The sequence below is a fragment of the Rutilus rutilus genome (genome assembly GCF_951802725.1).
Source record: "Rutilus rutilus genome assembly, chromosome: 11".
Taxonomy (NCBI): domain Eukaryota; kingdom Metazoa; phylum Chordata; class Actinopteri; order Cypriniformes; family Leuciscidae; genus Rutilus; species Rutilus rutilus.
Window position 1 is genome coordinate 9,514,290 of NC_140216.1, and position 125,282 is coordinate 9,639,571.

The 125,282-nt window shown below is 37.6% G+C and overlaps 1 protein-coding gene across 2 annotated transcripts; it reads right to left on the reverse strand.

The window, feature by feature from the left end:
* Positions 1 to 8,194: 8,194 nt before the first annotated feature.
* atxn1a (ataxin 1a) lies at positions 8,195 to 107,350 on the reverse strand. 2 transcript variants are annotated; one of them, XM_084423279.1, is made up of 5 exons: positions 107,112 to 107,350; positions 78,665 to 78,858; positions 36,705 to 36,805; positions 10,902 to 12,997; positions 8,195 to 9,750 (listed from the first exon to the last, which is right to left on the reverse strand). In XM_084423279.1, the coding sequence occupies exons 4-5, from the start codon at positions 12,693 to 12,695 to the stop codon at positions 9,190 to 9,192; spliced, it is 2,355 nt and encodes a 784-aa protein (XP_084279405.1). In that variant the 5' UTR covers positions 12,696 to 12,997; positions 36,705 to 36,805; positions 78,665 to 78,858; positions 107,112 to 107,350; the 3' UTR covers positions 8,195 to 9,189. The 2 variants fall into 2 exon arrangements, with proteins under 2 accessions (XP_084279405.1, XP_084279406.1); XM_084423280.1 differs by lacking the exons at positions 36,705 to 36,805; positions 78,665 to 78,858; positions 107,112 to 107,350 and adding an exon at positions 20,509 to 20,753.
* Positions 107,351 to 125,282: the final 17,932 nt, after the last annotated feature.

Consider the following 125,282-nt stretch of genomic DNA (forward strand, 5'->3'; position numbering starts at 1 on the left):
AATATAAAACTATTGATTTAAAGATGCTCATTGTGTAGAAACAACATAATTTAAGTTTATTGCAAAATATGTGAATTTTGCGCGCAAATCTTTTCTTATGGCTTATTCTATGACGTTTTGTATGAGTAGTGTGTTCACACTGAAAATTCCAAATAGAAAAAGTACACTTTAAATACCCGTATGATGCACTTAATTAACCGAATTGTGGAATGTCGGACATTTCATGCAGCTTTGATTACGTAGTGGAGGGGGAGGGGCTATTAGATGTTGAATGACAAAATAACCTTATAAAATTCATATACTACACTGAGTAGTATAAGTGCACAGTGTATAGAGTGTCATTTGGGACACAACTTGACCGTCGCATCATTTGCAGTGCTTCATGCGAGTGATTAGTGAAGATTTCTCAGAAGAATCATGGGTAATTCCACTGATGAACGCGATTATTTAAAAAATAAGTTGAAATAAAGCAGACTAATGGCTTCAGCAAAAGCATAATATCATCGATTAACAACTTTGAGGCTCTCAATAAGTGTCTTAAATGATTAATAAATTGTTAAAAATCCCCTATGGAGAAAATGAATGTGATTTGGAGCCTACTTCCGGAACCCGATGTGGCACGCTATTAGGAACCCAAGCAAATCCCATTGGCTCAAAAGGTGCATTCAATAATTAATAACCATTAACAATAATTATGAGATTTCAACATCAGCGCTCGCGTCCTAGTAGAGCTTGTATTATAACTTGTAAGCTGGGAATTTTTTGAGAGCTCCTACTTGTACCTGATTTAGGAGTTGATATTGTTGCTATAGAAATGCATAATTCCCAACCAGAGCTCAGAAAAGAACATCATATGTTGTCATCTCGAAATTACGGTAATTACGACATGGCGTGAGCCCAGCTACAGACCCGATTTCTCACGACACTGGTTTCTGTTGATATACAGGTATTCATCTTTGCCATTGAAATATCTGACCGCTGATTTCAGCGATCGACCAATCAGAATCGAGCAATCCAAAAAGACGTGAAATGATTTTTGATAAACATTCCTACAGGGTTCTGTACCTGGGGGAGTCTTCATCACACACAGATGACATTTCATGTTTGTTTTTTCATTAAATGTGTCTATATTCAGACTTTTATAATCAACTTACCTTCTTTTCAGACTACTGGTTGTGGTTGAAACTACATGGTAACACAAAGACAGACAAGCAGACAGAGCTGAATCAGTTTGGGCTCATTGTGCCAGCCATTGCGGTTTCCCACACAGTCAAGTGTGGGTTTGTCGTGTCTGATAAGATCTCAATGTCTTCCATCTAGACTTTTTCAAATGAATGATCCAGCGAATACTCATGGCCGCCACCTCCGCCAACACCCACACTCCATTGACTAGGTGTGCTGGAGTCAAAGAAGCCTGTGGAATACCTGCATTTGTTTGAGAGCGTGTGTTCATGTCTGTCGGCAAAATAAGCCCACTCTATTTGACAAAAGCACCTTTAAAACCCCGTTCTTCTCACAAATCACAAACTCCAAAAAGGGTGCAGTTTGCAATTGGCACTGTAATTTTTATTAGTACGTGTATACTGCAACAATAAACTTGTACTGGTATACAGACAATTTCTTTTTTTTTTAAACAAATTTGTTCACAACCTGAATCAAATATTGTTTTGTTGTTCAGAATAATGAAATAAGTTCTAACTAGAAAACCGGCAAGCACCATCAAAGAAAGGGACCAAAAAAATCCAAGAAACAACGTGAGTGTATCCTACAAATAGACACACCACAATTAGAAAATAGAATTTCAATTCAATTTTTTTTTATATTAGTTTTCTTTCTTAAAAAAGCTAGTGCAAGTACAATATTTTACACAACTTACAGAGTATGCACGCATATGGAAATAAAATGAACCAAAAGAGCAAAAACAAATTGCCTTTCACAATTATTTCCTACCTAGGGCTTTATATATATAGATTTTTTTTTTTTTTTACATATATTTTCCTTTATAAGTAAGGTGCAAAACACAACTTCCTGTCCCAACAACCATCGCTTGCAACTGGCCAGAATCCTCAAATACAATTCCAAGAAAATAAAACCTCAGGATTGGATGTGACATTCAATTTTTCAACTTGAACAGTCTCGCTCAACATTTCTGCATGGTGTCTAACAGACTATAGGTCCAGTAAATCCACAGCACTGAAACTATGGAGAAAACAACAACACTGACAATATGGCAACCTACTGTACCTCCACTGAGTCAATGTTTTTTGAACAGTAGGCAGAGGTCCAATCCGGAGGTTTTATGATCGTGGATCATTCTGCCCAATGGCAAGTGAAAAAAGAAACTAGAAAAAGCTTCCATTTCCCTTCCAATGGAAGACTTCAAATCTCTTTATGACACGACCCGCAACACCTTTAGTCCAGCAAACATGGGGTATTACTGCTATATCTGAACCCACTCCTTCCTGAGGAATGACCAATGGCTTCCTGTTTCACGAAACACATCTTAACATTTCAATCTCAAAAAGCGAAAACATTAGAGGTGGCTGGACATGCGTGCACATTTAATGATAACCGAACTCTGTTCACCTGACAAGGTGTACATGGTGTTATTTCACCACCTGCTAATAGTTTATCAGGCCTCAGCTTTCAAATCATGGGGCGATTATTCATGAGAAACTACCTTCACCATTCATTCAGAATCTACACAAAACATACTTGGAAATGACTGACATGTTAAAATTAGGCCTAAAAAGATTTTACAGAGTACAATTTTACAGAGACATCTTATTAAGCATTCATTGGCAAGAAATCCAGAATTACAAAATGACCTTTTTTTCTTGAAGATATGTATAGTTGTACAAATTCTGAAGGATAAATACACGTTACGAGGCTGTTGATTGCTATGCGTGAAGGTGACGTTGTGTATGTGAAAACAGCATCTGTACACGAGTCGGTTCCGGCCTGTGATGGTCAAAACGTCCCTGGCGTTTATTCTCAGTGGTTAACCATGGTTGAGTGTCCAGTTCAACCCAACAGTGACAAATACTCCTGAAGATTCAACATGAGTCTCATTCCTGCGCTCTGGTCAGGCCTGGCCAGATGAGGGTAACAGAACACAGGATGTACCTCTCTCTGAGGAAGCGTTTGTCAGTTTACCGGCTCACCAAAACGACGTGAGAGACGAGGGCCGAGCATTCCTCCTTTTTTTTTTAAGGAGTGTGCACTGCTTTAGCACTGATATAGCTGAATGATCATATATCAATTATAGCATTAACAATAAGACTAGTTACAATACCCATATCAAGCAGCCCATACATCAGGGTGAAACAAAACCATAACGTGGGCTTGTAGAAGATTCTCAGCCTGAGGTTATTAATCCAGCTGTTTGGACAATTGACAAGATGTCAAACAACAGTCAAGTTGAACAGAGAAATCCTGACTGATTTTACAACTAATTTCAAAGAAAAGCAAACTCAAAATAAAGTTGTTTTTCAATGAGAGCCACAATAAAAGAAAAACTTTTGATTTATTTTTCAAACTGCTGAAACTCGCAATCCAACATTCATCTTTTTTTGTCATTTGTGCCAGAGTAATGAAAGTAAAAACAAGGAAAAGTCAGCGGTGCTCCTCTTATGAGAGAGAGAGAGAGAGAGAGAGAGAGAGAGAGAGAGAGAGCCGTCACAGAGTCGCTCTTAAAAACATTCATTAAAACACTTTCTCTTGTCTCCTACCATGATAAAAGAGTGCTACAGAGGAGACCGAAGCAAAAGTACAAAGTCCAAAGTACATGAAGCAAGATCAAATATAGAACCAACATAAAAATAAAACAAAACAGAACGATGGTGTTCGAGCACACATCAGTACAACAAAAAGTAAAGTCATCTCAGGTTCGTAGAGGACCATTCAAATGTTATTTCAACTCTCTGTCCTCGTCGTCTCAACCCGTTGGACCCAGGAACGGGCCGAGACGGAGGGAATTCGTATTGGAGGGGAGAAACTGCGATGACACCATAGTCTCACCCTATCTTCCTCAGGATTAGAAAGTGCTGAAACAGTATTATCAAGTCTATCTATTCTATAAATGACAAAAATGTGCATTTTGTTTTAGTTTGTTTCTATAAAAGTGGTCCCCACTTTGATGAGGTCGATGAATCATTTCTCAGTCTTTTTTTTTTTCAGTATCTTGCATGTGTGAGGATCTGGGCTTGTGACGTCAGAAGGACAACAGGCAGACGGACAGATAGCTTGTGATGCGGACAAACAGACTGATACAGACGCTTTCACGGAGACGGACAGAGTGTTTTAGGAAGGCCTCATATGGTGTAGAGACATGTGGGAAACCAAAGCACAGGGCCAATGAAATGACTTATTCTGGTTACAGCAGTTTAACACACACAAGAACATATATATGTATATATATATATATATATATATATATACACATATGTGTATCTTTACATGTACAAAAACCTTTCAAAGGTCACACAACCTCCTCGACACACACACATTCACACCTCTTTCCCATCCCTGAGTAAGCCCAAGGAAAGATTTTGACCTTTATCAGAAAAGCAAATGATGTTGTCATAATGTCAGACACAGCAAACTCACCCCTCTGCCAAAGTAAATGAAATGTGCAACATTTCAACAAAGTGAAACACAATATTTGCCTTATTTACTCACAAATAGCAAAATAAAATAAAATAAGAAAACCCACAGGCTACAAAGAATACAATTTGTGGGAGAAGGTGTATGGGTTACACTTTATTTTACAGTACGTGTACTTACAGTGTACTTATCCAAAAAAGTACTGATAATAAAGTAACTACATGGGTTCATGTTAGGTTTAGGGGTAGGTTCAGAGTTATAACCCAGTTGCTGTAATTGCTATAATAAGTACACAGTATGTACATGCGTAACAGGACTGTTAAATAAAGTGCTACTGGAGTATGAATGGAAACCACAGAAACAGTGCTACATGCAGATGGCACAAACTGTTACGCGTGAAACATGTCAAGCTTAAACAGAAGAAGAGTTTAGAACATCACCAGTGGGGTTTGAGTTTCATGTGACATTAGTGCTAAAAAAAAATAGGTGTCAAAACAGCAGCCACCACTTTTAATGTTCTCTTATTTCTCTTGTCTCTCAGTACTGGAGGTCATAAGAGACTATCATTATCAGCACAATAAACCACCAGCTGTACCATGTGCATCTTTTATTCTCTTTGTTTGTGATGACCATTAAATGTGATGGCACAGAACATCTGTGATGTTTCATTCATTCAGGACATCGCACGTCAAGCATATTTAATTCATTTGCAGTTGGACTTATTCCTCAATATCAGATAAACAAACAACATGGATGTTCAAATTAATGTCGAAAAGTCTTTAAGTTAGAAGTCCAAATGCAAACAAACAACATACTTGGAACTGAACACATACACTTGCTCGTCTCCTGGTCGATAACAACTGATACTTAAAAGTCAACATGAATCAAAATCGAACCTATTTACTTCCTCAATGCTCATTCCAGCAATTCATCTGTGCATGGTACTTCCAAGAATTACCACTTAATATCACTTAATGGATAATCTTAACCAATTAGCTATTTAGGTATTATTTTAGCAAACTCGTACTAAGTCTGACTGCATTCTGGTATGAAAAGCCAACTTTTCTTGATTTCTTATTTAACTCTGGAATTACTCACATTATGGAAGCAAAATGGGTTGAAATGTCAATTCACATTGAATTCAATAGGTATCGTACATTACAAGTAAATTACAGTCATAATTGACCCCCCCCCCCAAAAAAAACTAATTTCGACAGGCTAGGCAATATGAAACTCCATCACAAATACTGTCAAGGTTCTATGGCTATGAATGAGAGAGAGAGACAGATTAAAAAGAAGAGAAAAGAAAAGAACGTTCTTCAACTATAGCGGGTGTGCCGGGTGAGAAAGAGGTCGCACGTACATGCCAGGCAACAGAAGGTAGCTAACGGTTGCGGTTGGGTAAACATACTCTGAGAGAGGCGTACTGGTTCTGTATGGGCACCTGAAGAGCATCTGGAGGTCACTATCGATTACGGGTTAAGACGGCTAGGAGGGGACAGACTCTGTCACTGCATATTAATTTACATTTCTCCCTGAAGTTACTGAGGGCTGGCTGTGCAAACCGCAAATAAACCTAAAGAGGATAAAAGACAGATTGCTGAGGTCGAACAGAAGATCTGGCATTGATGTCCGGTTCTCTGTTTTTTTTTTTGGTTCAGCACTAGAGACTAGGGGTTATTGCTACGTGCTTTTGTTCGGAATGCTTCTCGTGTACGTGGAACCGCACTGTGCAACCAGAAGGAGGCAGACTGTAAAATGATCGAAGCAGTGAGCAACATCGAAACACTGATCATTACATGAAGAGAAGGACAACAGTGAAAGATAAGAAAACCCAAACAAATGCAAGACCGATTCGCCATTGACAGTCATGTTCTTGGGGTGGTTCAATGGACAAACAATATCACATCTTATTTCTAGCTTTTGGCCCAAAATAAACACAATGAAAATATCAAGTTTGATTGGTTGAAGCAGATACATCCACACATACAATCTAAGTAAAACTAAAACACGCACATTACAAGGGGACAGAGACGCCATGTCAAATGGAAAAAAGAAAAAATGCACGATTGTGGTGTTGATCTGAGAAACCCTGTTTTATTATAAAAAAATAAAGCATTTTCAAATTGTATATGGGGTGCACTCACCCACCCTCCACCATTCATTAAATCCATCCGTCCATCAATGCATCTTTTATTTTCTACTACAACCCTTCTTCCTGCCAGATCTTCACCAACCCAAGCTAACTTGAGTCTTGGCCGCTCGAATGACGAGGTTTGCAGGCCAAAAGCTATGACATCATCCACCCCTACGGAGCGAACGCCTTGACAAAGCACCGTGCACAATCCTGCTTTCATGTGTTTGTGTGTAATTCAACCCCCCCTTAAAAGGGGCTTCCTTGTTTTCCTAATGAAAATGAACCAAACAGACCTGCAAACCAAGCAAACATGTCAAGAAACTGCTACATTTTAGTAAAAATTGGGTTTTCGGCCCTGTCCTGTGCTGGCAGAAAACAAAATAAATCATGTTACTATCTCTCCAGATGTGCAAATTGCAATATTCTTTTAAGTAGAACTTAAATATCTATTTATAATATGTGTGGTATGTATACACACACACACACACACACACACACGCACACACACGCACACACACAAACACTCACGCACACTCACACAAATATTCTACAGATCACTAAAATCACTACATGACTGTTTTCACATACGTTCGATGAGTCTTGGGGGACGGGACTAAAAACGTGCTCATGTAGTCTTACGCTCTCATACAGTAAGATAGATATAGCATTTTCAGCTCTATACATGTTAATGTACAAAAAAATACATGACATATTTCAACATGATTGAAAATTACCGTAACCGTGTACATGTGTATAAGCCCGTGCGCAGCTGCACACAAACTCGCATGCGTGCACGACCACATACATTGCTAACAAACAGGTATATGACACCCTTCGGTCCTCCAAAGATTTCTGTAGCCAGAGTTTCTCACTTTCACGTCAACTCTCATATCTCTTGTAAATATATAAACAGTCTCTGTATTTATTTCCATCTACATTCACACTTTCATATGACTCTTTTTGCTTTAAATGACTTAAATGGCAGTTGTTTAAATGGCCACGGCCTCTTGTGTCCGCCTTTACTCAAGCCGTCAGCTTGCTTCAGATGGCTAAGCCAATCAGACGCAATGAAAAAAGTGCTTCCTTTAAAGCAGTCCTCTAGGGGACAAAATCTCATTGTTTGCTCTTTCATCAACAGTTACATTCATCCTTTCACGGCGACCCTTGTGAGCAAATCACCTTCCCACAGAGTGCCACACAACATCAAATTCATGATACGGCATACAGTACGGTGTTCATGTTAAAAGATCAACAGAAAATAGTAGTAGCAGTAATAATAATAATAATAGTAATAATTAATATAATAATCATCATCATTTGACTCAGTTGACTATCAGCTAGTGAGCATGACAGGTGTTAACTAAGTGCTTCAGGACAACACTCATCTCATCCTCCTCAGACAACTTTCGCTCTCTTTCTTTCGAAATAATCTACTTTCTTTTGTTTGAACAAAAAACAGGTGAGACTGCACTAAAAACAAGGGACTACTCACCACTGTGTTTGTATCAAGAAAGAACCCATCCTGTGTCTACGTAAAAAATTACCCCTGATTGCAAGGTTTACACATTCATCACAAAAAAACAAAACAAGAAAAATCTACCCATCAAGGTATGATGGGAGGGTTTGAAAAGTGAGACAGAAAATTAAAACATGCAAAACTACAAAAATAGTTAAATAAAAGGTTAGACAGTTGGATATATAAAAATAGACTCGTCCATCTTCCCTGTTTAAAATTATAGTTTCGTCTTTCAATGGGGCAACTGTCCCCGCTCAATGACATCATCTCTCTTGGCCGGTACCATAGTATTTGGAAACCTCTTCTTGCATTTCAATAAATGTTAATATAATCTATACTAGTCTAACTGCGCTGATGATGCTGCTCTATATTGTTAGGATTGATTTGGATAGTCTCTTTTAGTCACAGTTAAACAAGATGGCTGACATCATGTAAACTCCTGCAACCAGTGGAGGAGTGATTTCCGTTCTGCCACCATTAGCAATTTTCATTCACACCAGTTGTTCATCTTCCCTTACTAACATTTTCAGGTTCACTCAGCAGGTGAATGTTTAAATTGCCACTAGGTGTAGTTGAACCAAGTTTGTCTTAGGACATCATAGGTGAGAGACTAGAGAGACTTAGCCTTGTTAGCTGTGACTGATTGTATATACTGAAGCCTTCAGGATATCATGCAGTGCTCAGTTGTCTCATTACCTTCTCACCTTGTACTACATCTGCCCTGAATTTGACCAATCAAATAAATTGCACCAATTGTTTGTGTAATATTGAATACATCTATTACAATGTTAGAAGTGATCACGTACACACTCAGTCAATTTAGCCTTTAAGTATAGTAATCTGGATAGAAAAATCAAATCAGAACTAAAAAAAAAAAAAAAACATTCTGAGGGCAAATTTTGCTTTTAAAATCTGACAGTCCAATATGTGTTCACTTGCCAATATTTGATCTTCCTTCGATACTGATTTTAACCTCTTGAGGGATGAAGGAAGGCTTGGGGAACGTTAAAGGGGGCTCTCCTTCAGGGTTTTCTACTTTGCAGCCCTCAGGGGCTGACCACCTCCTTTTACGGCCTGTGGGTTTACCACCGGACTCTGATTCAGTGAGTGGTGGTGCTTTGCAGATGTCTCTTTCGCTAAACCTCAGTTCTCCATTCTCTCTATTGCCTTGACCGCCTCCACCTCCCTGATCTACACATTGCCCAAGTCCATTTTCCTGTTCTGAGTGCCGAACACCTCCACGTGTGCCGCTTGAGAGTGCTTTGGGTGGTTTAAGGGGTGGACCAAGGGTAGGCGCATCCAAGACTTGCCCCTGGCTCTTCTTAATGGAGCCGTTCCTCAGGTTTTTCAGGGTGAGGGAGATGCAGACGTCACCCACTGAAAGCTTGGTGCATGGCAACTCGAGCAGCTGGCTAGTCCGTTCTGGACAACAGGATGACCAGCCCTGGCCGAACACAAAGAAAGGATACTCTACTAGAACCTCCACGCTGACCTGCAAGAAAAAAAAGGGAGGCAAAAAAAGAGGAAATGGAATTCACACAGTAGAAGTCATGCACAAATGCCTGATGATATGAATGAATGCCTTTGCTAAATAGCATCTGTTAATCAGAGCCTCTCAAACTGACAGACTTTAGAACTGCTTTTGAGTGGGTGGCCCCATCTCAACTCCCAGACAAACGAAGCAGATTTTTCATACAGCCTACTCACAGCACAACAGAAGGAAGCAGAAATAAGGAATGACTCAATTCTGTCAGTGAATCCCACACAAACTAAACAAAGATGCCATGGGGACAACCAGGGGAGGGATTATGGAACAGGGAGATGATTTCAGATGCCAATTTACCCCACATCTAGTTACACTGATTGAGTGCAGGTGGAGTTCATATAGGAGGACATTCACACACTCAAAGCATATAAAAAAATAAACTTAATGACTATCATATGGTTATTCAAACAGATGATAAAAATACATGAAAGATGTAATAAAGTAAAGAAGATCCCTGGGCATTTGTAAAAGGCGTAAAGATTTTTTTCCCAGTGAGCACTGTTAAATATGAAATTAAATTAGCCATCTTTGGATACCATCTGCATATTATAAAAATCTCTTTAAGGGGCAAAATATATTGGCATATATTTCCACTGAAATTCCCCCTGTTGAGACAGCAGGATTCAAATGACTGTGATTCTAATGTGAATGATAACATTAAAAAATGCACTTTATATACCTAATAATAAACATTCCATAAAAATATACAGTAGAAACATACTTATGAGCATTTGAAAAATCATTGCAATAGTAATTTAGCAAAAAACAACCTGTGCTATCTGTTCATAGGGGTGGGCAACATAAGCAAAAATATATATTCTAGAAAACATTTATTTTGATTACAATATAATTACATAGGGGCTTAGCCAATAGTCAATTTCATTACATTATTTTTTCTAATAAATTCTTTTACTACCATGTGCCGGCGGTTCTGTACAATGATCGTATAAAAATGTATATAATTTGACACATTTCTACTGTTATTTCTACTGATACAGTATATCGCCCACCCTTATCCTTGTATATATGGGAAAAAGATGCTCAGGTTTGTCATCAAACATTTCTAGCAACTGTAAAGCAAAAATGTATTACCCCACCTGTGAGCGATGTTCTCCTACAGCAAACTGTATAATAGCGAAGTTAGGTGTATGACTGCTGTCGATACGCTCTACAGTGCTGGAGTCAATCTTCAGCTCATTGCTGATCTCAGCACTCTGAATGAAATCCTCCGTCTTCAGGTCCTCCACCCGCTTTAGTTCCCCATCTGCCAACTGGATGATGGAGCCCTTTGTGAAGTAAGGGGGCAGGGAAGGGGCTGAGGGTGGTGGTGGAGTCGTCAGCAGGCTGGCAGGGGCTGGAACCACAGGCAGATGCAGCTGGGCTTGAACCACAGCTGGGGCAGGGTGGGAATATAGGGCCGGAGGTTCAAAATTCTCCACTTTGGGGGCCGTTGAGGTGACGAAAGCATGGGGCAGTGCCGCAGACAAGTGCGTTGTGGTCGATGTAGCAGTATCGGTTCCACTTACTGGGATGATGACCGGCTGAGTTCCAGGGATGACCAGGTGCTGGGGTAGGCTGGTATGGTAGCTGAGAGGTTGTTGGTGCCCTGTGCCAGCAATGTAACCAATGATGGGCTGCTGGGTGGAGTAGAAATTGGTGGAGGGGAGGCCCAGGGACAGTGACTCTGTGGTGTTATGCGTGGTCTGGATAACTGCATGGGGAGACAGTGTGGTAACTGCTCCCTTCAGATTGTCCATAGGTGGAGGGGGAGGAGGAAATGGAAGGGAGGCAGAGGAGGAAGAACAGCGGGACACAGGTTTGCCTGCACAAATCCCTCCTTTTTCAGTGTGGGATGTTGGGGGAGGCAGCTTGTCCAGTGAACCTCCGGGATCAGCAACACTGGAGCTATGACTGTTTGGAACCAGCACCAACGAGGTCCGCATGGCTGTACTGTCCTGCGCATAATCAGCAGGTAGCACCACATGCCGAGCCTCATAGTGACGTGGGCTCTGCTGCTGGTGAATATGGTGCTGATGGGAGGAGGAACCCCCTTTGGCAGTGCTGCCCTGCTTCCCTGCACTGGACTCGGGAGATGGACCAAAGCGTCTGTCCTTTTCCAGCTCTCCGTTCAGCACCACCCTGGACCTTGTCTCCTCTCTCTTGGGTAAAAGTCCATCTGTGTACTGAACTAAGACCTGCGAGGGGCCACTGAGGGGGAGCGTGTGGTGAGGGTGTAAGTGTAGAGGCAAGTGAGCATGGGGTGATGGAGCAGTCCGAGGGGATACGCTTAGAGGAGAACCAGCAATGTGGACGTATTGGGTGGAGTGGGCTGAAGAGGTGTTGTCAGTTGAGACCAGGCCTGAACGGCCCAAATTATGGTGATGGTCAATTTTGGATACTGGAGAAATGGAGGTGCTGGCATAAACCTCACGTTGTGCGGTAGTGGTGGCAGCCGAATGGGGAACTAGTGGAGAGATGTAGCCAGCATATGGTGTAGTATACGGAGAGCTGATGAAATGTAGATTATGAGGCAGGGGTGTGTACTGGATGGTGCCAGTAGGCTGAGAGAGGGGTGACGTGTACACTGCAGGTATTGTGGTCACTGTAGGTAGAGCTCTGGTTGAGTGCGTGGATGAGGAAGGAACGCTTTCAGCCATGGCTGACAATGGTTTGTATTGAGGCCCCTCAGGTTCTGCGGAGGTGCTGATGTGCTGCCGCCCTCTGTCATGTCCGCTTGCCAGACTGGCAAGCCAGGCCAGGTTCCCCCCACGCTGGCTATCACTTGCAGGCGCCATCACCATAGGCCTAACCTCTGAGGGCAGAGTGCTTGCTGGGATTTCACGCTTCTTTGGAGGCAGGCATTCATTGCTCCGCTCCTGGTTTGACTTCATGGTGTCTGAGAATCTTGTACCACACTTCCCCCTGTCTTTTCTGGCTCTTTTCCGCTCCCTCTTGGTCTCAGCTTGTCTTGCTAACAGAGTGTGCCCTCTCACTGATTGGCTCGAAGCGAGGATGGGGATGGGGTAGAGAGGAGAGTGGTGGTGAGAGGGGAAATGTCCTGTGCCTAAGGTTGGATGGACACAGATTTCAGTCTTAAGCAATGGAAGTCACACCTGCTGTGGGAGAGCGGTCCATGCAATTCATGTGGAATCATTTCCCTCTGAGAGCGAGTCTCCAGGACAGCAGGAAGAACCTGAAAAATAACAAAGGCATTATTAAGGTTATTTCTGTTTTAAGACAGGCCTATTTAAACTCTGTCAAGACACTTTAAAGTAAAAAGCTAGTTCAGTGCATTCAACAGCTTTTAAAAATACCCCTATACATGTGAGTATGCATCAGTATCTTATGGATAACACTCATAGTGTGTGTGTTTGGAGTATGTAAGTGGACCACCTGTAGGGCAAGATGGAACACACAGTGTGAGCATCATTGATAATGAACCAGCACTGCACTCAGGGCCTATTTGAAACCAGCAACACATTCACCACCATGCAACACACAATCACAAATTAGACTGGAAGCTCATCTACTAGGCTATACTGTGAAAACGTGATATAAACGTCTTACAGTTTAAATGGAATAGCATTCGTAACCCATTTTGCTTCCGTAACGAGTCATTTTTCTAAAAAAGGATTTTCAAAGAGAAAAAAGGTGTAAGCAGGGACTATTTTATCTATCACGAATTGACTGAATTGTGAAAAGTGGGTGTTTATATGGCATTATGATAGATGAGATAGATTTGAATTGACAAATGACTTGCTTTCAGTATTAAAGGTGAACTAAGTAACTTTTTTTACCTTAACTGAACAGCTTCGGAGTCATTGGAATGGTTATATTACTTATTTCGGGTTGAATGGTGGTCGTTTCGCACCCCCCTGGTGCCCCTGAGCGGAAAATGCGCACTTGCAACTTTGAGCCGGCGGGCCGCCGGCCGCCGCGTCAGTTAGTCTCGCGTGATATCAGGTCTCGCGATGTAAACAATTGCTTTACGGCCAAAAGAAATCTGCTAAAATGCTGTCATTATTGCGCTCCCTCACGCTGTTCGAACCCGAATGAAGAAGACGTTTTAAAGAATGTCCCATCTGCTTTGATGTCGTTGATCTACTAGCCTCTGGTGTCTGAGAATAGTCAACGAGTTTTTACAACAGTGTTGTCAAATATCTATTCCGAAGCTGTGGGGGGAGCTCTAGAGAGAAACCTGCGAGCAAAAAGCCAGAATACAGCGAAGAAATCCCGAAGTTACTGAATGCTGCTTTAAATGACTACATTAACCAACAGCCCACATTTCTTAGGTGACATCAAACAAAAGAAAACATTTCAGAGATGAAGCAAGTCACATATTGATGCAAGATTACAAACAGAAATGTTTTTTCTTTGGAATAACATGCACTAATGAATTAATGAATGCATACATAAAAACTTTCTAATTGGATGGATTTGATGTTAACTTTAAGAGCTCTCCATCAAAGTAGGAAGCCAGTCCCTTTTTCTTCTCCCTCCCACTCTAGAGAGTATGGGGATACACGTGACGAAACAGTGATGTTGTGCAGTGTTATGGCTTGTTTGACATTTCTCCCTGAGCTCTACTGATTGGACCCATTCAGCTGCGTCTGTTGTCCAGAACTGGTGGGAGGGTGGTTTTGCATGATAAACAGGCCCTGATGATTTAACAAGTGTCGCAGTGCTATAAAAGAGCAGGCGGATCTTCTGTGAGGGAAACCTACCCTTTAAGCCGGTCTGTATAGCGGCTTCCTTTTTTGTGTGTACGGTATGCCCCATAGTATTACTATGATGTTTTAGATATGTACAATGCTAGCATCATGTTTTTTGGACACAAAAGTATCTATGGTTTACTGGACATGACACCACGCTAATACTGTACTATGGTAGCAGTATAGTATTCTTGGATGTATCTTGGAGTAACAGGTATCAGATGGTAGTACCATAGTATATGCAAGTACCATGGTAATACTATATGATGCACTGTACCATGGTGTTGCACAATACTATGCTTGTTTAGACATGGCAATGTATTCTATGAAGTATGTAGCATGAAGAACCAGATAAATGACGTGGTATATGAATATGGTGATCATTTAGAACCATGATGTATATCAAATTACCATGGTATTACCATCCGATACCATCACTATATCACTGAAGTGTGCCTGTACAAACTCTATTTCCTCAGACAATGTTTTAAAATTGGACAAAATAAGAAATATAGTTTTGTTCAAAGTTTATGTTTAGGTTCACAAAGTTCATGCCATCACTTAAAGCAGACACAACAGCCCTCAGCTGATTACAAACAGCAGGAGCATGTCCGCTCTGTTTGCTCTTAAGTCAAAGTAGTGTAGAAAGGTTACACAACAGCTGAACATCATTGATTGACGCTATTGACATTGAGCAGGGTGTTTATTCTCAGCACTCTCTCAATCAGTGTTTTCTTCCTCTTTTTTCTACTTTTCACCCACATCCAGTTACACTCTCATTCCTTCCCTTTGGCACATATATCTTTTCATCTCTCTTTGCACCACCCCCAACCTCTCTTGTAAGTCTTTTTCCTTTACCATAATTTGCATCAGACAAGGGCAATCAAGCGTGTTAATAACCCAATTATCATAATCATTTTAATTAATGATTTAAGTAATCATGCATGGTAGATGACAATATTATCCAGATGGTATTATAACTTACTCTAAAGGCAATTCTAAAGGTTTAAACTGGTCTCTGCCAGGTCCTTGAACGCTTGCGGAGAACTAAAATCTTTATGATGAGATTATATTTGAAAACTGATTAAAATGGTAATCAGTGATTCATTGTTCCCAGTTTGATGTACGATACATCTCGGTTTAGTCTCTGTCTGCAAGAGCATATGATATGATATATGCTTCCCATGAATTAAAGCACAACCAAAGACACTCTTCTGCATTTGAATTTGTGTACTTATCAGCCACATATATAAAAAATAAAATCAATAAGGTATGAAAACCTTGGGGGAAAAAGAAGTAGCAGAGAACTATGAGCTGGACGGCTCTTTTCATGGATAACTGCAATAGGTACCAAGAAAGTTCTCTATGGTTAAATTGTACTTCTTTGTTTATTTACTAGTTTAAACATCTCAGTACATTTTTGTGGTTGTTGTTAGCATGTCATAGGTCAAAGAACATGCGGGTAAAAGGACAATGCCACCATGGCACGTGTGGAATGTACACTTCCAAGAATGTACTGATGACTAAGTACAAAGCATGACTGGTACTAAGACTATGTCCAAACTATGGAAATCAATGGGGTCAGGTTACCGACATTCTTCAAAATATCTCATTTGTGTTCAGCAAAACAAAAGAAACTCATACAGGTTTGGAACAACTTGAGGGTGAGTAAATGATGACAGCATTTTCTTTTTTTGGGGGGGTGAACTATCCCTTTAATAAATATTTAGATATATTTATCAAAATGACACTAATAAAAATGGCAAACATGCACAGCAAAATTACTAAAACTTTAACTAAAATTTAAATTAATACAGAAGTTGGAGCCATAACCTTGTGAGTATCCTTAATATCAACCTGATTTTGAGTCCCAGCTCAACCTCAGGTTGATAATTTCTCATTCAAAAAACTGTAACAAAACAAAAAATAATATACAAAACAAATACAACAAAATATGAGCTCAAATAGTGTAGAAATCACAGAGCTTTTCAAAGAAATCTCAGAAATTTTTATAACTATTAGCTGTTGTTTTTATCATCTCATATTAGCCTATATTATTGTGAAAATACATTGAGTATTCCTAATCCTAAAAATCCTTTTTGTCACACAGCAAGACTATTTAAATGAACAGCAAAAAAAGCAAAAAGGTTTTTAAAAAAATTCATTAAAAATACATTTACATAAATAATCTAACAATATTATGCATTTTTTATAAATCATTTAAAAAAAAAAAATTATGTATCATTATATAATATTATACAGAGTATATACATATAAAATATATATAATATAATAATAAATTAATATACATTTATAATTAATTAAATTTTAACCTAAGTCTGACAAAAAGTGAATGGAAAAGTTATTTGCCAAGTTCAAGTCCCAACTTGGTTAATTTCTGATCCTGTTTCGCTCTCTCCTTTCCTATCACTATCTACTCGACTTCACCCATCCAATAAAGGCAAAACATATAACTCAAAACTTTGAATGAGAAAATAATTGACAGTACAAAACAAAACAATTACAACTAAATATCAAATCAAATCATTTAAACTCTGTCCAGCACCAACCCCAGGGAAAAAACATAATAAAACTCAGTCTGTCAAACTGACAGATAATATTATAGGTATCAACCTCTATGGACAACTGTGACTGTGGCTGCATGCTTTCGTAGTATGTATTAAATAGGGATGTTTAGTACATACTACGAAAGCATGCAGCCACTATATTACAAAGAAAAGCAGAGCAGAAGAGAAAGAAGGCCACAGTACGAGAGAGAGAGGGAGGGCGTAGTATATTCTCAACTCAACTGACTGCAGCTTACACATTTCTATAATGAATGTCTGATACTGTAGGGAGCCAGTTAGGATTAATGACACTGATGCAAATGGCTGGTATTTTGTGTATACACACACACACACACACACACACACACACACACACACACACACACACACACACACACACACACACACACACACACACACACACACAAACACACACACACGCACACGCACACACACACACACACGCACTCACAAACATGCCTCAGTGTGTCGCTGTGGTATCCCGGGGAAAGCCAAGTCCTAATCTTTCACAGTTGGGTCCTCTCAGCCCTGCCTGCTTATCCCTCAGGATTAAACCCAACACACACACACACACACACACACACACACACACACACACACACACACACACACACACACACACACACACACACACACACACAGAGTCAGTCAGTCATATTTATAGAGCACATTTAAAACCAACAGCTGTTGGCCAAAGTGCTGTACAAAGTGTAAACAGGTATCCTAATGAGTAAACATAAAACACAGAAATAAACAATACACTACAATTTATACTACTAGGTCCACTTATGACCATAAGCAACAGTAAATAAGTGGGTTTTAAGCAAAGATTTAAAATCAATGTATGTTGGTGCATTCTTTATGTAAGATGGCAGATTGTTCCAAAGCTGTGGAGCGGCCACTGAAAAGGCACAATCTCCTTTCAATTTTAAACGTGTCCTTGGATCAGTCAGCTGTAGACTACTGGTTGACCTAAGTTTTCTAAAAGCATTATGGTGGGATGAAAGGAGATCAGAGATGTGTGGAGGAGCCAGTCCATGCAATCCCTTATAAGCAAACAATAGTGTTTTGAACTCAATACGAATGTTGAGTAATGTTGGAAGCCAATGGAGAGAGAACAACACTGGCGCGCACACACACACACACACACACACACACACACACACACACACACACACGTACACACGTACACACAGCAGGGAGGGAGCGAGCAATCTACTGACCTACATTAGCGAGAACACTATGCTACACCTACACACACACACACTTGAAAAATAGCAAGCACATAGCAACAGGAGACCAGCACAGAGGCTCATTCAAAAACTCATTAACACACACACAACACACACACACTCAGACACACACCTCCACTGCTTCCTAACTGTAAACTAAGAGCGTAGTGAGAGTTGAGAGAGAGAGAGAGAGAGAGAGAGAGAGAGAGAGAGAGAGAGAGAGAGAGAGAGAGAGAGAGAGAGAGAGAGAGAGAGAGAGAGAGAGACTGCAGTATAAAAGCCTTGTCAGCTGGATCTTGCTGAGCGCACAAGGAACAGAACAGTATCAGATGACCTGAAACCTAAACTTATTGTCCTCCATCAGCCCTGGCAACACTATGAATCACGTCCCCAGGGCCTCAGAGCCACGGAGAACCGCGGGGACAAATCAGAGACATTAATCAAAGACATTCACTATGAATCTAACACAGACATGAATGAGAAGAAGCATGGGCTCTCCGAATGCATTTCTCTCCATAAAAACCCACTCGCACCGCAATAATGCAGCACAACATGTCATCCACTGAGATCTGTGGGCTCCATTAGTGGGTCAATGGGAGATGACCGTGAGGATGACCAGGTTTAAGTCAATATAACCTCAGCATTATTGACAAGAATGCAACTCTGTGCACACAACCAAACACATTGATTTAAAATGCAAAAACTTGGAAACAACGATCACAATAAAAATAGAACCATGGAAGGCAATATATAATGTATTACATTTATTTTTATACTGTGCGTGTCATGCTATACAGTAGTAACTAATATTATTTCAAACATAATTTTTCAATATTCTTGTATAATTATTAACCATGATTTTTATCACGTCATATTAATTGAGAAACTACATGAAATATTACAGTATTTCTAAAAACTGATATATCTGCAGAAAAACAGAGTTTTACATTTTAGAGTAAAAACCAATTTTCTGAAAGGACCTTATCCAACATTACCTTTAAACACAACATATTAACACAGTATTCATTGGGGCCTACTTTTACAGACTTTTTATTTACAAACTTAAAATTATAAATTTAATATATATGCTTTTAAAAATAAGTCATATAAAGACAGAATAAAAAAATATAATATAGATATGTATACTTAAAAATGTATATCTACATACTTATAATATATAAGATCATATTATATAGATATAAATATAAACGATATGTACTTATAACAATAAATAATACAATTATGTAAATAAACATAAATTAATTGACATTTATAATTTAATACATTTTAGCCTTAAACCAAAAGTGACAGCAGTCTCAAAACCTCTAGTGAGCTTATTACTTCATAGGTACTGATAAATAACAATAGCATAAAATAACAGTTTAGAATGCATCTAAGATGCTCAAACATGCTGTCTAGGCAAGTGGCTCACAAGCATTTAAGACACAACCTTACTGTACTGTAGATCTTTCCACACTTTTCTGAGGCGCTTTCCCTTTAAAAGGTGGGCTGATACTCACAAACTGTCCCAGTGCCTGATCTCTACAATGAACAGCACAGAAATGGATAGAGCGAGTGAAACGGAGACAGGTTGTAAAGAAGAAACGTAAGGAAAGAAGAAACAGAACACTCTCAGGAGAGAGAGAGAGAGCTTTGTAGCTGCATGAAGAAGTGCAGCTGAATGACTTGCACTTTCAAGTCCAGAGATACATAAAGAACATGAATCCTAAAGACAAGACAGAGAAAGAGAGAAACTGTACTAGAACTCACTAACGTTTATGTGCCTTTAACGCTCAACCACTTCATCAATACCAAACCAGAGAACTTGAATTACAGTACACTGCATATCTTTTGGCATTATCATCAATCGAGTAGAGTTTTGGAGTCTTTACTCTAGCAATATGCACATATTACACATAGTTTGTTTTGCTTTAAAAAGCAGCTTAATGCACCAATGTGTTGACTACTAATCATCTGAATCTATTTTATAAGTTCAACAAAGCAAGGATCTTTTTAAGTAGCACCTGAAAGCTGCAGTAATACCCTTGGCTACAGTTGAGAAACACACTGTAACTATAACAGAGAAGTGCTAGACACAAATAGACATGCACAATCTCTAACATACATGCATTTGAGTAAAACACATTGTAGTGGGAGTGCGTAAAAGCTTACCTTGTTGTTCAGAGAGGCCATTTGAGTCGCTCTCTCAGTCTCTCCCTTGTTCCCACAGGAGCCACACAGACACAAAGACACCCTGACACCTTACGGAGGTACAACGGTGTGGCCGGCGTGAACAATGGCCCTTCCTGTTCTAAGTCATGGCTGTGGACAGACACTGCCCCCTGCCCCTCCGGGCCCCGTGTGTCACACAGGAGCGCTGAGCTCTGAGCCCTGCCTGCAGCACTCAAACGTGCGTTATGCAAGGCCAAGCCAGGCCATCAGTTCTCCCCTCCCTCTCCCTCGCTCGCTCGCTCACTCACTCGCTCGCTCAGCTCCTCCCATTCCTCACCTCACTGCGCACCATCAACTTCATCAGGTATTCATTCAAAAAAGACACATGCCAGCTGGCAGCGTGCCCAGACTACACTGCTAAAGAAAGAGAGAGCGAAATAATGAAAGAGAGGCAGAATGAGGGAGGAGATCAGGGAGAGAGGGAGGGATGTACAGAAAGACGGAGGAGGGAGGCGAGGGAACGAGAGTACGAGGGAAATCGAGAGAGGGGGAGTGAGCGATTGAGATTAAACCAGAGAGAGATGAAGAGATACAAGGCGGTTTCTTCTGCACTTCTATGTCTCTGAGCGGTTGATTATTATTCAAACTAACAGATTTTCTTTTTGCGAAGCAAAGATCACATTAAATCTGGAAACTTTTCAAATGCTCTTTTTTATGTTGCTATAGATTTAATTGCTTTACTCTTTTTAATTCATCACAACATTTCACAAAATCTATTATGAAATGATCTAAAGAGTAAAACCAGCACTAAGCATTACTGCTGTAAATTATTTAGTTTAAGGTCGGTGATATTTTTAAATGTTTTTGAAAGAAGTCTCTTATGCTCACCAAGGCTGCATTTATTTGAAAAGAGAAAAAAAAAAAAACACAGTATTTATACCAGTGATGGCAAAGCTGAAATTTCAGCTGATTTGTTGCTCAACAAACATTTCTTATCATTGTCAATGTTGAAAAAAAGTTGTGTTGCTTAGTATTGTTGTGGAAACTGTGATACATTAGATTTAAATATTGTGTAATATTTGTCTTTACGGAAACTTTTGATGAATTTAACGCATCCTTGCTAGATAAAAGTGTTAATACTTTATATACTTTAATAGCAAAAACACACAAAAAAGAAAATAAATAAAATATAATACTCAAATTACAACTGTGGCATCATACTTGTTGACCAAGAACACAACAGTGTCAGTAAATATCAAGCACAAAACATCAAAAACATTTTGGTTACACTTTAATTGTTACAGTGTAATTATACATTAAAGTACCGAATAATATTAATTTACAACGCACTAACTATAGGGTTAGGATCAGATTTGGTTTGGGTTAATTGCATGTAATTACTGTTAGCAAAATGTAACGTGTAACAAATACACTAAAATAAAGTGTTACCAATGTTTTTTATTTATTTATCGTGCATAATTTCTAGTCAAACTGAGTGTCATTTTAACTGTGCTATTTAGGATACAAACAATATGAAATTAGCCTTGGCAAGACTAATCTACCATTTGAATGCAAAAATGTATCAAATGTCATTTTCCATCACAGAATGATGTCAAACACAATACATCATTATCAAAAGTGTATTAAGGGGGTTTATTTTCTTAAAGTGCTTCAGAGCTTAAAAAATAGGCCTAAAGATATACTACTCTCCCTTACATGTGCAGTATGCACTCCCACACATAGCAGAAGAGCACACACAAACACAGACCCACACACACTTCCACGGAGAGTCAAGGCATTCCCCGGATTAGAAGCTCATTTCAGGTGAGCTCAATGAAAGCACAAGGGCATTTTGATGATTATCCCGTACAGCAACATCTCATCTAATTGGAGGTCTCTGAACCTCTTAGTTTCTGCACCATTTAAAAATCATATGCCATATAAATACTAGAGAGAACTGTTGCAGTTCTACTAACTCACCAGGAGGTGGTGCTAGAGACAGCAACGTCTCAGATTCATTGCTAAAGGCTAGAGTTTGTTTAGCTGACCTAGTTAGCTATGCAGTTTTGATAAATATATATTCTGCTCATTGGTTGTGAGGATGGTGCGGTAAGAGCGGACAACAGAAATGTCTCCCACAAAGGAAAAACGAGATTCACTCGTAAAAATAAAGGCTCGTTATTGGCATTGATGGTTCCAAGAAGAATTCCATTGAATGTTCCATTGCACAAAAGGCTCTTTATAGAGGAAAAAGGTTCTTCAGATTATTAAAATGTTCTTTACACAAAAAACAACAAAAAAAAATGTTATTTTGAACTTTGGTTCTTTTATTTTATAACTCCTCTTTTGGAACCTTTATTTTTAAGTGTTGAAAAAGAGGGTGACAGCCAGGGTTATTAAAATGAATTACCAAAAAACATAAATGTTAAATGAAAAAAGATATTTACTTGTTATATTTTAGGTTTAACTTAATGTACAAAAATGACAAAAAAAAAAACTATATAGACAATTAAAAAAACTAATGAAAATGATAAACATAAGTAATTATTAAAACTTTAAGATCAAAATGAAAAAGGAAAATATATAAAAAACTAAAATAATTGAACAATACTATGACAGTATCTCAAATGGTGCTAAAATAACACCAGTGAAAGCTCAAATGTCCTCTGTTTACGCTCACATTATTTAAGAAAACAAAGTATAGCTTAACTAAAGTTCTCTACCATGCCTTGAAGGAACATGCAGACATTTTCTGCATTTCCCACACTGATCCCACACTAGACTATTGTTGCTAGCTGAAAACATCCTCAAAATAACCAAAATATGGAATAAAGTACACAGAAGGGGTGCTCAGAACTTTGTGAATGATGATCGCTGAAGTTCTCCGTGCGCAGACTCCATGTGGGCCTGCCGACGAGTCAATTTAACGCACGACTGAACGCGTCCCTATGGGCCGTGTTATGGAAAGCATGAGGCAGTCAGAGGTTGTCAGTGCTTTGAGCTCGGGCTCGGTCATTAATGCGAATCAATCTGAAGCGCAGCGCATGACGGGCACGCAAGGAGTTCCCTTGTTAGGCAAGGGAGTGTGTGTGCTGTTTACAGAACCGCAGTCCACAAAACAAGCGGCACGGGAAGGTTTGCCTGTTGCTGTGGCAACAAATTAGCTATGCTCACCATTTCTGAGCCTTTGGGGTAATTCAATTAGTTTCGTGTGTTTACTCTGAAGCGCGTGCAGTCACCTGAGAGATTGATAAATGGACGGGGTGGGGGGGGGGGGGGGGGGGGGGTATCAAAGAGATACAGACAAGAGATTATGAGGACAGACAGAAGTAGAGTAGGATAAAAAGGCTGCAATTGCTAACTACCTGATAACATAATATCCCCTTGCATTATTTTTGCAGGAGATGAAGCTCTTTACAGCGGAGAACATCTTTCTCCTCTCTACAGATTGCAGTCATTCAGTAGGAGCAAAAGAGTCCCAATTTAAAGTCCCCATGAAATCAGAAATGAGGTTTATGGGCTTTTAGTATGAATATCTTAGTCTTAAGGTTATCTATAAGATAGTGTGCACCAAAACAATGACAAAATTTGCATTTAGAAGATGCAAGCACTCAAAACTTAAAGTCTCTCACTTCCGCCAATATGGATAAACGATTATGATGACATCACTTTGCACTTCAGCTTCTAATCAGATTTACGCTGAAGCTGCGGCTGAAATCAGTCACTTGTTCACACAGTTAAAACAAATGAATACGGTTAATGGCACATAGTGCACTATATAGGGAATAGGAAAGGATTCAGACAGTGTAAATATACTTTCTATTAGGGCGAATGAAGTCTGATTTCGCGTCAGTTTCACACGAACCGCCGCACAGAGATAACACAGAGTCGGCGAATACCACAAAATGTATCGGAACAGCTTTAATTCTTTGGAATCCTGTCATGCAAGTCATAAATTGTGATATATTGCACATTATTCAAGAAAGACTTTCAGTTCTTAAAGACTGTGAAACTGAAATGCTTAGCAACTGACAGCCAATCATAAACTAAGCGATGCTTGTCTCGTTAATTATGCATGAGCTTTGCTGTACAGTTGCAGAAACACTTCCTGCTTTTAGTTCCGGCATCTGAGGGAAGTTAAAAGGGTCGAATACAACAGTGCTGGCAAATGCGTAACTGGAGAGATACAGAATGATATTATATTAATTTTAAGATGACCAGAGCGAGCATTGTTGTGCTGTACTTCTCCAATCAATGTAATCAAAGCAATATAATATAATATAATATAATATAATATAATATAATATAATATAATATAATATAATATAATATAATATAATTATTATCCGCTATTATTTCAAAAGTTTAGGGTCAGTAAGATTTGTTTTAAAGATGTTTTTAAATAATAATTAATAATATACTAATTAAAATTCATTAAAATGTAAGACATTTTATTTCAAATAAATGCTGTTTTTAAAACCTTCTATTCATATTCAGCAGCATATTCAACTGTTTTCAACATTGATAATAATAATAAATGTTTCTTGAGCAGCAAATCAGCATATTAGAATGTGAAAATTCAGCTTTACCATCATAGGAATAAATACAATTTTAAAATATAAACAAATAGAAAAGTTTTTTTAAAATTGTAATAATATTTCATAATATTACTGTTTTTACTAGCTTTGATCAGCCTTGGTGAACATGAGACTTCTTTCTAAAACATAAAAAAAAAACTCACAGACCCCAAACTTTAATAATATAATATAATATAATATAATATAATATAATATAATATAATATAATATATTATATATATATATATATATATATATATATATATATATATATATATTAGATTAATAAATTAAAGTGTAAAAAGCCTGATAGTTTCAACAGTGAAAGCATGATCCCAGGTTGCATCTGGTCTTGACATCATCCAACCTAACATGGTGGATGCCCAGACTATCACAGGCACATCTATTTTAAACTCTAACAGTTTCTTTTATCAAATTACTTGGAAACCCGAGTTAAAATCATATCCAAGTACAACACTGTTTTATCCTTGACACATGCTGCTCGTCACAGTATGTATAAATAAACCTGAATAAAAAACTATAAATTCAAACAGCAATATGCACATACATTACGTTTTTTTTATTCATGCTTCTATAAATAGTTATAGTTCTGTTTGCCTAATGCACAAAATTATTGGTTTCATATCCCTCTGAATGCTCAGGTGTGATGCACTCTTGCCATCTGCCAAAGAATTAGTTCATTCCGTGTGAATCTGACGGAGCAGTGATTTAAAAATCCACTCAAATCTTCACAGGAAAGCTCTGCACCATTCAGTGGAATGTAACCACCCTCTCATAGCCAGATGCGTCCTTTTACATGCACGCACACTGAATGCTTTCAGACTGATATGCATTTTCACAAGCAGACCTGAATAGCAGCGAGCCTTTGATCGCACCTGCACGAGAGAGAATGGCTGTGACTCCCTCCGACTGTCTGCTGTTCAGCTGTGGCTTCCCTCTCTCTGCTTCAGTGTCACTGTGAACTCCAGAGACGTGTCGCCAAGGAGACACATCAAAAGCTCTATACATATGCAGAATGCGCACCCACGCATACATATGTGCATGAAAGAGGTCTCCCGCACAAGACTCCCAGCATGCACATTGCATACAGTACTACATTACTTTTAAAGGAATAGTTCAATTAAAAAAAGAAAAGAAAATTCTGGCATTACTTGCACTCATGTTGTTCCAAACCTGTGTGACTTACTTTCTTCAGTGGAACACAAAGGGAGATATTTTGAAGAATGTCCTGGCTGCTCTTTTCCATATTATGAAAGTGAATGGGGCTGTCAAAATGTTGCAGCATAAAAGTTTCATAAAAAAAACCTTTTGTAATACTTTGTAATACTTTTGTAATACTAAAAACAGTCCACATGACTTTGTAATACTTTAAATTTTAGTCTCATTTTGCAGTTTGACATTCCCAGTCCCCAGGTGAATTATTCCTTTAACCCAGTTCCAACAATCAACCACTTCTATGATCATGTGGAACATTCTCCCTTGCTTGTATCACCGTCATCTGGCACTAACAACCCAACAATGACTCATTAGCTGGGTGAATAGACAGATTGGCAAAGAGAGAGCAGCGCTACAGTCATACCCAGCATGCCCAGCAGCATTACAGAGTGGAGCATTAACCCCATACTGAGCCCTGAGGGGAGAGGAATGACTGCAGATTAACTTTATGTGCTTTTAACGTAAGAGCCCACAGCAAAATGTGAAGGCCGAATGCTGAGCTAACACCAGTGAGACTGCAACACTTCAGTCAGAATGAAAGTATTCAACTCTAACTCTATACCAAAAGAATCTTAACAATCTCAAACTTTTAAATGCTGAGTGCATATCATTTCATTATACTTTAATAAAAAAATAATTAAATGCCAATTTTAATATAAAAATCTGATTTGATAGCTAGTCATTGTTTTAAAATTGGTTTTGAAGTTTACAAAAATGACAATTTAATTAATTACACAAAAATATGAGAGAAACATAGGCTATAGATATAATTAGTCAAAATGTATCATGTTTTGATACAACAAATATATGTATGATCGTGTTATAATAAAAATAAAAAACGTCCTAAAGTATAGTAAATTCTTCTTTCTGTCATTCCCCTTTAAATCGAATTCAATTAAATTGTTAAATTCTGAATTTTGTCCTAACCTTGTTGGTGTGTTCAGTTCTATGTTCCTGAATGCTCCCTCCAGCACAGAGAGGCCTCATTCTCTCTTTCTGATAAGGGAATGCAACTGTAGCCGAACAGAAACTCAGACCTGTTCATTCTCTCTCAAGTCTGAGGGTGTAACTATAAATGATAAATGAGAGTGAGGGAGGGAGGTCTCTGAGGTCGGCCCAGTCAGTGAACAAAAATACTCACACACATATACATTATATATATATATATATATTAGGCTATAGTTATATATTGATAGCCTAGTACATGAATGACATCTATGATGACTGTTTTAATTAGCATGTCCGATCGGAGGTGCACATTGCCATGGTGCTTGTGTCATTCTGAAATAATACTAGCACTGAATGACCTCTAAATCTGAGTCACAGAAATGAATAGCTCTCCTCTCTCCACAGAGCCAGCTCTACAGAGCCAAAGCTTCAATTGAGTTCGAAAAGTGGAGATTAGATGCACATAATTGCAGACGTATGCCGGAATCTGGTTTCGACCTGCAATCGATTTCACGCGTGTGTTTGTCCTCAGCGCGAACAGTTGCCGGTGCCTCTGTGTCTTGTCCGCCGCTACCGCTCGATGTGTCCTTCTCGCCTTCACTCCATTCACAAGCGATCCTAAATCCGCCACTATGCGAAGTGTGTATCAGTGTGTGTGTGATGGATTACAGAGAGGCAAAGCACTGCTAAACCCCTCTATTACTCGATAATCCCACGGGAGTGTGTACACACGCTCACTAAGAACATGCAGACGTACTGACAAATACAGGCTAAAGATACACACGCTTGTGACAAATAAGAGGCAGAACAACACACACGCTCAGAGGAGACTGGGTTCGAGCAGTTTAATGGGTCAAGTCTCAAACTAGCATCAAAATATATTAAAAGACACTTTAAAGCAATTACACAATCACTAATACATAGAAAGTAATCAAAGCAAAGCGAAGCAAAGCTTACGTTTATAAGTATACTATTACTATTATGATTATTATTAGATATTATGAGCGCCATATTACACCAGCAATACATTTTTATCATTAAATATTTTATTCTTATAATACAGTTTTTCAATCATTTTTTTAGAAGTGATTACAACTATTCAAATGTTACAAATAATGTTAAAAAATGAATGATTATTATTAGGTATTATCAGCAGTACATTATTTTTAATATTAGGTATTGTGAGCAGAATATTATGATTAGTTACAATCTGATCCGATCAGTTCATTATTATGATCGGCATATTAAAAAGCATTCATTTGAAAAATTCTGAATTTTTATCATCATAAAATGTATTTTTATAATAAAATCTCATTTTTAAAAATTGTAAAGGGACATTTTGAATGCTTAAAAATAACATTAGAAAATCATGATTATTATTAGGTATTATGAGCAGCATATTATGATTAGTATTAGGTATTATGAGCAGCATATTACAATCAGCTTATTAGCTATCAATTGAAAGAAAAATGCAACTGCATGAAATTAGCTTCTAAAATTACTTGAAAATAGAAAATAATGAAAAATTCAAACTTGTGGCCAAACAATAAATAAACACAATTAGTGTGTGTCCATAGCACTGTAAGAGCTCTCTGCTTCAGTGCACCGCCACTCACCGTCCTTTTGCATGAAAGACCACCGACCCATGTAGCAGCATGCAACGCGCAGCCACAAACCTCAGAGCAACAGCCCATCATCACGACTGTACTGCTGAGAAAACCGACCCCTGCATACAAACTCACAGCTGCATCACGCCGAACCCACAAAGACAGAACATAAAAGTGGACCTCCACCAAACACACAAAAACTTTGCACCAAAGCACAGCATGAGGCCCTGTTCAAAGCCATTCACACACTGCGAACCATGCAGAGAAGTCTTTATGTTCCTGAGAGAGCAGGGCCACAGGACTCAGGAGGAAGGCTCTTTGAATTGTGGCAAAATGGGACGACGTGATATTGTTTTTGTGTGGCCTTGTTTGGCTCCGCCGTGGCTCCGCGGTGCTGGCCAAACTAAGACAGAATGAAGGGTTGGTTTGAGGACACTGCTGTGATCCATAACAATACTCACGTCTGCCCACACAGCACAGATTGGCTGATGTCCTGTACACATCATCAGGTCTGGGTCACAAAAATGTATTGGAAATGCTAATTTATGAATGTTACTGCATTAGATAACAACATACCATACCCAAATGACATCTTGAAAGAAATAATTCTAAAACTACATTTTGAGCCATCTTTTATTTTGTGTTTTATTTGTTTTATTCTGCTTTAAATAAAAGGTGCATATCTTAAACCGTATAGAATCAGCTTTAAAAAAACATTAAAATCATTTTGTGCCAAATATATGTGATCATTTGAGGGATCGTTATTAGTTACATTTTGCAGCATTTTTTTTTATAAATCGTTACTATAGATCAAATTCGACCTTTTGTCATTGTACGCACTGACCTTATTTTTGTGAAACACTTTGCGTGTAAATTGTGCTTTAGGTATCTTTCTTCAAAACAAATGTCATTTGGTTTGACATTTTGGTAGCACGTAAAAAAAGAAAGAAATAATAATTTAAAATAGATTTAAAATAAAAAATAATAAATAAAATAAAATTACATAAGGGTCATCGGAAGCATAATTCAAATCCAAAATCAGTTCAAAATCATAACACATTGTGCTGTGATCTCTCTGTTCAGGCTAAACAGAGTGATATCTCCTATCCTGCGAACGCTCTCTTTAGCAGTCCTGTGATCATTCATTCATGACCAATTAAAGATTTAGATAACACTGAGGTAATAAATAGAGGGTGAGAAATGAGCATGACGGGCCAGCTCCCCACACAGACCACCTAAGCCCGAAAACAGCACGAAACCCGATAGCATGAGAATCACACGACCTGGTGCGAACGAGAAAGAGACTATAGTGATAAATACAGCCGCAATGAAAGACCCCTGACGGTGCTTTGAGTTTATGTACGAGCCAAACAAATACACACTCTTTTATTCTTGAAGCTCATAAAACACATTTCATGTTTTTTCTGCAAGCACCACCAATGTCATTTTTGGGCATTTTGACCTTTGCTGTTGCTTAAACATGCCCTGTGATGTGGGTTACAAAGCAGAATATTGACGATTATTCATCGTGAGTAATCAGGAAGACAAAAATCCAGCAAATGTCAAACGTACACTCAATAAATCAGGATTGAGGTCGACCTGCAGCAACACTTCTCAGAATTTAACTTCACATTCATAGCTTGGCTCTCCTTGACCCTGTTTTCAAAGGACAAGGATTTTTAATATAACCTCTATGAACCTTCATGTTTCTATCCTAACAAAGTTGTTGGTTTTACGCAGAGAACGAGTTTGTAATGCAATTCATGCAACTTGACGCCACATATGAATTGTATGTCTTCTGCGTCGAGCTCCGCACCTCTGACCGCAAGCTCGTGCACACCGGCAGAGGGTCAGCGGGTCACCTTTCACACACGCCACCAAATCCCTGGCCTGTTGGGAGCTTGTTTGGAGGTATATAATTGATTTCCAAGAATAAGCTGCAGTCAAAAATCATCCAGGCTGGTAACAAGTAACTAAAGAGTTTGAAGATAATATCAGCATTTTTTTCAAGAGTGATGGAATGTTAATCCTTGTAAAAAACTATTTGTGAATGCATGCACTTAATTCACAGTGACGTCTAGATTTTCAGCAGTAACAGTCTGACCTCTTGACCCAGTCTGTCAGACATAAGACCTCTGCCACCTGAGAATAAGAGCAACAGTTGTTTGGTTTCAGGCACAGCTTAAATGAACCACTTTGGTGATTAAAAAGGCAAAAGCAAACATTTGTGCTCTTAAGTCCCTAAAGGCCATTCAGTGTAAGAGGTTGTTTAGAATAGATAAAGGATAAATGTGTGAATGTGTGTGTATTTAGAATGAATGTATTATTAGAGCGAGCATTAGTGCATTGTTGAGTATCAAAGTAATTTTTAAGGGAAGTCAGTTCACTCTGCAGTCATATTCATAACACCCCCAGGTAGTTATTTCTAACCATAACTGTACAGCTCCTATGCTTAAATAGGTAAAGCCTAATTAAATAATTCTAAATAAAGAAAAAAAAAGTTGCACTCAAAACTAAAAAAATATAATTTTACAAGTGAATTTAAGCATCACTCAATTATAATGTACAGTATGAAAAATGGATATTAATTTTGAGATTACTAAATAATGCTTTTTTTTTATTTACATAATTTTTTTTATTAAATAAAATATTTATTTTAAGTGAGCGTTAGATGAGAGCATTGCTAATCTAAATGTAAAAGAGGAAATAATAAGCATGAACAATTAAATATCTAATATTGGCCATAACAATACAAATAAAATATACAGAGGATTATTTGATAAATGAAAAAAATAATAAATAAATCAATAAAAACTAATAAGTGATATGGTACCAATCTATCATGCATCCAATTTAAAATCAGATATACAATATAATGTCCTTAAGCTTGAAACTCATTACAAAATAAATAAACAAATAAATAATAAAAACAGTATTTTTAGTTGTATGTATTTATAAACAGTTTTCCTCATGGGGACCAAAAATATGTCCCACAAGGTCAAAGATTTCTGTTATTGCCATTTTGTGGGGACATTTTGTCCTCATAACGTAGGGAATAACACACACACACACACACACACACACACACACACACGCACACGCACACACACACACACACAGAGAGAGAGAGAGAGAGAGAGAGAGAGAGAGAGAGAGAGAGAGAGAGAGAGAGAGAGAGACCAGTTTGAAAAATCCAGTGTCTAAATAAAGTACAAGATATGACCTTGACTACATAAACTACACCTGTGAGACAAACTCTGCATTCAAAATAGCCCCTATTAAGACCAATAATTATTTTATTTTTTAGCTCTAAATGAATATTTTTGTTCAGAAACAAGTAACTGCTACTCAAAAATTTGTAATACCGCCATATTGTCACAGTCAGCTGGTAATCCCTGCTGATTCCCACCCCTAGGTCAAAGGTCAAATGAGTTCTGGGAAGTTAATATCACAGCATTTCAGAGAGCTGGATGTTTATTCCTCTACCGTTCTTTCAATGTTCCAGAACCTTTGACTTCCAAGCGGCTCCAGCGAATGAGGGCCAGTGTGCTGAGAGACATGTTTATGCCAGCAGTGGACGATTCATTCTGAAAGTTCATTCTGAACCTCGAGCCGTTCAAAACTCTTTGAAAGAATGAAAACAGATGTTTGATACATGTCTGCATGTGAATGTTTGGAAAAAAAAAGATTCTAAAAGCGTGCAAACAGGTGCGAATGGGCACGTCTATGTGGATGGTGTTTATGCTAGTAATTTATTTATTCTCCCTCTTTCTAGAAAGCGCTCCACTGAGATCACAGTGTGAAAGGACACAGTTTTAAGTGCTGAGGGGGAGAGGGATTCAGGCACAATGGAATGCCACCACTACTCCTGCCAAGAACACTTTTCCCATGCGCCCAGGAGCCAAGACTTCCCCCAACAGCCAAGAATAGCACTGCTGTCCTCACCAAACTCTCACTCTCACACACACACACACACACACACACACACACACACACTAAGCAAGCATAAGGCTGGGTTCTGCAGCACCCAAACTTCCAATGAGTCATGTGTGCAGGACACACACCTGACAAAAAATGTATTAGGATACAAAGATCACAGATGACAAAAATTCACCCTCATGTTGCTCCAAACATGTGTTTGTGGAACACAAAAGAAGACATTTTGAAAGATGTATTTTGTCTTCCCAATGAAAGTCAATGGGGTCCAAACACTCTTAAAGAGGTCATATTATGCCCTTTTGCAGAGTCATGATCTTATTCTTAGGGTCTACTAGTAAAGGTTTTCATGCTTGGATGTTCAAAAAGCATATTTTTCCACATATGTGCTCTGATTGGACGGCTGCACCAGTGTCTTGTGGTTGGTCAACCGTTTCGAGTGTGTTTTGGAAATGTCACGCCCCTTACCATAACCATGAGTTTCAACATACTACTAATGCAACTCAACCAGGCATCGCCCCCTTTATTACACATGTCTTGGGTGGGAATTATTTATAAATGAGGAATATTGTAATGTATATATTCTAGGGCTGAACGATATTCTGTTTTAACATCGACATCGCGATGTGCAAATGAGCGATAGTCACATCGCCGGAACATGCGATGCGAAGGGTAACGTTAGTAGCACCCATAGTGTAAGAGAACGGTAGCACCAGGGTAGCACACAGTAAACACGAGTTTGTTGTATGGCTTTTTGCTGGGGTGACATACGCGTTCCGCGTGCCTGCACAGTGATTGTTTGCTCTGCCGCGCTCACGCTCACAGCCAACATTCACTGGCAATCCTATAGCTAAAAATGCGCGACCAAAATCAAAATCAGCTATTTGGGACTAGCCTATTTCGTCTACAAAAAGGAGGATGTTGACCAAAAAGAGGTAGGCTACTTTGCTGGAGTGTTATAAAGTCGTGGATGGTTGTCTTTTTTTAAAAATCGTTTCGTGTTCGCATTTATGAGGAAAAAACAATGTTACGTGAATACGTGACATTATGGACGCGTCACGCAACCGTTATGAAAGCCGCACTAAAAGACTGCTTTAAAACTTTCACAGAGACCTCAAACAGAAAGCACAAAGCCTTTCTTTAAAACGAATTTCGTTTTGTATTAATTGTATCTTAATTTTAATCAGTATTTCATTATCCAATTTATTTTCTGGATTTAATAAATAGGGCCTAGCCTAAAAATTAAATATAGTAGCCAGCGCCTGAACTGGAGATTAAGCTATCATCCATGAACCGAAACTCAGCATAAAAGGTAGTCTACTCGCCTCACACACCTAAAAATAACAATAATAATAAATATAACTATTATCTACAGAAGAACCATTAAAAACATTTTTTTATCTGTATGAAAAGTGCATTTCTCCCGATCACTGCTGCGAAGATCGCGAGTCAGTAATTGTCAACTTCATCTTTACAGAAAACACTTGTTTATTAATAAACAATTAAAATGTCTCACTGTAATATTTTACATATTATTAATCATTACTTTTGCTGGGTCTAGGTGCCGTTTACATGAACGCGTCACTGAATCAGCACAGAAAACATAATTTTTCGGGTCCTAGAACCTGAAGAACGTTAGGTCCTGTGTAGAACGTTCACCGAATTCTGAGAGAAATATGTTTCTGGAATAAAATATTAAGTGGCCTTTTTGTTACTTGTAATGAAGCTTGCTTATTAGTGAAATTATTAATAACATGGAATGGTAATTATTGACTTTAGCCTGGATTGATGGCTCGCAATATCGCGATATATATCGTTGGGAAAAAATATCGCGATGTAATTTTTTTCCCAATATCGTGCAGCCCTAATATATTCCCAGAAGAAAACTCAAGACTACAATCGAGGCATTTAAAAATCTAAAGAACCAGTATAAATAGTACAAATAACCTTCTTTAGGTTCCGTGGATGCTCAAGGTTCTTCATGGTAGCTTACCATAGATGCCAAAAAAGGACCTTTATTTTTAAGAGTGAAGAGAACACAGAAATTTGAAATCAAATAAGATTGAGTAAATGATGACAGCATTGACTATCCCTTTAATGTTTTCATAAGCACATCGCACTTTGATCTTGCAGATCCTCCACCTTTTTATAATGACATCACACTATATAAATGGACTCTGATGCATTCCAATGTGCTCTCAGCATCAATTTGTCGTCCATTTCTCTAGGCTATTTATTTATTTTCAAATGTCTTTTGAGAAGAAACCAACAGGAAAAACACATTGCCGAACCCAACCTTTGCCATATTAACACTTGACGGAAGATTAGGACGTTCAGAAAGCATTAGGAAGCGCAGGGTAAAAAACAGCAGTGTGAGTGTGATGAAATGCTATGCTTCACAAAGCGCACTAAGAGGCCAGTGACCTTTAACAGGATGAGAGCTTTTACTCTAAAAGCCCACAATTGGTTAAAGGAGCCATGGCATAGTAGAACTATCTGAGATGAAAAACTGAGCGAGCGAGACAGACACAGAAAAGAGAGCCTCAGCTCATGAAGTACTAATTTTCATACGTCTCTGTTAATTACCCTCAAAATGAGCTTATATCAAGCATTTAACAGGCCTGTCCGCGAGCAAGCACTGCCTGTCTGGCCATTTGTCTCTCGTATCCTGATTTTCTGAGTAGTCATGCACTGATATATTTGCCAGGCTTATTAATCGGCTCATATTTGGCCATTTTGAGATTATAACTGCGTCTGTGTGGCTGATTAATTTTGGTAGTTGCCTTTATGTCAGTTTCAGTATGGCCTATGATTAATAGACATTTTTTAAGCAACAATTTTACATTTTGTCTAATTTAATACATCTTTTAATGAATTCTATAATAAGGATATCAATTTAAGTGAAAAACTGAACTGAAAAATAAGCATGAAGAATCCTTTACATTGTATAAAATTATAAAAAATTCTCAAACCTTCTACATGGTAGTTTACTTCTGAATGTTGGCCAAAATCTGATATATGCACTTCAAATTTAGTCTCTCTCTACATTTTTTAAAACAAAAATATATATATAACTCTCTATATATACATAAACACAAATATTATACAGAAACAGCACTACCACATTTAAAAACGACATTTTTGCACTACAGTGTATATTCTACCAACAGGGGGCGCTTATGGGATTCATTCACAAATCTACCTAAAATCTGAGTTTGTGACCATAAACAACAGAACAGAAATTTCTGATCGACATCAGGCACGTAATGCACTTGAATTAGATTAGACCATGCCTACACTCTTGAGAACATGGGCCTGTTCACACACATCTCACATGAACATGTGTATTATTTGCTAATGAGACACTTGACTGACGTCTCTGAACCCGCTGCACGTGCACATGCCAGTGTGTGAGCATGCTACAGTAAACCTGTGTGTTACAGTACGCCTGCGACCGACCACGCTTCAAGCATGAATCATTAAAGCTGTGTTGTCCCAAGCGGTTTGCGCTAGCTAGCTTTTTCCTGGAGGTGTTTTACGTGAAAGCCCAGCTTTCAGCCCCAGTTGTGTTGTTTGGTAAACAGCTCTGTTGCTAGGCAGACCTATATTATTGCTCCACCAATCAGGGCCTGTATTGACGAGTGAATAGGACACAGCTTAAGCAAGAGTTATTTTTACAATTGCTCTCCAGATAATGCCCCTGCACAAGTAGTAAAATGCTAAATTAAAGGTCATGGCTATCAAAAGGTACACGTGTGTGTGTGTGTGTGTGGGTGTGTGTCTGTGTGTGTGTGTGTGTGTGTGTGTGTGTGTGTGTGTGTGTGTGTGTGTGTGTGTGTGTGTGTGTGTGTGTGTGTGTGTGTGTGTGTGTGTGTGTGTCCTGTAGTCATACCTCATTCAGTCGCCTCCAGTGTTTTAGTGAGTGTTGTGGCCCATTGAAGTTGTTACAATCCCAACACGGTTTGTAGTCTCAGTGCAGGCCTCCAGCAAAGCCTAAGGACACACACACACACACACGCACAATATTACTCAATAATACAGAGCTAGCAGCATATACACAGTCACCAATAGGACACACTCCTACCCTTGAATTTCCGTCCTGTCTTGAGGCCGTGAACTAAGCGATGAGTGAACATGATCCACGTACAGATGCACTCAGGTGCATTTACTCTAGTAGTCACACTCATACTACTGCAACTCTGTCATCTTGCAGCTCCACTCCCTTCAGACGCTCACAACACAGAACGGACCGCTATGGAAACCCGAGTAACAAGACAACACAAAGGCGGAGGTGTGGGTGTACAGTGAATGTGCTCTTTAAATAAAGACAGTCCTCATTAGAGCTGCTCTCAGATCAGAGTTGAGCTCAGAGGATCTGCTGCTTGACTTTGTTTGGTTTCTTTCAGTAACCACCTGCGGTATTCCATAAGGCATAAAACGGGAATGACATCACATCCCTCAACTCCCAGAAGCACAGATCTTAGATCAGTATTCAGGAGTAGGACTCCACAGCACAGATTGCAGATAGCAGCGAGGAAGCCGTGTATCATTTATCTCTGGGGCATTACGTGAGAAATAAACTGTTGTCTTTAGAGGTTTAGATAGCGGCAGTCTATTTCCAAGCGACATACCCTCTGCTTATGTAGCATTTGTGTTGCAACTAGGGATGAGCAAAAATATTTTTAAAAGTTGACTGGTCAACTAATCTTTCGTAACTGGGAGCCCTGTATAAAAAGGCAGATTTTAGGTTCACTTGAGCCTTATTTGCAGCGATTCATAGCAATCAAAAAAATCTGGAAAAAAAGCTAATACTCTAATGAATGGAAGAGAAGTTGGACTATTTTCAACTAGATATGACATCTTAAAAATACTACACTTGTGGCAGGATGCTTAAAAAATTATGATGCAATGGATAAAGATATCAGTCTGCATGTTTGTGGTTGTAGCAGAGGCACTCCATAAAAAAATAAAATGAGAGTTTTGTGGCTTTTAGTCCATGTCGTAGCTTTGAGACCATCTTTATGATAGTCACTCCTGAACGCTGAACAAAATCACTTTTAGCAGATATATGCATCACTTGTTTTTCACTTCACCTTTACACCAAAAAAACAACAACAACAATACATAAAATTAATTAATTAAATAAAAAATTAAATATAAAAAAAATCTTAAATAATTTAAATAAAAATATTATTATATTATAGAAATATATTACTATTTTTATATTTTTATTGACATATATATATATATATATATATATATAATTATTAATAATACAAATTACCAAAAAAATAATACAAATGTCAATTTATTTTTAAATATAATATATATAAGATTTTAAATAAATTATTGATTGAAAAATATTATAATTATATAATATAATTCTTAATATATATTCAACAGATATAAGAATTTCAAATTCAGTCTCTCCACTTTTATACCACAATATAATAATAATACTAATAAATAATATATATAAAAATTAGTGCTGTCAGTTAAACTCGTAATTAACGGCGTTAACGTCAACCCATTTTAACGGCGTCAATTTTTTTATCGCGAGATTAACGTTCTTTTTGGCCTAGCAAACTTTGCCGTTTTTTTCACATGCTGTTGCAACAACTAGTAACGTTAGAAAAACTACAACACCACACCGGATCTAGCTAGACCAGAAACAAAACAACAGGCACGCCGCACACACTTGTTTGGGTTTGCGAGCCGGCGAAATGGATGCCAATAAGATTCTGAATGGAAAGTTTACTTTTAAAAAGTTGCCAAATGGTTCAATTGACAAGACCAAAGTGATCTGTGTGTTTTGTCGTTGTGAACTGAGCTATCATCGCAGCACGTCCAGTCTGAAACACCACTGGATGGCCAAGCACACACACAGCTGATGCGAATTCTCTGATGCGATTATTTGCTCCAAGTGAGAATGTTAGTGTGAAATTGAACACTAACAGTATATGCCAATGTTGTTTAAAAAAAAAAAAAAAAAACATTTTCACAAAGCAAGCCGATCCATTTTTCCATGTTGATAAGAGCATTAAAATGAGAAAAATGGGACAAAAAGAAATCAAGGGACATTTAGACATGTCTATGACATTAATGCGATTAATCGCAATTAAATATTTTAATCATTTGACAGCACTAATAAAAATATTAAAAAATATTAATTAATATATCATTTTCATATCTGTAACCCATCCCCTAGTTGCAAAAAGGAAGCAGGTTTTATGGCATGAGTTGTGATGCAAATGAGGAAGAGGAGAGGTCATGGTTCATGTCAATGTCAATGTCATTTCATGCCTTCTTTGCAGTGATTAACAAGTATACACTTCTGCCATATCGTCCAATTCTGCAGATTAATTATCCTCTGTACTTCTTTGGCAACATTGTATTTTGGCAGGCATGCTGATAAAGCATCATTGATGAGAGAGATAGAGTGAGAGAGAGACCAGACAGATGGTCGCAGCGGGTGGGTGCAGTAAAACTTGTGACAACAGCCATTAGTGCTACCGGAGTCTGAGACCGAGGACAGATAGTGGGATGTGTGAACATGTGAACGAGGGAGAGAACGAGTGAGAAACCTGAACGCAACAGAGGAGAAAATGAAGACACAAGTGCTTTAGACAGTCAATACAACATCATATCTAGACATACAGACCGTGCTTTGCTTTGACTCCCAGTTTCCTATGTGCTTGAGAAGCTTAAAACCTATTTACATTCTTAAAGGGGTGGTATAATGCCCTTTTCACAAGATGTAAAATAAATCTCTGATGTCCCCAGAGTGTGTATGTGAAGTTTTAGCTCAAAATACCCCACAGATATTTGTATATAGCATGTTAAAATTGTCACTTTTTGAGGATTAGCAAAAACGCACCGTTTTGTGTCTGGTCCTTTTAAATACAAATGAGCTGCTGCTCCCGGCACAGAGGGTGGAGCTTCAAGAGCTTGTGTGTTAGCAGCTCCGATTACCTCACGCAGACACACGCTAAAATGTCTTTTATGTTTAAACCGGAGTCAGACAAAGATGGAGAGACTCAAGAAGTGACAACACGTAGAATGCAACAGGACGTCTCTGAATGGTTAGTTGATGAATTTATGTTGCTGATGTGGAGTTAACTATCTTCAATTAGCATATTCTGTCATGATAATCTATAAATCGCTCATATAGGAACTGTTGTGAGATGCACACAGAGTGACTTTCTATTGCATGTGAAAAGACGGATGCTACAGTTTGAGCTGACTCACAAATGTGCTCGACTACAACAAAACTTCCTCTTCTCAACATGGACTGCGTGTTCCCGGGGGCGGGGTTTATGTAAATTTTAGGGTTATTGATGTCACTAACCCGGGAGGAATGTCGTGTAGTCCCTACCAGCCGTTAGTTGTAGTCCTTAAAAAACTATTTCTGTAAAAGCAAATATCTCCTTTTGCTTTGAACTTTGAGCGTTGTAACTTTGCAGATGTTGTTTATGCTCAAACAGCAACATTACACACTAACTAAAGTTAGAAAAGTGAAATCATAATCAACCACCCCTTTAATAAATATAGTATGTGGTCTTAGAATAACATGCACTGATTCATCAGTTCATGTTATTCTAAAAAGATAAATGTTTGACAACTGTATGTTCAGAACAGCACGCTACCATAATGCTGTACACAGAATGCCAACTTTCTATTATGCATGGAAAATTCAGATTACTTACTAAATTTCCCAAAATGTATAGTATATAACAGCACACTGCATGTAATAGTATATCCAAAAACGCAATGCACTTTCATTAACAGTGTGAAGAACGTAATATTAACTGTGATTGTAAACATCTTGGCTCATTATTTGTTTGAATATTATAAAATGATTTCTGATGTAACAATGTAAGATTATTATTTGAAATGTTTATTGTTGCAAAATGCAAATGTTCTCACAGTTAAAAAAAAAAAAAAAAAAAAGGTTGCCTGGGTGGAGAAAATAATGTTAACCAATAAAATCAAGAAAATAAATATAAAACAACTAAATATTCCAGAAATATTTCACATTACAGAAGTTAAATGCTTCCGAATGTTGACTCACGTTGTCCTTGAGGATAATAGAAAAGCAGCCCAACAACGTGAATTAATCATCGTGAGAAATCTCAATGGTCCAAAATCGCACTCTACAAAGCTGTGTAATAAACATCAAATATGTTCTGAGTCTGGCTGTGACTGTGTGGCGTCACACATTTCCACAGACAAATTGTTGATGGAATTTTGTCGTGTTTTGCAGATTTTTGTGGTGGAATTAACCTGTTGTAGTGCTCACTAAAACACACTGTTTAAAAGAGGATTTAGCTGCTGATTAATTGTCAACACCAATGCACTACATTAAACACACTGTAGATTCTACTGCTTGAATCTCCTACCTCAAAATGTCCACAACTCAGATGAGCTTCAGAGCGCTGCTACAACCACGGCGTGAATGATCAATCTAACCTAGAGTGATGAGGACATCTGTGTTACTACAGTGAGAAAATGATTACACCAAGCGCTGTTCATCAATAGGTAACCAAGCATGATACTAATTCCATTGAATCTATTTTGAATTTCCAGAAATCTGAGGTTAAACTAAATCTTGTGGCTGCATTCTTACTGTATATCTGAAGTAGCCTTTTTAGCATGTGAAAAAGACACCCGTAAACACAGTTACTGACACTTTAATGCCTTTTTCTTCTTTCAAGTGTCATGTGGTTGTGGCTGTGGCCACAAGTCATAAACAGCAATGGGGTAATTCTTGCAAGCTCAGTCTTTCAGTCATCGTCATTTAAACGTTTCCCTGAATGTCACTTCCCCTGAAGTTCCTATCAGCTCTAGGAGGCCAATGTGTTGGGTAAACACGGGTAAACAGCAGGGTCACTAAGGGTCAGTGTTTAAGGTGACATGTATGTACAGTATGAGAAAAATGCTTTTAAAAACAAGATGGTGCACTTTTACTTGCAGTCTCAAAGGACCCCTTTGGATTGGTTTACTATGTAATTTCAACAGTACCGTTTTCCACGTGTCCTCCATAAAGTGTTTCAGACGTGGCAGATGGACAGACATGCTGGAATGACTGAGACTGTTAAAATTTATAACCAAACCTAAAACAATATAGATATAGGAAGTGACACTAAGCGGAAACTGATTCTTTCAATTCCACATCTTTTGCCACCAGCAGAATTTAAATGAAATCGGCGTATCTTTTCCGTTTTCACTCTGTTATCACTATCTTTGTCAGAACCTGATAAGGGATCAGATCACATCAGCAGGGATTCTCTTCTCTGTAAAGACTTGCTGTTAGCTCTTAACTAACAGTGCATTTCAGCAGCGGGTCTAAACATTAAACTTTAACAAGCAACTCATATTGGACCAATTGAGCTACAGGTATAAATGAAACCTCAAATCATGTGGCTTGCTCAAGATAGATGAACATTACTGATCAGACTTTTGAAGGTGAAGGTTTTTCACCGGGTGGATAATAAAATTGTTGGAAAATATACCTATAGATTTACATTGACCTGTGGGTGGCATAGGACTTTTGACCGTCAATGATCTTTGCACTTAAGCAAACACAGCAAATATAGTTATTCATACCTACAGTTTTGCGGGAATTGCTGTTGTTTAAGGGGTTCAAAATGAAACTGTCTTGATGTCACATTCATAATGGAAAGGGTCAGCACATTTTCTAATGCTGCTTTGCCCTCAGACTCAAAAGCCCTTAATGTTACATGGGAAATGTCATATCAGACTGGAGAAAAATGATTAATTCAGACACATCTTAGATATCTAATATTGCCAGCACTGCAACTTGTTTAAGCATGCAAGCACTCACGCATACACAAACAGAATCCCTTTTCCCTGTACCTGTTTGTGGTTCCTAAAACAAGTTGGTCTTCTCAGATTCTGCTCCACAAAGTTCATTTTAGAGTAGTGTAGAGTACGTGTGTGATACACAACAGTACAGAGTGTAATGTTTCTATGTGCAGACATAGGACAAGCAGTAAGCCAATACCATCCTTGCAGCAAAGCTTGGTTAGCGGGGAAAGAGACAGAAAACAGAAAGAGAAGAAGAGTGAAGGACAGAGAGAATGATGGGGGATGATAGATCAAGAGGTTACAGGAAGGTTTAGGGGTCAGAGGCCTTTAATTGCCTGATTCCCTTCTTCCATGTACCTTCCTGTAACTTGGCCGGACCACATCTGTGTGAGCAGGGAACAGGATTAACTTTTTGCTACAGCTACCAATAGTGGGTTAATTTAGAAAATGTAATATTTCACATTTTGGTGATTTACTATCAGAAATAGTCACCATGTAAATTAAAAAAAGTTAAAACTTTAAAACTTATGTTATATTTTTGACTCGATATAAGTGAGTCATGAAAGATGATTCAATTACAGTATAATCAGTTGGGAATGATTCTTAAAGGGTCAGTTCACACAAAAATGAAAATTTTGTCATCATTTACTCACCCTTATGTTGTTCCAAATCTGTAGGAATTTCTTTCTTCTGCTGAACACAAAAGTGTTTCGAATTTTGGTAAGCAAACAGTTTACAGTAGCCATAGACTTCCACAGTATTTTGTTTTTCTACTCAATAGAACTCAATGGCTACTGGTTACCAACACTCTTCAAAATATCTTCTTTTTAGTTCAACAGCAGAAATAAACTCATACAGGTTTGGAACAACATAAGGGTGAGTAAATAATGACAGATTTTTCATTTTTGGGTAAACTAACCCTTTAAGTAGATTGTTTGTATGACTTGTAACACTGAACTGATAATTCAAACGGATTTGAAATGACATGAGGGTGAGTAAATGATGACAGAATCTTAATTGTAGCATAATCTGTTCCTAAAAACCTGTGTATTTATTCTAAAATGCATTGAACATGTTTAATCAGACCTATTAGATAATACAAAGTTATTTTAAATGTCAAATCAAGCATTCAAACATAATGATGCATGAATGCCTCATACCGCTGTCATAAGGTGCACCATATGCTTTGCACATGGAGTAATCATGGTGCTTTTCTTCTACAGATGGAAGTGTCATGGCCGACACCATCTCTTTTCTCACCGGACAGAGAGGAAACAAGATGGAGTGCCTCAAAGGAATTCAGCAGCAGGTGTGTGTGTGCATTAGGAGGACAGCAAGTTGAAAGCCTTCCTTCTTTCAACCTCCGGAATCCAGCACACACACACACACACACACACACAGTCATGTGGTGAGCATGCTCAGTAGCTCGCTTCATTCAAGGTCAGCGCTGAGAGGCAGGTGATGACATCATTACTACAGCAGCTCTGTTATTTCACCGATCAATAGAGAAGCAGAAATGAGTTCATCTGAGCTAAGGCCAGATGGCTGGAGCCACCCAATGAGAATCCGCTCCTCAAACACACACACACACACACACACACACACACACACACACACACACACACACACACACACACACACACACATCCCACAAGCACCGGCAAAATGAGGCATCTACACTCAAAGCAACAGGAAATTCCCCTATATACGACATAGCACGCACACACACACACACACACACACACACTGAAACGCATCTAACCAGGGTAGGTATCTCCAGCGTTCAAGGCGTGTGGCTGCATTTGTAATGATGAGAAATGACTTTACACAGGCTCTGTGCGGAGGGATGCTCCCTGTTTCCACAGCAATGTTACAGTCTATTCATTCCACCATTTAACATAATGAGACAGGACTAGTTTATTCAGCCAGGGAAAAAGCAATATTTATACACGAAACAAGCGTAGTAAACCAGTGACTCATACTAGAGGACGGATGTCTCGGTATAATATTAATGGAGGAAGGCTTTGGCGTATACACTCTAATATTATCAAAAAATGTACCTTACAGCTCTGGGAGTATGTGTTTTAGTATAACATATTATGGGTGCCAAATGTAAAAGAAAGTGTGTTACAGAAAAATAATCTTTTAATAAATAAGTTTTTATAAAGGAGCCATTACCATATAATAGAAAAAAATATGTACAGGGAGACTTTCACAGAAATATGCTAAATTATGAATGCCAATATTAAGTAAACATCAATCTAATCTGTTTTTAATGAATGAAAATTTTATAGACTTAACACCCTGAACAATTTGCATATAATCTAAATGTCAAGCTTATGATTTATATTTGGATTTTTAATTTAATATTGATAAAAAAAAATATTCATTTAACGTTTCATATTTCAGACGAATATTTAAACTTACACAACAGTTCAAAAGGTTTGGTCTGTAAGATATTTTTTTGAAAAGTGAAATTTATGTATATATATATATATATATATATATATTTGTGCTGTCAGTTAAACGGCGTCGATTTTTTTATCGCGAGATTAACGTTCTTTTTGGCCTAGCAAACTTTGTAGTTTTTTTTCACATGCTGTTGGAACAACTAGTAACGTTAGAAAAACTACAACACCACACCGGATCTAGCTAGACCGGAAACAAAACAACAGGCACGCCGCACACACTTGTTTGGGTTTGCGAGACGGCCAAAGAAGGCTAACGTTACGTTTTGAGTGGATGGCAAGCGCGAGACGTCGAAATGGATGCCAATAAGATTCTGAATGGAAAGTTTACTTTCCAAGTTCCATTGACAAGACCAAAGTGATCTGTGTGTTTTGTCGTTGTGAACTGAGCTATCATCGCAGCACGTCCAGTCTGAAATACCACTGGATGGCCAAGCACACACACAGCTGATGCGAATTCCCTGATGCGATTATTTGCTCCAAGTGAGAATGTTAGTGTGAAATTTAACACTACAGTATAAGCCAATGTTGTTTTCAATAAAAAAACATTTGCACAAAGCAAGCCGATCCACCTTTCCATGTTGATAAGAGCATTAAAATGAGAAAAAATAATGGGACAAAAAGAAATCAAGGGACATGTAGAATAGATAAAAATGTGCGATTAATTACGATTAATTGCGAGTTAACTATGACATTAATGCGATTAATCGCGATTAAATATTTTAATCGTTTGACTGCACTAATATATATATATATATATATATATATATATATATATATAGACACACACATATATTTTTATATATATATACATATATGTACACTTATTATTACAAATAAATGCTGTTCTTTCAAACTTTCTATTTATCAATGGATCCTTAAAATAATGTATCAGGGTTTAAAATACTAAGCAGCACAACTGCTTTCATAATAACAATTATCAACATTGATAATAATAATAAATGTTTATTGAGCAGCAAATCAGCATATTAGAATGATTTCTGAAGGATCATGTGACACTGAAAACTGGAGTAATGGTGCTGAAAATTCAGCTTTGCATCACAGTAATAAATTACATTTAAAACATTAAAATTTGAAATAGTTAATTAAAATTGTAATAATATTTCACAACATTACTGTCTTTTTACTCTATTTTTATAAATAAATGCAGCCCTGTTGAGCATAAGAGACTTCTTTCAAATAAAAAAATCTTACCAACCCAAAACTTTTGAACGGTAGTGTAATTTAAGATTATGATTTATATTAATAGATATTTTTTAATTATTAATTTATTTTTAAATTACTAAAGCATACATCTAGGTTAAAATGAAAAATAAATCAGGCCTTTTTTTTTTTTTTTTTTTTTTTTACCAGGGTGGTCGAACATTGATACCTCAGCTGTAGATATAGTCACAAATAAATCATGGCAAGCGTAATCGTGTCATTGACAATCACAAAGCCTGTCACTCAACCAACAATCACCATTCAATACCTCCCTTTTGTGTGAAACTACTGGAGAGGTACAACAGGAGAAGTGGATATCTCTTCCACACACACACACACACACACACACCCACACACGCACGCACACACACACACACACACACACACACACACACACACACACACACACAAACTCATTTACAACTGCCTAAAAAGCCACTCAAAATCTCAAAAGCTCCTGGTCACACTCAAAGTAGTAAAACTCAATCGCTGACAGGTTCATTCAGGGCCGTCTTTGGGTCATTGTGAGGGACTGATGGAGAGATAGCTTTGTGCTTCCTGCGTTTCTCCTGCTGTGCTCAGCTGGGACAAACGAAGCAGTAAGTGGATAGTGTGAGGGCAGGTACTTCTCTCAGGTTACCGTGTCGTACCCCAGGCTGACCTCATTCCTTTTAACTTCTCTCTTTCTCTGTCTGTCTCTCTTTCTCAGTGCTGAGGGCGTCATAGGCGCTCCTTTTCTCTGACAACCTGACTGACATCATTGTCATCCCATCATGTCAACGTGTGTGTGTGCTCTAGTTTGGCACCGTGGTTCTTATTCTGTCAAGGATTTGTTTACGACCTTCTGGAAACAAAATATTTGAAAGCTATTTTCAATAACAAAGGAATAGTAAAGGAATAGGAACCTACAAAATGTGAGACATGGCTCTGAATATCTCGATATAGTAAAAGACAAGCAAAAATGTGGAGAAAAAATCCATCAGAGGAGGCCAGTGTTGTTGTTATCGTTAACTGCGACTAAAACTATTAAAAATATTGTTTGTAAATTTACATAAATCTGAAATAAAATATAAATATTAGATGATTTTCTTGGTGAATTTTTTTTATTTATTAAGATTAAGAAGTACTAAAGTACCTAAAACTGAAGAAGAAAAATGGCATTAAAAAAGCTGAACTAAAAGAAGACAAAAGCATGTAACAAAATAACTAAAAAACACTAAAATAACAAAAATTGTGTTCATTTAATTTTTTAAACAACTACGATAAAATGCAGTGTTCTTTTCAAAAATGTATCCTATACTAACATGCATAATAAAAAAAGTTTATTTTTATTCATTTTTTTTTTCATGCATCCAGGTGAGTCTTAATCACTGCACGAGTGTAAAAAGATGCTGACGACGTTCTACATTCTTTTATTTTGAGTTTTAATTTAAAAAGTTTGCGCTTTTAAAGAAATGTTTGGCACTAGATGGTTCAGACAAACAAGAGCTTTGTGACTTGCTATTGCTACTTACTGTTAAAACATGTAGTCGGCTTGGCGCAGAACATGAAAAAATATATAAAAGCAGAATTCAAGGCGCGCTCGAGTCTATTCATCTGCAGTAAGAGAGGACAAGCAAATTAATCAAGCACCAAAGCAAACACACTACATATGCGTAGGCTTTTATTTTAAAGCACCCTCAAGCAAACCCCTGCAATCAAGCCTTATACAAGCTCAGAGACAGCAAAAAACATCATGTCTAAGAAAAAGAATCAAAGCTACAGATGGATAGATACAACAGTGAAAAGGGAGTATATAAAAGAGAAAGAGAGTGAGAGACAAGAACATGGGAGAAAGATGGGAGAGTTTATTTATGCAGATCTTCAGACGTTCAAAGCCCCTGATGACTCCTGGGAGCCGGCTAAAAGTGTGTATAGGACCGCCGCTTCTTCAGCCCCCTACTGTGAGACAAGCCTGAAAGCAAACCAAACTAGCTTTGTGCTAGTTCATGCATTCATGCATAATTGATAGTATATAGTATATTACGGCTATGCAGAATTACTAAATTCTCCTTGTAACTCCTTGTAGATAGATTATGTAAAGAATAGTAAATTCAAAGGGAAGATAATGTATAGATAGCCTACTGCATTTATTTTCATTCACATATGAACAAGAGGCTGATGCAGTGCTGTTTTTAGACACCAGATGGCACTGTATTTCACCTTAAAGTGATTTAATGGGGAAACTAGAACAGTTCTGGAATCAGTGTACACAAGTATTACACTGTGTATCACTCTCATCTGCAGTCAGTCCTCAATGGGAGTGTCTCGGAATGATGAAGTGAAATCTCAGGATTTGCACGACATAATTACATGTATGTGTATATGGCACAGTGGAAATCACCGTGGGAAGAACCTGAGGTATAATAATTGTGTGTGGTCAGGCTACCATATGGTCTCATTTTGCGTTTAAAAAAAGTAGTGCGTTTGAGCCTGACAACAGGCTGTAAAACACCTTTCTGTGGCAATGTGTCCTAAACCAAGTTGTCGGTCCACACTGAGAGTGAAAAATCCGTGTGATGTGGCACAATAAAAACCTCAGAACGTATTTTATATTTGTAGTTGTGTGGAGCAGGACTTGGTATATATTTAGTTAAAAAATAGGCTGTTCAAGTTAATATAAAGTTATGTACATTTTATCTGCAATATTATCAATATTGACTGTTTTTGCTCTATTCTATCAATGCAAATAGTTCCAAACAGTCAGAGTAGAACTGCTGATCTCTGATTAACACAGTGGTGTTTCCTTCCTGAATTATTCAGCGTTTTTGAATGAATCGGGTGAGTCAATGATTCAATAACCCATTCATAAAGACATTAATTTGCTTTGTTCCTGAATGTATCATGAAGACAGTGAGTTGCCACCATCTACTGGCAGTTTTAGTTACAAATTTAAAGTATAACTTAATTTCTTCAAACATTATCTATATTCAGTATATTTCATATTCAAAACACTAATCTCATAATATATGCAATTGTAACTGCAGTAGAAATGCATTCATGGCATCTCTGTGCTGCAATGAACTGTGTACTGTAAATACATCTAAATGCCACTTCAGTTCCACCTCTGCAATGCAAAATGTTTTTTATACTGATTTAATTTGAATGGTAAAAGTCCTATAGCCTCATCTGATTATAATTGCATTATTGAATATATTAAAGAATTTACATGAAAGGGGACATCTAAAAATAAGATTATAAAAGTTCCCTGTATTAAGGTAAAAAAAAAAGAAAAAAAAAAATCAAAGGGGGCAAATATCTCCTCGTAATGGAAACGTTTCAGTCATTGCTTATAGGTTTAGGATTATTTTAAGTTTTTATCTGGCTTTACAGAACCCTGCAAAGTTTCCTCCTTTTCTGTGTTATAGAAATGTCCACCCAAATTAATCCATATACCACTGCGTGAGAGAATGAAAATGTTCTGTCATTGAGTGTACATCAGTTATTACAGTGCATTATGGGATTGAATGAGTCCACTCGATAATGTCCTATATAGTTTTGTGCACCACTACAAATGGCTGTTCCCGTAAAATAGTGCACTATTTAAATGTGCAGTAAGTGATTTTTGAAAAACAGTTGAAAGTGGATCAGACAGAGCCAATCAGCAGTAAGGGGCGTGTACACTCATGATGGAGCAGAAGAGAGAATGAGCGAGAGGGAGACTGTAGAAAGAGAGATGGCTGAGAGACATTACAAAAGAGAAAAGGTCAGAGGAACATTACTGGAAGAAAATGGTTACGATCAGGCAAGAGCTTTAGGACCCGCGTTAATATTATAGAAAAGCTTTCTAAGGCTGGAGAGACATAAGTGGGAAGGCTAGAAAACAGACGCAGAGGTTGCGTTGTTTCTGCTCCATATACGAGTAACAAACTCTTGCTTGTGTATATTACTGTACTTTATGTTCTTTCTTGTCGTTCGTTCACCATCTTCGCTTTATTTTTTCGTGAAGTTTTATTTTGCTTTGCTTCTGCTGATAAAGAGACATCCAAGTCTTGCATTGTGTGTTTGTGAATTTTGAGGGTGGAGCAATGAAGGGAGGGGTGTGTTTGTTTGGGTTTATTTCAAATATCAACAGTGTTCTACAATAATTCTCAGATATCGCTTACTGCACCTTTAAGTGTATAGAGGGTGATTCCAGACACAGTGCAAGAGACTGACAAAATCATGCCGCTCACATGCTTGGCTCCAGCTGTATGCTTTAAAGTGGGACCCTCCCACCCTGTACAGCCATCTGTACAAAAACCTTCATGCCTGATTTGGAAATGCTGTAACATGAAGTTCTACACTTTCTGCAATGGCAAACGCAGTTTGTATGCAAATGTTTTGAAGTGGGTGGGTATGTGGGTGGTTTCTTGAGATCACTACAATATGGTAAACAGCACAAAACCTGATTAAACACCTCCAGGTCATGAAGTGAGCGTAAAAATGAGAAGAAGAAAAGAGAGAAGGTAAACTCAAATGAGGGGGAACCCCGGCGCAAGAGGCTACAGGTTTAGAAAAGCAGCTTTTAAACAGAGCGTGATTAAAATATGATATTTCTTCAAGTATTTTTAGGGCATCCCACAGCCTGTCACTGTGAGGAGAACAAACTACATTACATTTACACTATGCTTGGCAAAATCTCATCCATTATTTGAGAGATTCCCGTAATGACATATCTTGCCTTATTGCCTTTCTGTTCCTAAAAATTCTCCTCATCATCTTCAAAGCCTTTCTATCATATAGTAGAGTGAGAGAGTGTCTATTCTGAGCAAACTGCACACAATACAAAATCTGTGCAAGAGGACGTCATAAGCCCCCGTTTAACTGGGTTACATGTCGCTTTGAGCATTCGCATACATGAACTCCAAATCGCCCTTTCAAATGCCCTGAAGTGTGCATGTTTGAACGAGAACGTGTCGTGAGTGTCGCTTTAAGAGCGACGTGGTGTTTATTGAGGCAACCACACACTGCGAGTCTATTTATAACCTCTGTCTTTGAGGTCTCCATTACATTTGCATGGGAACCGTGCACACACACTTCCCTCGCATCTCATTTACATATGCCGTGTGGTTTTCCTGCTGTGGGTAACCATTCCGCTGGCTTTAGATATGTGTCTATGCATGCATTTGAGCAAACATGTTTGCGTGTTATGTGACAGTCGCTATTGCATTAGTGGTCCTAACTCACATGCTGCCTTGGCAACATCAGGTACAAAAAAAAAAAATTTTACTGTGATTTTTCTACCCATAAAATAAAATAAAAAATTACCTATGTAGTACTAACATATATTTCTTCACTCATGTTTATATAATAAATTAAAATGATGAAATAAAACATAAAAATATGACAACTACATGTTTAAAATAAATAAAAAAGAATACAATTAAAATGCAACAATACAAAATTAAGCAAATTATCTATGTACTGAGGTATAAAATAAAGAATAGAAATTACTTATTTATAAATCAAAATATTAAATTCATATTTTCACATTGGTATAATTAAATAGAAATAAAAAATATCAATAATAATTTATTTAAATATATATATATATATATATATATATATATCCATAATTAAGTTAAATAAAAGCATATGTATAGAAGGGATGTGCCTGAGTACTCGGATGTGACAGCGACGATTGATCACGCAAACGGTAATATTTATACAGTTAAGTGCAAGATGTGCAGTGCATCTGCCATATACATATAATATTATAATGAGAACACTATAGAATTCCCTATTGTGAATTCTTTGTGCTTTAGTTGCACATGTTTTAGCGCGTTACAGGAAGAGTGCATTTACAACGAAAGTAACACTTTCTGGCTAGCACGTAACTTACTTGGTTAAGTTGCATTTGCGTCCTTTTGTGCAGATACAAGTTGTAATGTTCCATTTATTTTGTGTATTAAGAATATCTGATTAATCTCATAGGATGTGTCATATAGAACGGGCTTCAGTATACTGGTGTTCATTCACTTTTCAGCTTCACCTCATGCAGCTATTCCTTTTAGATCTAGCAGTTAATAATAATTTATTAATCTAGCAGTCATTTTCTAGTCATATTTTTATATTCTGAGCGACATATTTCCATGTCATATTTTTATTTGTCAACATTAATTTTCGTAACTTTTTTTTTCACTATCGCCATGATGGAAACGCCAGCCCCCCTGCACAAGCCCCGCCCCGAGTACTCGAGAACTTGTTTTTGAGACCTATCAGTACTCGAAATAAAAAATTGACAAAAATGTCCATCCCTTAAGCTATGCAACACCAGAAATAGCTGCCACCCTTGGAGACTGTGCCTATATTGCCCACGCCCACATTTCTTGTACTATTGTAGCCACAATTGCTACAACAGTGTGAAGAAGTGCATGTGAGTGTTTGTCAGTCAGAAGGCTGTGCTTTCATTTCTCGTTACTACAGTGTGTACGTGCGTGCGGTTTAGCAGGGCGGTGTGTACTCCAGCAAAGACAGCCACATGAGTGTTTATGATGAGTCACTGCCTGAAACAGCAGGGGGGATTACTTACACTCACTACACAAGTGTGTGAAAGCGAGCATGTGTGTATACATGTGTGTGAGTATTACGGCGGTGTGCAGAATTGCGGTGGTGTGCAGAATCTGCAGTATCAGTGGCCATGTTTAAGTAAAAGAGGCCAGATCTGTACCCTTTCCACGCGTATCGGGTAAATGCAGTCTTGAGAGAGCCGTTGTGTTGCAGATCCCAGGCAGGCGATCGAATAAAGCAATGCAAAACTGCAGCCAAGCACAGTAACACCAGATACACTCACTGAGGAGCGACACGGAAACTCCTCCTACTCCTATATACTTCTCTCTGCGCTTGTTCACCGAGCTGCTGTTCTCAAACTATATAAGTGGTAGGGTTGGGCGATGTCCCCTAAATTGGCAGTTGACGATGTTTACAGTAAAACATGGCGATGGACGATGATATCGTGGGGTGGGGTTAATTAGGGGTTCAAGCATGAAATGCTGAAACCCTATTGTAATTGTAAGGATTTTTATTATTATTATTTTTCTTCTCCGCTAAAACGCATCGTGCAGCCCAAACCGTAAGTGCTAGAGACTTGAAACTTGGCCAGAAGGTAGTACAAAAATCGAGGAGAGGTTCAGAGAATATGACCCAGATTGGCCAATAGGTGGCGCTACAGCGCAAAAAACAAAAAAATTGCACATTTTTGCTTAAATCTCATTAACCGTTTGTCACAGACTCAAGTGTCTTATATCATTGGAATCCTTGGGTCAAGCCGAACAAAATTGGCCTCAAGGATTTCATTTCCGGTATGCAAATTTTTCCGCCATTTTGGATTTTGTCCAAAACCTACTTTTGCGAACTAGTCCTAGGTTTTTCGCCCGATCGGAACCAAACCAGTGCAGAAATGTTGTCTGGAGTCTGAATATCAATAATTATTGAAAAAAAGTTGAAATTTCGATTCACGGTCACTAAGGGGCGCCAAAACGTTCGAAGAAGGCGGAGCCTATTTTACTAAAATGGCTATAACTCCAGAAGTAAATGAGGTATCTTCACCAAACTCGGTACACATGTGTAAGAGGTCAATCTGAGGTCACAGTAAAAAAATCGCGGCGATTGGCCACATGGTGGCGCTATAACATGACAAAAACATAAAACAGGCTATAACCACCTGACCGTTAGTCCGATTGACTTGAAAATTGGTATGCAGTGTCTTGGTCCAAGGTGCCATGTATGTGTATGAGGACATTGGCGTATCTTGAAAAACATGGCCGCCATCGGCCAATGAAGTTTAAGCACCTATTAGACAAGGTTAACGGAGGCCAATCGGAACGAAACTCGATGGGCATATTCGACTCATGGCCCTAGAGGTCTGTAAGAATTTTGAAAGAAATCGGCCACTAGTTGGCGCTAACGAGTTTTATGGCTCTGTAATCACGTGGTGTTACACTTATTGTCACAAAATGCATATCATTTGATAGACCTCCTCATCTTGAACAACTTTGCCTCAAGAACTATTGCTGTCAATCAAACAGTTCATTAAATATTCATGAATATGTTAAAAACCTACTTTTGCGAACTAGTCCTAGGTTTTTCGCCCGATCAGAACCAAACCAGTCTAGGACAATTCTCTGGACTCTCTAGATCAATAATTATCAAAAAAAAGTTGAACTTTTACATTTGGGTGGCTGTAACAGGGTCATTTAGAAAATGGGCGTGGCAAAATACACTAAAAAGCCTATAAATCCTAAATGAAAACTCAGAACTTCACAAAAATTGGTGAGCATATGTACAATAACATCATTAACAAGCATGAACAATGTTATGGACATCGGATGATAGGTGGCGCTATAACTGTTAAAAAGCTTTAAAACCATGTATTTCCTATGGTAAAATGCCTGTATTGGCTGTAAATTGACTTTTCCATCTATTATTTCAGTGGTTAAAAGATTTCTAAATAAATTTTAATGTCTTAAATGCTTATGTGCTTAAAGGCCTTAAATGCTTGAACCCCGATAAATGCTGCTTGCAGCTTTAATTTATAATATTATTATTAAAAACGTGCTTTTTTTTCAATAAAATTTCAACAGTAGTAATTATTAGGTCCATAGACAACTAAAAACAAACATATATTCAGCAAACAATAAATAAGTTGCCATATAGAATTAATTGTGCAGGGCTTTCACTGTGAGGTTGAGTTACCAACTGATGAACATAAATCCTCTTCGTTGGCGTGTGTGAGAGAGAGAGAATGCACACAGTACTTACATCTACTGTGTGTACGGGAATTCTCGACTTGGCATTTTGATATATCTGTGTTTATTTGGCCGTTTAGGCGCGCAACCGGAGACAAAGACTACTTTGCTAGTCCGTGTTGTGCTCGGAGCGCGCGCACAGCATCCTGTCAGTACAATTCAGTTCTCTTTCGCGACTTATCGCACTTTTAATATTTCTTTTCGATATAAAGCACATCCTGCTCTTTTCTTTCTCATTCATTCATGTTTCGTTATTAATAACTTTAAACAAAATCGTCAACTGAAATCTGCGCGGATTATCAAAAATACGACACATTTATAGGACATAATAAGAGTCTCTGCGGCAAAAATGAAAGTACCCACGGCCAGCGGGTGAAATGTTTCGAAATGTCGCTTTGCACAGCAAAGCACCCGTTTCAATAAAATTATATATTAAAGTTTATATAGCCTACTTTTACATTTTCGCTGCTGTTCTAAAATGGTTTTCGCCAGCTTGACTCCCAGTGCAGGAGCTGTAGGTTACCACAGAAACGTAAGCAGTTAGTTGATTGCTGTGGTGATTCGTGACACTCGCGCACTTTTGCCGGTACAACTTGAATATTATTATTATCGTCCATTATCGTCCATGATATCGTCCATCGGCACAACCCTAATCAGTGGTGTTCTAAAATGAGGATAATATATTAAAAGTAAATTCATGTCCCAGTTACACTTAATGTTGTCACATTTCTCTGGTTAAATAAACATCACATAAAAAAAGATGATGATTTATAAGCATTTTTACTTTTATTCCAAAATAATAACTAACTGCAGTAACAATTTAATATATTTTATTTGTGAACTGATGTTCAGCTGTTCTTTTTAATAATCAATTTATTTTCATTAGTCATCAAACTCGGCAAACACTAGTCACAGACATGAAGATGTACCTTTAGGGTAGGTTTACATGACAACGATATGCTTAAAATGGAAAAGTTTTTCCTTTGAGTTTTGAACACCATTGTCAAAACGATCCACATTCACACGGATCCTCGAAAACAACTAAAAAACGCTGTGTTCTGCTGCCAGGCCATAGAGAGCCTAAGTCCCTCCCCTTCCGGTCGACCACCATGGGACCTTATTTCGGAAAAATATTGTATGGTAGTCTATGGCGAGAGACAACAAATATTTTGATCTCGTTTGAATTGTGCCCTGATTTACACATATGATGTTTGTCAATTTAAAAGATACATTTTAAAGTCAAGAAAGTCGCAGCTTGATGTAAAACTGCTGAGGTATAAGACTGTGAAAATACGTAATTACAAAGACTACAAACCCAGAAGGCGCACATATGGGACGTCATACCTTTTCTCTCAATGAATGAAGCTAACTTTACTGAAGCTAACGTCTGTCATTTTTTCTATAGTCTTGCATTATAATCGTAACGTAACGCCGTCATGCCTGAGTGTTTTGTACCAGACTGCACACATACGAGCAACGGATCTTGTGACGTACATAGTGGGAGACGAGAGATGTAGTTCACTGAGCGATTTTCACATAAAACTAAACGTTACTCTTCTGTTTTATGACAAACTGCGACTTTCTTGACTTTCATAATTACCTTTTAAATTGACAAACATCATATGTGTAGTTCAGGGCAGAGTTCAGACGGAATAAAAAGATAAGTTGTCTCTCGCCATTGACTTCCATACATATTTTTTCCGAAATAAGGTCCCATGAGCCGGAAGCGGAGGGGCGGGACTTAGGCTCTCTATTAGAAGGCGATGAAACACTACAGATTGAACACGTAATACGCATGTCATCGTTTTCAGAGATTTGCGTTTTTGTTGTTTACACGGAGACCGTTTTCAAAAACTTGCACTTGGGCTATGTTTACACGGAAACGATCTGAAGAGAAAACGCAAAAGTGGCGGTGCGTTATCACTTTTTATTCTGCATTTAGACGAGCGTTATGGGGGGGGAATCTGCGTGCATATGGTGACGCAAAAGTGTGTGAAATTCGATGTAGTATGCACTCCAGGCGGCTAGGTGGCAATGTGAGAGTGCCACCGTGAGCAGATCGGTGCCTTCACTGTCTAGCAGACTTTTGCGTTTCTACCCTTTAGACGGGAACGCGACGGTGGAGCGTTTTTAAGATTTCCACTCTGGAGGGTGGTTTCACTTTTTTGCGTCTAAACGAAAGGCACATCTGATCAAATATTTTTACGTTTTCACCCGCGAGCGTTCTCGTGTAAACAGGGCCTTGGAAATTTGGGAAACTGTGCTTCATGAGAGAGGGCGGGTGCTAAGTCTTGTTTTTCACACATATAACAACATGATAGCAACCACAAAGAACACACTAGCAACTGCACAGCAGCATGCTAACAACCAGTCAGGATTACTGTTCTGAGAATTATTATAATATACAAATATTTTAGGTGGGGTTAATTTTATAAATATGTTTCTCATGTTCGTCCACACTAAGGGGCCTCTGTCACAGGCTTTAATTCAGGCACTATGTAGAGGTCATTAGCGGTGATAGCCACTGACGTGGGCTGATCCTTCCGCTCAATGCTATTTGCAATCCAATCAACCTTGACTAGAAGCCCAGCTGGTTTTACAGCTCTTTCCGTGGGCAGCGAATCACGGCAGCCTACAGCTCGCTCGTCCAATTTACAACCATCGATGACCCTTTGCATGTAGCATGCTTAGCATTTCTGCCAGACCAAGAAGAAAGCAGGAGAAACCGAATGGTTTCACAAACTTAAATCTAAAAGGCTGAGTCAACCGCACACGTGCCCTTTCATGCACTTTATCCCCAACATAGGTACATTCACAGACAAGAACAGATGCTTACTAAGTAGCGTGCACACTCATATTCACTCACACAAGCAGACGCAGCTGAAAAGGATTTTCCGATACACTGCAAAAAAATCCTATTCTTAATCAGTGTCTTGTTTTCCAGGAAATATCTCATCAGTCTTGAAACAAGATCATTTTACTTGAGAGGCAAGATTTTTAAATACATTTTCCTTTTCGATCTGATTTAAGTACGGTCAATAAATCAATATTGCTGATCAATTCTATTACTCTATAACTTTAGTAAATGTTTTTTTTTTTTTTTTTTTTTTCAGAAGTTAAAATGAGTAATAATAACCATCAGACATATTTGAAAACCACAATATTTCACATTTAAAACAGCCCAATTGGCAAATTTTCTGATTTATTTTTTGTTTGCCCCTGACTAACCATTATAGAAACCTTTTAACTTAGCAAACATCACACAAACACATCATAGCAAATGACACATTGCCGTTATTCAGAGTGGAAAAACTCCAGATGTCGTTTGCCTGGTTTTCTGTCAATTCTGTCTTTTCTCTATCCATTCTGTTTGAATGAGTGCTGTGACTGTCTGTTGTGGTCTATCATTTGTTGTCAACATTTCTGCACAGGTAAATAAGTGAAAGAAGAAACTGTTCTAATCTTTCAGAACTATATGCTAATACACATTTTGTTCACTTCAACGCTTATATGTATTCATTTTTAAGCAAAATAAAATCACAAGTTAAAAGTTAAATCATTAAAAATAAGTGATTAGAAGAAATATTCAATTATTATGTTTACGTGAAACCAAGTAATACGCAATAGCATTGAATAGCTTTCATGTAAACACCTCAATCCATCTGACTGAGCTTGATCTGAATTAAATTTTGAGTTGGTTGCTTGAGGGGTGGTGGATACCTAATATAATCTGATCAATAGGGGAAAAAAATAAGCATGTAAACACCTGAATCTGATCATTTTCTAACTTCGATTCAGAAGTACTGTACCTTGCACACATGCGTAGTGCCAAAATGTGTAGAAAAACATTTTTGGGTAGATTTATTATAATATCATAATAGTATAATATTTCAATTCAATAAATACTATAATTATTAAATATTTTAAAAAGTATTTCTAGATTTTATTTCTTACTTTCTAACAGTCATGTTTTACAGTTCACAACATATACGAACATCTCTCAAGAATCCTGCTAAAAATGGCAAGTTATGGTTACAGGCTTATTAAAACAACGTAGGAAATGTATTTTGATTTACAGTCATTTGATAGGTCTTCACTGCACACACTAATGTCCCAGTGGGATCACCAGTTAAACGGCTCTAAATGGGCAGTATGGAGATCCGTGCAGGGCGCGGGGGCCGACATAATTGGTTAGCATTGCCAGTGCCATCCTCCTATTTGTGGCAGATTAGGGCTATCCACAGTTTGACAAACAGCTTTCTACACAACGCACCAATCATGGCTTTTTATCCCATTTTGGGCATGAGGAAGAAGGGCACTAGAGAAGCAGCAAATTACATGTGTCATTATTAATGGACCAGCGCTTGTGATAATGCATCAACATTAAGGCCCACACATTCCACACACACAGCTTACTCTCTCCCCACAGCTGTCTGCACCTCTCAGCAGGGCTTTTAGTTCTCAATCAATCAAATCCACTACCTCTTACACAATCATGAAGACGTGTGCACACACAGATGCACGCGGCAACACGTATATAAGATGCTCAAATCAAGACACTCTAGAACAAGTCTGACATTCTCACAGTCATTAAACACACTAGCTTGCACACACACAAATGCCATGACGATAAGTGTAGCAGAAGGTCCAAAATAACAATAAATTGCCAAACTCCCACGTTCTTTAATTGAAACCTGCTTGCTTCGCTCTGTTGCGCTGCACAAGTCTGGACGGGAAGTATTTGAAATCAAGAGAGCCAAGAACAAGAACTGAAACATAATTCCTGTGAAAAAAAAAATCCATCCATGCCGCTGCTTTCAGAAGAATTTCCATAAAGTGAGCTTCCATATTGTGCTTTAATACACACCAGTGAGCTGTGGAAGAAAAGAATTGCCATCTCTGTAACTCATAAGAACGATGAGGTCAGATTATACATCTAAAATTTTAAATATGTTTTTCATTTAAAGTTAAATTTTTTTTGTTGCAAAAATCAGGAATTATTTATTTATAAATATCCTTCAGCTTTTGGGGAGTCACACCACATGACATTTTACAACCTGGACTAGCATTGCCTTTCAAAAAAAGGTCAAAGAGACATGTTGACCTTGAAACACACACACTAGTGTTGCACGGTGTACCGATACTTCAAAAGTATCGCGATACTCGGAAATTAAAAACGTCACGATACCTAAATTTATCAGTATCGATACTTAAAAAAAAAAAAAAACCTCCCTATGGACGTCTGTGTTTTTTTTTTTTTTTTTCTGACGCACGCAGCTAAGAAGCTGCCGCTGTCAGTGTCATGTGACAAAACACTACAGAGAGATGATGGCTGCATGTGAGAGCACAAGTGGTCCACGACTCGTAGAAAAAGATGACGCGAGGAGTGACATATGGAAGTACGTTGCCTACCTTGCTCTGTTGCACGGTGCACCGATACTTCAAAAGTAAATCGGAAATGAAAAACATCACGATTCCTACATTTATTAGTATCGATACTTCTAAGAATGACCGCGTTCCAGATTTGTAAGGCCGGCGACACACTGGCTGCGTGGCGTGTGTCCGTTTTTATTTCGGCTCCCATGTTAACTGCCTGCGTGACACACGAGTCTCAGTCACAGCTCGAGACGCGCGGAAAACGCGCGCATGCTAGAAATAGAACCGACGCCTATTTTTCACGCGACACGCAAGCGTGTTGGAAGCGTTCCCAGGCAAAACAGAATAGGGAAAGATGTTTCTATGTATTTCTACATAGAAAGTCTCTAGCTTTTGACATAAATACAATATAAATGTAATTTAAAAAAATATTATCGATTTTCAAATATTGCACCTCTCAATACAGAACGAAATATTCTGTAGCCTATTTTGCCATCAACACCGACGTTGTCTTTGCTGCTATATATTTATGTTTAACATGAAGTATAGGCCTTCCACAACTCTCTCCCCATATGTCAAATATATCACCAATGAGGCTTATCATATGTTACCAATATTAAACATTGTTTAATATAATCGCTGTTCATATTTTTATTAAAAGTTCAGAATCAAGATAAAGTTATTACTGGTAACTCTTATGTTTCTTATGATAAATGAGATAATGCTGCTAATTTTTTTTTTTTTTTTTTTTTTTTTTTTACCTTGAATGTCATTGCTCTAATTTATTTTTTATATTTTGATATTTCATATTTTGTTCAAATGTTTAATATATCTGCTGTTCATATGTTCATTTATTAGTGTGTTATAAGATTAGAATGTTGTCCAGTTTTTAAAATAAAGCACAGCAATGATATTTGAGAGTGTTTCTCCCATTTCAGGAAAAGTATCGAAAAAGTATCGAAATCGCAATACTTGACTTGGTATCGGTATCGAAACAATAATTTTGGTATCGTGACAACACTAACACACACTATGAAATAATTTCTTGTTTTATATATTTTTTTTCTGTACATTGGTTGAACCACATATCCTTAATTTGGCAGACCATTTTTCCTTTTTATATATATAAAATATATATATTAATTAGCAGTGAAAGTAAAAAATAAATATAGACATAATTTAAAATGTAGGTTAAAATATAGAAATAGAAATATTAATAAACAAATATGCCAATAAAGCTTAATTAAAATAACTTCATTACATTACAATGTCAGACATCATTACAATGTCAGGACAGTTACATTATCTTGACAATTTGTACTTTATAAACCCTAAAGATATCAAAATGATTTTAATATCAAAATTATGCAATGCTGACACTTTATAATTATTCCCACATAATTCCCATGATGTGCTTTACCAGGGTTTTTCCTGGCTCAAAACGAGGCGGAGGTGGTAAAATCCTGATCATGTATTTTAATAGTAAGATAATTACTATACCAACATATAGCATCATATAGCCTACTGTGTTTTCCACAGTATTTTTGTGGGTGGAGTTCGGTACCTCTAGGGGGGTCCGGGGGCGGCCGTCTTGTAATTCTCTATGCAGGAAAAACCCTGGCTTTACTACACACCAGTGTACAGAAAACGGAAGTGCCCTCTCCATACTTCATGAGAAGAGCAGAAAAAGCATTACTACTAGGAAGTTGGTCTGTTTTGGTCAGTGCATAATGTTTGTGGCCACAGTTTATCTGTTTATACACTAGTCATATGATAGTGAATACAGTCCAGTTGAGTGGGAGTTTAAGTGCCACTTCACCACACCATCAGGCAGAGAGAGAGAGAGAGAGAGAGAGAGAGTGGTCTGGCTTTGAGATTTGCTGCCCAGATGGGTCCCTTGTTTTCAACAAAGTGTTAAACAGAAACATACCAGCTAAAACAAATGGAAACTCCCCCACACATCCATTAAAACACACTATAGGCACACTAACATGTCTCATCCATATATATCATGATATATTACATCATATATGCACTGATGCCGATTCATTGCTGTTGCAGCGATCACTCCCATCCTCTCATTAATGATAAGTGCCCTTGTCCTACGTGCAAGACGAGGAGGTTTCTTCAGCTCTCAGGCTCACTCTCACCTAATCAATGTGTTCTGCTTCTTTACAGCTCCTACAGTGTCTACTGCAAATCATCCTGATCCATTTATCTGTGTCTCAGTCTGTAAGAATATCGAGATCAGGATGTGGTCTTGAGGTGATCTACCATGCAGTGTGATCGATGAATCGATTAGAGATGTGTCAGTGGGTATGCGGTCTCTGTGTGTTTCACAGGAAAAGTGTAGTGTGGGTTGGGAATCAAGAATCGTACTTGTTCAGAATTGGTTTTGGATATTAAAAAGTATTTTTGTGATACTTGGTTCTGTTAACAGTTTTTGAACATGCATTAATCAACGCGGAAGAAATACCTTAACAAAATTCCTGCAGAGATACAAACGACGTGAAGTTTGGGGTCTGGATTGAATGTGATAAGAGAGAAATAATACATGAAAAAAAATAAATAGACAAACCACTTTTCCATTGTGTAGTTCCTGCTTGAATGCATGTCACAATAAACATACAGGACAACCAATGTATACCTTTTCACAAACAAGTGATTCTTCTGAGCTGGTTCTATTAAATGATTCAAAATGACTCACAAATGAGTCTTGAACTCTAAAACGGCTTACGCACTGAATTCACTCTATTTTAACAATTTTAGCAGTAAAATACACTCAATAGACGACATTGCTCTTCTGTGTGCCATCCAGCGCTGCACACTCCAGTCCAGGAGGTGGCTGAAGCAATGATATAAAAAAAAAATCATAATATTATTGTAATGTGTAGTTTAGTATCATAGTTAATTTAATTTATGCACCTGTTTCCCATTGATTACTCTCCCTTGTATTTAAGCCCTCAGTTTGCATTTTGAGTTTATGTGGTTGTTGTACTGATATTAATGACTGGTCTTGTGAATCCTTTATATTGCACAATATAATCCACAATATATTGAAATTGTCTAAATTTTACATACTTATAACAAATGTGCAAATTGCAAATTTGACACACTTTAAGTTAAGTTTTTACTTTTTGTATCACATTATTTAAAGGTCCCATTTTTCCTGTGTTTTTGAAGCTTTGATTGTGTTTACAGTGTGCAATATAACATGTGTTCATGTTTCGCATGTAAAAAAACACAGTATTTTTCACACAATTTACTTATCTGTATACCACTGTTTTCACTGTCCTAAAAACGGGCTGATAACTTCCTTGTTCTATGAAGTCCCTCCTTCAGAAATACGTAACGAGTTCTGATTGTGCCAGCGGTTCCTGTGTTGTGATTCGACAGCAGCTTAGCGCACGTTGCCCGGAAAGGTCACGCCTCTTACCATAACGTGGAGATGCATGCGCTCAGTGTTATTATATGAAAATAACAGCGTCTCGATGACATGGCGACAAACACACTCTACAAACGCAACTCTTCCTCTTCTCCGTGGGAGGGCAACAAGACCACGCCCCCTTTTTTTGTGTATTCCTGTGGGCGGAGGTTAGTCAAAAAACTGTTCTAGTGACATCATTAAAGCAGGAAGTAGAGGGATGTAGTCCAAACCGGCCGTTCGCTGTATGCTTTGAAAGGGGACTTCTGTTAAAATATCTCGCTTGGCATTGAACTTTGAGCTTTATAATTTTACAGGTATTATTTATGCTCTAACAGCAACATTACACACTAACTAAAGTTTGAAAAATGGGATCACGAAGAACAGGATCCTTAACATGTCTGATGCAAACCCTTCATTATGTACTGTGTGGTGTATCAGTGTTTGAACCAATCACTCTTTCCCATTATCTATAGATTCTGAGGGGTCATATGGCTCAGTTTCCTCTAGTTGTTCATTACGGTACACACAACACTAAGGTTGGTGTAATTATGGTTGCTTATATAGCAGCACTGCTTACACTGACAACCTCAGGGCAGATAGGGCATCACCCTCAAGGGCAAGCTTTTCACTGTTGGCCTATGGAATTGTGGGAGATGATAAACCACAGATAAATCACAACCTTGACTAAAACCAGACCTAGACTTAAAAATGCATGAGAAGAGCAGAAAGCGAGAACGAGAAATACATTTCCTATATAGATTAAGAAAGATACATTTCCTTTATACGTTCAGACCGTAATGTGCAACCCGAGATCGAGAAATTACATCTTTGTATGTGCTCCACATCTGATGGGTGTACGTGCAAGTTCCTTTCACATGACTCATATCAGGGCTTCAATGAACCTTCCAACAGGCACCGCTTTGACCTCACCACGAAAAGACAATGCTACAGAAGGCCGATTTTATTAACCCCATTCTCTGACTTTCTGTCATGCATTAATACTAAAATTGTTTACAAGCTGATAATTGTCTTCCTATTTTGGTATAAATAAATACAGAAAAATCTATAATATTTTGCCTAAAACTAAAATCAATTGTTTTAAATGCTCAAATAAAAAAGTGATTTTAGGAATCACAACAATGTACAGTACAGTATGAAAATTGATATACATTTTGATATTTGCTAAATATTACATTTAACAGTAATAATAAACTTATTAGTGTCTTTAAAGATTAACTTTAGATGACAGCAAAGGTAATCTAAATGTAAAAATAGAGGAAATGAGTATGCACAATTAAACATCCAATATTGATCAATGCAAAACATTTTTAAAAGCCTCTAATATCGTCCGATTACTGATGTGGTATAATACTCTGTATATATCGTTCATTGCAACTTTTTGCCTCACCTTTATTTACTTTACTCACCAAAACCAAGTGTTGACATGAAGGTGCCTAAAATCATCTATTAATGAACCTAAAAGCTCCATTTCCCATAACAAGTCTTCACTTCGAGTCAGGGATCACCAGGTGTTGCATCACACTTTCATAGCCCTGATTAGAAGTGTGGAGGGGGCTATTAATAACATGCTACTCCTTCATTTTCATCACCTCTCATGGCATAAGATATGCTCTGAATCGAGATGGAGCTGTAAAAAGGCGTACAGAAATGCACAAAGACTAAAAAAGTAACATAAAATGGCAAGAACCCTGTCAAAGAGATTTCACAATCACTCCCTCCCTACAGGCTTTCCCATTTCCCACCTCTTCTCAGCCTCATCGCATGCTTTTCAGCGAACCCTCGAGCCTATACGGAAAATAACACAGCAGCCTCCATCGAAGCTGTGAACTCGAAACTGTGAGCTTGTATTTTTAGGTCTAAAGTAACAGCTCTTCAAACGCAGATATCACGCCGACGCACAAGGAAAGATTATAACTGTACAGACAATGGATACAGCATGTGACATTCACAGTCGAATCAATAACGTAATGCACTAAACAGACTCTGTAACAACATCACTGTACTCCATCAAAATTCTCCAATGAGCTGACCAAATGAGGACATCCATCATTTTCCAGCACTACTCATCCAGGCCTGTTTCTTGTCACTTGAGTACGGATCGACTCCTCCTGGACCTTGATACTGTACTCTTAAAAATAAAGGTTCTTTATTAGCATTGATGGTTCCAATAAGAACCTTTAACATCCACAGAAACGTTTCATTGCACAAAAGGTTCTTTATAGTGGAAAAAGGTTCTTTAGATTTTTAAAAATGCTCTTGACACTAAGAAGAAAATGGTTCTTTCAAGAACTGTTCTTTAGGGAACAAAAAATGTTTCTTCTATGACATCGCTGTGAAAACCCCATTTTGGAACCTTTATTTTTGAGAGTGCACACTGAATGCATATGCTCACACGTACAGCCAAACAGGAAATGAATCAATCGGCTGTCCCAGACTCTTTGGTCATTCAACATGTGTTTAATGATTAGCATATGGACTAGGACCATGAGAACAGAGCCCAGGCCACATATTTTAAACAGCACTGGGGGTCTTTTATTTTCTGACTCAATGCCTAGACCTCATCCTCATGAAAGTAGCAGTGACCTATCAGAGCGTCCAGTGTGAATTCCCCTCATCAGCCTGTCTGTGAAATTAGGCTGTGCAATCTTTCATACTGCTGCAGTTTGTTTCCTCGCCAGTCATATCAAGACTACCTTGATACAAAACGAAACCCATACAGTATGATAAAGTCAGTCAAAGTGCAACAAAATTCGCAACGTATAATATTTCCATGACGTTACATATGTCAAAGTGAAAAAATATATAGCTTGTGCATCCTACATCAGCAGTTCTCAACCTTTTTGAGGCCAACACCCACAATGTCCAACACATTGTTCAGAGATCCAATATGCAGGTAAAAATATTTCTTCTGGTACTTCTGATGTAATGATGATAAAGCTGCTGCATGCTAAAAGCACTGTTTTGAAACAGAAACGTGGGAGTCTGTCATGATCTGTGTCATTAGTTGTCATGGACATTCATTTAAACCATCACACCTGTTCGTTATTTAGTCACCATCACTGTTTTTTTTGCATCTTTATCATCATCATCCTCTGACCTAAACCGTGACAGAGTGTCTATTTATAAAAGATTTAAATTAAATTAAATTAAATATATATATAATATAATAATTAATTGCAATTTATTTTGTGATTATTTTTTAAGTTACAAGAATTGTATGTTCTTCATTAAAATCAGAAAAAAACAATACATATTATTATTATTATTATTATTATATAAATAAATTATATAAAAATAATTATGATTAAGATTAAGATATATTCCTAGTGAAATTATTTTAATATAACTTATATTAAATAATACTGTAATAATATAATAATAATAATAGTAATATAACAAAAATGTTTATAAAATTGGAAGTTGTCCGAAGCCTCTTAGTTGAGAACCACTGGCCTAGATGAGATCAGCTGACAAGCAAAGTTGTTTCTGATTGGTCAGTACACAGTTTGTGTTGAGTGTATTGATTGGTCATCAAACATGTTTTGAACACTTGGACTAACATGCACCAGTGAATTGTATGAAACAGAAAGACCAGAGGACCAGAAACGTCCACTAAAATAAACAGGGTAAAAAATCATTTGGATTTCACGATGACTTTAAAACTTTTGAAAATAGCAACAGCATGACTTGAAATAGGCAGCTATTAAAAAATACAGCAACGTTTTCTCATGCGCGGCACATCATATCAAATATCTTAAAGCTGGCCACTACTATAAATTGCCTTTATGACATTATAGCATCACTGGGCACAGCGACATGTCATTTGACCCGAGTGTAGTGTCCTGACAGCCACAGCCCTAATTAAAGGATCTCGGAAATGGGCGATGCTCAAATTTTTTTATAAAAAAAGTAAAAAAAGCACATTGATAGATTAAAAAAAACAAATGAGAGAAAAGTGATGTAGGGGTGAGAGACATTTGATGGATTGGTCATCAGTTGTTTGGTTGCTATCCTAACACTAGCCATCTTGCACCCTCTATTAGTGTACGGGTTCCTACAACACTCACGTCAGTCGTGCCGCTACCAGGGCATCAATTCAATTACAACATACAGCACTGGCACTGCAATCTGCCCTGTGACCATGGAGACGAGGAGAGCGTAAAATAACAACACTGCTCTCATAAGTCTCACTGTTCAAATGGTAGTGCCACTGCCACTCAACTCCGTTCTTAAATAGAAGCTCCATTTCTTATCCATTCAGGTCTACTAAACCCCCCATTGGTCCTTCTGAAGGGTTAAAATGGACTTGAACTGAGGTTACATCAGCAAGCTTTGATTCCGATGGTGTGAGGTGAGAATCTTTCATGCTGGCATGCCGAAAGATGGCCTGGTCCATTTTTAAATGTAAAACCGATGTAGGCAGCGGCTGGCTCATTTGTCACCTGCCTTATCAGTGACAGCAGCCTACCCCGTGTGCTAGCCAAGGCTGTCAGGAGAGAAACCTGAGGAAAAGCCACCCAAAACAACCGGAGGATATAGGATGAATACCGACTTCGCCCCCTCTTCACACCCTTGTATTGGTCCGAGGCTCCAATCAGTGCCTATCACTGTCGGGTGAAGAAATGTGTGTTTTGAGGGCTCAGGAAACCTCCAAACAAGCATGACACTAAGACAATAAGGAGAAATGCATAGATGGACGCAAGGAAGGATACGGTAGCAGAGTTGGTGGGCGTCTATTTTCTGTGGTGGTTATGAATTTATGGACACATTTAAATAATAAAATCGTACACTGTCTCTTATCAACCAGATAACCAGCTGTTACCTTATTTTGCAACTGGCCTAACAATTTTATCAATGTTGAAACAGTTCAATATGTTTAATATTTTTGTGTTACTGACCCCAAACCTTTGCATGGTACAGTTACAGTATTATATATATACAGCATCATATATATTTATATGTACAATTATTCATGTGTTCAACAATTTTTCATATATTTGATCATAGAACAAACACATTCTGATTGGCTGAGATTGTGTCGCTTAGCATTTTTCCTGCAAACTTGTCATACTCTGAAATCCCTTTTTTTAAAGAAAAAGACATTCTGAAATCCTTTTCTTGCTGTGATTTCCTTTTGCCTGTCTTATTTCTTTCCCTCTCAAAACCCTTTTGTCACCGTCACGTCGCAATCACGGTATGTAGTTCAAACATTCAAAGCAAATACGTACAGTGAAAAGAATAAATGCCTTTACTTGCTGATCACATAAAGCTCTGCTAGACTGAAAAGACGTTCCTGCACACAATGCGATGTATTGTATGTATGTAAGCGTGCAGGTTCAAGTGCGAACGCACACACAGACACGCCGTCACACCTACAAACCCCATGCTCTCACTCACTAAACAAGTTTTCACTCACTCAGAGTTGTGAGTGAAGTGAAATACATAAGAGAGTGTGAGAGTGAGAGAAAGAGAGAGAGAATGACAACCACACCTCACTCATCATATTCATCTAGACGGAGAGAACAGGTTGTCCCTAGGAACGACTAGAGGAGCATTTCCACCACCCGTATTAGTATTAAAGTACTATCTTTGCAAAAACCATTCCAGCCCGGGTCTCTATATGTGGGTGAGTTATGAGAGAAGGCCCAGGCAAGGACAAGGGAACTGGCCAGGCATTTTAATTATTCAGAGTCAGCGCTCATTTACAGAAGAATGGCTGCTTCGACTAAGCTCCGAGCCTGACATATGACTCACATAAAGGATTTAGCAAAGACCGACTGGAAGTACATCCATGCTAATTGAAATGTATTTCTATTAGCAGAATGATATAGTGTCTGTGATATGCACTAGAACCTTCATTTAGGGCAGGGCGGTGTTTACACTACATAGTTGAACGATGAGCGCTTGCAGTAGCATAGTGAACATGCCCAATGTGCAAATCACAAGAAACACTTTTATGGTGCTATGAGGTCAATGTTTATGTGATTTTAGTATAAAGTATATGACTATGTTTATAAAGTAATACTAGCACACTGCTTTATACATACTGTGCAGTATATGGCAGAATGCACTTATGTCTTTTAGCAGTCTGATCAAATAATGATAGTGAAATCAACATGGATATTTATTCTGGTTATTCATCACATTTCACATGGAAGAGCAAGTACAAGTGCAATTTTTTTTAAATAAATAAAAAATACACTAAAATATTTGTTGATGTATCACATAAAATAGTGTTCATGTTACAGAACACCCAAAATGTTTTGTGTCACTTGTGTTGCTTGGTCAGTAGTGTCAAGTAGTGTCTGTGCTCTGGTTGCTGATTGGTCAGTATAGTTTGTAGCAAGTGTATTGACTGCTCAGTAATTTGGTCATAGTGTGTTGACTAGTGGGTTTGCATTCATTCATAGTCAATGTCTATAATGAGTTGTGAGCGCTGTGTGTTTTTACTGGAAGGAGACTCTGAGTCACTGTCTTTGCTCTGATGTGACATTACTTCTCTGATCACGTTCTGGTTTTGTCTATAGTTCTCACTCACACACATACACATACTCACACACGCACGCACGCACGCACACACGCACACACGCACACACACACACACATATCTCTCTGGATCCCACTGCTAACATGCTCTAAAAATATCTGCATCAGAAGCTCTCCTTGCTGTGTGTGTGTGTGTGTGTGTGTGTGTGTGTGTGTGTGTGTGTGTGTGTGTGTGTGTGTGTGTGTGTGTGTGTGTGTGTGTGTGTGTGTGTGTGTGTGTGTATATATGTGTGTGTGTGTTGGGATGAATCATTCAACCAGAGACAGCTACTCAACTGGTCCCTCGCTCTCTGTCTCTGTGAATGTGAAAGAAATAGAGAGAAACAAGGGAACAGAGGAAGAGAATTAAAAAGGGCACGATTTTCCAAGAATGGACTACTGAATACATGCTCTAACAATTCCAACCAAAGGCTTCCATCCAAGGAGGCAGTGACTTCTCAAAAATATGACTAAGAAAAATACTGACAGTATAGAAAATAGAGCAAACCAAATATTACAAGATAAAAGTGTATGTTTTCCAAGGATTTGTTGACTAATGGTCTCGAAAGAAAGTGACTATGAATAATAGCCTAATAATTGTTAGCAGAAACAAATTGTTCTTCTATTGTTTTTTCACTTTTGATGTGACTTAAGTTTGTCAGTGTAAACAGAAAAAAATATATATTATTGGTTGCTTGTTAATATAATAAGGTAAATGGGGTTTCATATGGCTGGGGATTTCAAACATTTCAATACAAAGGACCCTCAAATGAGATTAATATTTTCAATATTCTACATTTTATAAAGACCCTTTTATACTGGATGAGAAGAATTCTAAGTATGGTATTATCAAGACAATTGTGTGCTACATTACCGTATATATAAGGCTTTTTGTTCTTCATTGTACTAAATTCAAAGAAGAGATTAAAATATTATCTGACAAATATTTACTTTGTACTTAATACTGTGATTTCTCACTTTTCTACCCAATATTTATTAAATGTTAGATTTAATTCTATAGCACAAATACTGTTCTGGTATATTAATTTGAATAGAGAATAGTACCTTACTAAACCAAGGTTACAACAAGGTTACCAATTAAAATATAGATTACTTAATTAAAAAATAGATTTTTCTTTCTACAAAAATGTGTTTCAGTTGGAATTTCTTATTGTTCAAAACTAATGCTGTCAATAGAATTAAATGATTGTGAATGCTGTCATGATTTCTGATAAGTCTTTAAAGAGGTCATATAATGCAATTTAATGTTTTCCTTTTCCTTTAGTGTGTAATCTGTTAGTGCATTTATACGATCTGCAAAGTAACAGAGCTCATAGTCTCCCACAAAGGGATTTATTCTATCTAACAGGGAACCCTGATCCAGACCTGCCTAAAACACCTTAATCCAAATCCAAATTACCTCCTCAAACCTCCACATCACAATGTGAAAAATTGGCATAATGATATGCCGACTCATGCTCGAACTGATACGGTAAAAACCAACAACATTATTATTAACTGTGTGTTTACAAATGCTTTGAAGCCTTGAAAGCTAAAGCTTGAGATTATAGTAAGGGGCGTTACATTTCCAACACACGCTTGAGGTGTTTGGCCAATCACAATGCACTGGGTCAGCTAGCCAATCAGAGCACTCTGAGCTTTTCGGAAGGAGGAGCTTTCAGACTGGGAATAGAGGAGCTATAATAATGCACAGTATGTGAAAAATTAAATCATGTTAACCTATTCTATTACACCCAATAATCAAAATTTTATTTATTTTTTGTTTACTTGTTGTTGTTTTTTACATTATTTTCCCCCACAGAACTCCGTTTGAAAAAACCTGCCATGCATGAGTTTAATAAACATCAAATGTAAATGTAAATATCATTTGCGAACATGAATTTATCCTCAGAGGGGATATGAATTCATGAATTTATTTCAAAAGTCACGGATCACTACATGCAAATGAGCGTTTCTGAGTGTCGCTGCATGTTTTGTACGTGTTGATTAAACACTGCTGTGCAATGTTTGCATTTTCACGAGGGTGTGACAGATACGAGCATGCTAAGGTTTGCATTCCAAGAATTGCACTTCCTGTCAGTCAAATGAATCAAGTTTCACTCTGGATAACAATAAAGAGAGCGCAGGAAAGAGAAGTGAGGAGAACGTGAGTGAGAGCAAAAGGGCAAGAGCTAAACAAAGTAGCGGTTGCCAGAAAAATAGAGACATTAATCTGTCCTCTCCCTCCGAGGATCCATCAGACCCGGCAGGACCCGTCAATCACGGAGACCTCAAGCATCTTGCAACACATTATGGAAGCTGCCTGTCCTGTGAAAAAACATTCACGCTCACACACACTGCCTACGATAAACTCATCACCTCCCCTGCCTTGCACCTTATCTGCCACATGTCTTTCTCTCGCAGCTTCAGAGCGCAGAAGGACCTGGCGTGTCCCTGCCGAAGGCTTCCCTTTAATTCTTCCTCAAAATCTCACATGAAGAATGACTCATCTCTCCCCGTCTCGATGAAAGACTTGATCTGTTCTCTTCTTTCTGGCTTCTTAGTGGCCAGTGGCCCTGAACCAGACAAAACAACCTGCAGGAATGTATAAGAACAACTATGATTTATTTATATGAATATCTTATTGTCCACTAGTATCCCATTTATCTCAATAGTAGCTCAGGATGACCGAAAGTGCAAGATTTCTCGAACAAATATGATGAAATTTTACTGGTTGTTTTTTCTCCCTTGCAGTTGCACAGTACTGGGAATGAACAATACAGATGCAAAAGCTCTAATGAGCATAAAAGTGTTATCCATTTTCTGAAGACATTTGTGGCTGGATCAGATTGAAATTTAAGCAGAAATATAAGTTGTCATTGGCAAATTTTCATCTCCAGTGAGTCTTTAATTGCTGAAACTTCAGACAGTGAGTTTGGTTTTGTGAACTGGATCAACTGGACTCCTCAAAAAGATCTGACTGATCTTAGAGAATGATTCATTTTTTACTTCTTATCAACAGGCCAGTGAAAACTTCAAGTGGACTTAAATTTCAGTCTGTTTGACAGATAAAGCATCATAAAGCTACTTTTTGAAATACTGAAGTCCTCATTCATGACTGATTGCATGGAAAAGAGCGACCAGAAAGCTCTTCAAAACTTCACCTTTTGTGTTCTACAGATGAAAGTTATAGGAGCCAAAACAGAGCCAATCAAAACATATTGGTCCAACGTCTTGCTTGACATTCCAGTGTGGGTGAGGCTACCCAGCGAATAAAACCGCCATTGTGAGGCCATCAAAACGTCACGACGCGTGGAAAGAATCTATGCAAACTGAAATAGCAACAAAAAGGTTTGGTTGTAGTTAAAGAGGATATGTAAAAAAGAGTAGACAAGGATACATAGTCATCACTGATATCATAATGTAACGGCATAAAATAATAATGCTAATATGTGGATTTGCAAGGTGGGGAAGATAAGGATGTTTCAATTGTTTTGTTTCATTATCTGGCTGAATAAAGTGTGAGAAAGAAGCACCCGTTTGATAATAACTTCTATGAAAAACAGCAGTTCCTTTGAACTCATTGTTCGTGAGACATCCGTCCTGCGGCTGACCTTTCCTCTTAGTCTTTATCAGGGAGGCCATGAGGGAAATGACAGCGCTTCAGTACGTCCAGCGTGTTTCATAGCAGTGATGATTTTTTTATTTTCTTCATGTCTTTTTCATGTGACATTGACCTCCTATGACCAGCAATCCTGTTCATTCACAATATAATTTCACATAATGCCTACAAGGATTATTTTACCATTGTAAACATATTGTTATTCCTTTTTTAGATCGAAATCACTGCTGAATGTAAACAGATTATGAAACTTTTCTTCCCCCGTCGCCCTTCAATCGATGCAATTTCTCTGCAGAGGAGAAATTATCTCCCAATAAGCCGCAGATATTAAAGATCATTATGCGACGCTTTCTGTACACAGTAACTCTATAGATACTAAAGTGGCTGCGTTGTTGTGCAGTTTGTGCCGAGGGCTGTGGAGAGGACAGACGCGGAGCTTGTCTTATCGGCACAAAGACTCACTTCAGGATGGACTAACTGGAAACGGGCCAATCGATGGAGTTCTGCCTTGAGCTTGTGGACAATAACACAGCTGAAAAATAACTCCAGCCCTCCCTTTTCTCAGTCTTTTCCAAAATATCGCTGCTGTAAACAATGGTGATGTAATGAGTTATTTTGTTACTCATTCCAAGTGGAAATTGTAAACATTCATCTATGAGAACAGAGATATGACTTTCATAATATGAGATGTAAAAATAGTGTGATAAGTCATCTCTTGGTAACAGCATTATGGTCACCGTGTTCAGATACAGTAAACAGGGGGCGCTCAATGCTGTAATAAAGACATGAACAGTCCCTTTGCGGCGGAAGAACCTTTCTGCTTGGTACACTACAAGCTTTTGGTAATTACCAGAGTGCCAGAGAGCATATTAATAAATTCATGAACTCTGACTCAGGTAATTAACTCATTGTTTAGTAATTAGAGAACAGGAGAGAGAGAAAGAGAAAGACAGAGAATGAGAAAAACATTTGTTGGAGATTTAAAAAAAAATCAAGATATACAAATAAGGATGAGAGGATGAGACCAACAACAAAAGGAATAAGGGATGTCAAAAGTACCAAAGTCAATAGTAACATACGGAAAAAAAACTTTATTTTAATTATACATACACTTTAAAAATAAATCATTTCTATTTCAAATAAATGCTGTTCTTTTAAACTTTCTATTCATCAAAGAATCCTCATGGTTTACACCAAATCAGCATATTATAATGATTTCTGAAGGATCATGTGACACTGAAGACTTGAGTAAAGACTGCTGAAAAGTCAGCTTTGCCATTATAGGAATAAATTACATTTTACATAATATGAAAATATTAAACTTTGTAATAATGTCACAATATTACAGTTTTTTCATCAAATAAATGTATCCTGAGCATTTTTTCAAAATCATTGAAAAATCATTTCATTTCATTTGTTAATATTAGTATATAATATGCAGTCAGTGAGCTTTTATTGCAATATAACTCAACAGGACCTTGACTGTACATTATCCAGTTTTAAACAATGGTATAAACCAAATAAATGGGAATGAAATATTGATTTGAGTTTATTTTATTATGTGAGAAATAAGTGAATGTGGAGTGAAACAAGAGACACAACATACACAGTTACGTAGCAAATCAAATTAGTGGTCATTATTCAAGTACATTTGACCACAAAAGGCCAATTTTACACACTCTACTTACTTGGGGCAAAAATTATCTCCACACACATTTCTCGCTCACATATTCTGGTACTCAGTGGAACTAAAATAGTCAGTTACATGTTCAAATTTTACTTTAGACTTGGTACCGAAGTACCAGTACTTTTGACATCCCTACTGGAGACTGATAAAAAAAAAGGTTAAGAGACGTGAAGGACACCGAATGAAGGGGAAAGAGAGAATGAGTGGATTTACATTTCGACCAATGAGGGGGGACAGGAGTAGAAAATGAGGGAGTGTGAAATGACACCAGAGGCAGAGTGAGATTCCTGTCAGAACTCAAAGCTGAACAGACACTCCTGACGGGTTTATCCACGCACCGCTGGGCCTGACTACAGCTCAACCAGCATCAGATCCCGTCCCCACAGACACGCTACACGCAAACACACAGCCAATCCCACAGAAACGTCATCTTGCATCACATATCACATTCAGTCTATATGTGCACTAACACGCTATGACAGACTGGAAGCTTCTTCCTTTCCAAACAGAAGCTCGTAGTCAGGATGGGAAGTGAAATTAGTTCCACAACAGAAGCTAAATTATTTCCACTGTGTTATGGCGCTGAGAGGGAAGACAGCTTTTGGAGGATGAAGATCAAACCTTTGATGAGGAAAAGGTGGGCCTAAATGTTTAATAACGTGACTACTACATTTCTACACTCACTGTGGCAATTTAAGTTAGGGTAGGCATTTTTGGGGGAGGCTAGCAATAGCGAGCCAACTTATATCTCCAAAGCCACGCCTCCTCAAAACAACATGAACTAACACAGCAGAGAGCAAACAAAAGCATTAAACTACCTCATGTCTCAAAGCACATAACGTTACAATAATAATGAACACAAACAACTTAAAGAGCACTGACCTGTACCACCTGATTGCTGCAGATTCATTTTGCCGTTGATAAGTGTTCAAGTCAAGAACCGCTTCCAAAAATGACGTGTATACATATAAATACATGTAGACCACTTAACTTAGTGATTGCTATCAGGATGTAAAGAGATTTTCAACCAGCATAACAAAAAAAAAAAACTGGAACAAATCACCTACCTTGCCTTTAATTTAAATAAAACCTTGGCTTGGAGCAATTAATTGGAAAGACTGCAATTGTTTTTGATTTTTAATTACATAAATATATGCACAGCGTGTTAGTGAACAACTCTGTGATCAGTAGTAAATGCTACTCCATTTCTGAAAGCACTGCGAGTTTGAGTCACTTATAACGTTCATTTGAAAAAGCAAACATCTTCCTAAACTTGTAATATGAAGCATTTATAAACCTGTTGTCTAACAAAAGGCATTTAATAAAAAATTTACACCAAACTCACTTCATAACGTCAGTCGAGTGTTTGAAATAACTTCCTTTTGTGGGCTGAAAAAAGCTGTCTCCAGAATGTCTCCAAAAAAAACGTCTCATCGTCCATTTTTTGTCTCATTGTCGTTTTTTTCTTTTTTTCTCTCCATTCAATGAAAGTCAATGAGGTCAAGTGTTGCTTTTGAAAATATCTCATTTTGTGTTCCGCAGAAGAAAGTCATAGGGGTTTGGAATGACATGAAGGGGAATAAATCTTTTTTTTATTTTGGGGGGGAAATATCCCTCTAAGATGGAAATAAACATGAAGGCATAGACTGTGAAAATCAGTGAACAAAAAGACAACAAAACACTACGTGATCACAACAAAAGAAAACTGGAGGTAAAAACAAATGGCAAACAATTGAGAGGACTTTGAAAAAGAGGAAGTCAAGAGTTGAGTCAGCAAGTGAAAGAGAGATAACAAGTAAATGATCAATGTGTAGAGAAAGAAGAAGAGAAACATAGACACTTAATACATTTCCACGCAGCTGCGTGATGAGGCTGACCTCACGTCAACTGTCTTTACACACAAACACTACTGAAAAAAGGACTGAAAATATTCCAAATTTTTTCCAGTAATCACATCTGACTGAAAATCCTACAGTACAGGCAGAAGAAAACACAAAAGTCTAGAGATGAACCTGTCGAACAGCCATGAATCGGAAACGGTTTTTAGTTTGCGGACTTGCACACAGATTGCATTGCAAACATTTCCCAAAAATGTAATTGTGTGGAAATTTTACGAAGTCTGAGAACTTTAACACAGGCCAGAGATGGGACACGCCGAAGACAGATGCAAATACGAAATATAGGAAGAAAAATATAAATATTGAATTGGGGGGGGGGGGGTTATATATATAGGCAACTGACTATCTTCAGAAAACTTTTGATGGCATTTTCTTTTCCTCTTACCTCTGTGTAAAATAGTGTTTATAAGCACAACGCTGCTTTGTGTATCAAAGAAACCGCTGCTGTTCCATAAGCGCCACCTACTGTCAGAAAGTGAATTTGCAGATTCATTCAGTCCGTCTGCTGTTTTTGTTTTGTGCGGGTGTCTTATGTAACATAATTTCACAAATCTAAAGTCAGACCATTCTGTTTTTGCTTAAAATCTTGTGCTTGTAAAATTATACAATCTAATTCAAAACATAAACAACTGCTCATGCTACATGTGTGTAGGATCATCTTAGTTTGAGATGCCTCCAATTTCAAATGGCTACAGATATTTTTTGTTTAAGGTCAGTGTGGCCCGTTAAAGAGCAAATAAACAACAAATAAATTTGCTTAAAGAAAGAAAAAAAAAAATCGGCAACTGGTCTCAGAATCGGCCATTTTGCTTGTAAAAAAAAGAAAACGGAATCAGCCATGAAAAATCATGATAGGTACATCACTACACAAATCTCTCTTTCATAAGAGGTCTATTACGAGTACATGTGTTTTGAAGTTGGAGGTAATTAAGCTTGACCTAAGAAAGTATGAGTCTTGTGCACAAGCCAATCTAGAAACGTTCAAGTGCAAGTAAACTGCTGTCTTACCCAATCGGGAGGATACAGGTGGATCTTGAGCAGGTAGAATGTTCCGATGTTCAATCGGAGAGAAGGGTCCAGCTGAAAGCACTGTGATGGGGACGAGTAAATCTCTCCTCCTGCTGTCTGAGGGGACGGCTCGTGATTCCCACTCTGTCTGTCCACGTCTGCGTCTGTCTGGCTCCAACTACCCTCACCATTCCCTGCCACATTCAAAGACAAAGAGGTTTACACTTCAGCAATGAGCTCCAAGCAGCTGTTGTGCTATATTACATTATATTGTACTGCTAGACTGTATATTTGATCATGATTGGGACTACTGTTTTGACCAATCAACATCCAGAACTGAAACTGTGTTTTATAAATTAGCTTTTAAATTTTAGAAATATATTAAATATGTAGATATACATTTATATCTATCATTTATTAAAACAAATGTGTTCTGAAATCCTCTTGCAGTGCTACTGTCACTCCTCTTGAATATGTAACCAAGGTAACAAGAGACTAGTTGAGAATGTACTTTAAATAGTTTCAGCCATATGATCCAGTGAGACTTTAGGTTTGGGATTTACTTTACTATCAGACTAAAACCATCCATCGAAAATAAAAAAGATTAACTAAGGATGGATGGATGGATGCTTTATTAATCCTGAAGGTTATTCAAGGCATCCAGCAGCTTATTAAACAAAAAGACACTAGTACACACAATATCAAATACAACAAATATAATTGATAATAACAATCCATATATTTTTTTAAAGAAATTATTACTTTTTCAGCAAGGATGCATTAAATTGATCAAAAGTGACAGTAGAGACGTATATAGTTACAAAAGATTTCTATTTCACATAAATACCGTTGTTTTTTTTTGTTTTTTTTACCTTCTTTTCATAAAAGTATACTGAAAAAAAGTCTCCACAAAAATATTAAGCAGTACAACTGTTCTCGCACTAAATCAGCATATTATAATGATTTCTGAAGGATCATGTGACACTGAAGACTGCAGTAAAGACTGCTCAAAATGTATCTTTGCCATCACTGGAATAAATTACATAAAAAAAAACGTAACAGTCTTACAATTACTGAAGAAGAAAAAAAGTACCGACCCAAACATTGCATAAAATACATTAGATTTATTAAATTACGATACATTTATCTGATTTCATTCCAATAATACAGTCGTTCATCAGTAAGTGTACATTCCTCTAAAGCCATTTTTTTTAGCCATAATATATTTTTTTTCTTAAACTGCCTGACCTCTCTGTCCAGTTTAATGGTTCATTCCAGGACTGAGCGGTATGAGGAAAAGCTGTTTAATCAGAATCACTCTCCGGGTCTCTGAAGCTCCTTGGGGAGACCGCATTCACAAAACAAACATTGGACACTATTTATAGATGCCTGTCGACATGGCAACCACTCTTTGTTTGTTTGAATCAGAAACTATTTCTCCTTTTTTCCCCTCAAATGTTTCGCTTCTTGCTTCAAAGCAGACGCTAAGACTTAAGACGCTCAGTTGTCTCATTTTGCTCTGGTATGTTTCTCCAAAACAAGAGGCAGGGTGGAGGGTATGCTCTGGCAGGACGATACGAGTCCTTTTGTGCGTTTGTGTACAAGCCTGTGCTCTTAAATATTGCTGTGTCAAATCTATTCCGAGTAAACCGCAAGTTAATCTTGTTTAGATGTCATAACCTATGGCAACAAGGGCGGCACATACAGTATTTAAGCATGTAAAGGAGTCACAAGCTGTTTACATCAGTCTAAACCAGATTGGTTGAAATTTTATTTGAAAAACTGCAGGTCAGTTTCACATCTGACTGAAAAAACAACCCGTTGAGTAAAACAAACCCTGGTGCGAGTTTTTTGTACAGTACATTAAGGTCACAGATCTGGCAGAACTGAAAACACAAATCATTTAAATTCATTTTCTCCATAGAGAAATTGATTTTTTACATAAATAACGTAAACCTTTCAAGACTCTGAATGACTTCTCACTCCTATAAAAGCAATGCAACTGACATAAGAGTACCTGTACAATCTCAAACAACTTATGTATTTCAATAATTTGCAATAACCTTCAATTATATTGTGGTTTATATGGCATAATTAGTAGTTCACTCACTCAATGATGTGGTACATGGTTTAGAACTCGTTATTAAAGCTTAATTTGAAATTCCTATGGAGAAAATGGATGGGAAAAATCATTCTTGATAAAGTAGGCAGCCGCTGATGTGCTCTATTGATAAGTTTTTCTCTTTTTGTTGAGATCTTTACTGGAACCTTGAGTTCTGCTGCTACAACACTGAATAAAGGCTAAACGCAAATTTTGTGAATCAGACATGCATACAAACAGGTATACGTAGACACACGATTATACTCACAAATAAACCATCACCCTTCCTTGTCTTAGTCAGCAGCGCTGAGTTTTGCTGACTGTTCAAAAAGGCAGGAAAGAATATTAATGTCTGTCTGATGCCCTGCCCACTGTTAGTCAGACACCTCCCACCTCTTTCTTCATGGGGATTACATACATTACACCACATTACAGGATATCTTGGCTTTATTAAGTTGCTATTCAGAGAACTATTTTAGTTAGTCATAATAATAGTACTAACAGTTAGTCATCTGATACGTCAAAACCTAATCACATCTCAGTTAAAATAAGATATAGGCTTACTGGCACACTGGTAATTAGGAAGTGACTAATATCTATATATACACATCTATATACACATCTATATACACATCTATATATATATATATATGTATATATATATACACACACACACACAAACACACACATGCAATAATAACATTATTACAAATTAACATTCGTTGTTCATAATTATGCAATTGTAATAATGTATTATGAACAAATATGAATTAACAATAAAAAATAGATATATTTATTAAAAAAACTTTAACCTAGATAAATGCTATCTGGGATATCTAAATGCTAACATTAACCTTAAACATTGTAAAAGAAAAAGTTATTTATTATTAGTTCATGATGCCTAATGCTTTAACTAATGTTAATGGGCTGAACCGTATACTTTAAATGTATTAATCTGCTTAACTAGCCAAACTTTACAGATTAAAATAAGACCACTTTTTAATGGCAACCAATTCTTACTATGATATTTAGAATAAGCATAAGCATTGTGACATTGTAATATTACCTTACCGTAACTTTTTCTCTTCTCGTCAATAACAGTTTGTGTTAAAACTGTCAAACTGCATTTCTGCCTCTCTAGTATCTAACACTAAAAAAAAGAAAATCTCCTGCTTTCACAAAGAGCAGTCTCTGTTTCTGTTTCCCAGAATTCAGCAGCTGAGAATGGCTGCAGGCTGCTGTTTCTCTCTCATCTATCTGACCAGTTACAGAAGTGTAATGGGTAAATGGCAGCTGACCACAAACAGTCAAATTTGTATCACTTGTATTTGGTCCTTTATGAAACAAGTCAAGAGATAATATTATTCACATGCTGCTAACAATGCTAAGTGAAATGTCTTGATAGTCGACTGTGTATTTTGTTGGACAAACTAAACCAAAACACAGTCATGGAGTCTTTTTTTTTTTTTTTTTTTTTTTTTTACAAATCCTGTTTTTAATATATAGCCTGTCTGTCTACTAGAATATGTATTTTCATCTGCTGCTGATTGATGCTTAAGTATACAACAGCATAAACTGCACTTCTGTCTCTCACAGCCCAATTCTCATAAATGCTATAGGGTTGTTCCACATTACTCTGAAGTAGGAGAACATAATAACACAAAAAAGACAGACAGACAGGAGCTTTAATCTCCCACTAACAAAATGACCTTCACCACTCATATTTCTACCGCTATGGTGTGTGAGAGAGTGTGTGTTCCAGAGGGCTTTCAGTCTTTAGAAAATTCATAATGTCATAAGTTCATCTGCCCATTCACATTAGCAGCTGTGTTTAGATTACTAAAGAAAAGGTTAAAAATGTCTTAACCTCAACTTTCCCTCTCTTTCACACACACACACACGTTTGTTCCACTATATTAGTGAGGACATCTCAAAGACTTTGATAGGTTTTTATATCAGTATTTTACATTTTCTATGGACTAACCCGACCCCTACCCTTAAACATAAACCTCACAGAAACCTTTGCAGAACACTAGATTTAAATAGAAACATGATTTGGCCAATTTATAAGCCTTTTTAAAGAGGACCTTTTTTGCTTTTTTACATTTTCAACTTTCTTTACTGTGTAATGTTGCTGTTTGAGCAGGAAAAAGGTCTGCAAAGTTACAAAGCACAAAGTCACGCCAAAGGGAGTTATTCTCTATATCAGTGTGCACTATTTATGAACTCCTGAAACAACTCCATTTTAGTCTCGAGTTTTCTTCTGCGAACATACATTAGTACACTACATGCATTAGTGGTGTGTTGAAACTCGCGGTTATGGTAAGGGACGTGACATTTCCGAAACACACTTGAAGCGGTTGACCAATCACAACACACTGGTCCAGTCGGCCAATCAGACCACATTGAGCTTTTCGGAAGGAGGTGCTTCATAGGGACTGGAAGTAAACAGAGCACTACAAACAGACTGCGAAGAGTAAAACATGTGCAGTCTGGCCCAATCGTTGGTGTTCAACAGGTTTCACCATTACTGAGGACATTTTTGAATAGTAAGGACATTTTGGACCTCGCAAGCACAAGGTTTGACACCTGTACACACACACACACACAGTCGGTTTATCACATGTTTGCCTGTGTTCTCACCATAATCAGTTACGATGGATATTCATTTATTCATCACAGCTGTTCATCATTTAGTTCTTCAACATGTGTATTCAAGTTCCTCACCTTCACTCATTCTTTGTCCGGTATTGTTTGTGCATGGCACACTGTTTCGAGTTGTTGGCTTATGTTTAATAAAGACTGTCATTATTTGTACCTTCTTCTTCATCATTGTATTACCGTTACAGGCAGATGATACAACTGCAGCATGCACTTATGATAAACAGAACAATATTGTACGTTGGTGTGGATGCTAACGTTACTGTTATCATTTTTGGTGTAAATCGGCCTTTACTTCTTGCGCCCCCTAGTATTAGTGAAAGTGAAAGTGACACGTGACGGCCAAGTATGGTAACCCATACTTGGAATTTGACCTCTGCATTTAACCCATCCAAGTTAATGCACACACATTAGGAGCAGAGTAGTGAGTAGTTAACACACACACACTGCAAACGTGGATACACACACCCAGAGCAGCGGGCAGCCTTTGTGTGGCGCCCGGGGAGCGATTAGGGGTTAGGTGCCTTGCTCAAGGGCACCTCAGTCATTTCCCACCGGTTCTGGAATCGAACCAGCAACCTTTGGGTTACCAGTCCAACTCCCTAACCACTAGTCCTTGACTGCCCCCAAGTATTAGTATTACCAATTATTATTATTCAGTCTTCAACATCAACAACACAAATATGGGAATTTACTCCCATTTAAAAATTATAGTTGTAATTATTATTTTTGCCATCTTAATTATATGGTTAGTTCAGTTGTATTATTTGCATTTAGCATTGTTGTTGTTTTTTTGTCTCGGATGTCCGCAACCCTATCAGAAAAGAATGTTTGCAAAAATGTTTTCTATGTCATGGCAAGCGCTCGTCGGAAATCACGTCACCAACTCTCATTGAAAATGAAAGACTTCGGGTTTCTGTCGCTACGAATCGCTGTCAATGTGAACGGCCCTTTAGAAACTACTGAATGAAGCTCCTGGCACACACACGCTGGGCTCAGCGGCAGTTACATAACCGTGAACACACACCCCTATCGGTCAGCTCAAAGTTCTTCTGCTCACTGCAGATGGCTGACCTCTGACCTGTCAGCGCGCAGCAGCCAGTCACGCAGCACACTGCTGACATGGATAATGAAAACACACACAAACACTCCACCCAGAACAAGCTCCATGACAATGACTTACTAGTGAACTAACTAGTGAACAAGTCTTGCTTCACAGTAATAACAATGCGGCCCAAAGGGAGTATCTACAATCTAATCATTAAAGGGACAATTAGAAAAAAATTAAGTTCTGTCATCATTTATTCACCCTCATGTGGAACAATTAGATATTATAAATAATATCTAAAATATTAGAAATTAGATATTTTGAAGAATGTGCTAGCCTAGCTGCTGTATTACATAAAATTACTATTAGCGTGTAAATTAATTTGTTTGTGTGAAGTATACCTTTAAGTCCAGACATGAGGCTGAGCCTTTAGTCGCTTTATGACATGAACGTTGATAATCTGGCAGTTTAGTATTTGCTGTTCTGAACTTGCGTAATGTGTGTGTCCATGAAGTGTAAACGCCATGTAGTTTTATTCAAGAGAACTTGGACTTGGTTATTTGTTTGTTGAAGATTTTTTTCCACTCAACAAAAATGGTTGAGAATCTCTAGCTTTTTAAACCGATCCACATTTTGATGGAAACTACAGGTTACAGACTACAGAGGCATCGGTGATGAGGCCAAGACTGCAGATCCAAATGCATTATGAGACAAAGGGATTATGATTGGCTAAACCATCCCCACTGTTATTATTATAAAGCATTTACCCCAGTACGTATAATTAAACAACATATACACTAGTGATAGACTAGTCTATTTTCTTTTCAAAAGCACAACACAGTTATTAATCCTTTCTACTGTAAATTTATAGTGTAATCAAAGTTAATGCACTGAACATGTTTCTACCCTGTTAAATTTGCCCACAACATTTGGGACATTTGACAAAACTGGATACCTTCATTAATCGTAATTTTCTAATTATTTACCATTTTGCACACATTTTCTGAAGTTCAAAAATAATGTATCAAACCAGTCTTAATAACTGATATGGGGGTTAGACAAAAGGAAGCATGTTTCATTCATAATTCTCATATTACGCAGCACATTTGAGCTTCAACAAGAGGATTGTTCTTGTACATCAAGCCGGTTCAGTTGATCTTCTGTTTATGTTAGCTGATTACTGTTTATGTAAATAATAGCCTAAATTCAATCTGTTCATCATATTAAGCGACCGAGTCTCTTCAGAAAATTTGGACTAAACCACTTAATTAATTTGGATTAGTTATACGATCCCTTTATGAACTTTTTGAAGCGCCAAAGTTTGTTGCGTAGCTGTCTATGGAAGGGACAGAAATCTCTCAGATTTCATTAAAAAGATCTTTATTTGTGTTCTGAAGATGAACGAAAGTCTTATGGGTTTGGAACGACATGGGGGTGAGTAATTATTTAAATAATTTGTATTTTTGGGTGAACTAACCCTTTAAGTACAGCCATTTCTTTGTAAACCGAGTAGTATTGCAATTAAAAATTGCTGTAGGCATACACACTTTAAAAATAAAAAAAACACTTTGCCAACATCAACCTCTCCCACATACACACAAGACAGCATGCTCACACACACCAGGCCTCCGCTTCTCTAATTCACTTGCTATGTTGCTGCTGGTTTGTTTCACAACACTGTCACATCCAATGAGATTCTCTCTCTCTGTCCTGGCTTTCCGCCACTAAGTAAGAACGACACAGTAGAGACCCTCTCGCTGTCATTCAGACCAAACCCTCCCCTCCATCAGCATTACTTATCAGCGTCTGGCCACTGTCAGCCCATGCACGGCCCAGTCAAACACACTGAGCTCTTTACTACAGAGTAATTCCATGGGCAAATCCACAGAGGGTATAATGCAGGGATTAGAGCTGCAAGGCATTACAATCCAAAACACACACTTCAAACGCATCTCTATTCACCTGCCTTCACTCACTCTCTCTCTCTCTCTCTGCTCTTTCAATAATTACACATGCTGCCCTAAAAAAAAACATACCAGATGGTAATATTTTGACATATTCCATGACTCTGAATGATTACCATATTCATATACTATAGTATTTACATGGCACACAAAGGTGCTTCAAATAATTATATGCCAATACTATCACACCATCAAGTCCAGTAAATCAAGATGGTTGATTTATGATAGTGCCATCATGTCCAAAACGAAAAACGAATCATGTCAAAATGACAATGGTAAACGGCAAAAAAAAACAACAGACTAGTAGCCTAGTACCATGGTACAGGTCCAAAAACAATGGTGGTCTAAAAAAAGTTCAGTATCATCATGGTAAATGTCAAACAAATCATGGTAACACCATGATAAAACAGTGGTGGCACCATGTCTTTAAAAAACAAGGTAATATCATGGTGCATGTAAAAAAAAAAAAAAAAAAACATGGTAATACCATGGTACATATGTAAAAATACAATGTACTATCATGGCACTTATCTAAAAAACAAGGTAATTTCATGGTGCATGTAAGAACAAGGTAATAGCATGGTACATATATAAAAAACAAGGTAATCCCATTGTACATGAAAAAAAAAAAACCTAGCGATAACATGGTACATCTATAAACAAGGTAAAACCACAGTACATGTCTAAAAACAAGGTAATACAAAGATATATTTAAAAAAAAAACAAGGTACTATCAAGGTGCAAATGTAAAAAGGTACTGGCACTTATCTAAAAAACAAGGTAATACATGGTGCATGTAAAAACAAGGTTATATCATGGCACAGTAAATATAAAAAAATTAAGGAAATTCCCTTAAAAAACAAGGTAATACCATTGTACATGACAAAAAACTAGCAATAACATGGTGCATGTCTAAAAAACAAGGTAATATCATGATGCATTTGTAAAAAATGTAAGGTAATACCATAGTGCATGTCTAAAAAACAAGCTAATACCATGGTACATCTAAAAAACAAGGTAATACTATGGTATGTCAAAAATAATTAATTTTAATTTTAATCCATTTAGACAAAATAGCCTCACTTAATAATGTTGGATAGCTAACAACAATTGATCTGATCGGGAGAATAAAAAAAAAATAGAATTTTAAAAATTTAAAAAAAATGACAAAAGTGAACAACAACATAAAAAAAGTTGCAAGATATATTTAACGTTTCAATACACATTATTTCATGTTATAAAAGTTATATACATCATAAAACGATATTACTTACCTTTCACAATCAGGCTGCCGCTGATGTCCGTTGACTGTGACTGGACCGTTAATATTTGAACCATCGAAGCGCGAACGTATTAGGTTATAACTAAAAATAACCCAACGACGTAAACAAATGACCCAACAAATTTTAAAAATAACCCAACATATTGACCCAATATGCATAAACCATCGGTTGGGTTAGAAAAAATAACCCAACGTTTTTTACTGTGTAGTACAGCACTATAACATGAAAATAATTATAGGACAGAATTTTAATATCAGTGCAAATAATATGGAAAATGCCCCCAAAAAAGGCCTACATATATCATGGAACAGTACATGTTCAGAAATAAAAGTGACATCCTACTTTTTTGTAAGTGCAAGCTGTCTCAATACATCTCTCTTCACTGCCCTCTTTCGCAGAGCATAAAGGATGAACACAAGCATGCGCTTTAAGGAAATGGGGGCCTCCTCACAGAAATCCGTGAAAGCAGCACAAACAGAACTGGAGTGAGAATGAAACAGTCAATCGCGTGACACCCCCGCCGCGCGTGTATGTGCGCACATGCGCTATAGGCCTGGCAGACAGTCAGCGGGGACCTGCCGATTCAATCCAAACCAACACAAGATTTCATGACTCTGACAGCACAACCTTTCAGCCTTCCCATGCTCCCCTACAAACGGTTTGTTAACATTACAGCCTTGGAATGGCCAGATAAAAGGTCGCAAAACCTTTCAGAAAAACTTTTTTTTATGTCACTTTCAATGAAGACTCTTACATAACAGCTCCACAGAAGTTAGCTACCCCTCAGTGAAACAGGAAACGAACGGTTTAGCTACTGCATAGGCCTCCTGAACTGACCCTCAAAATCCTCGTTGACGGTCGGGTGTACGACACATGATATGACTAATTCTGAAAACAAAACCTGTTTTACAAAGCGGAGCTGTTTTTCCAAAGAGCTACCCAGTGACCTGAGTATGCCCGTCATGTGACCCACCTTGTGATTTTTATCAGGAAGAGTATTTAAGACCTGCACGCCTGGGGTGAAAATGCTTGTTTGTTGTAAGATAGTTATTTTTATTTGTCTATATCAGGGTATCTGCAGGTTTTTTAACATAAAATGTACAGCTTTTTATGATCTTTAAACCCATTTAAGAAAGGGGAGTGTTATAATGAAATATGCATCCTGCATAAAAAAAAGGGTTGTTTTTTGCATAGGTCTGACCAAAAACAGCAGAATGAAAATGCAAACTCACTCCCTGAGTCCCTGCCAGTAGGTGGTGCTTATGGAACAGCAGTAATAGCGGTTACCGTTAACACCTGTAAACAAAGCAGCTGTATCTATTAGAATGAGGTGAAGAGTCTGCAGTCATAATTGTCATAATTCATCATTCATCAAGAGTAAATCAAAAAGCAATCGTTTAGCATAAATGCGTGAGGTAGGTTATTCATTGATTGCGAACTGCTCTGAGACCGCGAGCCTGTAGAACACGTGTAACTTTTTACTTTGAAACATGCAGCACTCTCTTTTAATTAAATCACATCCATTTCATTTAATAAAATGTTTAATAATCAATCACAATACACTATATCGTGATTCCTGTTTTACAGTGCCCAAATTTAAGACCTCTTGACCTTCTTTATCAAGAAACTGTGATAAAACATAATTTAAGACTTGACCCGTGGGGACCCTGCTATATGACTATTCTGTAAAACTAGAGACAAAAAGTGTGTGTACAGTGTTTGTGTGTGTACAGCAGACACATCAGGGTCCCTCATTTCTTGTCTCTGCGGGTCTCTGTTTGCGATGACCCTGCTTATGTAATGAAGGATGCAGAGACACACACACACTTACTCTAGAGAGCTTCTTGCTGCTATTATTTAGCCCACACTTGGTCTAAGGATATCTGCTAAGATCTGAAGCCTTCTGGTGTCCGGCCTATTATTATTATTATTCATTACTAAATAAATAAATACTGTAGTTCATAACCTTGTGGGGTTGAAACGATTGTTTTATTTGTTTGAAAGAAATCTCTTATGCTCACCAAGGCTGCATTTATTTGATCATTAAAAAACGTAATATTGTGAAATATTATTACAATAGAAAAAAACTCTTTCTGTTTTAATATACATTTTAAAATGTAATTTATTTATTTGATGGCAAAGCTGAATTTTCAGCACTTTCAGTGTCACGTGACATTGTCGATACAAGATATTGACCAAAAATAACATCATAACATTTATTTCCATCAAGAGGTGGATACATTTTTGGTCAAGATATTGCATTGACAATGCAAGAGTCCAGCACTCTATAAAGTCTCCTCCAGCACATCCCAAAGACTTTCAATGAATTTAAGACTCAATTTCATGTGTGAAAATTATTCTTCATACTCCCTCCCAACCATTCTTTCACAATTTGAGCCTGATGAATCTTGACATTCCTGGAATATGGCCATGATGTGTCTTCCTACATGGTAGTTTAAGAAATGAAAAGCTACACACTCCATCAATTAGGGCTAGAAGAACTGTTTCCAAGCATATAACATGCTAGAAACGTAATAATCACTGCAATAATGATCCTTAAATCCAGACAGAGACTTTTTTATGGCCGGGCAGCCACACAAGAATAAATGAACATGAAGAATAAATGAACATGAAGAATAAATTCACGACTCTGACGTTTTATTGGAAGAAAAAAAAAACATATTTATGACCAATAATATATTTTGTCAATACAATCATCATGCGCAGGTGTGGTAAAAAGTTAATTTTAGGCCTTGTACATAACTCAATGAACTTTAACCTCATGGTAAACTGATATAAGACTCCTGAGAGGTACCATAGATCAGGGGATCCCACAGTTGAAGTTTCACCAATGACCCCACTAGTTTCCACACACCATATCGATTGCAGCTCAGCGTTCAGTCTCCGACCCACGCAATACGCTTACAGATTCAAATACAAGAACACAAGAGGCCTGAAATAGCTCTTCCCTGCATATACTCACCCTATATAAACCGCAGAGTACACACCCATTTCACACACATTACATAAAAGCGTGTAAAGGCATCTTACTCGCACGCACACAAAAACACAAGGTGACACACGCCCACACAAACATACATCTCCTTGACAGTCCATTCTGAAGATGAAAGACTGAAAGTGGGGCAGATGATGACAAGAAGAAATGAAAACGACTGCAGTGGAAGAAATAAAAAGACCCCCTCCTCCTCCTCCTCCTCCCCCCATAAGCATAAATACACCAAAACAGCTTCACTTCATTATACGGTCCCATTCAAATCCGCATCACCAGGGGGAACGGGCCAGTCAGCCCTGCAGAACCACAGAGAAGCACCGGGATAATTGATAAGTAATTGAGGGAAAGATCTGGGGTCTTTTAATTAACCATAAGAGAAGCTCTGCACAATTTTAAGTAATGGTTACCGAGAAGCCCTTAAGAAGAATTCCCAGATTAGACTGCAGTGCTTCATGTCTTTTCAACTGACCTATTTAATGGAAAAACTTCTTATCAGAAACAGAAATACTACCAGTACCATCTGACCCCTAGTGATTAGTTAACATGATTAAACTGCAGTGAGAAAACTAAATAAACCAAGCGAGAGTGGAGAGCTGTCATCTATGGAAACAGAAATTAGTTGACTTTGATACCATACAGATTATTTTAATGTTTGTGTGTAATAACAAGCATACATTATTAGTTATTAATTATAGGGTTTTTTTTCAGCTTTTTGACAATCATAAAATTATTATAAAGCAAAATAAAAATGTACTTTCTTTCTTATATTTCTGCTATCTAAACTACAACGATTATTTATTAATTATTGTTTTTTAGCTTTGACACAATAACAAAATCATTAGAAAACAAAAAAACATGGCGTGTATTATAAATAATAAAATGATAATTATTATTCATTATTTTGATCCCATCATATTTATGCAGTCGTTTTGTAAGGAGTCCCTTTTAGCGAGGGAACGCAAAACATTTTCGAGAAAACGCAATAGAATTCACCCCAAAAAAATTATATCGCCATGTCCCTTTAGGGGCTCTGTAGATTCTTGTTATTGTTGATTTTAAATGATATTTATGCAAAATAGTTTTTCAGTCAAAACTGTTCCAAATGCCTTAACAGTTGCCCAAAACACTAATTGTTTTAATGCTCCACATTGCTCATATGAGAAGGAAGGGCTATGAAACGTAAACAGGAATAATTATGCAAAAACATATGCTACTTTAACACTGTTGTTTCCTATTGAATGGACATTGATGTTGAGTGCTATTCTTTGGATAACTACGGATAAATATATAGATTGATGATGTTTATTGAGGATAGCTATCTTAAGTTATGTGTGCCTTGCCATGAAATGCGGTTCTTCTGAAAAACAGTGAGACTGAATGGGTTTTTTTACCACACCAATCAGAAAAAAAATGAATACAGAATGCTTACTGTAGGGCTGATTTATCCTCTGAGATTTGGGAAATTGGAGTAACTATGGAAAGTTGGTGTAACAATGTGTAATTCCTTTACAATGTATTACAAAATCTGCCCTCAGGCTTAAGAGATTAAACACCACCACTGACGACAACAACAACAGCAAGTACACTGCTTTCTAAGCTAGAACAGGCAGGATTGTGAAATATTACTATTGATGGAACGATCACGAGCTACACTTGGCAAACAAGACTGAGAATTCAATGAAACCTGCTAATCTAGCAAAATCTGAGCAGTAAGAGCGAAGTCTACGGCACATCATCTGCCAACATTTTTCACAGAGGAAACTATTTGGAAACTGTTACGTTCCCTTGTCTTTGGACTTGAAAGTTTGAAGGCTCGCCGGAGAATGGGAAAGAATGTCTTTGTGCTCAAAGTAGACTATCCTTGAAATTGCGAGTCTACCATATAATGTTTCTCTAAGGGTGGGTTCCTGTCAGAGAATTTTCCACAAAAAAAAAAAAAAAAACACTGCCTCCTCTCTGAAGTTGTTCAAAGCCCAAAAAATACAGTGCTATTCTGTGTTCCACAACACACCCCATTACCCCGCTGTCTCTCTGTCACCGGCTGAGAGAAAACGCCAAAGCTCGGCTTGTGTTCTAACGTTGAGGTAACTAGTATGAATGTGTTGCTGAGAACACAGGCGACATGAATCAAATCATTTCCCCAACAGGAAAAAGAAGAAGCCTCCAGCCCCTTTCTGGTATGCCTTTCCTGATGTAATCTCCAGAACAACACAAGCACGCTCAGCGAGATGGCCTTCTTCCCAACAATGACCCCGGCCACAGCGAACACGGACATCTGTTTATTAAGTTCATGGACACTCAAGGTCACACCATCTCAGTCAGCGTCAATTAGAAATCCTTGTAAGCTAGTCTCTGGGAGCTTGTTATGCATTACGTACAGACCTTTACTTGAATCACAATTGCGATGAACGTGGGAACGTGCCAGACCGGCTTGGTTTAGTAGCATTTACCATGATATGCATGGCTGGTGCTACACTCAGTCATACCAGACCATCTCCATGCATTTATCAATTGCACACGCTGAAGGTTGAACTGTGTAACTGGCTAGTAATGCGCCAAAATTTCAGCAAAAGAAAATATTTAGCTGAAGATGAATTTTCAGTTTTCCTGCAGTGATGTTTAATTAGCGCTTCTCCAATGGTGCATTTTGACGAGGTGTCAGTGTCTATTTCGTGCAACAATATAGATAAGCTACAACAGGTTAACATGTCAGCTTTGTGGATGCAAGGGCTGGGTATGTTGAAAGAAACAGTACAACTGATGTGTATCATGTCTCATGTAATTGTTCCATCAGTGTTTCATAAAACGTCAATAAAACAGCTTGTAAACAATATGCTACACACGTTACCTCAGGAAAGCCATTCAATGACCATAAACATGTTAGTTAGCTAGAAAAAAGAGAGGTGCATTTTGCTAAATATGTGCACTATATAACAAACTTTATTTTTCAGTTTCATGAAAATAAAAACATTTCAGTGCATCACTAGTGCTGGCATGTAATGTTACATTAACTAAGTGGATCCAGGACTTTTTAAAATAATTTATTTCAGTAAGTTTATTTTATTTAAAGTAATAAAAGTTTTTAGTTTTATGGTTTTAGTTCTAGCTAACTATAATAACCCTGGTGCTGATTCCTTGCAGGCTTTGAACATGCCCCTATGGAAGCTTGTTTCCGCCACAGAATAAAAAATAAAAAAGGTAATTGCAACTTTTTATCTCACAAATCTGACTTTAGAATTGCGTGATATAAAGTCGCAATTGTGTATTATAAAGTCAGAATTGCATGATATAAACTCGCAATTCTGAAGAAAAAAAACTTTTTTTTAACTTAGAATTGGACTTCTTACTCTCAATTACGAGTTTATATCTCACAATTCTGAGAAAAGAATTCAGAATTGCGAGATATAAAGTCGCAATTGCGTGTTATAAAGTCAGAATTGTGAGATATAAATTATCTTTTAAAATGTTTTATTCTGTGGTGGAAACAAGCTTCAATATGTCCTAACCACAACTGAAGAAGAGAGATTTATCAAGTTATCTATTATTAGATGGTTAGATCTGTTATTAGATGGTCTTTTCTCATGAAATGGATATCTGTCTGCATTCAGCCAGATGAAGAAGAGAACTCGCCCTGTGCCCTTCCCTTGCGCCTGCTCTCCTTCTCACCTCCAACTGTGAAGGGTAAATAAATAGCAATTCCAGACGTGACATGAAATGTTTAACAGAACCAGTGCCAAGGCTGTAGTATCTATTTTGCATACCACACCTCTCTCCCTAAAAAAACAACCCTTCAGACACAAACAAAAAGCTCTCAAAACTGATCAGTCATTCGTTTTGGTGTGGATAAGATGTGTTTTGTTTCATGTATGGGAAAATTCTCTTTTACCGTTCCAGCTAAACCATTGACTTTATTTACTACGCTCAATATGGATTTCTTAAAATGCATGCTGGGACGAGCAGACCTCTTTAAACCTGCATTAAGAATCAAGTGAGGATCTGCAGATGTCACAGACAGCTAACATTTCAGGAACAAGACCCATCGACAGCAGAACATCCTCATGCCGTGTACTACAGTGACCCCTTTTCCATGTGCTTTCTGAGATGGCGGTTTTGGTTGGGTAACCATCACAAGAGGAGTACAGTAAACAAACAGATATCTGGACTTCCCGTGCAGTAGCTTATGGTAAAAATTCTCAGTCACTGCTGACACCTGGGATACCGCTTTACACGGTGGCCTTCAGATTAACCTCATTCATCTGTGTCAGGACTCATCAGTCCACTGCCTGCTGCTCATTCAACCTGCAAACCTCCCCATCCCAAAGCTGCTTCAGCACGCTGACAGCTGTTGACTCTGTGCAAGAGACGGCCTATTTAGCAAGAACCTTCACATTTATCATTAACAGGCTTTTTAGCTAAGATATAAGCCACTAGATTTTCTCATAAACATACATTTTGTATGCAAAATTGCGAAAGTTGCTAAGGTGTTATGATTGCTAGCTATTGCTTACTGTCAAAAGAGCCCACCCTCAAGTTTCAATTATATTTTGGTCTCTATATATGGTTTGTGTCCCCCCCTTCTAGTGATTTTTAGGGATGTACGCCATATCAGTCGAGATTAGAGATATTTTAATTCATACATATGCATATTGGATATTCATCGGCCAGAATTGGATATTAAATTGTTCATGCTCATTTCCTCTATTTTACATTTAGATTACTTTTGCAGTCATCTTATGCTCACTTAAAATTAATCTTTAAAAACACGAATAATTTAAAGTTAAAGGGATGGTTCGGAGTAAAATCAACCTAGGGTCCTTTGCACCATGACCTCGAGCCAAACACCCCCCCAGAAGCCTTTTTTCCCTTGGTCGAACATTATTAAAGTTAGAGCTTATTTAGAGATATCAGCCGAATGGCTTAGTGCAGGCGCTAATGGATCCAAGGATGTATCTCGTAAATTACCCCACTAATAATGCCCAGAATGGTACCAAACTTCTACAGTAGTACAAATAGTTTCTGTAGGGTACTCATAAAACGAGGCATTGGAAAGTTTGTAAGTACATCAGGAGTTTATTCAAATAACACTACGCCTGATGGCTTATGCTACCGCTAACCCGGACGCCGAAGTCACTTCCGTTATTTGGGAAAAGCACGTAAAAGTCCCGGCAGAAAGCGATGCATAAGGATGTAGTGTAATGACAAATTATTATTTTTTCCGAAGTGTTGACAACTTAGTGTTAACTAATAATTGTTGCAAACTGGTACTAGCAACAAAATATTAGTGCATTCCTGGAAATGGGCGTCGTTACACTACATCCTTATGCATCGCTTTCTGCCAGGACTTTTACAGGCACAGAAGTGACCTTGACATCCGGGTTAGCGGTAGCATAAGCCATCAGGCAAGTGTTTTATTTAAATAAACTCCTGATGTACTTACAAACCTACAGACAGGAACTTATTTGTACTACTGTAGAAATTTGGTACCATTCTGGGCATTATTAGTGGGGTAATTTACGGGATACATCCTTGGATCCATTAGCGCATGCACTAAGCCATTCGGCTGATATCTCTAAATAAGCTCTAACTTTCGTAATGTTCGACGAAGGGAAAAAAGGCTTCTGGGGGGGTGTTTGGCTCGAGGTCATGGTGCAAAGGACCCTAGGCTGATTTTACTCCGAACCATCCCTTTAAATGGAAACTTCAGAAAATTTGAATTTCAGCATATGCAACATTTAATATTATATATTAAGATTTATATTATAAAATAAAGTATATATATTTAATATTATAACATAAATATAATATTTATAATGACAAAAAAACAAGTTAGTAAATAAATATCCATTTTTCATTCAGTATACATTATAATGTTGCAAAGCCTAAATTGTAGCATTTAACAATTTTATTTAACAAATAACTTTTTCATTTATTTAGACAAGATATTAAAGAATTTTAATATCAGTGCAACACTATTGTTTTCCTGTTTTGCTCACTCAGAAAATGAATAACACACCTCTCATCAATAAACCACATGATTTGAGGATAGCTAAAGTTTAGTTACTTAATATTCAAAAAAATCACCACTAAAAACATTAGCCAATGGAAAACAGACAGATTATCCTTTTATGATACAGCTAACAGTCATTAAATAATACTTATGAGATCTGTGATCTCCTCCAAATGATTTGAGAGCTGTATAATGTTAATGAACACACTCAATTGTTCTCAGTGTGCCCACGTTGAGAATTTATGTTTTAAGTACCTCTGGCTGACTCAGACACACATTGTTGGAGGGATTGATGGAAAAAGAAGAAGAAAAAACAGAGCGGTAGAGATGCGAGAGGGAGGAATGCTTTTCTGGCTGACTCCTCTGAGAGTCTCTCTGGAAAGACTTTACGGGATTTAAAAAAGGGGAGCGTCTCTCCCTCCAAAGTTGGCGCGTCTCCACCGCTCCAGTGACATCATTTAAGAGGGGAAATGGGACGGAACTGGGATGGCCGTTTGCTTGTTTTATCTCAGCATGCAGTATTTTGCTTTGCGTCTGCCTGGTTTTTCTCTGGTGCGTCTCCCCTTTGTCGAAACCACACTTTGTCTATTCGAGGCCAACGTTAACTTCAGGAAATTCCTTCAACGTACTGTAACTGCACTAAGTACAGCTTGTAGTGAAGTCCCTGCACCCTGCCCAAAAACTCTGCATTCTTTCCACAAAATTCACCAAGGTGAGTAGTTGCTAGGGACTTCACGTCACCTGAATAATACAGCATGCATATTAAGGAAATACTCTATCATGCCAAACATAACAGTGGTAAGGGTGGATTTCGGTATTCCACGGATTGTTTGTATCCATGCAGTTTTCCTGTTATTGAATTCCTCTCTCGGTGCATATCCTCCTTTGTGCTGGAAGTATTCAATCCTGATACCCGCTGTGAGACCCATGATGCTTGGCAGGTCCCACTACGTCCCTCTCACCTGGTAAGGTGGAGACATCTTCCGGTATATTCCCACTTCTGTGGGCCAATCCTTTGTGACAGTTGCGATAGTCCTTTCTTCCCTATTGTGACGTATATCTGAGTGCAATGGCTTCTCGAACAAGAAAAAATGTAGGGCGGGACTTGATTTTGTCCATCAGGAACTGATTGGATGGTTGTGGTTTGCAATTGCTGTGATCTCGTGTGTGTGGCCGGTTGCCCCGTCATCGCGCCGGTAAACGCATCGTCAGAGAAGAGATGTCGTTGCAAGTGGGAGGACTTATATTGGTTAACCCTTTAAAACCGGAGCCAACCAAGCTGTAATCATATCACAGTAACTCTTCAACCGTTTGCACTATCAAAATAATTCAAATAGTTCCTGAAAGTAGACATCATGCGCTTTTCGCAGTTTAGAGTGTTTTGGATTGCATAAAATAATAAGAGAAACGAACAAATACATGGCGAAATAAGTGTTAGACAGCAGAAGATTGGATTGGGATGGGGATGATTTTTAATGAAACTTGGGAGGCGGATAGCCGTTACTCTTTCACGTATCTAAGCATGTGGTGTGTGCATGTGTATGTGTGCGTGTATGAAAAAAAGTGTCCTAAATGAAAACTGTGCAACCCAATGTCACAAAAAAGACTAGTATATATGTATTATAGTTCATTTTTCAACTTTAAAGTGTTAGTGTCTTTCGTTCATGATTTTTTCTGTTTTTTTCTAAATAAAAATCAGTAAATTTATTCTCGTTTTTTTTTTTTTTGTCTATTTAAATTCTATTTACAAACTCACCACACACAATAATGGTCAATAACTGTAATTTGTTGAAAGCTTATCTTTTTCTGAAAAAGATGACACCTTGCACATGAAGATAGCACATTGTTTTAGAATTTTACAGTAAAAAAAATCTAATTATGTGAAAAACACCTATATTTTAGCTTCAGGTTCTAAAGGGTTAAAGATTACGAGAGCACATGAATTAAAAAAAATAATGATGTGCACGGAATAATCATTCATAATAAATATTGCAATATTCCATAAAAAAATAAGAATTATCCATTTTGATATCATGTAGGCCTACTGTAAAAAAAAAGTTGCCAAATTATATTTTTAAGTACAATCAACTTGGATGTTTAAGTCATTTCAACATTTAAAAAAAAAGTTAAAGCAATGAATAAACATACAGTATGTTGTCATAACTTGTTGATCATATCTTTGTTTTGTTTTTTACAGTGTGGTGACTCAGAAAATACTGATAACTTTTCAAGAACTGCACCTAGGAACATTCATGTGAATTTCTTAATATTTTTCTTAAGAAATGTATTGACTTCTTTCTTAAGAAGATTTTCGTGAATTCGTTCTTTATGGAATCGTTCTACCTTGCCTCCCTCACTCTCTCTTCTGACAATCAAGCTGTCACTACAAGGAAGTTTAATTTGTAATCCCGCCCTGTACTGCATGATATGTGAGGGCAGACAGAAGTATGCTTTGCGGCATACAAGAACATTGGTGGTCCTATTTATCTGCCTAGTTGCATCAGGAAGGATGGCATCTTGGCAACAGGAAAATTGGTCTTCATTTGTGTGTTCTCTGCTTCAGGGCTCATAACATGCTGGTCAAATGGTTCCAGCTGCCCTTTGTTTATGAACTATATGCAAAACAGTTCAAAACAAGCTAAATTTATTGCTGCTTCAAAATGTAATACATATCAGATGGAAAGGAAGAAGCAGAGATGAGATATTCAGCCACATAATGCTCTATTATTTAGTCATTTTCATACTAAAATAATTACTAGTGACATGAAACATGAGACTGACAGTATGGAGCCTAAAAATAGGTGGCCAATTTTTCCCTACCAAGTTCCTCATTACAAATAAGGCAATTCTAGTTCCAAACTACATAGTGAATGCCATTAAAAATGAATGAAGGCCAACTGCTGGGATAAAAAGGTTGAGAGACATGAATGTACACTAACACTGCACAGACGTCTAGCTTTGTGCAGAACCTCAATAACAGACTGATGTATCATTTTTGCGATATATTTTGAGAATGAGGCTTTTAGACTCCGTGCAGAATAAATGATAAATGAAAGTAAATGAAAGTCAAATGAAATATTATTTTAAATGATAAAATAAATGAAAGTTTCATCATTGACATCTTCAAAATGTCTTTGTTATCACTTATTCACCTTTGTGTTGTTCCAAACCAGTATGACTTTAACGAAACACAAAACGATATTTTTAGCATGATGCTAAAGCTGCTTTTTCCCCACTCAATGAAAGTAAATGGTGAGTACTACTGTAAAGGACGAATTTTTTTTGGTCAATAAGGACATAACTTTCAATCTGTTCACCACACTCAGCTTCAAATGACGTGCAAAATAGTGGAAGAGTTATTTATGATGCTTTTATGGTCCCTTTTGCTTTTTTTTACTTGCCAGCTCTTTGTCAAGTCACATTTATAGTGATTTTCACAATACGTATTGTTTCAAAGCAGATTTATAGAAAATCAAGATGTTAACGTTCATGATATCTTAATATGATATATCTTCACACAGCCAAGATTTGCTATAGTACATATTGCTTTACATGAGATATACTATAGAGCAAATCTCGACTGTGTGATACTTTTGTGATCCCCATTCTCTTTCACTGTGTGGAAAAGAAAACATCTACTTTTCTGTTCCACTGAAGAAAGAAAGTCATACAAGTTTGGAACTATAAAGATGAATAAATGAGGGCTGAATTTTGGACTAGGCCTATCCCTTTAAGGAGGCTCCAAACGAGGGTTCTGCTTAAGGATTTCACAAACAGGCCTTTTCCATGACAAGCTTAAAGCGGATTTTCTACGTGTTCTAAACCAGCTGCACATGAGCGCATTGCTTTCCTGGTGAAAGAGTGGCATCAATAGTGGCTCTACTGTCTGGATATGCCCAGAGGGAGCACCAAGCACACAGATATCCACACCAGAGGAGAATACCGGCCCATAGAGGGGTCATCGATCCCAACACTGACATAGAGCCGCTACACTCACGCTCTGCCATTCAGAACTTCAGCTATCGATTCATTCGGAGCCAATCTTCACTACAATGTCTCAGATCAGCTGATGCTGCCTTGAAGTGCCTTCACATGCACCTGGTAAGCTGCTACTTCCAAAGTAGGCAGCCGATCACAGAATTTAAGCTGGAAACAAAATACAGAAGTAGACAAAACCAAACAACTAAATAGACCTGATAAGCTTCTATTGGTGTTTCAGCATTCTCAGAGTGACTTGATTCATTTACTGTGAATCGAGCCACACTGAGACTGTATCATGAGCTGTGCACGTGTGAAGTTGACATAATGCCACACTTCACTCTGAAACCATCGGTGTATATATTTGTTTGCTTTGCCAACCACCAAAATAAAAGCTTGATGGTGGTTTAATGGTAATGCCGAAATTAGGATGTATATATTAGTTAGAGAGTGTATTATGAAATACCTTTAATATTTGATGTTGTATCACAATAGTATTATTGCAATATATTTTTATATTTTGTTTAATATTTTTATTTAATAAAAATCATATTTTATAGTCATAATGTCAAAACAGTGGGAATGTGGAAACTCAAGTGGAAAGATTTTATTTCAAACTCCTTTGTTCAACTTATGGTTACTGAAATAGGTTTAAGTTGGATCTTATGAAGAGGACATCAAAAAAATAAAATGTTTTTTAACCAATCCAAATTGTTCAATAAAAAAAAACTCTCACTCACAAACAGTCTTCAGAGTAAAAAGTAATTTCAGCTTTTTAAAATTATTTTATTTTGTGTGCAACACAATCCCCAATCATTCTAGAATAATGAATTATTTCCAAATAGAGCTATTCAAGTCATCTGGTGAAAATTCTGGGTTTTTTTATTTATTCGGCAATATAGCCTAAAAAAAATCACATTTTTCCAATATCATGCAGCCCTACTTGAATCTATACTGAAGCGTTGCCTTCCACCAACTTTGATGTTTAACAACCCAGGTATCACTTCGCTTGCCTTGATCATTCATGTGCTTTTAACTCAAAATCACAATATTTCTGACTCGTTAAGGCCTCACAAGTCTATTAAATAGGACTTTAAAGACTTAAAAATGACTCCTGGCCATCCAGAAACCACATACACATAAGTTAATCTCCAAGCAGTAGAGCCTGGATATGACTTCTGAAGGCTTGCATGTGATTTATTCATGCAAGTGCTTTATTTTTAACTATGCTTCTAGATGGATGAAAAGATTAATTGATGAACCTGAAACGCCACACTTTGACAAAAAGAATAAGAGGACCTAAATAAAATAAAAAAATTAATTACATAACATCCACTGAACAATGAACGGTTTCAAGCACGTTCACGTTTATCCCATTGTTCAGCTGAAAAAGAAAAAGCTTCAATTCAGGCTATACATAAAGCCATCACGGGGAGTCTAGAGGAAGACGAGCAGCCCGCACGCTGACATCCACTCATTGGAGAAAGGAATGTTTTTCATCTCGATATCAAAAAAAAGCTCTTGAGCGCTTCAGTACAAAAGCAGGTTGGGGATGTGTACTGCGCCCATGGAGGGAGAGCAAATGAATAGAGCTGAGAGATGAAAGAAAAGGGCTATAAAGGTCTGGAAACAGAATTGCTCAATCGATCCCATTCCCCTCCCATTCCTCGCCTCCTTCTCCCCACCTCACACTCTCTCTCTGCTGTGAGACTTTGACACTGTGAAAGGACATTGAACTCCTGTAGACTCCGTTTAAACAGGATACCAGCATCTAATCACAAGCCTACAGAGGTAAAAACAGGTGTAAATGGGGTCCAAAATGTTTTGTGATCAAATCTCTCTCATCACATTCAGAAGTAGTCGAAAACGCACGTGACTACATGGCATTTGTAGAGTAAACTCGAATCCATTTTGAGGCGTCCAGGGAAGCAGTGAAGGACCGCCTACTCACCTGTCAATCAACCACTGCGCTAAAACAAGAATTTTAAAGTCCACATGAAATGAAAATTCAAGTTTTTGATCATGTTTGGCATGTTGCATTTTTTAACTCATAATTTTTAATCACAATGTCATAAAAGGATCTTTGGGCGAAATGACAGACTTTTCTCTGGTGACGTATGCAAGACTTCTCCAATAATTTCGTATACATAAACGATGTCCCTCTCTTACAATATGATGACATGTCAGTAACATCATACCTCAATGCTTTATGCTTGTCATATGACATAACATCAAGTTGTCACAACACAAGCACCACTGAGGTTTGATGTTAATAATGTGATACCATAATTGAATATGGGTTCTGTATACATGTGTTGATCAATGATTTAATTTGATGGTGAATGGCTCCTAAAATATTCGTTTCCATTTTAAGCTCTTTGGAAATACATGTCTGTGACAACATTTCTGCAAAATGATTTTTCGTTGCCACCAACACTAAACTCTAAACCCTTTTATCATAACTCATGTTTCACAGGAGTGTTATCGAGCGCTCTGCATCATAAGTGCAATGCTGTACCAGGTGAGCTACCGAGCAAGTTTACTAGTACATCGGAAAAGCCATTCATGTGGATCTGATTATGTGATGCAAACATCTAAATGAATTACTTTACAAATCATGCCCTATGGTAAAAGTGTTTTGAGGTCATAATAACATAACATTGTGCAAGGAACCATGTGAAAATAATTCTTTATTAATCAATAATCATGATTTGCGTGAAAGAATATAAAGTTGTTGGTGTTTACTTCCTCTAGTGTTCATTTCAGCAGGAAACTGTAGTGAATTGCATGCAAAAATGTAGGTAGAGGCCACCTATGTCCAATGAGCATAGGTTGAAAATGTACAAAATAGAAAAACCTAAACTTGTTTAAACCACAGGACTCCTTTTAGCTTTAAACTTTTGGACCCCATTGACTTTCATTGTATGAAAAGCTGAAACATTATTTAAATAATGTCTCGTCCTTGAGACGTTAAACCGAGATCCTGACTCTCTGTGGTCATTAAAAATCCCAGGATGTCCTTCGAAAAAAAAAAAGAGTAGGGGTATAACCTGGCAAAATTTGCCCATTGGCCTCTTTCCATCATGGCCTCCTAAATCATCCCCATATACACTGCTTGGCTTCATCACTCTGTCTCCTCTCCACCAATAAGCTGGTTGTGGTGGGCGTTCTGGCACGATATGGCTGCCGTCTCCTCATCCAGGTGGATGCTGCACATTGGTGGTTGTTGAGGAGATTCCCCCTTTTAATCCACCAGCACTTGCTAAGAAAAGCGCTATATAAATGTAACGAATTATAATTATTATTATAAGTATCATTTTTGGGTTCTGTAGAATAAAGATAATAAGAATGGGTGAACTATTCCTTTAAAAAAATGCAAAGCATTCTGCACAAACATCAATTGTGTGGCGAGATTAAAACTCAAAAGTATATATGGAACAAGCTGCCAGGTGCATACAGCAAAAGATGGCCAATTTGTGATTAAATAACCAAGACTCCATGAAGTATTAGATTTAAGGGGCAACACAGTGGACTGTCATCCCTCAGATTTCAATCACAGAAAAGCAGCTATAGGCAAAAAGGTTAGAGCTAAGAGAAAAACTTGGCGTAACATTATGCTGTGCCTTTTATGCTGCAGAACAATGCCACTCGAGTCTTGAGTTCATGCATGCATACCTGTGAGGGAGTGTACTTTAAAAGCTTGCCTGGATAGGTCTAACTTGAAATTAATTTCCCAGCAAAGGGTGAAACCAGGTTGACTTTAGGCTCCACCCCTCCGATGTGTAAACAAATTTCTTGTCCAGTTGGCTCTACTCACCATTTGACTAAATCTTTCCCTGTCAATCACAGTGGAATTATGTAAGCAGTGTCTGCAGGTGGAGGTGTGTCCCTCCATAGTTCACTGGCACTCGAGTGTGACAAGTTAACCTTGCATGCATCTGTCACAAGCTCAGTTGGGTTCATCGGACTCAACTCCACTGACACCGTAGTAGTTTGAACAGCGCAGCAGCTACTAAGGAGAAATAAGAATGGGCACTTCATAAGTGGCAGGTGTGTGTGTAAAAACGAACAAATGAGCAGACGCACTAGTGCAATTGTGATTAGGCCACTCGGTGTCTTAATTACTGCTCATTAGCATTTAAAAGTAAGTGGTAGTGGGGCCATTAAAAAGAGATTTGCTTACCGAGTTATAGCACTGAGCAATTCACCACCGCACAAATCCCTCTGAAAAAAAAGCATTCACTGCATAATCAGAGCAGACAGCTTAGTCCCCAGGTTGCAAAGGGCAGCCCATACCGTTTGAAATGTATTACAACCACACAAAAAAGGGGAAACACTAATCCGCTCGCTCTCCGAAACAATAGGATTTTCATTAAAAGCACTAGGATTTCTTAATCATCCAAGAGCCATGGAAATGTACACTAATAATAAACCAAGCATGTGGCGGCAATACTCTGCAGAACACGGTGAAACTGCGGCACGGTGACCTTGCAAACAATCCGCCTTATTTATTTGAACATGCTGGTCTTTCAACAAGAAATCAAGCGAGAATGTTTCGCTCTGTAAATTTCATTTCTCACTACGGCTGTCTTCTTTCTTTGCCTCTTTATGGCATGCGATTTCTAAAAGTGAATTAAATCTCTTCAAAAAACTGAATCAAAAGGAAGATGTTTTCTTTCTATTTAAACAGCCCTTTGGGAGTAACAATGTTTCCACATGGATTGTTTTGCTTCGCTTTAGCTGCAAATGTCCTATAAGCTGTAAATCTGCACACAACTAAATCCAAAAATGTAAGCTACTGTATATACATTGCATAGAACAGAACAGAATATATTAGAATATGCTGCATTTGTCCTATCAACAATGAACCATTGCATAATTAAGTCCATTCAAAAGCAGAAGCTCTACAGTACACATTGCATCATGGTATAGATAGGTATAAAGCACTTTATGCAACAATATTGCTATTAAATGTGCTATATTTAAATAAATAAAAGTTGAAATATAGTTTAGAATACAGTGCAATAAAGTATAGTAGTATAATATAAGCAGCTGTCCCATGAGCCATAAACCTATGAGCCACAATCAGCTCAAAAGTCAAAACAATGTGTTAAAAAGTATAGTGCGGTACACTTACCTGCAGTATAAAGTGTAACATAACTCATATGACTTGTGCAATACATCATTGCAAAGTAAATCTCATTCAAAATGGTTAAGGCTAATTGCACAATATAGTTTAGTACAGTGTACAGTATGGAACTGTTTGTAAAATGCACAAACTCAAGGCTACATGTCGCATAGTATATTAATAAACAGAACACACAGTACAGTATATTAGTATATGTGACATCATGATACTGGCCCTAACGAAAGACCTACTTAAGGCTGTCTTAACCAACTGTTTACATAATCTGAGCTAAATTGCACCGTTTATTTAGTAAAGCAACAAAACCCGGCAATGCATGTCGGTCACAATGCATCTAGCGCCCCATCAGCCCTGCCAACATGAAATATACACAGCAACAGCTCATTATATAACCAGCCGGGATGAACCGAGTGACATCACGACGGGATACACTCAATGGCTGCGTCTCCAAACCTAGTAAGGCTGCCTACCTAGACAGCAGTATTGGAGTCAATTCAAAACGCGCCAAACAAATCACACTGCGTTTTAGGAATCATACATTATGATGCCCGAAAACGACGCGTAGCCTACTGGGTATTAAAACACAGCCAGTTTATATTTAAAAAAAAAAGAAAAAAAAAGTGACAGTGAAACGGAGACAAATGTTGTCGCATACTATTAAGGGCTATTATCAATTAAAAAGACACTTGCATAAACCGCGTCGCCGAGGAATAAACAGTGCACAAAGGTTGAAATTGCAACTCTTACTAAAACTTCCGCGATTGTGTTTTCACATCAAAAGCCTTCCACAGCAAGTGTTGACTCAGCAGAAGTGCGCACGAATACGGTGAGTGACAGTGTCTTTAAAAAGTACAGCTGACTGATCATTAATCCACCGATAACTTGATGTTTAAGTCTATCAGGAGCGATGGAAGAAGGCGGGGTGGCGCAGTTACTCCAGCCCCGGCGAGAGCGCTCCCTGCTCGGGCTTACAGCTCGCAAGTAACCGCCCCGCTTCCCGTGCGCTACTTCAAAGTAGTTATATAATTTTTAATCGAGATGACAAACAGCACATCTTGTACGTCTCGCCCAGTCGATCGCAGACAGTATGACATAATAATTAGTGCAAATGTCACAGTAAATATTTACAAGGGTTTTTAAATAAACGTCACATTCTGTTCCCCCTGCGTCTTTTAGTTCCCAGCCATTTTTCCCAAGCAAACCCAAAAGACAGTTTTGTGCTGGTAACATAAATGCACGGACTTACTGTACGGTCTAACGGGCAGGGAAGCGCGAGGCTCTCCGTGTTGCCAGGGCTCCGTGCGTTCTCGTGCACTACCGGTGGAATCGTCTCCCCTCCGCTCGTACAATGATGTCTGCTGCAGCCCGAGCTAATAGCTCTATCGCTCCGTGCCCCCACCTCCAGTGAGTGAGTGAGTGTGTGTGTTTGACGGAGGGAGTGAGTGTGTGGAGGCGTGCGTAAGAGTGTGTGTGAATGTGTAATCCAAATATGGAGCAGTTGGCCGGCCCAGTTAAAGAAGGGGTGGGAGGTTGTTCCATTAAAAAGTATTAGAAAAACATAATGACGTTTGTGGCTCCGTAAACAAATCGTGTTTTAGAAAAAAAAAAAAAAAAAAAAAAAAAGTTTAAGGCTATAATAGGACCGGTTATTTAGTTTCTCTAATCTAAATGACAGAGCGGCGTTCAGCTACTATTTAACTTAGTACAACAACAATGGGAAGTTGCACTAAATGTTCAATTCGCTGAGAACAGGGAACGGGAAATTGAAACGGAGTGGAGCTGAAGACGAGTGATTACAAGAACGCTATGAGCCATGAATCTGTCACTCCGCTCCACTGATTTAAAGTGATCCAGACCGGCCTTTATCCTGTACTTTAATAGGCAAACTAAAGCTTGACCGTGTGGCATCTTTTCAACTTTGCCAGCGATAGTTCTTTGAAGAAATGTACAAAATGGACGATTTTTGTGTGAAATGTAAGTTTCTCGCTTTTAATTTCTTCATTACTTTTTAATGAAAGCAATATAACAAAAATATCACAAATAGCAGCATGTCAGTAGTTAACCTTGGCCTTGGCCTTGTATTGTAAATAACTGAATTATCTGCAATTATCTGTATCTTACGCACGCCTCCACACACTCACTCACTCCTTTTAATTTTTTTAAATTAAATTCGGCATGAAATGTAAGTTGTGATATCCTTTTCTTCCCTATTGTGACATATATTCGAGTTAAACGCTTTTCGACCAAGAAAAAATGTAGGGCGGGACTTGATTTTGTCTATCAGGAATTGATTGGATCGTCGGATCATCATCAGAGAAAAGATGTTTCTGCAAGCGGGAGGGGAAGTTATTTTGATTAAAGATTATGAGGGCACATTAATAATAAAAAAATGAAATGCATGGATAAATAATTTATACTAAATACTGCAATATTCCATAAAAAACAAGAATTGTCCATTTGGATTTCATGGGGACTTTAAGGTTAGGGTTAGGCTTTAGTGTTGGGTAGGCAATCATCACTGGGATTGACATGACCAATGAAATCTTTAGAATCTGCTGTGGGGTGGGGTTTTGTGCTTAACTTTTTTTGGGGGGGTCCGTATTATCCACTTATTTGAAACGCGCAAGTAAGCTATTTCCTGTGAATATGCAAGACTTCCGATTCATTAGCAGCTATAGGTAAATACTTAGAAGAATAATGAAGTGCAGTAAACGATAAAACTATAAAACTATTTTGTGGATAAAAACCACAAACCAGTGTGTTTTAATTACGATAATAAATTAAAATAATATGATAACAAATACCAGTTTACAACATCAAGAGACTAAATAACAGTAAAAATAACTGGATGCAGCTGACACTGGAAGCCTTGTGCATGTTCAATTTAAAATGGCCGAGCCTGTACTCGTGTAAATACTTGTGTAAATACTCGTGTAAATAGTCATATTAAACTAAGTTTCTGTTCTGCTTGAGGAGAACATTCTGTTTCAACATGACATGTAGGATTATTGTTAACTGTGCTAAGACATACCCGTTTAAGTAACAATGGTAGTCTATAATATTTTCTTTGAATATTTACTCTTGCAATTTAAAACCCATTATGGAGGTGAATAGAATTAGACTAAAATGTTAAAGGCATGCACTCACACACTGACACATTGTGGTCAGTGTTTGGGAAGGGACTTTCCAGAAGAGTTTGCGCCTGTGTTTCTATGGAGACTATAACATAACCATCCACCACCCTGGAATACATCAGCATATCTGCACTATTTTTTAAGAGTTTCAGCACAGCATTTGGTCAAGAAGTTTTACATGTTCAAAACCTGTAAATACAACATTTGAGAACATTGCCAGACCAACCAGATCTTTAGGAATTACAACAGTCCTCAACACTCAAAAAGAGTGGGATAGATAACTCAGACATATCATGTAAAAAAAAAAAATTAAAAAATTACATGATTTTCTTTATTCTGTGAAACACAAAAGGTACATTTCTGAAGAATACGATGACTGCTCTTTTCAGTATAATGAAAATGAACTGGGTTTATCGATTCCCAAAATGACAAAAAAGCAGTATTACAATAGTACAAACATAATTTTGTGAGAGGAACAAGTGGTTATTTACTGATAATCGTCTCCATCGAAGCACTGAAATGAACTGGAAAAATGGTGCATTATCACAAAATGACATTGGTTCTTATGGATCTTGTCACCAAACATTACTGATGTAGTGTCTAATGAGCTACAGAGAGGTGAATAACTTAAACTTACAGTAAATTTGTTTGTCACACAAATATCCTTCAAAATACTTGGAATATAGTGTGTACGAGTCACATGAAGTGTGTTGTGGACCTGCCTACAGGCGCAAAAATATTGCGCCATTAACTTTAGACCAGCTCGCGAGCACCTTTCTGAAACCTAAAATGACAAACGGGACACCCTACGGTCTTGTGGAGTTAACAAACACGTGCACGTGGCGGCCTATAAGTCCACAAGACCGTAAGTGCATGAAGTGTGCCATTTGGGACAGGGCCAAAGACTGTTGCAAAGGATAAGAGTGAGTGTGATTGTGTATGTGTGCATGAGTGAGTGGCAAGCTCTCTGTGGATGGGCTATTGATCTTCTGTGAGGAGGGTACGTTTAGGCCTTTCCCTGTGGACCTGCTGCTGTTTACACTTTGTGCCCTAATGATCAGCCACTGCTTCTCCAACCCACATCCACATGCTAGACCACACAATCATACACCGCCTGTTAAAAAAACACAGGCAGCATTATTCAATATGAAAATGAGGGATGCTGCGGCAGCATTTTAGCTTTTTACTTTCTCTAAATACCGACAGACTGAGTTGTCTGTACCTGTTTTCGCACCACACCCAAGCACTGAGACTATCTGCCTGTCAAATCCACAGCACAGCATGCACAGCACTCTTTCTTCCCCTGGCATGTCAGATGTTCATCTGTATATCAGCCACGCACTTTATGCCAGTCTTTACTCCGCCGGCATGCACAGTCACGCTCGGTAGGCATCTTGTCAAGTTGTATTCACTATGATGGAAGGACGTGTTGATTCCCATACCTTATTTCTGCTCTATTATCGCAGCCACAGATGTCTTGAAGTTGAATAGAGTTTGGGTTGTCTGAGGAAGAATGTGTGCAGATTATGGGAAATGGAAGAGGGTTGTTTCTGAATGGGTTTCATCAAGACGTCTGCCCTCTACTGGTCACAGAAAGAGGTTTATTGTCATGGAAGGTCTATAAGATGAGTGATTTCCTAACTGAACTGAAGCATTAAAAATATATATTGTGACATGTGAGGGGTGGGTCAGTGAGAAATAAAAGTGTTTTAATAAAGAAAGGGAATAATCTATTTCGTAGAAATTTACTCTTTGTATTCATGCTGGTTTCCAATGGTTTTGACGAACTATAACATATTTGCCTTAAATCTTTAATACATGTGAGTGGACATATCTTTTTCTTTTATATATATATTAAGGTAAAAAAAAAAAAGAAGCTTTTTTTAAGTATTTGAATATTCATATTTTCTAAGAAAATTTGTTAAGATATCAGTTGTATCACTTTATTTTAAAATCTTCCCCCAAAAAACATCACAATAAATATTCATTCGTAAATAAAGATGTATTCAAGGCAGTTTATGAATGAATTGCATTTTTAATCAAATTAATATTGACCCAAAAGTAATGGCACACATTAACATGAAAATAGCTTTAACGAAAACAGTACAGAATAAGTTCTATACTAAGTTTTATTTGATTTTTTTACTAAACCAAAGTATGAAAATAGCAATTTCTCATTCTTTGGCAAACAACGCTTGCTTAGCAAACATCAGTTATTACACATAATAATACAGAATAACAACAGTGATTGATGTATTTTTCACCATAGTCCCTGCAATACTTGGCTGAAAAAGAATCAGTCATTTTTTTCTGCTGTATGTTGAGAGAACTTTATATTACAAGACGTTCCGCTTGAGCTTTTAGCAAATAGAAACTGCCCACACAGGTCTCTCTAAATTAGATTCATCTGTTGTACAAACTTGACAGGGAAAATGTTCCCTTATCAGCCCTCACTCTCTCTTGAGCTCCTTATGAGTTTCCACTGTAATAATAATTTATTGAATGTGAGATTGTCTTGTTGTGATAGTGGATAATGCATCACTAAATCAAACCTCTTCGGCATTTTTCACAGTGCTGCGAATACGTGCTTCAATCTGTGCTGGACTTCAGAGAACGTCTGTGTGGATGATCTCTGTACTTGTAGCTGTAGACATGAGAACAAATGCATGTGTGGGTGTTTGCTTTTGCACACTCTTCTCTAAATTTATTTTACACTTAAATGAACTCAACAAATAAAGAGTGCTAAGGGATTTATCTTGAGCAATAATCTTACATCTACAGCCAGAACACTCTCTCCTCTGATCTTTAGTATAAATGTTTGGTCCGCCTATATAAACAACTGTTATTTAAATCATACTAAAAAAAAAAAACAGCTTAAGAGATTTCAATGTATTAGCTACATATTAACTTGTGGATTTAGATGTGTGTTTATACTGTATTATGACATATGTTTATGTTTGTAAGTTCATATTCATGTCATATGAAGGGTGGTCTACACATGCAGATGTTATCGTGCAGTTTGACAAATATAGAATCTGTTATTTTATGAACTGAATTTTTGACTGACATTTGAAAGGACAAAAATAGGAAAGAGGGATGTAGTAGGCCTACTGTTTAGAAGTGAAGGAGCAGAGAACTGCTGCAGAATCATCTGTTTAAAGTCTTTATTTGGGTTTTTTCCTTTTTTATACCTATACGTTTTATATACATACGTTTTTTTATATTATGTATTTATGTATATGTTTCAAAAGCTTCTTTTTTGCCCTTTTACATAGTGTTGATTTTGTTTTTGGAGTCTACAAGAATAGGTTTCCGTGCTTGAATTTTCCAAAAACATTATTTTTTAAAGGGGTGGTTGATTTAGTTAGTGTGTAATGTGTAAGGACTACAACAAACGGCTGGTATGGACTACACGACATTCCTCCCGGATTAGTGACATCAGTGACCCTAAAATTTACATAAACTCCGCCCCCAGAAACGTGATTTATAGATTATCATGACAGAATATGCTAATCAATGACTAGAAGATAACTACACATAAGCTACATAAATTCATCAACTAACCATTCAAAAATGTCCTGTTGTATTCTACATGTTGTCACTTCTTCTTGAGTCTCTCCATCTTTTTCTGACTCCGGTTTGAACATAAAAGGCTAAACGTTTTTTAAATATTCAGTGCATGTCTGTGTGAGGTGGTAATCGAAGCTCCGCCCTCTGTGCCGGGAGCAGCAGCTCATTTGCATTTAAAGGGACACACACAAAAACGGTGCGTTTTTGCTCACCCTCAAAAAGTGACAATTTTAACATGCTATATAAAAATATCTGTGGGGTATTTTAAGCTAAAACTTCACATACACACTCTGGGGACATCAAATACTTATTTTACATCTTGTGTAAAGGGCATTATACCACCCCTTTAACATATTTTACTTTGTTGCAGCACCTAACTTCCCAGTCTGTCTGTTTTTTTGTTTTTGTTTTCTGTCTCTATGAAGCCCCTCCTGTTGAAAAGCGTAATGTGCTCTGATTGGTCAGCTGGACCAGTGTGTTGTGATTGGTCAACCACTTCAAGTGACTTTTCAACACACTACTAATGCAACTCAACCATGGCATAAAAACAAACGCCCCTCACAACTTTTTTTTTTTTTTTTTTTTTTTTTTGCATATGCCTTGGGCAGGAATTATTTCAATTAGGAATTATTTCAATTAGTAATATTGTGACGTGTACATTCCAGGAAGAAAACTCAAGACTGCAATCAAGGTGTTTCAAGGAGTTCGAAAACAGTGCTTACAGATATATAATAACTCCCTTTGGAGTGGACTTTGTGCAATGTAACTTTGCATACCTTTTCATGCGCAAACAGCAACATTACACACTAAAGAAAGTTGAAAATGTAAAGCATAATAGTTTACCTTAAATAAAGCATAACCTTAAAATTTACCACAAATTCAGTAGCCTAATCACTGAAAGATGCCTGTGGAAATAAGTCATGAGGAGGAGCAAACAATAGCACTTTTTGTTAGGATCTCAGATAAAACACAGATACATAATAAAACAGTTCTGTCATTATTTATCACATTATTGTTTACAAACTGTTCCTAAACTTTTATTTTTTTTGTGTATAATGTAATAATTAATAATTGTGTATAATGTAATAACTAATAATTTAGATGTGCTAGGGGTTTCAACAGATATTTGCGTTGGTTGCGATGACTTAATGTTGTGTTATGAGAAATATATATAATATAATATTGTGTTAAAGAAACTGTTTTCTATTTTAATATATGTGACCCTGGACCACAAAACCAGTCACAAGTCGCACAGGTATATTTGTGGCAATAGCCAACAATACATTGTATGGGTCAAAATCGATCGATTTTTCTTTTATGCCAAAAATCATTAGGATATTAAGTAAAGATCATGTTCCATTAAGATATTTTGTAAATGTCCTACCGTAAATAATTGTAAAAAATTGTTTTTGTGAGTGAATGCAGCACAATCGTGAATATAAATGCACAAATTTAAAGGAGTTATTTATTTTTTTATTTTTTATTTTTTTTGTACCCTCAGATTCCAGATTTTCAATAGTTGTATCTCGGCCAAATATTGTCCTATCCTAACAAACCATACATCAATGGAAAGCTTATTTATTCCGCTTTCAGGTGGTGTATAATATCTAAATGTCCAAAAATTGACCCTTGTGACTGGTTTTGTGGTCCAGGGTCACATGTTAAAATATAATTTATTCCTGTAATGTTAACGCTTAATTTTCAGCAGCCATCACTCCATTCTTCAGTGTCACATGATCCTTCAGAAATCATTCAATATCAATATGTACAGTAACATTCCTTAGTGTGTGTGTGTTTTTTTAAAAGTCATAATTAACAAAGCAAAATGAATGGTTGGGAATCACTGCTTACTACAACTGATATACGAGGTATTCAGACAGTCACTGGTGTGACACGAGCAGACAGGCAGGCACAGACAAAGCCGGGAATTCTCCAGCGGATATTTATCAGATGACAGTGTAGTGTAAACCTCAGCATGGCATGCTGTTTCACATTAGCATTTCACATCCCTATCATTCTCAGCATTCCATGTGGCGTAGATCTGTACGCTTTGTCGTGGAACATACATTCAGTTATCTGGTGCTTTTTGCAAGCCATGAATTTGAAGCTACACACGGCTCTGAAGCAGCTACAAGAAAGTTCTCAGATAAGACATGAAGAGTGCTATTATCGTGCTATTAACCACCCAATTTAATCAACATGTTTGATAAAGAACGATTAATGCTAATCTTTGTATGCCTAATGCGATCTTCAGAAAATTTAGCGTTAATTAGTGGTTGGAAAATCCATGAGAACATACCGAGTCAGGGAGAAATCTCGTCCCTCTCCGCCACAGAGCCAGATAGAGCAAGCAAGCGACAACATCTGAATTATGCAGAACCCAAGATCAAAGGTAACTCATCTAACACTTATCACGCCACATTCAGCAACACAAGGCGGGAATCACAGAGAGAAAGCCAAGAGACTCCTCCTTTGAGACTCTGAGGTGCTCTTCAGATGGACGGTTAATGCCTCCAAAAGCATATGCACATGGAAAAGAGGCTAGTTGAGGAACCTTTCATTCCAACAGTTATTTAGTCATTAGAGAGAAAACACTGATGTATCTTCAGGATCTATAGTTCCTGAAGCAGAAGTGATGTGTTTACTTCTGACTTTAGAGCTTGAAGTTCAGTTGGACTATTTCTCATTATGTTGATTTGTTTACAGTACAATGCTGTTGCAATTTGAGTTCAACCCTATAAAACCTAGTGTATCTTTAATTCAGAATTTTGTCCAACCCTGCTGTGGGCTGCAGGGTGAGACCATGTCCCATTAGGGGCCGTTCACATGACACCGTTTTAAAAATGTAAAACATTTTGGCCGTTCATCTACACGACAACAGCGTTTCATTGTCGTGTAAATGTACCCTTAGTTTGCACAGGAATCCAGAAATATCGGTTAACATCATCCGTTATGATAATAGGGCTTGGTGGTGACATCAACTGTAAAGGAAAATCATTATAGAGGCAAAGGATGTTACTACATTTTGTAATGATGAATCATGCACTGTAATACCAGGGATCAGCTCTGATTTCATGCTAACTTTAATCTCAGACAGCTCAGTTATACGCTTGTGTTCGGAACAAGTGAAAGAGGCAGAAAAAGTGAGTAAAAAGCCGAAGGAGTGAGAGAGAAAGCCATTGGTTAAATATTGACATATGGAGAGAGCAGCCCTGACGATACATTAACCCCCTGTCACTTACTAGCTCACACACACACGCAACACGCAGTGACATTAGCATGCTATACAGCATGCAGAGTGTGTTCCTGTGAAAGAGGGGTCGATCTAGGGGTGGCTGAATTATGGATGAGAGAAACAGCGGCAGTCGGTGAACAAAATGGGAATCAGCTTTCGCAGTGGCTGCTGTAAACTGTGGTGGAACAGAGATGGACGTGAGTCAATGGGGTTTATGAGCTGAACTGATAGGGAACTGGTGGGAATTTCAAGGGATAAGCAAGATGCATCAAATGGCACAAACTAAATATAAATTCAGACTTGATGTGTCTGTAGATCAGTGGTTCTCAACCAAGGGGCTGGGACTCTATTAGCACACTTCCAAGGGGGCTGTGAGATGACTTAAATCGATTTAAAATAATATGTGTTTTTAAATAAGTTAAAATTATAATTAATATAAATTATATATATTATCAGGTAGAAATGTAGAAAAGTCATTTAAATTAATTGTTAATAAAAAAGTGTAAACCATGAAGACCATTCAGCTATTGGGACTATGGAATTTAATTATTTATAATTATTAATTTAATTATTTAAATATATTGCCACTCCCAGTTTCTTTAACCCTTAAATGCATGAATGTTTCACCAATCATTGTTACATATTCAGGTCTTTAGTGACCCGGTTCTATTTTCAACAATAATAATTTCTACCAGTTTCGATAATATAAGACTCTCCTGATATTAGAGAAACAATTATAGAAGAATAAAATAAAGCATCTTTTGTTACATTTTGGAGCTTGGAAGGGTTCCCAGTGCATTCATACTCTGGCTCAAAACTATCATTTTCAACATCTTCAAAATCAATATTTTGATCGCTGACAGCTTCTTCAGCAGATCCACCATCAAGTGACTGTGACTGTGACTGTGATAGCGTTCAGTACTTAGTAAATCGCTGAGCCATTTCAAGTTTTGCTGATGATACTTCCTATTCTTTTGTTTTCTGCCTGCGGTATGTGAGTGAAATGTCACTTCATCATTGTGTATCAGACATTGCCACCTTGTGGAATAAAGGTGAATGGCATTTATTCTGTCATCAAAAATGAAATTGTTGTGCAGAAAAAAATATACTTACACTGTTACACACCTTGGGTCGTTAGCGACCCTATAAAAATTTTTTTTTATAAATGGGAAAACAGGCATTCTTTTGTACATATATTTTATACATGGATATTTCTTGTTATATTGTTTATAATGAATTAATTTAGGAATGCTAAGAAGGTTGATGTCTAACTTTAAAAAATGAATGAGGGGGGGGGGGGGGGGGGGGCAGTGAATGACATCCCGGGTCACTAAAAACCCGAGGTATGCATTTAAGGGTTAAATACAAAGTTTAAAGCAGAATCAGAAATTTCTTGGGGGGCCTTCAAATATTATCTTTGACAATGGAGCGTCAAAGTGTTGGACATTTATGACAATGGAGTCATAAATATTTGAGAACCAATGCTGTAGATTACTATTGTGTTATAAAAAAAAAACATAATTTTTCACATACTGTACATTATTGTAGTACCTCAAGTCCAAAACTTGACTTTCAACAAACAAAAAACACTTAGACACTCATATCTTCTTTTGTGATCAGCGGAAGAAGAAGAAAAGAATACAGGTTTGGAACAGCACAAGGGTGAGTAAATATCATAGAATATTATATCCCTAATTTGAACTATCCTTTTAATACAAAGTACAAGTGTTCTAGCCTGGAAATCCAGACCTAAATCTAAAAGATTAATGGTCTGGCGTCGACTAATGACAATCGCCCAGCTCGAGGGGCGGCACCAAGCGTGCATTTGAAAATCTCGCTGCACGCAATTGGATAACACTACGACCAATCACAACAATAAACCCCAGCTACCAGCGGAGCTAACCTTATTAGACATTCTCTGATTAGACTCTTACCGTATCCGGTCGGCGAAACAGCAAAAACGTCCTTCTTGCAAAGGAGCGATTCGATTCCTGTTTTAGATAAAAAGCCAAGTCTAACTCGTTCATTGTAGCGGCCAAAGCCGTTTCAAACAACTGGTATTCATCCATAGCCATCTTGCAATGTTTACTAATGACTTCGGCGTCACAGCGCTGTCCTCATCTGTTTAGCTCGCCTCTGGCCCGCCTATATCAGATAACCCGATGTGATTGGTGCAGCTCAGATCGAGGGGCATATTTAATGAGCATCATTATTCGACACCAGAGTAACTTGCTGAGCAAATTCTACTTGTGCTCTCGCGAGATCTCTGGATTACCAGGGTACAAGTGTTCTATTCTATCACCAATCTTTAGTACTAAACATCACTGTTGACAGGCGATATGTTTCTAGTGTGTAACTGCACAAAATCAATGCCAGTCACATTGATTTATCATGTCAAGGAAGAGTTCAGTCATTGCTAGAACAAGGACAGACAAACACAGCATCATCAGAAACTCATCGTCTTCCTTCTTTTCAGATTTCTCTTTTTTTTTTTCATGAGCTGATTGCTCATTAGCAGCGGATCTGCAGAGAGATGACGCTCCTTCGACACGGTATTTTGACTAACTGACTGAGAGAACAAACTGTGAAAACGCGAGAGTCTATCTATCGCAGCATCACATTTTTTCACCTTAATCTTTCATTCCTATTAGTGATGGAATGGCACATGAATCTGATGACCTCAATCCATCCATTGATGTTAGCATCACTGAAGCATGTACAGGTATGAGTGCGTAACTCCCTCGTGACTACAGAGCTCGCTGTGGAAAACAAGTAGTAATGGCATAGTACAATTAAACAGATAATGGTTTCAGAAGATCTTTTCTCTCTTCATGAGTACTTTTGTTGTTTTTAATGACTGGAACAACTTGTTTCTATACATTAAAAGGTACACTATGTAATTTATTTTGTCCAAAATCAAAAAAAATTATATAATAAGACAAAACATCATCAATCCTTCTTCCAAAATGTGTATATTTCTTACCCTGAATCACTACGGTAAGCCTATTATAAGTGTTTATACTTTAGACCTGGCAGGATGGTTTTCGCGGAAAATTGTGTACATACCAACCTCACTCGCCCGTGTGTGTCTCGTCATATCCGTAAATCCAGAAAAGTTGCAGCTACTGTGTATGGTGTGGCAGTGTGCATAGGTTAATTGTCACAAGGAGCGAGAAAGGTTGACATGGAGCAGCTAAATCTCGAACCTCCAGGGAATAATCTTTTTTTTTTTTTTTTTAAGGTGAACAGAGGACATTCTGCTGACAAAGAGAACGTGCAGAGCTCGTAATAAAATGAAAATCAACATTGGCTTGGGATGGGAGAACTGAGCGATTTGAAATGTTGTAAAAGCGATGCAGAGATGGAGTTTTTATTGCTCAACAGGTGAGTATAAGGTATTTTATTGAACAGATAAATTGCCATATGTAGCTCTCTAACAGAGTTTATTGTAAAGAATCATTTATTGTGAAGGGTCATATTCATCCGCACAGTCGCGCAGAGCCAAAGCACAACCAAAACAATGTTCTTCCGCAAAATGGATGCAGTTTTGTTTTATAACCGCTAGTTACAAAGTGCACCATTAAATTAGAGTTTCAAAATAAATTTGAAGTACTTAAGATACATTTTTTACTCCACTGTATAGAAGAGCCAATGTTTATCCAATAATCTCTATAAATTCTAATACAGATAGGACCAAGATTACAAAATTTGATCACTGATAAAAAAGAAAAGTTAATAAATTACCTGCATATGTCTGCTCTTCATTCTGTTTGAGCAAAATGAGAGAAAAACTGCTCAAGATGGAGTGACTATTTATTATTATTTAGAATTTTGATTAATTGTGTATAAAATAATTATATTTTTATATTTTTTCCTAATTTATAATATAGTTAATTATTTATAATTTTTATTTAATTTTTATGACTTATTTTATTACGGATAATACACACACACACACACACGTATATATATTATTTAATTTGTATCCATATATATTCTATAATTTGTATAGAGAATGGGAGAAGTGGAGAAATGTCTTTAATTAAATATGTCTGTGTTCTCAGTGGGTCTTTTAATTCAGACTTGTCTATGCACTACACTAAACAACATATTTCAAAAGAAGCCTGGGGCATGTGAAGCCTATTGAATCAACATTATCCAGCACACAACGTACTGTAAGAGCAGCGTCTGATAAACAGTACAGTGGCCAGTTGCATAAACTGTTAAGACTAGTCTTACAAGTTAGTCATCCAATTTTATTCTTTAAGACTGTTAATAACTTTTTAAAGTCAGTAACATAAAAACGTAGATTGGTCTAATTTGACACCGAACAGTAAGACTGATTACCCCTAACTAACTTCTAGTTGATCATACTTCTTAAGACACAGTCTTAACATAATGGCATAATATGTTTATGCAACTGGCCCCTGATCAAGTGTCCCAGATCTGAAGGGTTGTTGAGCATTTTTCGTGGCTGTTACAGTGTACACTTTTCTTTAACTTATTTTTTTGTTCCCTAGTTTCTAGGTCAAGGGCTCCCCCTATGGCAGACTGCCAGTTGTAGCCCAGTCTCACATAACTCAGCACAATTAATCAAGCCTCCTCTGAGTTTCTGCAGCCCTGCCCTAGCAACCTGAACTTGACACATAGTGCACACATTTTATTACTCGCAACAGATAATAGATAAAGAATGTGTGCGTGTGTGTTTGTGTGTATTTAAAATGAATGTCTTTCTCCCTGCCCTCTGGCGAGTTACATAATATGACAGTCACAGTCTCCTCACAGTCTGGTTGAGTAACTGGTTTAACCTACGGCTGGATTCTCTTCAGGGAGTTTGTGAGTGCTGATGTGAGATGTTTGTTGCACAATAGGTAAATATATAAGAGGTAGATTGAATGTAGTGAGATTACATGGGCTGTTTGAAAAGGGGATTTTGAAAGTACGGTTTTAAACAAACAAACAAAAACATGTTTAATAATCAAACATATGTTAAATGTTTTTTACGCGTCTACACGAGGGTCCACGTATAGTGGTGTGTGACGCAAATTTCATCACCAGAATCAGGGCCTTAGCTGGGCAGGTTGTTGCTGTTGGGCCCCCTTGAAATCAGGTTTTGGTCGCCCTCGGTTGACCAGTAGCCTATACACGCACCATCTGATTTATGTAATGCGCATTGAATTTGTTTTGAACTAATGGCAACATTGTCCCGGCCCGTTGTTTCACAGTAGAAAACAAAACTAAAGGTTGTTTACACAACAATGATGTACTAAAAACGGAAAAAAATTTCCTTTGTTTTCGGCGTTCAGATGACAACGTTGTCAAAGTGATCCCCATTCACATGGATTTGCGAAAACAATTAAAAACGCTGTATTATGTATGCCAGGCCAGTAGTTGGCGATGTCACTTTACGCAGGCGCCGTTATTTACAAATGCGCAATTTTGTAGTTAACACCGAGACGATAACAGTATCGTTTTCAAAAACTTGAAACCCGTTTTGAAAAGTTTACGTTTTCAGACCCCTAAAATGCCGTGGTCATGTAAATGAACGGCCATAAATAATATTTTAGTTGAGAACTGTGTAGCGTAAACAGCCCTTAAAGAGACAGTACAACACCAACAACAAACATACCGGAGACAGCAACAACAATAGACGCCCGCATTGACAAGTGCTTGTGTGAGGAGGTCTATTTTATTTTAAGGCATTTTTATCGGTCACAACTTCTGGAGTAAAAAAGCACAGACATTGGACAAAGATGAATCTTTCTAAAGCGTATGTGTCGACCGCCATACTTTGAAAGGCTATGCATTCGACTGTATCCATATGCTTAAAAAATGTAGTATAATAATTCTATCTACCATTTAAAAGTTTGATAAAAAAATTTTTTTTATAGTTTTATTCAGCAAGGATGAATTCAATTGATCAAAAGGGACAGTAACGATTTTAATAATGTTACAATTCTATTACAAATACATTCTGTTCTTTTGAACATTCTATTCATAAAAAAATCCTTAAAAAATATATATATATATATATATATAGTGCAATGCATAAGTTAATACACCCATGCTAAAGTTGACTAAAAAGAGGAATAAAAAATCATATTTTGGAAATTGAACTTAATGCCTTAATTTAAAAAATTAGGAAAAATCCAACCTTTAAGGACACCAATTTTCTTTGTGAATGAATAATGTATCGTAAATAAATAAATGTTCTTCCTTAAAATACATGGTGCATAAGTTAGTACACCCCTATGTTAAATTCCCATAGAGGCAGGCAGATTTTTATTTTTAAAGGCCAGTTACTTCATGGATCCAGGATACTATGCATCCTGATAAAGTTCCCTTAGCCTTTGGAATTAAAATAGCCCCACATCATCACATAGCCTTCACCATACCTAGAGATTGCTCTCAATGCTAATCAAACTAGCTTTTAGGCTAACTGAAATAAAACCATGCCAAGGTATGGTGAATGCTATGTGATGATGTGGGGCTATTTTAATTCCAAAGGCCAAAGGAACTTTATCAGGATGCATAGTATCCTGGATCCATGAAGTAACTGGCCTTTAAAAATAAAAATCTGCCTGCCTCTATGGGAATTTAACATAGGTGTACTAACTTATGCACCATGTATTTTAAGGAAGAACATTTATTTATTTACGATACATTATTCATTCACAAAGAAAATTGGTGTCCTTAAAGGTTGGATTTTTCCTAATTTTTTAAATTAAGGCATTAAGTTCAATTTCCAAAATATGATTTTTTATTCCTCTTTTTAGTCAACTTTAGCATGGGTGTATTAACTTATGCATTGCACTGTATATATATATATATATACTGTATTATATACTGTATATTTTGTACTGACATAAATTTGTGTAAAAACAAATAACACAGTAAAACATGCCATCAGATCTTCATTGTTGAAGTAAGTTTTTACGCATGTATATTATGGACTCAAATGGCACCTTCTATGCAGAATGACCCACAGGTTCTCATTGAGTTTTTGGAAGCAATCCATGGAGAATGAAGCATCTGTGAGACCGAGAACAGAGAATAAACTAGGCTTGGAGACTACACTGAGCACAAGGAAGGGATGTGAACTGACACAGTCCTTTCAGAGGTCACAGACATGCTCGCTCACACAAACACACACACACATATCACTACTGCTCCCCTGAGAAGTTCAGTTAATGTGTGCGCGAATGCCATCTGAACAACTACAGATTCTTTCAAGCCCCCATCAGGCCTGTTCTCGACAGTTGCTTTCCATTCTTCCCCAGAGACTTCTGACATTCTGTTGTGTACTTGCACCCAGTCAGCCATTCACCTCACACTCACCTTACACACTCTCTCAGAACCCCCTCCCTCATCTGACCCTTCACTCTCGAGGCGAATAACAGCGTCTGCTGAATGATGCTCTGTGAGGAAAACAGTCCTCATTAAGCAAACCAAGCTGCTATCATTCCTGTCGCCGGGCTTTAAGACAAAGTAGAGGCTACGGTCCAACAAGCCCTCCTGTGGCTCTGTTGTGTGCTTCAGTTCAGTGTGTTTTTTAATGTTTTCTTGCAATTCAGTTCTAGTCCTACACATATACAGCACTGGCGTGACAGTTTCAGTGATTAAATCTCCTAAGACGTGACTCAAAGTGATTTCAAAGCTACATTAATCTAAATATGCCGACTGTAAGCCATAGCATTTGTCATTACCCTGCATGAGCTTTGGAGCTCGCGTTAGACAACACTGCCATGACTATTTTTAGTGGTGTGTAATCACCTCTGCTGAGCTACAGTGTGAAATCTAGTGCTTCTAGACATACAACAACAACAAAAAGATGTTTAAAACATGATATAGAGAAAGTGGCACTTGAAAATTCAGCTTTGCCATCACAGGAATACATTACATTTTTCAAATATATTTAGATTGAAAACTGTAGATTGAAAATTGTAATTATATTTCACAACATTGCTGTTTTACTGTATTTTTATGATCAAATAAATGCAACATTGGTGAGCATAAGATACTTCTTTCAAATACATATAAAAATCTTACAGAGCTCAAACTATATATATATATATATATGGTAACACCAAGTTTCATTAGTTATGCATTAACTAACAATGAGCAATATATTTGTTACAGTATTTATTCATCTTTGTTAGCATTAATTAATAAAAATACTGTTAGTTCATCTTAGCTCAGGTGTTTGTGTGTGTGTGTGTGTGTGTGTGTGTGTGTGTGTGTGTGTGTGTGTGTGTGTGTGTGTGTGTGTGTGTGTGTGTGTGTGTGTGTGTGTGCGTGTGTGTGTGTGTGTGTGTGTGTGCGTGTGTGTGTGTGTGTGTGTACTGTACGTGTGTATGCATACATACTATATGATAATGATGCTAAAATAAAATGATAACACACAGGGCCAAGTAATGTATTACAGTAATAAAATATAATTTATTGCTATACTAAATTATATTAATTTATTCAATTAGATTAAGAGGGAAATAAAATGATATAGATACGTGTTGGGTCTATTCCCTGTACGTCAGAGTCAGAACTGTCAGGTACTACAACATTTATTCGTGAAATAACTAATCTTTTCCTGGTGAAATGTCCCTTTATTAGCAATGTGCCCAATTCACAGCATCACCATAAGAAAAATCTGTGTTGTGTGCAGTGCTATTATTGGTAACTGAACACCATTAAGGTGCAGTTTCTCTCATTACAGCTGAGAGCCATGAGTCAGAGTTACTACTGCATCCTTCAAATGACTTCTGCTGCACGTATCAGAGCCAGGGTTATAGAGACAAGACAACACACCCACACAAACGCATACAGCCACACACAGATGGCTGGCCTCTGCTGCAGTGTATTATTTGTGTGATCCCTCACTCCATCTTTGCCGGGCTATTTTTAAAAACCCTAGCAGCGCGCGGCCATTCTTAAATGCATGCTGTCAGTCAGCAGGTTCACAGATTAGGCTGTTTTTCTACCATCTGTGACCATATCTTGTTTCGCGTATACAGTATCGTCTTGTACTGAAGCCTCCAGGCGTCAGGAACACAAGTTCGTGTTGTTGGGAGCGCGGTGGGCATGTCAGTAAGGTTGTAAAGCTGTGGGTTATCAAGCTCAAAACATATGGGTATTGATCATGGCTGTCGCATGTAGAAATGATGCAGAAAAGATGGCTGGTATATGCACTCATACACAGTGGCATAGCTTTAAAAAGCCATTAAAAGTATGAGACTACACTGAAAATCTGAGAGCTTATTAAAGGCACACTATGTAAGTTTTGGCCCTCTAGCAGTTAAAAAACAAAACTGCATGCATCTTGGTCATCTTCGGCTTTGCATGACTGTGCGGATGAATATGACCGTTCACAATTGATAATGAACTCTGTTAGAGAGCTACATACTGTATTGTTAGAGAGCTACATACTGTATTGTAATTTATCTGTTCAATAAAATTCATTACTCACCTGTTGAGTAATAAA

What these genes read in the sequence shown, in the direction of transcription:
- atxn1a (XM_084423279.1), bottom strand. Translation starts at nt 12,695, where the DNA reads ATGAAGTCAAACCAGGAGCGGAGCAATGAATGCCTGCCTCCAAAGAAG. An exon ending in TAGGAGAACATCGCTCACAG is followed by an intron (nt 9,751 to 10,901) that starts GTGGGGTAATAC and finishes TTTTTCTTGCAG; the next exon opens with GTCAGCGTGGAGGTTCTAGT.